A 144,179-nucleotide genomic window follows, 5' to 3' on the forward strand; every position below is an offset into this window, starting at 1 on the left:
CAAGAAAAGTAGCTTATTGCCTCATATTCCCCTATCCTACAAGTCGACATTAGCATTATAAAGTTAATGATGATTGTACTAGTGACTCTGTGTTCTGGACTTCCAGTGTGAGGTCTTATTGGAGGTGAACGAATGAATACTCATTTGCTAACAATAGAGTAATGTATTTATAGCAAACGTAGATGTTTGAGGACTTCTATTGCTTCTCTAGCTTACTTTTAAATTAAATATAATCAGCTCCTAGTCCTTGTTTAACAAAGATCTAGAAAGTTGTGTTGAAAAAAGAATCAATCAATACCGGCTCTGTCCTTTCAGTAAAGGCTGCTTCTGCTGACGACACAATAGTAAAACTCCAGTCCCGGCTCATTTCTTTCCCAGGCAACAGTATCCACAGACTGTTGCAACAGCAGCTGCATATCTTCCCTGGCACAAAATGATTTAGGGTGGAGAGCAGATTCTTTCCCCTTCAAATCACTCCAGAAAATTCTTGGCAGCCAGCCAGCTGATTTGTGTTGTTCACGCAGGGAGTTTTGATTTATCAGTACAGAAAAAGAACTCCTGTGCTATGCTGGCCGGTATGAATTCAGTTTCTGTGTCCCAGCCCAGTTCACTTTGTTATTCAGCTCATGACATGTTTTTATCCCGCAATTACTAAAAAATACACACACACAAAAGGCAAATCTGAGAGAATGTAGCCTTATTTCTTTTCCTCCTTGCAGTTTGTGAAATAGTTTGTGACATAATTTGTGATCATTTACAATACAGTTTGTGATATAGGCGTGAACTGTAAAGTTTTGGTTACAGGTTAGACTGAGAAAAACAAGTGGAAGATAATAAAAGCAGAACAAGGAAGCAACTGTGCATGCCAAAATGAAATTGCAATCCACAAATCCTACAGTTTCTTTTATTTCTTTTCTTACTACATCTACTAAACAATGAAGCCTCAATAAAGAAATAAGATTTGCATTACTCTTTTATATGTATTTCTTTGAAGTCAGTTTTCCTAAACTCCTGCTGAATTATTTCTAAAGGAAACTCTTTGGGAATATTTCTAAAGTAATAGTGTAAAGTTCTCAGTGATTCACAGTAAATCATTAAATATCTTCTCAGTTCCCTGTGAGATCAGGATTGGCTGTCCTCCTCTATAACCCTTTGGTTACACTTAGGTTTTGATAAGTGTTTCTTTAACTGTAAAAATGGTAAAGTTTTCCATTTTTCGTGAGTGATGCATATGCACATGGATATATTACATCTCATTTCTTAAAACGTTGATGCCTGAATGTTTTCCATAATTCTGAGGGGTTGACATCAGATACATTTTGTTTTTCTCTCTACTTGGCAAGAAATGGATTTTATTTCTGTGTCATATTACTGGAGACACAGTCAGCTGAAAATTGAAATTTGCTGTTGTGCAGCCTGAAAAATGAGGTATGACCTGTTTCAGAGATAAAAGGGCATATTTTTTGAATGGACTAGGAAGGTAGAATGTTGATATGGCTTTCAAAATCCTTCCTTTTTCTTCAGCAGAATTAATCTTGTCTTGCTACAATCTGGCTTCAACTCTTCCCTCTATTTTTAGTTAGCAATCTTAGCCAGGTCCTCAAATAGCTCAGAGCTGGTGTTGTTTGTGTCTGACGTAAAACTGATACAGACTTGGCTGGTATTTTCATTCATGTTTCATAATCTTCCCTAGTGCATACATGAAGACAGTCTCTGTGGTGTGCTGGGAGGAGGTATTTGTATTGCTGTGGAGTAGATCAGACACCCATTGTTTGACACAGTGCTCCTCATGTGGTCAAAAAGGTGTAAGTGAAGCTATTTTCGTTAAGATGAAGTTAGTTGTTTACAACTAACTGCAGAGAGCTGTCAACAGTTAGAAAGGTTCAGAGATCTCTCTTGAGATTCCTCAAGGGGAAACTCAGAGTAACCCTGAGCTTTCTGTCTTATTCGTATATTAACTCCTTGATATAGTCTTCTATGCCATGAAGAAGGCATGAAGTGTAAAATGGAAGTGATGATTTAGCTGGCCCTTTGAGAAAAGCATTCAGAATTAAGCCATTAAATTGCTTTTCAGACACCATTCATATAAAGGTTACTTCCACAAATAAGAAAGAATATGCATGTAAGACCTTTCAGGGAGATTTTATCAATCACTTCAATTAAAATGGGCACAATGGAAAACAAATCTACCAATACCTTTTATGAACAAGCTGATTAATATTTCCTCAGGCATTTTTTTATCTCTAATTGCATTACTTTTTCTTACACTGCTGTGTATTAGGAAGATTATTAATACAACTCAAATCAACTAGAAAGAATTTACTTTTGAAATAAGATCTTTCTTCTTTTCTGTGCCATAATGCATCCCTTCAGGCATTGTAGAATAATACATTTGCAGCTCTAGAAAATCGGAATGTAGTTGTTAATTTTGGTTCTGTGTCTCTGAGAAATACATTCAGCAATCCATACAATATTTCTGCATTCTTGTTCCTTTAATTTTACATAGGCATAAAATACCCCAAAATGAAACTGGTTGTTGAATGCAAGCATGTTCAGCTTTACCTGTTGGGAAGAAAAAAACAAAACAAACAAAACCAAACAAAAACTGAGTGTTATGATAAAATATTAAAGGAGACAAATGTGGTTTTTATATAGCAGCTTTCAGGATCAAGAATTCTGTGTAACTGTGCAGCCATGATTATATTTAGGAGTCTCTTAGGATAAGTATAATTGAAATGTCATCTGTGGATTAATTCTGGTAACAGACTACAGCAAAATTGCAGGTAAGAAAAGGACAGTGGTGAAATACCCTCTTCAGTGGATTCTTCAAAAGACATTTCATTAAGCAGTTTACATGAGATGGCTTTTGTATAGGCTGGCAGGGTTGGCAGTTCCTTAACTAGTTTTCAGAAGAATGTCCTGGGATTTATTTATTTCACTTAAAAAGATAAATCCCTGTATTTTACTTCAGTTTAATGTTGACATAGAAATACAGTGTTCTCGGATACAAAGCTGAAGCATGTAGTACAGTACAAGCAAAAGCCTAGTACCTCATTCCTGTTTTAAATGTTATTCCAGGTGGAGAACTTTCATTTTGATATTTTAAGGTTATAAGCTCTTACCTCATGCTCAAAAAATGCATCTTCCAGTGTCTTTTCTCCAGTGCCACTCCCTACTCCTTCAAACACAGCCTTGTATTCCTGAAAGCATAGACAACCACCCAATGAAAGTAAGGTATTTTAGCATTCTGTGCAGCACAGCTTCCTTGCATTACTTTGTTAATTTATCTACATTAAGCAATTTTCATGTACAGACAAACTCATCTATAGATTACAATTCCACATAAATCAAAAGTTAAAAGCATATAGTCAGCATATAGTCATGCTTCTTAGCATCATTTCCTACAACTTAGAGCAATTTACTGAGGGCATTAAAAGAGACTTATTGTAGGATGACTCATGACCTTGCACTCCTTTGGGCAGGGAGCACTGGCATTCTTGTACAAATAGTATCCATCAGAGGCAGAGCTGGAAATGGAGCCAAAACCCTGCACTCACACGGCTGGTCATTTTATTTCCAGTAGTCAGCTGGATTTGCTTTATCTGGTTTAATATTGTATCTAAATCCATTAGTCTGATATGTCATCCTGGAATAAACTGTACAGATATATCTGAGTTCATTTGTTACATCTCACTTTTCAGTGTAATTTGCATCTCGGTTTGTTTTGGTTTTCCTACGAAGTAACAGTGCAGTGTAGACCTAGCACAATGGTTCCCACACTTATCTAAGTACCCCACCACCACATGAACAGACATTCTCTGGCATGGTGACGCACACTTCTAACATTCTGCTTATGCACAGGAACAGATGTGCATCTTTAGCCTTCTTTCTTCTGTGGAAAAGGGGCGAGCTAGACCTTGGATTTTGTGCGTCTGGTTGGAGGTAGCTTAACAGGTAGTCAGAATAACACAGTTAATTCATAGAGCAAGTGGAGCAAGTGCTGCAGCTCAATCAATCTTTAATAGCAGCACTAGTCACATCAATATTAACAACACCATCTACTTCTCTGATTCAATCAGTGATTTAGACAAAACTTTTCAGAAGAGCATTTACAGGGTACGCTAGCAGTAAACCAGGTCTGCAGTCATCCTTGCCAGGAATTGTTTGCTCAGCACATTTTAAAATTACTTACACATTTGCTCACAATCTTTGAGGCAGCAGCTAAGAAGTGAAACTCAGTTTGGGGAAGGTTAATGAAGGAGGAAGAGGTTTGTTTACTAGAATATGATTTGGTCTTATTTAAACATCGCTGTAAGAGGAACTTTATGTCACACTAACATGCCTTTGATTCCATGTACATGGAATCTTTTGTGTGTTTATTGATTTTTATATCTCTCAAAAATGTTTCCACTTATGTGAATATTCTTTTAAAAATTGATGGCATCAAGGGATGTTGGGTATTTAGGTTTGGGTTTTTGGTTTAAGAAATTAGATTACGTACTGCATAGTAATCTGCAACACACTTCACTTGCTCGTAGTCATCTGCATTGGCCAGCAGGTGTAAGCCTTCTGGATACAGTTTTCCACAGGTTGGATACAGCTTCTCCCTGTCATCTTTACTCAGCTCAGTACCAAATGAATTAATGGTGATGATAAAGGCACGTCTGTCTGCCTCAAACTTAATATGGAAAACAAAGAATACAGACATGTTAGTAGAGATCTCATTCTAAATGAAAGTGGAGATGTGGGTTACTTTCAATAAGCTAAAAAAAAAAGTGGCCTGCAGGACATTGGAAAGATAACTTATTTTTTAAATTGTAAATCCTTATTTGCAAATCCTTGTTACATTTTAACTAGAAAATCAAACAGGGTTTTGCAAGCATGGCTTTTATTCTGTGACTTTCTGTACTGAAAATATCATCTCTATTACTTCCTCATTTCCCTATTTAGTTACCCAGGTGTTGACAACAAAAAATCTCCTCACACACCATACTGAAGTTATGAAGTAATACTGTTGTTAGTATTATTATTGTTATTAATAACAAAGGAAAAGACTCAGAATCAACAGTACTGTTCAGGGGTAACTCAGAGTGCCACTAAGAGCAAAGTCTGAATGGAAACTCTGGAAAACAAATGAACATTGTTTCCAACTACACAGTTGCCATCCCTGGAGGTGTTCAAGAAGAGACTGGGTGAGGCATTTAGTGCCACAGCCTAGTTACTTGGACAGGGCTGGGTGCTAGGTTGGACTGGATGATTTTGGAGGTCTCTTCCAACCTGATTGATTCTATGATTCTATTTAAAACAGTAACTTAATGATGTGGAAGGAGCTGTTTACTTGGCAAGTTCAAGTTTTCAGTGTTTCAAATAACAGTTAATTTTAGTGCATAGAATCACAGGCTCTATTTCTTCCTCCAGGTTTAGATGCCTGTAGGATCTCTATTTCCCCTGCAGCAGTAGAATGAAAGGCATCCTGATGTCTAGGTATCAGGTTGTTCTGTAAAAAGCAAAATTTCACATGACATTGTTAGAGTGTGAATTAAACAAAATAATGTTAAATAAATATAAACTTATTCAGTTGTGCCTGATTTAAATTGGTTCTTCTGTTTGGAGATCTAAACTGACTATGTTTGGATTTGTTGGTTTTTTCCTTCATTACTTACTTGCATGTTGCAAGAACAGCTGGGCCCTTGCTAATTGCAGGGACTGCAGGAACATCTTTCAGGTGAAGCATACATAGTACACGCATTTCAGGCAGCTTGCAACATTTCTGGTGCTGTGTGGTTTTGAAATGCTTTCAGCAGAAAGGTGCACTTCGGTGTTGGATAATAAGTCTGCAGTTGCAACACAGTTCTACAACTTTATCAGTTAAGTGCACTTTCATAGATCCTTCTCCTATATGCTGGAACGCACTGTAACAAGGACTCAGCTGCCCTCTGGCACTGATTTCAGAGCAAGAAAAATGAGTAAACAATAGAGAAATAATGAGAAGAAAAGTGCTTGAAAAGATTTCGAGCTAATGAGTAACTGGGCCAAATTTCATTAGCCTTATTAAAACGAACAGGTGTATCAAGCTCTAGTGGAACTGGTTTGGGTTTTTTTACCTTGCTAAAGGCATGTAGAATTTAGCTGCTGGGTTTGTAGTATATTTTTGGGTGTGCTCAGACACAACTGCAGATAATGCTATCAGGAAATTTGCAGTATTGGCCCCATCAATACAGACCACTTAGTTCATCACATCATTGCTACATGAGGTTCTCCAAAGTTATTTGATGACTCGGGCCATTTAATTGCTGCATGCAGAGGTGAAGTCACAGGATGACCATTTCCTAAGTGTGTTAGTTTCCATATAGGAAACTGAAGTGGCATGTCTGCTCCTTGAGAATGAGTGTGGAGCCCTGAAAGCTGCAGTGCAGTCTTGCAGTTTCTAGCCAGAATCAGATTTAAACATGCAATGTTTGTTGTCCACCGTGGAAGAGAAATCATCAGTACTTTTAATGTGGAACGTTGGCACCGTGACCGCTGGTCAAGGAGCTGGGGAGCTAAATAACTCAGCCTCATTCTGACAGGGTCAGGTTGGTAGTCTTACATATAACATTACAGAATAAATAGCAAGTATTCTTCTGAATAATGAAACTTTGCCTTTTTGTGAATTCAGCCATTAGCAATCTACTCTGTATGTGTCTTCAGATTATTAAAATGTCATAGAAAAGGAAATCTTCTACAGGAAAAAAAAAGTTTATCTTCCTAGCTGATTGACAGTAGATAGGGATTTTAAAGAAACTTATTATAGACTAAACTTACCACTGATATAAAGTGAGTTTTGCAGAGTGCTTAAACTAACATTGGTAACTAATCTGTTCTCAACATTAATTTCTAGCTAAAAATGAGCTTTCTAAAAAATCAGAATCAGCTGTGGAGAATGTATTTACCTCTGCCAGCCAATCTCTTGATTGGTTACTTTTTTCTTTTCAGAAAAGAATAGTCAAAATAATTAATTACTGTTCTATTGAAGTTGATAAAGAATGTTTTCTTTAGAACATAAACTGAAATATTGTGTCCTAGATAATTAAATATGAAATGTCATTCTCTTTTAGGGCATTCTTATGCAAAATGTAATTTAGGCTCATTCTTCCATAGGGGTAAGCTTCAAGGGTTAATATCTCTCTCCTATAATACAATCTTTTCGTGTGATGTCATTGAAACTTGGTGAAATTTGTTCAATTTCCAAGGTGTAAATTCTGCTTGTCCAGAAAAACAGACTTCTGGAAACAAATGATCTGGCTATCAAGCTCCACATAGAATTGTGATAAAACATGGGTGAGTGGAGGGTAGGAAAGGCAGCATCAGCTGGGTGCTGAGAATTCAATCTTAGGAATTTCTACATCTTTTGTTATAATAACTGATACCAAAAATGTAATTCCCTATGCTGCAGGTATGCTTTGGGAAGGAGGATGTTAGAAATTTTGTGTATCATGGGAAAAAAAAACAAACACTTTTCTGAGTAGAAATAAAAATGAAGTATAGACTGATGGGATGTTCTGTGTGATGCTAGTTCTAAAAGTCACTCAACTCTATCTTCAGCCATTCATTTTCATAGCAGAATAAACAAACATAATAGTGCTCCAGAGTTTGAAGATTATTGATTATTAAATACACAGTAATGCCAGATCTTAGCTATTCCAAATTTAACTTTCAGCTAGGATGTGTAAGAATAATCTCTTCTTAGCTCTTCTACATGGTACTGAAAAATGTTCATGGGCAACAATTTGAGATGTCCTGCTCTCTGTTACAGAAAATTGTGATGGTTTGGGTGTTCCCCGCCCCCCCACTTTAGAAATACCCAGACTAGTCTCAGCCAGCTCTGGAAATATGAACGAAGCTATTTATTTACAGCTAGCACAATGTACAAGCAGATATTTACAGTATATACAGTTATAGACAGAAATACACAAGGTAAAAGGTAATACAGAAACACAACTCCCCTCCCAGAAACCTGAGTCCCCAGGAGGGGCTCTCAAACACCCCTGCACCTTCCCCCTGCCCCTCTCAACCTTACCCCAGTCCTAAGGAAGAATGGAGGTTCAGCCAAAGGGTTAAGAAGCAAAGTGTGTTATGCCAAATGGAAGGTGAGGTTAGGGAGATGCAGCTCAGCCAGCAGCCCAAGGCAGAGTGAGACAAAATGGTGAGAGTGTTATCTAATGTTTTCATCTCTTCTTCCCAAACTCCTTAGAGAGACTTCTGAGGGAAGCAGACATCACCACTGTTTTCCTTTCACAGCCTATGATCTAGTTCTTCTCACCAAAACATTCTACCCTGCTTCAAACTAGCACAAAAATTATTGTCTGAAGCTAACTCCTGCCTGGTAATGGACTATCTGCATCCTGGTAATGGACTATCTGCATCTCTAGCCAAGAGGTAAAAGTCATCCTAGAATAAAATCTTCATTACATCTTAGAAAACCAGGTTTTAGTGAGAGGAGAAGCAAACGTATGATAGATAACTTTGCAAATGGAGAGAGAAGGAATAGAAAATAAAACAAAGTAAGCCAATTATGAAAACATTGTAGAGTTCTTTGATGTACAAAGAGTGAATTTTTCTTACCTCAAGAATAGGTCTCATTATTTCTGCTGTAGTACCACCTTGTTTTTCACAAAACTTATAAAATGCCTCAAGATAAGACTACATGAAAGAAGGAGAGAAATATTTTAAACGTTGCATAAGACACCAGCACCACATAGTCTTGAACCTAATTTGTAAATATTTCCATCAGTTCTACCTATGAATTTTAATTCAAGTTTGTGCTTAATTATGTTGCTGGATTGAAAGCTGAAATAGTAGAATGGAAGTATCTTGTTATTACAATGTGGGTTCAAATGTTTTTATTAAAAAGTGATTAGAGGACAAATATGATGTTTTCTTTGCTCTCAAAAGAAGGAACTTCTTGAGCTCCATTGAACTTCTACTGCGTAATAAGCAGATGGCTGAAGAAAATTCTACATTTATAGTGTGGAGGAGGGGATTTGGGAATATGCCAGGGCTATTGGGCCAGCACTATGAGGATACACAAGCTAATCCCTGCTGCTCTACCCTAAACCCTGGATTAGAATAGAACATCGGACAAAGCTTCTGTAATACTGGCCTGTAGAGTCCTCTGGTCTATTAAGGATCCTGGCCTCCACACTCATTGCAAAAATACTTCTGCAGGAAGACCCCTACATACCTCAGAGATGCTGCTCCCTCTACCTCTCTGTCCCCCTAAGATAGTGTTTTAGGGAACATTCCCATTATCAAAATGCATTTGCTACAACTCCACACAACCTTGTTAAAAGAAACTGTTACTAGTCATGCAATTAAGTGAATTTTAAATAAAGGCATCTCAAGGGAGATCTGCTACATTGGATTATGCACTAGGCTCTGTATAATGCTATCTGATAGTAAATACGAAACATAATTGATCACATAGACAGCTGAAGCATGAAGAAATTATATATTAATAACTTTTTTTTTTTTTGCAGAAAAATCCCCCAATATTTGTAAGAGCAAGAAAAAGAACAAAACAAATAAAACCACAACACACACACACACCCCCAAACAAACAAAAACCCAACCCCCCCGAAAGTAGATTTAATAACTGTAAATACATGGTGATCCACACAGGTTACAAGAATCAAATCTGCATGTTATCAAATGGGAAAACAGTGTCTGATTTAGAATAGCACTGTGAAAGAATTGAAGTACTTGGGCATAACTGATGTTGTTTTGAATGACAGGAAGTAGCAGAATCTTTGAGAATTAAATATTATCTTTGGAATTTATAAATATCCTTCATAAGACCAACTGAAGAAGTTTGTTTTTTTTCTTTTCACCCCAGTAGAAATAGTTCCCACAGTCTGGGGCACCCACTGTCAAAGAAAGATAAAAAAAATAATTCCAAGGAGATGTGCCAGGAGGAACCATTAATGGAATGAAATATGTATACCCTTTAAAGAGACCATCCTCAGAGTACTGACCTGTGTGCTAATGTTTGTGAAGTGCTTTGAGAATTCAAGGCACGTGTTAGATGCATATCTTTACAGCAGTGTGCTGCAGCAATGATAAAGGGAACTTAAAAGGAAAGAAAATTGTACAGAAGCCTTAAGGAAAGTAAAAGTGTTAGTTAGACTCAAAAGAATTCGACCTTGCTGAATCACATCTGGTCTTTAAATATAGAAATAAATGTTAGCTAAAAGCCTGTCTAGGCTCATTTAGGAGCTAACAGCTCTGTGACATTTGGTGCATAACTGAGTTATTCATAAACAAATGGACCTGCATATTAGCCTGATGTCTAAAGCATTTTCATTAATGAGATATTAAATTAGGATTTGAATGCAGACCTGAAAATTGAAAACTCTCCAAAGAGTGAAGCAGAAATGAAAGGAGCTGGATTTGATTCCTGGACTTGTCATCAACCAGGTGACCTTAGACAGCTTGCTTTATCTCACCATACTTCTGTTTCTTTATACATAAAACAGGGTTAATGATACTGACCTCCTCTTCTGAGACACTTTGAAAATCCCCAAACATTACCACTATGTTGCAAGAACTTGCCTTGTACAGTTTGTTGCGCATTATTTCTATGTTCATTTCATCCAGGTCATTTTCAGACAAGCAGTCTTGAAAGAAAGCAGCTGAAAGCAGAGTTTATTATATTTCAGTGTAAATCTACACGCTGATAATATGCATCTCTTGTCTATTGTCATTCACCAGTGTATGAGCAAGGATCTTAGGTTTCCATTGTACAAGAGAGAGTGATATAACAGAGAGGAAGAGAAATCCTCCTGACTTTCCCTTTATCCTCCTACTCCCTTTTCTTTAATGAGAATCTGCTGTGAGGGGAATCAATCAGTACTGCAGCCAGAGTCCACATCTCCAGAGAAAATCAGATGGGAAATGCTAATGAAAGCCTTAATCTTTCCTGAAGTACATGGTCTGGGCATAGGGAGATTTTTTAGTGAGGAACATGAAAGACAGTTTTTGTCTTAAATCATGCAGGTATTCAGCAGTTGATAACGAGAATCTTCTTTCCTATTTTCCCTCTTCCTCTTTGGCTTTTTCTATAGTGGAGGAAAGAGAACAAGTCTTGGTGAGTAACAAGCACAAACTGACTCTGAGCATCTATGATTCTGGGTTCTCTGCAGAACTGGCTAAAGAGCAAGCTTTTGAACAGGGAGGCAAAGGATGAATTTATTTTGTTCATCTGGACTGCTTAAAAATACTGTGTTCATAACCACCAAAGGTATGCCAGTCCATCACAGATATGCCAGTGGGGCAGATCAGTGTTGCATGACAGAGTGTGGTCTGAAACAGTGGCAATGGAAGATGTGACCCTGGCCGTGCTTTGTGGTCTACTCACATCTGACTCTTCCAGCATTGAGATTTTGGGTGAACAACATCCCCCTCTTTCTAGACTCATTGCCCATGAATTTGTCCTATCTTTTAAAAGATCTGATACTACTCTTTGCCTTTACATACTTCCTAACAAAAAGAAAAATCTGGAAAATCTGTGTAAAAAGATTGCTCAATTTTATGTGGTTTTATGGGTATCTGGGATTCTGATGGAGTCTGATCTTCTAAACCATTTTGTAAGCAGCACTTTGTAGTTCACTGTGGATAAACAATTGTCCTCAGGAGTTTGTAACCATCATCCACATCTCTCTTCACCCTTGTCCTTTCCAAACTGGAGTTCAGCGTCTGTCTGCCTGCACATGGCAGTGGTATCCACTTGTTCATTTTAGCTATCCTGCCCTCTACCTTCTCTGATTTCACTGCACGGGGTGCCAATGCCCAGGTGCTGGCAGCAGAAGGCTGCAGGGTGGCTTCTGTGAGGGAAAGCTGTGCCAGACAGCCAATTCTACCTGGATCAAACAGACCCGCCACAGGACACAGCTGGGCCCCTCAGATAAGCTGGTGTCACCTCAGAGAAAATATATTTAATAATGGGGGACAAAAGCAGCATGCAGAAAGGCAGAAGGAAAAAAATGCTGATAAAAAGCAAAGGGAGCACCAAGGTTGGTGAAGTCAGAGAATGGCTCTGGAGCATACTTCCTGCTGCTTGTGGAGGACCTGTGCTGGAGCAGGTACTCCTGACAAGAGCTGCAGGCAGAGCCCACTCTGAAGCAGAGAGTCAGTGTGAGGAGTGAGGAGCACCAGTGCAAACCCAACATGTACTGACTGTTAACTTCCCTCACTCCTTGTGCTGCCCATTGGTTGTCCAAAAGGATTGAGTGTAACTATAATGATAACAAAGGTATAAAGGAAAGGAGTCAGGCATGAAAAAGTGGTGAAGCAGGAAGGAAATTTTTTTCCCTAAGTGTATAAATGTTTCTTTCTCTGCTGTTTGTTTCCTAATGCCTGGATCATGATTAATTATACATTTATTAATCAACAACAAAGCGAGTTAATTTTCCCCAATTTGAGTCTGGTTTGCCTGCAACAATACTTCATAGATGACCTCAATCACAAGTTCCTTTATTCTCCTGTCTTTATTTTCCCGTTTTCTCCCCACAGTGCACTCAGGGTGAGGAGTCAGTGAGTGGTTGGTTTCTATCTACAGCCAACCCACCCCCACCTTCATGAGAAGCAGAACCCAAAACCACTCAAGATGAGGATATAAAGTGGTTTCATATACATTCAAATCAATCCAGTTCTGTCTTATGTTCAGTAATCCTCCCAGAACTCCTCCACAGCTTATTAGTTTTTGTTCATGTTGCATGTTATAGCATACACTGAACAGAGTTCATCCCCATTTCAGAATGAGACATTCCCAAGCTACATTCCATTTTGCTTTTAGATTTAATTCTTCAAAATAATGGTTTCCTTTATGTTTGAATCATGCCCAAATACCAAGAGGGAATCTAAGTTCCACTGCAACATCTAATCATAGAATCAGAATCATAGAATCATAGAATGATTCTATGATTCTATGATTCATCTAATATTTATGAATAACTGTCTGCTTCTTGATCCTTAGGGAGGGACTGGCAAGATTTCATCTTAGATTTTTTTATTGTAGATAACAACTGAGATGCCCTAAATCAGTGTCTACTTTCAGTGTAGAAGATAGCCATTACACTTCTTGAGTAGCATGTTTTCCTTGTGTCTGCTACCTAAGGTTGATACAGGAGCTGTTAGAAAATGTTACTAGAAAATGACCTGTAGACCATTTCAAAAGGTTATGATCCACACTTCATGCCTTTTGTCATAAAAACCATAGATATTCTTAATGATGCAGGATTAGTTGTTTCAAGAAGCAAATAAGAAATCATTTAGTGTTCCTACCTAGTGGTGTGTCAACCAGAATTGCATTGAACAGTTCAGTGGGGTTTGAGGCAATGCTGACTGCTTCCATTTGCTCAAAGCTCCCCAGTGGATGGCACTTGGGAACAAGTTCAGCTATGGGCCGCTGGTGTAATGTGCCAGTTATTAACAGAATGACGTTGTCAATCATATAGCTGTATCTGTATATGGGGGGAGGAAAAAAAGAGTCAAACAAAGCTGTCTTTATAATGAATTTTCCTTTATAAAAAAAACCCAAACAAACAAGATTTTAAAAAATGAATACTAAAGTCAAACCAGAGCACAATACTTGCAGGTTTGTACATTCACTCTGTATCAATCTCTCATCGAAACCAAATGGAAGTTTTTAAGTAAGAGGTGGGCAACACAGTACCAGTTTTAAACCACATGACTGGTTTGGAAGAAGACACTTTTAAAGAAGTGCAAACTGAAACTTGAATGCAATAAGCATAACAGCTATTAAGTGTAGATTCTCTATGATAGGAGACTAGGAGAGGTATCAAAAAGTAAATCACCTGAGCTAGCAGCTTCTCTGCTTTGGGATTTTGTTATATCATATAGAACAGAGAAGAAATACTTGGGAACTCAGCACTGAGTCTGCAAAGCTCATGCAGATGGACCAATCTTAAGGCTTTCTTATTCATCTTTAAACACCCTCCCAAGAGGAAACTAAGAACAGCTTCTCGCAGATTTCTTCTTTGTTGCTAAAATTTTCTTTTCAGCAGAAGTTTTCTAATGGCTTCTTACTACTTTTACTGTCAGAGAGGCCAATAAGAGTTTTATCAGTGACTTGGGAAAGCTGTTCCCTTAGAACAGCTCAGGATGCTGAGAGTCTTTAGCTTACTTTGTTGATTTAGGACACAGCTAGAGACACATAGGGATCACTATGATCTCACACAAAATTCATAAGAGGGCTTGAAATCTGGTGAAAAATCAATGTTTTTTTTATTTCAGTATCTCAATATAGCATCTCCATTATCAAGAAAACCAACTGTGAGTGCAGAGTTTGTGCATACATGTGCATACTTGCATGTCCATCAGTGTGAGAAAAGAGCTGTCCTAATTTTCATATTTTCACTTTTCTTTCCCTGAAGCAAAAAGTAAACACTGTATGCCTACAGCTCAGAACTGCTCTAGGGAAGTCTTTAAGATCCTTTTGATGTAGTAGCCTAAAATTGGTCAGCTACATTGACTGAGAAAAACAAACTTAACAAAAAAAAAAAAAAAAGGTATTTTATTGTGTTGTTATAATAAAAATACTCATTGAAAATAAGATGAGCAGTATTGTAATAGCATACTAAAAAGATAAAATTAAGGGGAGCAAACAATTAGATAAAATATCCTGCTGGCATCTCACTAGTCCATGTTCTCACACTAATATAAAGCAAATCTCTGTTTTTAAATTTAAGCCTCTAATTTACAACTTTTACATCTTTATGATTACAATAATATCAGAACTGTCTCTTCACCTGGCATCAAATAGTAGCTGACTTTTTAAATAAGCTACTTGGATATAAGTTTCTTGCAACATGCAACATAAAGTTCTGTTTTCAGTGTTCACTGGTATAAAAAGTATGCTACATGTACTGTGTGTTGTCTTTCCCCCTTTAAGTCTAGAACTTGCCACATGTGTAGGAATTAAAACACAGCTCGGTACACCTGTGCTAGTTTTAAGCTATCTAGAATGTTTTGGTGAGAAGAACTAGATTACAGGCTGTGAAAGGAAAATAATGGTGATGTCTACTTCCCTCAGAGTCTCACTGAGATGTTTGGGAGCAAGAAAGGAAAACATCAGATAACACTCTCGCCATTTTTCTCTCACTCTTGCTTGGGCTGCTGGCTGAGCAACATCTTACCCTCTAACCTCACCCTTCGTTTGGACTAACCCACCTTTGCTTCTTAACCTCTTGGCCAAACCTCTATTCTTCCTTAGGACTGGGGTAAGGTTGAGAGGGGCAGGGGGAAGGTGCAGGGGTGGTTGAGAGCCCCTCCTGGGGACTCAGGTTTCTGGGAGGGGAGTTGTGTTTCTGTATTACCTTTTACCTTGTGTATTTCTGTCTGTATATACTGTAAATATCTGCTTGTATATTGTGCTAGCTGTAAATAAATAGCTTCATTCATATTTCCAGAGCCGACTGAGTCTAGTCTGGGTGATTTCTAAAGTGGGGGTGGGGGGGGGCAGGGAACACCCAAACCATCACAACATCTTACACAAGTCACCTCCACAAACATAAGGTTTGTATGTTCTCTGACTTAAATTATATTTGAATATGATAAATATTTTTCTCAACTTCTACCACTCTTCCTACCACAATACACAGCAAAACTCTGGCTTGTGCTCTTTAAAGCAAGTGGTTGCAAAGACAGCTTCTTTTCATATGTATATACATATAATTAAGGGTTACAAAAGTAAACAAAGTATGCAAATGTTGAAGCATCCAAGTAATTTTGCTATCTTGGAAACTTGATAGAAATTTGAGTATTTACACTGCTTTAGCTTCTAATTGTGCTTTTGGTTTTGAGTCTGTGTGGTAGCATCACTTACGTGATAAAATTGAGAAAGGTGGCAAGTGGTTCAAAGGCATGGTTTCTAAAGTAATGAAATTCTGTGAGTAGCTTTGCTTTCAGTTTGTCATCAATGGTGGAAATAGTGAGAGGGCCAGTTTCATTAGCCAAGAAGTTGCCATAGTCTGTAGTCTGTAGGTGTAGCTTCAGATCTGCAATTAGATTCAAGGAAGAAAGATTATGACAATAAACTGTCACATTGGCCAAAAAACATCTTTGTTACACTTTCATATGAAACATTTAAATCTCAGGAAAAACTATAATCTTATGTTGTCAGGCTGCTTGAAGAAGAGGAGACAATACATCTTCCCTAGCTCAGATACTGGGCTCCCCAGAGCTTCTGCAGTGAAGCACTTGAAAGGGTTGGGTTACAATCTTAGCATTTCTGATTTGGATTTGTCTGATTTATAGCTGCAACTAGCAGACCCTAAGAGTCTGTTCCAGGAGCTTGGGTTATCGTGACATATTCTGTCTGAGCTCCCAGCCCTGGCAGCTGAGGAAAATCAGTTGATTAGACAACAAAATTGAAAGATACTTTCATAATACCACAGAATTTATTTGACAGATTTCCTCTGCGATTTAACATTTCCTTTTAGAAAAGCCCCTGCTATGCTGCATGATTGTGTTCAAATGCCATGATTAAAATTACAGTAAATTATAGATTGGAGAAATGTTACATGGTTTGGCCATTTGATTAAATTTCCAGATAAAATCTGACTGGAAAAGAATGTACCTGTAAGAGAAGTTAATTCGCAGTTAGCAAGGTGTGTATTTATAAGCACAGTAGCTACTCTTTCCTCATGTCCCTAATTTCTTAGTACGTAATCAGAATGCCTACACTGAGACTTAAAGCATTGTGTATTCAAACTCCTACAGCTAGCACTCTTTCTGACATAGATGATCCTCAGTTTTCTGTACAGTTTTGCTTCCAATTGATCTCATTTTAGTAATTGCAGAAGCATAGAATGGTTTGGCTTGGAAGGGATCTTTAAAGGTCGTCTGGTCATCCAACCCCTCTGCAATGAGCAGGGGCATCTTCAAATAGATCAGGTTGCTCAGAGGCCAGTCAAACCTGTCCTTGAATGCTTCCAGCCTCTTAGGGTGACCTGTGTCAGTGTTTCACCACCCTCATTGTAAAAATTTTCTTCCTCATAACTAGATTGATTCTACCTTCTTTTAATTTAAAGTCATCACCCCTTGTCCTACTGGAACAGACCCTGATAAAAAGTTTATCCCCATCTTATGGTCCAGGTCTGGCAGTGGGGTTGGACTCGATGATCTCCAGGGGTTCCTTCCAACCCCTAGCATCCTGCAATCCTGTGATCTTTCTTATAAGTCCATCCTTTAAGTATTCTAAGGCCGCAATAATGTCTCCCTGGATCTTTCTCCTGGCTGAACAACCCAAACTCTCTCAGCTTCTCCTCAAGGGAGAGATGCTACTTTGGACTTGCTCCAACAGCTCTGGGACTCCAGAGCTGGACACAGCACTGCAACTGGGGTCTCAACAGAGCAGAGGGGCAGAACCCCCTACCTTAACCTACTGGCCACAATCCTTTTGTTGCAGCCCAGGATACAGTATTGCAAGAACATGAACAAATGGCATCCTGACTAGCTCCTCACTTTGATAGCCAGCTGCCCCATATTCATTTCAGCCACCGCACGCTGCCATGTCTGGGATCTGGCATGTTAAGGAAACTTAGTTCAGTGATGTTAGTGGGAGCGGACCTGAGGTGCTTATCCTTCTATGACCTAGTCTCCTGTTTAGAGACCAGTTGTCTTCCCACCAAACAAGGAAGCAAGGTAAGAATAAAACACCAAATATAACACTGTTTGCCCCATATTCTGCTTCAAACACTGTCAGCAGAGTTCCTCTGGGGATCCTATTCCTCTGAAACAAATGATGACGTAGGGTCAAACTATCAGCGTGCATGTTGTAGCTCATGAGACAGCTCCACAGAAATTATAACTCCAACAAGCCCAAATGGATGTCTAGGTAAGGCTGAAAGTCTCTACTCTCTGTGTGACCTTAACTTGAGATGACACAGTGGTATGATAAATCAATTAGCAGCCTGGCTTTTTCCTTTCCCTTTCACTCAGGCTCACTTTGTGATTATCAAGCGGATGTAAAGCATTAACCTGCAGCTTTTCCTGTGGTTCTTCTGTTCTGGCATTATAGTTTCCCCTCTAGAGATATCAAAACCACTTTGAAATTAAAAGGCTTTTAAAATTCTATTTATGGGTTACTTGGAATGTTTTTTATTTTCTTTCTGCTTGTTTGATTTTGCATATTTATAATGTTTGAAATCTAGGCTAGCTTTTGTGGTGTGGTGCTCTGCCACAGAGTGTAAAATGGGATAAATTTATTACCTTTTAATGGGAAGACATGAACCAAAGGCATTATTGTGCAAGCACAATAGAACTACAGCACAAACCTGTGTGCTGGATCTTTTAACTGGAAACAAAATGCAATGTGTGCATAAAGCTCCATTTTTTTTAGTTTTGAGATAAGGGTCTGTGTTTTCAGTGCACTGTACACTCATGATGCAAGTTCAGTATTACAGAATCTTGGGTGGGCAGAGAGAGATAAGTGTTTTTAGCCTTCTGTACTAATCAAACATTTCTTGTATTCTTATTATAAATAATGTATTTGTAAGATAACTGGAGGAAATCTGTTAACTGCCTAAAAGAAGTAGAAAATGTTACAATGGAAAAAGAGATGGAGCTAAATAGAGGGAAAAAAAGGAAGTCATAGTGGGTAGCAGAGATGTTCTTGTGGACATGTTGACGGAGGCTGCTGCTTCTGTTGCTGAGACCATTTCTGTGCTAAAATTGAATGAACATTAGAGAAAGGTTCAAAAATAAAAGGAAAGTCATGGCTCTTTCTACTGTAACTCTTACTTAGAAAAGTATTTTATCTCTCTCTTGTGATCTGTTTCTTGCATGCCCTTAATAATGTTGAAGGTTTATACATCTCAGAAATTCTTGCAGGTTACTTCCTGGTTGAAAATGTGGCATGGCTTAACATTTAGATAGTTTTTCTTAGCTATTCCTGACATGAGCAAGTACTTTTCTAGGAAGGATGAAGGAAATCCTTTTTTCTTGTGTGTTTCTAAACATATTTAAACCTGTATATTTTTCACCTTATTCAGAAAGAACCAGGTTTTTAACGTTGTGGTGTGGTGTGTTTGGGGTTTTTTGTTTGTTTTTCTTCATAGAGCCTTTGGTGACATCAGCTGGATTAGGTACATGCACTTGGTCAGTTGAACAATTTCTAGATCCCACTGACTGTACTGATAATCCCTTCTTTGAGACGACCTTTTACCCTCTAACAAGTGAATACCTACCTATATCTTTTTTAATGTAGTTGGTTTAATCTGTAGGATAAAATGCAAGCAACTTTCTCAGATTCGTGTTGCTCTTATATTAATCATTTAGACAGCCTCAAAAGTCTATTGTATATGGGAGTCATTAGGTTCTGCACTTCTCATTTCCCTAAGTCCATTACTGCTCACACAAAGCAAATGATGCTTAAAACAGAGTGATCTTAATATTTCTTTTCCAAATTAATCTATTATACTCTATATTATAGAAATTATTTAAGTGCACAATCATAACTTTTATTTTTGAATAAGAAGAAGCAGCTTTGTGTTCCCTTAGAAAGCTGACTTTTTTTTTCCTGCTGTGTTTTTCCTGCCAAGTGTCTAGAGGCATGTCATATGATTCTTTGTACAAGTCTGTCTTCATCAGGCTGTGACCAGTCTTGGCCACAGAAAGCTGTTTTGGAAACTAGTGTGTTTTCTTTTTATTACTGTGGCAAAGTCACCTTGAACAAAGCTTGTGGATTACTTCATTGTTGATGGGAGCTTTTTATCCTTCTTTTTTTCCCTTGAGGCTTCAAAATTGTTCAGTTTTATCTCTGTGAGGTCTAGTTTTCTCTTCCTTGTTAAGTAGAATGTCCACACACACACACTCATGAAGTAATAAAGCACTAAAATTATATCTTTCACAGAGAAACCTGGAGCCAAATGGTAAGCTTTTAATAAGAGTTTGGGAACTGTTTGATCCAGATGAAATGGTGATGAAACATTTAATCTGCACTTGAACAGTTCTATAGCTTGGTTAAAATCTGTGAGAAGGTGACCAACTTCCATAGAGATTCTATGGGTGAGATTTCCAAACTTTATCAGTAAACTAGAAAATCCTATCATCTGGAGTGCTTTGCACATGACAATCTGTACAACCCTAGGGTGATTTCTGTGGAAAGCTATTAACTTAAATAGGAGAATAATTCTCCAAAGAGCATCAGAGTTATCACTGTTTTTTAGGATAAGCTCTCAACAGTTCAGTCTTTTACCTTCATCCTTCAAAGGTCTAAGCACCATCATTTCTTCCTAAATAAAATAAACCAGCAGACTTACCTTCTAGTGTCTCACACTGTGCTAAATTGACATAATCCGAACTTGTCAAGATCCCAGCTTTGAATCCTCGGACCAGACCCTCCAGGTATCCATGGTCCACATTGAAGTAAAACTCTGAGTATCCTGGCATGGAGAAAGGGAGATCTAATCTTTCTGCTGAATACTTGGATGGTGCTGAATGTCTGCCACCAACTGTTTTAGTCCTCTTTGGAAGGAGTGACAAATAGTCACTGACTTCCTGCTAGCCTATGATTGTATTTTATCGACTGGTTTCTTCCTGTTTCTTGCTCCTACAGTAGCTCCAGTATAGTTGATGCTTACACAATAGCCAGCCTGCAAATCCAACTCACTCCTGCCAGAGCCAGAATATGAACCTGTTATTGTAGAAAGAGAAGCCAGAAAGGAAGTATAAGATTTAAACACTGCTTACAAGAATGCCCTGTACTGCTTGGAGAATGAGAAAGCGTATTACAAAGACTGATAGCATTTTCACATTTCTTACATGTTTCATAAACAGGAAGCTATTTGTCAATACCCATTGAGAAGAATATTTATCCACTGAAATGGTAGACTGAAGTAGAACATAGCCTAGTCAAGGAACTGAAGTATTTTTTGGTGTCTCTTAACATATATATGTTTCTTAACATATTTGTTAGCTAGACATTTTCTGCTGCTCATGTCTCATGATAAATATGTGCATGAAGAAAATCCTTCTAGTAATTACAATGAGCATTAGATCTTGCCTATAGGTGAAAGAGCCTTGAAAGGTTTGACTTTCATTAGCTTTTAAAGTAAATATGCAGAACTTACTTCAAAACTATAGTTTGTCCAAGTCCCAGTGAAAATTCCATGGTTATGTACAGTAACTCATAATTTTCCTCTTGAAAAATAAAGATTACAAAATTAGGAATCTTGCTTTTGGTAATGCAGGTTTAGGGCCTTTTTTAGACCTCCTGATTATGATTCAATTTAAATTCAAAACTGCTAAATCTATCAGTGACTTTTATACTGAATTGTTAGATCTGCTTCGTTTCACATTTAGGTGCCCCAAAGCTGACAATTAGAAGTGGCTATGCTTCTGAATCAACACAAGTCCTTTTTCTCCTTGCACTCACTATCATGTACAACATGTCAGCAGGCTTTGCTTGAAGGGGAAGTCTCATTGCACTCAAGGTGATACAGAGATAGGGAGTTAAGCAGGGCTTGGGAACATTGCAGTGAGGTGTCTGGAGGCTGTTGCATGGTTGGAGGGTTAACACCAGCAACAGAATCTACAACAGCTGTCTGCCATCTTCCTCTCAACACTTAGACTCAGTTTTCATGACTTTGGGCATGCCTGGTGTATTGTGTTGTCTGAAGACATGAGGCCTGGCTTTTCCACTGATCCCTTGTGCTGAAATGTGACTGCAGAGAAAGCTGTGAGTTGGCAGACACAGAAACAAAACTGTGACTGTTAGACTTTCTCTTGTATCCTGGGAGCTGAGAGACTAATGACAGCTTGATGTTCACCAGGTGTTTCCTTCCTGTCTACACCACCTTGCTCCTGGCACAGCAAGGCAGTGCAGGACATACAAGAAGGCAGGAGATGCCTGAGTGTTCGCTGGGCAAGCAGTCACTCACTGCCTCCTCTAGCAAGGCCACTAGCTAGCTGACTTCCTGCATGGCTGTCCAGGAGCCTGCAATGGGCAAGAAGTGGCCATGAGCCACCTGGCAGGCCAGTCTGAGCCAGATCAGTAGTACTACTGCACTGTGGAGGTCATTAGAAGTTTCTCAGGCTGATTATGACCACGCCTGTAACTGAGTGCAGGGGAAATGACAGCCTTTAGACATCTAAAACAATCACATGCTCAGATATGCACACTATAATTAGCTGAGAGTTTAACTGGTGCCTAGAGTATTGAAGTCTGCTCCTTGCAAACTAGTCTTACAGTTCTAAATCAGTCAGTTCTGAGCATTGCAAAGTTAAAGAAGAGTGAGGAAAATCAGGCCTCTTAGACCACAGAAATAAACCAGTTCACTCTTACACAATTTGATTTTGTCTCTCAAGTCTGCATGCCACCAGCACACAGAACTTCCTAATGCAAGAGGCTGTCAGAAGTTTGTTGATGATGTTTCAAAAACTGGGGAGGGTTTTTTCCATACTTGACTACCAGTAGTATCTCTGTACTGACACATGAAGATTACCACATTTTAACTTAAAACCTGCTTTTTTTTGTTGTTGTCATCATTGCTTTTTTAGTGCACTTCACTTAATAGGCTGTTAAGATTTTATTTTCAAGGAAAAGGAATGAGGAGAGATAATATTGCAAGGGACTAGTTAGTGTGTAAACTAAGAGCAATGTTTGGTTTTCACCCACATACCTCAAAGTATGTGTTACATAAACAAGCAGCTGAATTCAGGCCTCCTCCAGCTGCAATCACAGCATATCAGCATGTAGCACATAGCCAGCTGGTGAGAGTCCAAGGTTATGATGCTGGTGAGCTTCCAAACCTTCAGACAGCAGAGCCAGTGCAGAAATGGCTTTGCAATAGATCCTAAAATTAGTAAGGTGCAAGGTCGTATGAATACCACCTGGCAGGTGCAAATACCACCACTGGTGATCCTCTAGTGCTACACAAATACTCTTGGGCCATCAGTTGAAATATAATCACTCAGAAAAGTTGTTTCATGAAATCCCTGTAATTTTTGACCAATTTCAGGAAGTTGCAAAATCAGGCTAACGTCTTGTGTGGTTTTACCTGTTAAGGGATAATATGTCAGATGATGAGATCCAGGTTAATAGATTGTATCCAACAACGTCAAATCTCTGCTCAGTTCTCTTGGTTTTGGTGCAAGAAAATTTGCTGAGAGAGCTCTAAATATCAAGCAGGACATGATACATATAATTAGCTAATCCACTGGGGTTTTTTATATCAAAACATGTATGTTCTATCTATTGTTGTATCTGTTCAATATCTGTTCTAATTTCTTTAAATGAGTGGATAATACCATACTATTTCTTTAATGTTTTGTGGTGGGTAAGTTTTGGTTACAAATATATAGTCCTTAGTAATTATTAATTAGAATCATAGAATCAACCAGGTTGGAAGAGACCTCCAAAATCAGACAGTCCAACTTAGCACCCAGCCCTATCCAGTTAACTAGACCATGGCACTAAGTGCCTCATTCAGGCTTTTCTTGAACACCTCCAGGGACGGTGACTCCACCACCTCCCTGGGCAGCCCATTCCAATGCCAATCACTCTCTCTGTGAAGAACTTCCTCCTAACATCCAGCCTATACTTCCCCCAGCGCAACTTGAGACTGTGTCCCCTTGTTCTGTTGCTGGCTGTCTGGGAGAAGAGATCAACCCCCACCTGGCTAATGAGTTTCTGTAGAGCTGTGAATCGACTTATAACACATTGCTGTGTGAGAAAATACTCTTACCTGTTACATTTGCAGAGTGCAAAGGCTGGGATATTTTTTAAACACTTCTTTTGCAACCAAGATATTTGGGAGAAAAAAAAAAGTGAATTCGTGTTTGGCGGAATTAGCAACACAAAACTGCTCAGATCTAAGAGCAGAATTGAACCTTTGAGACTGAAAGGTTGAGAGACAGTGGAACGAAGTGTATGTAGTATTTAACCACAAGAGGTCATCATAACACTGCTGTTAACAGCCTTTCGCCAGGGTTTTTTTTTCACCTCTTCATGAAGAAGGAAATAATAAACTGGAAAAGAACCACGAAACGAGTTCTGGGCTTTTTAACTTCTTTTCAGCTATAAAAAATGATTATTTACTCAGACTTGACAAAACATTTCAATTTCACCAGTGTATTTGCTACATCCACAGATTTTTCTCTGAGCTTCCTTTTTTTCTTTCTCCTCCCCCCCCCTTCTTTATTTTAAACAATGCTGACAGATTTTATCCACGAGGTTAATAGTAAAGAACAAATGACAAAGAATCATCAGAAGAGTGAGTAAGTGGTGTTATAGCTATGGAATGTTGACTAAATCACATGAATTCAGAGTCACTGTTTTTTCATTACTGGCACTTAAAGAGCTTCCTCCCCCCCATTTTGGAATCTCATTTCGAAGTCTATTTGTAACAGCTTTAGTCAGGGAGATCTCTGTTTAAGTTGTGGGTTTGCTTGTCCATAAACAAAATTCACTCACTTCTTCACTGTGCAATTGCTTATACAGATAATTAGTGTTATGTTTGCCACATTCTACATTATCAGTAGATAGTGCTGCTTCAACACGTGGGTGAAAGAGGTTTGCTCATTTTTGTGTATACTCATGGCTTTTGTTTGAATGTGGGAGATTTTTGATCTAACATTAACTCCACACTTCCTATCCTGTCAGTGGAAATTGCATTTCCCTTACTTAAAAAAAAAACAGAAGTGGTTTTGAAAACATAACATGTTCTTTCAGCTCTTTCTTCCTTAAAAAAAAAAAACCCAAAAACTATTCAGATTAAAACTAATTTTCTAACTTAATAGTATCTGTCCTGGTGTTATTGGGCTAGGCCTGGGCTGCAGGCCATTAGCCAGCACACCTGACTCCAGTTGGCTTACAGGTGCATCCTATACCATAATCAAGCTGCTAGGCCTGGGCTGCAGGCCATTAGCCAGCACACCTGATTCCACTTGGCTTACAGGTGTATCCTATACCATAATCAAGCTAACTATGAAGTGAGAAGTTCCTCCCTTTGCTGCTTCTTTTTCTCCAGCTCTTGAGGACTGCCTTTTTGTTTGGTGTGTTTGCTGTACTTTTGTTGGGGTAAGTCTAAGTTTACATTGGTACCAGTTTGGCTGTTTCATTAGATGTGTTTTTGTTTCAACTTGTGGGTCTTCTTTTCCTCATCTCACTTTTCTGTTGTGGTGAAGTTTTTTGGTGATGAAGCAACTGCTGGAGTTTAGCCCCAGGTACTGACTAGATGTAGAGAATATCTAAACTGATCTAGAGACTTTTGGAATGTAGTGTTTCCAGTGAGTTTTTCATTACATAGCTTTCCACTGATTGAAAGGTAGTAACATCAAAGCTTCTTAGACTTTGTAATTTCTGGAATGTTCCATTATATGTTTCAAATGGGTATGGAATATTACTAAAAATCCTTCTAAAAATCATTTCTTGAAATCTTTCCTTTTCTGAAATAGTAGAGCAGTTCCAGTTGCAACAGTTAGAGTGAGATTCAGTCTTTCTGAGGTGTTGAGTGCCTGCAGTTCCTGTATGATGAATATCAACTACCATTAGCTACCCTATGGGCTCTAATACTCTAACTAGAAGTGTATTAGTATGGGTAGCAGAAGCGTAGCATGTCTGCAGCTCATGCAACTATATTTCTCCTAGTTTCTGAGCCTTGCTGCACAGCTTCTCAGCCACAGAGTCCAAATGCAGATGTATCTCTAACTGTTTAATAAAATATATTGAATAAAATATATATTGTTTTCATAAAATAGGTGAGAATTAAGAATGGTGATACATACACCTGTATGGACACAATTGGCTCCTGTGCTTTCTAGCTATTTTTAAAACATGATAAATACGGATTCTCATGATCATATTATTGACAGCTAAGCTCTTGTGTGGCAACAAAAATATTTGTGCCTATGTGATACATCCAGTGCTCATGCTGACAGTTAACACTGTCTTTACTGATAGTACTCATAGTTAATATGCACCCCCAATTTTCCTATGACTTGTTTAGCTTCTGATAGAATTTGAATAAAATTTGTCCTTCTGTTCCATGTGGAAAGGTGCTACTTTGGTATTGGGGCCACAAGCATTGCTTACTGATGTTGTAAAGTATCAAAGAGATTGGTTTCCCCCTCCCTTGCCTTCAAAAGACAATATAGCAACTTTGTAGGCCAGCAAGCCTTTTGGTTTTCTGATGTCTGTTGAAGGCATTACATGCCAGTGTAATAAGGATTTTATCAGGGACTTAAAGTGGTAAGTCTGTGGAGAGAAGCTGGGAGAAAATCAGTAGATATAAACATAGAGAAAAGCAGATTTGAGGGAATTAACAAAGCTGTGGAATGCTTTCAGAAGTGAAGCTGGAATTCTGCAAAACTTACACACTCACACGACTGGGCTACATGGTAATAGTTTGTACTCTGGGGCACTCACACGTTGACATGAATGCAGCAGCCTTCAAGCTCTGGCTTGCTCTAATGAGGATGCCAATAATTCAGATCCTGTGTCATTAAGGCCCTTAAGCCTTTCTCTGTTTCAATTTTTAGTCTCTTGAGACATTTTTATGCAGATAGGCATCCTTTTCTTCTTTGTGGATCAGTAATTTGTTAACGGTCACAGAATTAACAATCAACAGGTAGTAGCTTTAAATTCCTTCAGGCACCGTGAAGGTTTTTTCCTTGACGCATTCTGAAAGCAAAATAAAGGTGATAAAACCTCGAGATAAATCACTGATAACTCAATATGTATTGCAAGTGGTTCATTAATTCCCTGCAATTACACTACCCTGCTGTACTGTTTTTTTCATTGTATTAGTTTCTAAAACAGATGCAAGTTCAGACCTTTGGGTCTTTTGGCTGACAGACCAGTTGATTGTTCATGTTTTCTGACTGTCAACTTTAAAAAAGCCAGAAGATGTACATGACATAATGTAGCCATCTGTTAATGTGACATTAAGTTCAGTGTAGATTACAGAAGGATCTTTTTTTTTCTTGCTCTATAAACATAACAGTTAAGCACTCTGAAGCAATGACTGTGATGGTGAGTGTACCACTCTTACCCTGTCCATCATACCAGACATCTGCTAGCTGTGTTTGTGACAGAATTGTAGACTTCATAGAAAGGCAAAATGGAATTGCTAAAAATAACTTTTTAGAGTACTTGGAAATGGTAGTTCCTTGAAAGAATTGCAGAGTAGCACTTACTACACTGTGGTGGTTTAGGAGTTAAGGAATGAAACTGTTTACAGCTTAGCACAATTTACAAGCATATATGTACAGTTCTATAGAAGTTAAAAGTAATACAGAAGCACAATACCCCTCCCCCAACAGTCAGATTACCAGGAGGGCTCCTGACACAAACACCCTCCCCTCTCCCTCTTTCCCTCCCTTCAGAAAATAATGAGATCAACCCATGCATGTCTCGCGTGATAATTCTGTAGAGATCTGAGGTAAGACGTCAAAAAGATGACAAGGAGGTTAGAGGAAAAAAGGTTAGGTCTGATTAAAGAGTGAAGGCAGAGGCAATCACAGAGACCAGACCACCAGAAAGAAGGAACAGAATTGAAAGCTGACAAGTGTGTGAGAAGTGTCTTGTCTATATTTTGACCAGTTGCATTACTCAGCAGAAGAATGAGTGATATAGGGTACTGTTGTGCTTTTTTCTTTCTTCTCACAGCTAAGCATTTCATTTCTCTCAGTAAAATTTCTCGCAGTAAAACCAACACATACGTTCAGCTGAATGGGGTTTTTTGATGTAGTAAGAGGTACTATCAAAATTCAGTTTTAGACATGGAGTGTATTGGTAATTACTTTTAGTGAAGTAATATCCCTTGGTGCTTCTGAACTCCTTCAATTTTAAGTATTGCTATTAAGGATTTTACCAAACACAGAACATTATGACTTAGTTTTTCCATTTGACAGCTGCCACCAGCACCTGTCCAAATTGGTGTTGGAAAGAAAGATCTCTTTCTGGAGGGGATGATTTTAGAGTATTTCAGCTCTCACTTCCCCACTTCTTAAGGATGTCATGAGTGGGCACTGCTGAAAACAAAAAGCACAGCTCAAGAAAAATAATGAAGAGGCCACTGCAAGGTCTGGCTGGTGACTGGAAATTGTGAGGATAACTCGAATAGGGTTTGAAAAGAAAGATAGGACACCAAAGGATGGGAAGATCACAGAATCATAGAATGTCAAAGGCTGGAAGGGACCTCAAAAGATCTTCTGGTCCAGCCCCTCTGCCAGAGCAGCATCACACTGGAATGCATCCAGACAGTTCTTGAATATGTCCAGAGAGGGAGATTCCACAACCTCCCTGGGCAGCCTGTTCCAGTGCTCAATCACCCTCACAGTGAAAAATTCCTCCTCGGGTTCACATGGAACCTCCTGTGCCTCGACTTCTACTCATTGTCCCTTGTCCTGTCACTGGGCATCATCGAGAAGAGGCACTTACCCCTTACATACTTATGAAATAAAACTTCTCAGGAATAACTGAAAGAATAAGGCAGGAAGCTAAATAAACAGGATGCTTTAGAGAAGACTTTATTGCAGAAGGAAGCAATAAAGGGTAGAATGGACCCTGAGTTTTTTTTTTTTGTTTGTTTTTCTTAGGGATGGAGAATTTTTCCTACATCTTTTTTCTTGTGATCTTCATTAGAGTTCAGTTTCCTATTTATGACTTCTCTCAAAAGGATACGAATAGACTTGTTTGTGATTTTGCAGTACATGATGACAGGTTTATTTGTACAGAGGGATGAATAGAATTTGACTGGATGTGATGGTTTGGGTGTTGCTCACCCCCACACACACTTTGGAAAATCACCCAGAGTAGACTCAGTGGCTCTGGAAATTGAACAAAGCTTATATTTACAGCTTAGAATGATATACAAAGAGATATTTACAATATATACATAAATATACAAGTTAAAAGGTGATACAGAAACACAAAACCCCTCCCAGAAACCTGAGTCCCCAGGAGGGGCTCTCAACCACCCTTCCACCTTCTTCCCACTTCTCTACCTTACCCAAGACTTTGCCTTACGTTCCAGGCAGTTTGGAGGGTCGGTCAGGGGAGTTAGGAAGCAGATGGATTAGTCACACAGATGGCAGGTTAGGTTAGAGAGAAGTTCAGCCCAAGGCCCAGACAGAGAGTGACTCTTATCTATGTTTGTATTCTTGTTCTTATACCTCTCAGCAAGCCCATGAGTGAAGTAGACATCACCATTGCTTCATTTTCACAGCCTGTAATCTAATTCTTCTCACCAAAACATTCTAGCTAAGCCCAAACTAGCACAGTGGAAGAGGAATAATTCTTTTCCACATTGATTTGGTACGTTGTTCAGCTTCAGACTTGAAGCTGAAGCCTGCTGTGTTAGAAATGTTTCACTAGATGGAGCAATAGCATCCCTCACAAAACGTTAGCCTGCGCTGAACAGCTGTGCCTGGAGCTTTAAACCAGGGTGTACTGAGCTAAATCAGTATACAATGTAAATGAGGGATCTGAACTTGGAAGTGTCTCTTTTTTCAGTTTTAACGGTTTCCTGTGTCTTGGTAACTCTTAATTGTTAAAATGCCATTGATTTAGTTTTTTTAAACCTTAGTCATATAACGTTCACAACTTTAAAGTACCAGAAAACAGTCCATGTAATTTAGTACTTGCACCTTTTTGCAATGCATCCAATAAACAAAACAAATTCTGGCAAATTTGTTATATAAATATTTGTCTTTTTATATAAACACTTTTTTTTTTCCCACGATGGTTTGTTAAAACATCTTTTTAAGGCAGGTTATTTAAATGATAGTGATACTTAGAAACCTTTCAAACTGTCTAAATTTCTTAACTTATCCTTTTTTTTAATTCAAGAAATATTGGTGGGAAGTTATTGAATTTTCCCATATATGGCATTTATACCAAAGAGAGTCTTCTCTCAATAGCTGCATGAGGAAGTTCTTCACAGAGAGAGTCATTTGCCATTGGAATGGGCTGCCCAGGGAGGTGGCAGAATCACCATCCCTGGAGGTGTTCAAGAAAAGACTGTATTGAGGCACTTAGTACCATGGTCTAGTTGACTGGATAGGGTTGGGTACTAGGTTGGACTGGCTGATCTTGGAGGTCTTTTCCAACCTGGTTGGTTCTATGAATAATGATACTTTTGCATTAAAAAAATGATTACTCTTTGTAGAAGAAAGAAGGCGATATTATACTGCAAGGAACTATCAAGGTGATGGATTTTAGTGGTGAATGGTATTTGGTTTACATTTGAATTAATGTATTACAGTTTGCAGATTTATTTCATTTTCTGTTATTGCAATTCTTTAGCTTCAGGCTAATAGCAAAATGTGTGTTATTCTAGTCATTTATGGAGAGATTTATTTTTTCAATCCTGTATTTGGTGTCTTTGTTTGTTTGAAAGAATAATTGGTTATGGTAATGGCCAGAATTGACTTAGAAAATTAAATCAATGTTGATACACACAGAGGAAAGAATTTAGTCAAACGTATTAGTTTACATAATTGCCTCCACAAGTAACAATGAAAATGGTGTTTGATTAATTATATAAGGATTAGAAAATCTAAGATTAGGTATGATAGATGTCTTAGGACTGCTGATGGACAGGCTGATAAATTCAAAATGTAGAAGGAAAGCAGAGAAATCACTTCCTATTGCATTATAAATGGCTCACTAGCTGTGTAAGCTCTTCTCTCTGACATGCTGGAATCTCAGTCATAAATTAATCTGTCTCCAGTAAAACAGCAGAGTTCATTTTAAACAATTACAGTGTATTTTTTGGATGTAGAGTTCTCTGAGCCCTTTTATTCAGCTAAGCAAAACTGTATGTCAGCGCTCTGCAGTACCATGGGTGACTGAGCTGTCAGAGCATGCTGTTGTTAGAACTTAAACAGTGGCAGAAATGCAAGTACTAATCAAAAGATAAGTTCTTAATATCATATGTTCCTACAAACACAAATGAACACAGAAATCATAGGAGCAGTTATTTTGGGACAGTAAAGTTCATTTTTATATATTCCAATAAAGACTCAAGTTTCAGCTTAAAAAAAAAAAAAGGTGAAATATCCAATAGTAGTACAAGTGCAGTAAATGTTCAGGTGCTGCCTACTTTACTGAAAAATAGATGCTAAACTCTGTGTAATTCTGTGTAATTCTGGGACCTGACCATTCATACAAGGCGGGTGGGAGAGACTACATTTTTTTGAGCCATTACATGGGCAATTAGGACCTAATTAAAAAGCACAAACTGAGATTTCTATGGCTCCAGTGCCAGGAATATTGAGTGAAACATCCAGCAGTTTTCTATGACCCTCTTAATCCCAGACCCAGTGAGTCAGAAAATGAGATATAATGAGTTATCAAACTTCCCGCAGCCTTATGGACAGGATGAATGTCAGCAGAAATGTATTGTCTGACTCCAAGTGGAGCAAGAAAGTATGAAACACAAAGCTACTTCTCTTTCTATAAATATGATTTTTTAACATTGAGTAAATTAACTGGTGTTATCACTGGCACAATAATACCTTGTAAAAGGTTTTAAAATCTTAAAGCAGTGAAAGGAGCTGGTCCACAATATGTATAGCCAGCACATTCCTGCCTACTTACATGAAAGCACATTCCCTAAACTTAAAGTTTATAACAATGTGGTTTTATGCAGAGTCATAGAAGACAAATAAGGAACTTCTTTAGAAATAATACTATGAAATGCCTGATTAATTTTCTAATCTCCATGTATTGAGCAATTTGTACCCACATTTCCTTGCCACAGATACTATGAACAAAAGCAAAATAGAGTGAAGGTTTAAGGTTTTGATGAGTAGTTCTATGAACAAATCGTTAGATATTGAAAGAACTCTAATTATAGAGGAAGTAATTGACCCGAAAAAAAGTCAGGTTGGCCTTCTCACAGTAAAAACTGCTTTAATTTATGCTTTTCCACTGCATCTTCTGCTACAGCAGTTTCAGGTAGATCTACTGATTTCCAGTGAGTCGCTTCTTTAAAAAAAAAGCATAACCAAAAGATGTTGCTGAAGAGCAGCTGGCTAATTCAAAACTAAATTTATAGAAAATGTCAAAGCATCATTTGCTGAATTCTGTGTTGGATACATTTATTTTGCTGGCAGATTTGATTTAAGGAATTTGATTTCACAGAGCCATTGAAAGTGATGTTTACATGGTGATATTTCTCAATTACTTGATTAGTCATTAATATTTTGAAGACACTATGCAAGGAATTACTCTGATGAATTTTCAAATAATTGTAGTTTTTTGCTTTGCTTATTTTCTTAGTTTAGTGGGTTTTGTAATGTTCATGTCTTAGTTCCTTCTCCTTCCCTTTTCCTTCAAAGCGAAGTATGTCCTGCTTCTGTATTTTCCTGCTCAGTTCATACGCTCTGGCAGGCTTCTCTTCATTGATTGTCTTCTAATTAATGATGCTATGCATTAATCCCTGCAATAATTCTGTAGCACTTTCTTTCCTTTCCTGCAAGGTTATATCATATCTGATCAAATTTAGTTGATTTTGTGTTTAAAGATACATAAATTGAAAGGGATTTATTCCACTTAGTCTTGCGTAGGTTCTGCTCATAGCTGCTGAAGATGTTAGTCCTGTTCAGTTTTAAGTGAGTCTCCATGGACATAATGCAGATTTGCCTCCCTGCCAGTTCCTTGGTAACTTAACTCATTGTTTGAAGTTCCTCATGTTAGCTGTAACTCAGAAGACAAGTTGACAGAACATCCTTGACTACCAAATTATTTCTTTGGTTTTGGACTAAATCCTGGGTAAGTTTTGTTGCAGGACTGATTCTTTGGCCATTTTCTGGCAAACTGTTAAAAAAAGTTTGGTTTCCCTCTTGCAAGCTTTTATGAGTGACAGTCATCAAGAAAAGTAGAATTGTGCAAGCACAGTATTGGATAGAATAAACCCACACCTTTACATAGAGTTGTAACACAACTATATCTTTTGAATTGGTTCCTATTTTCTTTGTAGTTAAACATTCTTAAAAGTTGTCTTACATGTAATCTTTAATCACTCTGATACCAGCACGTCTGTTCACTGGTAGCAATTGAATTATTTACACATTAGAAGAGTGAATTTGAACGTGGTGTGGAATATACATGTTATTGAACAACTGAGAATTGAGGTATTTGAATGTAAAGGTGAGGATTTAAAATAGCAAATTGAAAGGGGCTTGTAGGAATTTTGGGGAGGAGAAGCACTTTTTTCTAACCTTTTCTTTCAAAAAACGAATGATGGACTGTAAAACTATTTCAAATCAATTTCATGTGCCCTAATGAAGAGCAGAGAATCACCTTTGGCAAAGATGAACTGGATAATGTGTACATATAACTCAAATCTTTGGCCACTGATTTTTCCATTTCACAAACCTGGTTTATCTGCAGGTATTAAGAGCTATAAATGTTAAATATCCTTGCAAATTTTACCTATTGAGGATGGTTCCTAGGCTAAAATCTTGTTGTGCAGCTGATGTCTAAATGGCATTGAGACTGCTGCCCTGATTTCCACTTGTCTATGGAAAATGTGCTTCAGTGTGTCTGGGGTGGAGTGGCATCAAATTAGTATCCTTTTCTGTTTCTTTATTTGGGTTTTTTGGTATGTTTCATTGCTATCTGCCTTACCAATCAAATCAAAATGAAGTGCTGAGTAAAATAAGGACTCAATATTCAATTCACAACATTTCACTTAAATTACTACTAGTAGTATTACTGGAAGTGCCAGTAAAGATAAACATCCAAAAATGAGAAGAAATAGGAATTGTCATATGAATGCTGTCTTCGAGAATTAGCTGAATCATCCTTTAAAAATAGAGTTCCTGTTGTAACAGCAGGACAGGCAGTGTACAGAGGTCAAGCATGTTTTTCTTCTGTGTACAAACACACACACAAATACATAAAGATTCCTTCTGTTCCTTCTTTGGAAGTGCTTTATGAACTAACGCAGAGGAAAGACTGGTTCTCTGGAGATTTCACATTCATTCTACTAAGAGGTAGAAAACTACTGTGTTCATTTAGCAAAAGTACCAGCAAGTTTCTTTATTTTTTGAATTAAAAAACATTTTAAAAATAATTTAGCTTTTTATTGCAGTAAACTTTTCAAAGGGGATAAGCACAGCTTAGTTCTGTAGAACTGTATAGAATGAAGAAGCCTGTAAGTTCAGATGAACCTAACTTTGGGTGTTATCTGCAGATCAGCATATCTACTTGCCTTTTTTTTTAGCATCCTGCTTTTTCAAGACAACTTTTCCTTTGGGCAGAGTATGGATTGTTGATGGTGCATTCATAGATGGCACGTGAATTTATTTATAAGCTTCTTCTGGTGGAAAAATGGCCTTTATATGAAAGGATGCTTTCATATCTCAGACCTACACTGGTTTTGGGCTATACTCTGATGCTTACAAGGACAACTGAAAAATGGAGAGTTCTCTTCTAAGCCATTTTGGGAGTCTAGGAGATAAAGATACATGCATTGAAGATTGGGATGTTTTTTGGTAAATATATTCCACTGTAAAGATGAGAAGCATGTGGAAATATGAACAAACACTTTTTGATCCTGCATAAGTGGTGTGTTAGTTTTTAGCAAGTGATGTTTACTTCACTGTTTACAGTAAATTGTCACCAGTTAATGTCAATTTCAATGAGAATTTAAAACCTTTTTCTGTGCTTTCCAAATATCTATATTTTTCTGGGGCTGTGGGGTGTCCAGTCTCCATGATTTAGACAACCAGCACACAACTGAAGTTTGTTTGCTGTATGAGTGCCATTTTAGGCTACTTACAGCTTGAAATAAATCTCATTAGGACTGATAGTTTTTTATTTAGACTTAAAAGATAAAAAATTATATGTCTTGCTTTGCATTACAAGTTATGCCTTGTGGAGCAGAGGGCATTACAGATGTAGTTTTTGAAACACATCTGAAAAATATGGGAACTGAAGTGGTCTATGTTTCTGGCTCTGTCTTCTTCAAGCAGATGTGTCTGGGTGCTTTGCACCCATCAGCTGCTAAAATGGAAAAGGTTGTCTTTACACATCGTGTGATTATTGGATCGATTCAGTGGAAGCAATGTCTGAGAATATCCATACTCTTACATTCTTAAAAGGTTCCTTATAGGCCTCCCATAGACTTGTGAGAATTTGACATTCTCATGAATACAAAGGAATTGCATGTAAGATCAACAACAAAAGTCACCTAAACCCTCAGTTAGTTTTCTGTTTCATTTCTAAGATCAAATTTTGCTGTGTATGCAGATTGTCTCATTATCTCTGGAGACTGTAGAACCATAACATCTCAGATTATTTTATTTTAAAGCAAATGGAACACAAGTCAGAAGAGTATGCCAGTATGGGAAGGGGAATATTTGCTGTCCTGGAAATCTATAGAGAAAACAAAAATCAGACTTCTTAGAGGTGCATAACAAGAAAATACTACAACTTGCAACAAGAAACAAATTGACAGGATATAAGGAAGGGGAGAAAAAAAACCAACCAAATAACAATTTCCAAATATAAACAAAGCACTGGTAGTGAAATCTTGAATGCATCTGACCAGGCTAATTCAGTAGGAGCTGGAGAGCCAAGAAGTAAAGAGGAAGCTTTTTATGCAACTGCTGCTGGCCTTACATATGAGTTTTGGGGGCAGGAGACCAGCGGGTGACAATCTCTAGGGACAATCAGCAATTGGTTTTAGATAAGAGGAAGTCAAAGAGATTGGCCTGGGGCTGTGTGATTAGCAAAGCTGTTGGCAGCTTGTTTGCAATCTAATTTAGCAAGTAATAAATAAGACAATAGTCCCTAGTGGCTGGAGAGATGGAAATACCATGAAAGGATGCCTGGACTTAAGACAAAGCTTTAAGAGGAGTAGTTAACGCAATAGAACCAAGCTGTCAGCCAGAACCCCGTAAATGGAGTGGTCAGAGCACCTGTTCCCTTCGTTGATACTGCAGGCCATTGCTGACTGGCCCAGAGGAGCTGAAATCTGATTTGTGAGTGGGATATGAGTGCATGTGGCAGAACAGAAGTCTTTGAACAGAAATGATTGCTCAGCTGCTATATCCATCTTGTTAACAGAGCTAACTTTTGGCTTAGAGATGTATGGCTCTGGTTTTGTGGTTAGCCAACCCAGTTCTCCTCTAAGAGAATCTTTGGGGATTTTAAAAACTCTAGTGAAGCAACTCCATGTCAGGACTGGCTTTACTTCAGCCAAAGCTTCAAAATATGATGTTACTTAGAAGTCTACTCGAGCTGAAATTATATTGTTGTCATGACTAAAACTCAAAACTAAAACTTCAAGTTGATGTTTATTATTTCCTTAAAATTGATTGAAGTACTACCATAGATCTGTTCTGGAACTTCCAATACTTATGAGTGTTGCTGAATTTTGACATGATGGTCTGTGCATCCCCAACACAGTTTTTGGTGTTCTGTACAAATTAACCCTTCTGATTGTTTTTTAGACCAATTTGGTGTATCATCTTCCTCCGTGGAAGGAGCCCTAAAGTATTGGTGAAATGCAACAGTCTCTCAGTTACTCTTCCTGGTTTGTTTTTATTTCACCTGAACTTGCCACCGCACTTCACGCTTTGCTTCAGAATGCAAGAGTTTCTCTTTTGTTTATATAAAGTGGATTAAAGAACAATAAATATCTTGCAAAGAAAAATCTAGGAAAAGCAAAATAGGTGATTACTGTACTTTAGTTGTTGCTGCTGGTTGATTCTATAGGCATTTAGAGCCATGGTCTAGATGACTGGATAGGGCTGGGTGACAGGTTGGACTGGATGATCTTGGAGGTCTCTTTCAACCTGGTTGATTCTATGATCAGAATACAAAACAAGATTTAGTTGTTGCTAATCAGAATACAAAGCAAGATTAAAAACTAGGAAATAGCAATAATATGGATTATAACATTTTGTTAGTCCAGTCTCTCTGATATCAGGAAACTCTGCAGGAGGCACTCTCCAGAAGCTCACATGTATGACAGTGAAAAATTATGCTGAAGATAATTGTGCAGACCAAAGTATAATTCAACAATGACTCTGTGTTGGCTTAGTATCATAGTTTCTTTAGTCCCCACAGGCTGAGTAGCTTGGGATTTCTTGTTCAGTAACTATTTGCCACATTGCACCTCTTGAAGTGATATTAGAAGGTAAAAAACAGCCACTAATGTCTGATGCAAGAGTACTTCTAAATAGGCTATGAATCACTTACAAGATAATGTGTGGGACACTAGGTAATACCTTTAGAACTATGATGAGGGAAGGAGTTTAAAGTAAATTTCAAAGTTTTTTTTTTACTTAATAAGTCTTGATAAAAAATAAGGGTTTTTATGAAATGAAGTGTAAGGCTTGTGGGATGATAAAATATGACTTGTAACAGAAATTTGACTATTTCATCCCAAACACAATCTATTTGGTATAAATATGTATACATATCTACATACAACAATATGTAGATATTGGTTCCTTCAGCTTTAAAAGAAAGAGTCTTGTCTTGTAGAGGGAAATCCTGGCTTAGTGTTGCTTCTGGGTTTCTCAATTTCAAGTTGTTGTCCTTCCTATCACTTATTTTGTTTGTCGTGTTTGTTCATGTTCCCATGGGCTATGTAGGGAACTTGGCTATTTTGTGATAAATGTTAGCTTCCCACAGAATGCTCCCCTAAAAGTTAGATTAAGATACAATTGTATTTCATATTCCACCAGGTAACTTCACTTTCCAAAATCCCAGAGGTTGAATTGTTTTCGTTCACCAGTCAGCTAAGGGCATATGCATAACTATGGATACAAAATCCAACGGTGAAGTTACTGGTTAGAAAGCAGGAAACCAAGAATTACCTTAAATACTTTACTAAAGTCTATGCGTGTTGGTATTTAAGTTGTCACGTAGCTGTGTGACCTGAGTCCATGTTGGATGTTTCAACTGGAGTAATTTTTTTAATAGTGCCTATTCAGTCATCTGCTTTATGGCAAAATTACCAATTTCTAGTCCTAATTATGCTGAAGTACTGACAACACTGCTGACTGAGAGATAAAAGCATCTTGTTATTAGACTTATCCACTGTGAATGATTTGATTTTCTGCTCCTAAAATCATCTTAAATCACGTTTTTAATAAGAAAATTACTACAGACAGAGGGTTATTATTTGGACCAGCCTCTGTGAATGAAAATTTAGTGGCCAGACTCTCATTTGTCTGCCTAAAGATGCTGTTATGTTTTTGGTTCACTTCATTTTGGAAAGTTTAATGGTAACAGAGTGGGACAGCCTTTGCTGGAGCTTGTCCTGTGTAGGGAGGTCAGACTTCCATCTCCCTCATCTAGCATAACAGGGAAAAATGTTAAGTCCTGCTACATAATGGTAATTTTGGACTGCATCTCAGAGAGACTTCAGGGTCTTCACAAAGGTTTAATGGAATTGCTTTATGGCTGATTGCTGTTCAACTGCTTTTCAAGGTGCTCACTTGCCCTTCACTAATATTTTTCTGATCTTGGTTCCTGCCTGTTTCTTTTTAACTGTGCAAAGAAACCTTTAGAAATGGCTTAGTTTGTGGCTGCTTCTGCAGTGGCAAGTGCAGAGCTCAGCTTTGCAGAGAAGGACGTTTCTGAAAGTAGAGAAGGTGCTTTTAAAAACAGATGGATAGGTTGTGAAGAAGCAGTAGCAAATGTTTCTCTGCTGGTGAAAATCAGGGCTCTGCAGAGGGATAGGCTTAGGAAAATAGCTGCGCCTGGAGCTGTGCTAGCACCAATTCTGCAATGTGCATTGGACCTTATTAGGAAATGTGGCACTTTAGCCATTTTACACAGCAAAATGTATATGCAATGTTTTTGAGCTACTGTTACAGTTAGAAACAAACAGCTTGAGACTAATTCTCACCAGATTCATTGTGTGTGCTTGGTCTGTGTGTGATGTGATGCCATTTTCCTGCCAAAGAAGAAGAAAAGACACTGAGTGCTCTTCAAATGCTTGTCATAGAACACTTTCAAATGTGATTTATTGAAGTGCTAAAAGATGCAGAAATTATAGCCTACTTTTCATGTTTTATACAACAAGATAATTTGTAAGGCTTGGATGAAATTAAGATGTATGTTGTGGCAGCATGTATTTAGACAGAAGTAATGTTGAATCACAATAACTTCTGCTTCTCTAACACACTCATTTTATTAAGCATACACAACTGGTAAGATACATTAGAAAGGATTATAAAAGTTCAATTTCTGGGCCTTTTCAAATAGTAGACTTCTTCACAGATTTCTTAGGTTCTTGCAAAAGGACAGATTTCTGCTCAAGAGCAGCAGGAAACTAGCACTAGCAGTGCATAGGTTGCTGCTGATAACACAGGAAAAGTGACATCCTTGACAATTTGCCACTAGTCTGGCTCTATGTTAAGAGCTATGGGTGACACAAATACTTGTGGAGTTTTTTAGTGGTAGGTTTGGGTTGTTTGGTTTTATTTTTTCAAACTACTTCAGAATATTCTGCCCAAGAGAAAACAATCTAGCATAGCACCGTTAGTTTTATATTGTCTGGTGTTTAACATGTTAAAGGAACACCAACATCTAAAGAGTCCGTGGCTATAGGTTGTTTTCAGTGTTTGAGATGGAGTACATCTACTCAGTGTCGATGTTACATTTCTTGTATCATCCTCTTTGAGGCATTTTGACTCTTTCAGGCTTCTGTATTATTTTCTCTCAAACATTATAGAGATATCATTTTGTTTTAATGATGAAAAGCTAACAAACCAGAGCTTAAAACAGAAAACAAAAGCGGTCATTTCTCTCATGACGTCAGTTGAAGAATTTTCATCAAATTTCCTTCATTCATCTATATTGGCACTCCAAATCAGATCATAAGCGGGAATGTACGTGCTGTTTATCACATAGTGATGCAGATGCAGTATCTAGGTCTCTCAAACATGTGACTCCAGTGAACACTCTACGGGTCAGTTGTCATTTAATTTCTGTTTCACTAATAATCATAAAGAATGCTGTAGGCACTTTTAACAGGCAGTAACAAAACAGTGGCTTTTGAAATGCTGCTCTCAAGTCTGCATGAAAATATCAGATAATTGAGGTTTAGCTGTCTCAAATCTTGGCTTGGGTTTCCTGTGTTTTCCTAGTGACAATCCTCCGTGCTTCCAATAATATGGCAATTTCTATAGAGTGTATTTGTGCAGGCAGGCAGCTCCCTGATGACACATCTCTTTTGTCTCGGCCATACAAAGAGGGATATATTACTCTGCTGAATACAAAAGAGTAATTCTACCAAGTCAGCTTGGGGACTCATTAGTGGACATGACAGTTAGCAAAATTTAATTATCAGGGACTCTAGGTCATTGGTATTAATTTAGTTTTCCTCCATATAAGCCACTTTACATAATCTCTTGTAACTATAGAAGATATGATTTTCATTGTGGTGTGAAGGAAACAGTGAAGATAGATCTTTTGAGCAGCTATCAAAATAATTTCTTTGCATATGAATTCAAAAGGTTGGTTATGAGAGTTTGGTGGAGTTCTTTTTATGAGTACTATACATCCTTTTTTTAGGAATATGAGCATATAGACTGTTAATACATTTTCATTTCAGAATATTAATAACTAACATTAATAGTTGCCATAAATGTGTGGAAAGAAAGCAGGTAAGATAATTCTGATTTCCAGTTCAACTAGTGAATCACTAAACTCTAGGATTCCTGATACTCTGATTCCAGTTATTCTCTGGTACTTCAAAATCTGTGTCCAAACTAAATTGTATGAGGCATTATTTTCCTTTTCATCAAGTGAGATACAAACTCCTAAACAGAATCGTACAACACCAGGTTGGAAGGGACATCAGGGATCGTCTGGTCCAAAGTTCCTTGGCAAAAGCACAGTCTAGACAAGATGACCCAGCACCCTGTCCAGTTGCATGTTTAAAGCATCCAATGCTGGGGACTGCAGTAATCCATCCAGATGCTCATCATGTGAAATCAGCCTGTGTAGTGTCACACCTTCTTTTTTCCTATTGGAAGTCTGCACTTGAATGCTTTCCAAAACCTGCTAACATCTGCTGCAAACAAATTTTATCAGAGAATGATATGTCTTCCAGTTCTGACTTCTCGCTCTTGGCCTAAGAAGTGTATTGAGGGGATCTGATAAAGTGGTGTGATGGTTTGGGTGTTCCCTGCCCCCCCCCCCCCCCCCAAACTTTACAGAGCACCCAGACTAGAGTTAGCTGGCTCTGGAAATATGAATGAATAAATGAAGCTTATATTTACAGCTAGCACAATATACAAGCAGATATTTACAGTATATACAGTTATAGACAGAAATGTAAAAGGTAATACAGAAACACAACTCCCCTCCCAGAAACCTAAGTCCCCAGGAGGGGCTCTCAACCTCCCCTTCACCTTCCCCCTGCCCCTCTCAACTTTACCCCAGTCTCAAGGAAGAATGGAGGTTTGGCCAGGGGGTTAGGAAGCAAAGTGATTAGAAAAGAAACGGAGGGTGAGGCTAGAGAGTGAGATGCAGCTTAGAGCTTGCCAGTAGCAGAAGTGCTGAGTGTGTTATCTATGTTTTGCTTTTTGTTTTTATACATCTCAGCAAGCCTATGAGGGAAGTAGGCATCACCATTGTTTCCCTTTCACAGCCTGTAATCTATTTCTTCTCACCAAAACATTCTAGGTAGCTTCAAACTAGCACAAGTGGGAAAAGGTGGAAATGTAACTCAGGCTAGAGGAAATGCATGTAACTCTGTGCCAGGGGAGGTTCCATCTGAATATTAGGAACTATTTCTTCACTGAAAGGGTTATCAAACATTGGAATAGTCTGTCTAGGACAGTGGGGGTGTCACCATCCCTGGGAGTGTTTAAGTGGCATGTGGGTCTGGTGCTTAGGTTTAGTGTTGACCCTTCGGTGCTGGGTCAAAGGTTGGACTGGATGACCTTTGAGGTCTCTTCCAACCAAATGGATTCTGTCATTCTCTTGGCCATGTGTTTTTATGCTTGATTGTATTGAAAGATAATTTGTAAACAAGGCATTGAAGCTTTAGAATGTTGCACTAATATTTCCTTTAATTGCAATGCACTCAGTAGTGCAGCAAATTAAATGTAGTCTGGTGGAAGTTATGTTAAATACATATAAATTCATGATCATGCAAATAAAAACATGGAGACTGACTCCTTTTTCCCCAACAGAAACCCTTTCTTTAACAGACACGAGGATGCTGTAATAAATTACACAACAACAAATATGTAAATTTCCACAGATACTAATGCAAGCACTCAACAAAGGAAATTATCTTTTAATAGAAAATTATTACAATATTTCAAAACATTCACTTTATAAGACCAGGATTTGCTCAGAAATATTGGCTTTATGATGGATGTGAAATACCTGATTGAGGTTCACTGTTCCTAAAGCATGAGTTGCTTCTGTTTTGGAGGACCTGACTGTTAAAGACCTCTGTCCATTTGTGTTGAGGTAAATTGAAGACTTGTGTTCTGTCATATAGGATACACCTCTAGTGGAGTGGATGCTCCTTGGGATCTTCCCTTTCAGGTTACTGGCCTTGTGAGATGCTAGTTTCATGCCTCAGTATCTTATAAAATTATTTTCTTTGCATTGATGACAAAAGCTGTATAGCCTGACAGAGCAGTTACTTGGTTAAGTAGTAACCAACATCTGTGTTTATTTGATAGTTATTTTTCACCATCCTCACTCTTTGAGAACATGTTTTACACATCAGCTGTGTGTATGTGGTTCTGTTCAGAACTGATTTCCAAGTAGGAAATCAAGAAATAAATTTTGGTAGGATTTTCAGACATTTGAAAGGGTTTTTATCAGCTTCTAAACTTCTTTTGGAGAAAGGAATACTTGGAATGCAATATGAGGAAAACTATGAGACTTCTCTTGTATTTTGATTGTGTTGATTTGCTGTGTGAAGGACTATCCTTTGTATGTGACATTTGCAATGAATAGACTGTTCCACAGAAGTGTAGAAATAGTTAACTAGAGGTTTTAAATAACATTTTGAAAATCATAATACCTTTATGTCCAGGTAAATTTTTTTGTTGTTGTTCAAAAGAAATAATTGATATAAATCAGATCCTTAACTCAGAGCTTTGTCCTTAATGCCCAGTACACTAGCTATGAGAACTACTGTCACAAGTAAGTTAAAATGAAGTAATAAAAGTTTTGGAGAAATACTTGAGCATCATTCAGGATGGTAGCAGATGGGATGAGCTGAGCTGCAGAGTGTGGATGGTGCTAAGTTCTGTTCGTATTGGACAACAACTGTGGTAGTGACATTGGCAACTTTTTGTTCTTGTGATCTTTTTATGCTGTTCTTTTTTTCTTCAGCACGGGAAAAAGACATCATTCTAGTGGTGTGTTTGCAGCACTGTTTTGTGCAACACAAATAGAATAGTACATTGCATCTACATTCTACCTTATACCTAAGTTCAAAGTTTGTGGACAAATACAAGAAGAAACCAGACTTGGGCACAACATCTGAAAGAGATTAGATTGGGTTCTGAATTTGCTGCTGAAACAGGGGCTGCTCAGATCAGTCACAATAACCCTGTTGTGCAGTGAAATTCTCTCACATGGTATTTGTATTTCGAATCAATAGCTGCCCTGTAGCCAAGGTTACTATGACGCATCACCAAAGCCAGGGGAGAAATGGTCTCAGAGCTGAAGTTGGATAGAAACTGGATAGATTTGTGGTGCATTTCCTGCTATCAGATATAATCAACATTTTGTGTTCATAAAGGAAATAGGAACAAAGGTGTGATGTTAAATATCAGATGTAGCTAGGAATGGGTTAAAAGAATAGCTGCTTCTGTTTAGTGAGAGGTTTTTCTGGGTTGGGCTTTAGGGGTTTTTAGAATTTATTGGGTTTTTTTTTCCTTCATATTTATTCCCTGCCATTCTCTTCATCTGTTGATGGTGCCTTCTTCCTTGCAGACTTAAAGCTGCCTGAAGTTTTGCTTATTGCAGTCTGCCACTATTCAACCTCCCAGGACATTGTATGTCTGCCTTTTCTGACAGTAGAAACAAGTTGGTTTTAAGCTTACTCTCTTGATCACCACAGTGTTGCATAACCCTTTTGGTTGCCAGAGTTTTTGGAGTGGACCTCTGAGTGGTCTTACTGCTACTTCAGTCTTGGGACTGTGAGAACCACTGGTAGCACTCTTTTATGAGTAAAAATTACCTTCTCCAAGTGCTTGGAAAGTTTCCACTTGTTTATGCCTTCTTGGGAGGAAGGACTGCAGCTTTTTGTGTGACAGCTGAGATATGCTTTTAACAGATTTTGTTTTGTATTGAATATGAACTCAAATAGTACACTGCTCAGGCTGGGATGTTTAGAATAATTCCTAGTAATTTTTCAATGTGACATTTTAATTCAGTGCTGAAAGGGTTTTGGAAAGCAGAAACAGGTTTCTCTGAGGGAAGTGTATTTGTGTTAGAGTTTAGAAGATAGTCTTTGCTTCCCTAGAGAGGAACGTGTGGCACAAAGCAGATTTTAGAAACATGAAGACAGTTTTTGGTGGTTTTTTTCTTTTCCTCAGAGTTGCTGGAAGAATTACCTTTTCCTATAGCACCACCTCTACTGTAATTTATGCTACTGCTCTTTCTCCAGCCATTGTTCTTTCACTTACAATGTGTTTTAGCTGGTTACTAGGTGGGTGAAAAGGGAAGAATGAAGTACGCAACTACATTGGTCTCTGAGGCAGAAAGCAGAAATCCATTAATGTCTATCCTCAAGGTTGATTGAATGGAGACTGTCACCCAAACTTTCCTTAACAATTATTCCAATATAAATTATAGGCAGCAGAAAGAACCATTTTCCAAGCAGACAAATTTTTGCTTTGGGATCCAGCTTTTATTGATAGTAATTTCATCCTTGCTTTTAACAGATGCCAAGAAAAATACTAGGGATTTCCATCTGATTTTTGTTACTTAAATTCTGTTCAGTTCACCTGCAAATTGTTGGTTTAGAAGTTTGATTATTATTGCCCCAAGTTTTCCAAACTCTGACAGCTGTGGGATATGTCATCCATGTCTTTGGCAGGGGACAATTGAAGGTGCATATTGGAGAAGTAGAACAGATTTTTCAAGTGAACACTTCTCTGCTATTTCCCCCCCTTGAATAAAGGAATTGGTAGGCTTCATAGATTGATTTTTATCTATACAAGCTAGACACAGAAATCAGAAGATAGACAGCCGTTAAGTATGCTGCTCTCCAAGGTATAACAATATGTTTATTCTTTGCTGTGACACAGTTGTAATCTGTGGAGCTGTGCAACTGCAGAACTGTGGAAAGCATACTGAACATTCTTTCCCTCACTAATGAATTCCTCCCAGTGTGATTTTTAAAGTCTAATTCTCCTCCGTGTTTCTAGGAGCTTTCATTCAGCATCCTCAGTGATCTCATTCTCACATCTAAACCATAGAATATTAGAGTATTTCCATTCTTTTTTAATGTGAATACTGGGCAAATACAACTATCCCTGATTTGTTTTACTTGTAGTCCCTTTTAATGCTGACGAAGAACACCACAAAACCCACGAACCAATTTTTTATGTTCACCAGCAAAGTAATGAACCATTTCCTATACCCATCAATATTCTAGGAAATTCGAAGAACTGTAGAGATAAGTCATTTGGCTTATTAGGGAACAGAAGTTCTTAGTGTCAACAAATGCCCTGCAGATGATGGGGGAGGGAGGGGAAAGTGGCTTGAATTACAAGCATTGCTGAAGAGTCATGTTGTGACTTCAGAGACTTCTAAAATTTTTGTTGTCACTAAACATTTTTCCTTATGCTGAGCCCTTGAAGCAAACAATCTATCAATTGAGTTTATTCTTAATTTAGTTCCTTGAACCAAGAAAAACATCTCCAGTTTATTTTCAGATTAAACTGTATTTGTAGAAATGTTAATGGTGCTCTCTTTTGCCTTTCTCTCATTGTAAATTTAAATAACATTAAATATACTTTTCAAGATAGGATATGGAAGAAATATTGACTGCAAAAGCATAACAACACAGGATGGTGCAAGTGGTGGGAGATGAACACAATTCAGCTTCTAAGGAGCTCACAGACTCAATCTTGTCTTATATACCTTAACATTTCCTTCAGAAATGGGTGTCAGACCATGCTATTATTCTGTAATTTAAATGTAATCACTCTCTAAAATGTAACTGTTTTCTGCCACAGGCCTTCTTTATTGCATTTAGTTGGAAATGTGATTATAGGTTAAACTGGGCAATGGCATGGAGATTCTCAGAGGGAAGCTACTGCACCTTCACTGAGGAAACACTGAAATACAGGTGGTAGTGACTGAGTACATCATGTCAAAATGAGGGAGACTGGGTTCAGTTCGGCTACTGTGGGAAAAATAAGCTGAACTGACCAACAGAGTCTGCCCAGGAGGGTGGAGTTGCCATCCTTGGAGGTGTTCAGAAAAAGTCTGGATAAGGCACTAAGTGCCATGGTCTAGTTGATTGGACAGGGCTGGGTGATAGGTTGGATTGGATGATCTTGGAGGTCTCTTCCAACCTGGTTGATTCTATAAGTTCTTTTACCATGACAACAAGTGTTTGTCACATCATGCGTGGTGTAAGTTGCTTCATCTTTTACGGGATGTGAACTCTTGCTTGAATTAGGCTGGAAAGTACAAATGCAACAGATTTGGAGAACATTATTTTAGTTTCTGCATTTGGCACATTTTCAAGAAAGTATGCAGTGTATGGAGTCTATAAAATGGTCTATGTTGGCATAAAGTGATATTTTTTTTCATCTGCCTGCCCAATGTGCACAAGACTTTGGGGTTTTACATTGGAAGGTGCATGAGATGGCTCACTAAATATACATACCCTTCTGTAAGAGAAGTAATCCTCTATTTTGTAATATCACTAAATTTTGGAGCAAGATCTGAACATTAGTTGATTGTTCTCTACATATTAAGAGCCAAAACTTCTCGTGGTGTTCTATATGGTTAGTCCTATGACAAATATTCCTGTTAGCAATGAAGTGCCAGCCATACTTCTCTTAGCTACTTGAGGCATTGGCTCAAAATAAACCACTGGTAGAACACAAGTACACAAATATGGAGGTTTTATGTCTGTTCACATGCTTTGATATCTAATTTGGAGTCTTGAGCTTCCTTCATACGGTGCTGCAGTAGTGCTACACTCTGCAACCCATCCTCTTTCTTTTCTTCTTATTCCTTAGGAATTGCAAAGCCTTCCAGCTTTCAAGAAGCTGGAAAAGGCTTATGACTACAGTTGTTTGTGAAGGCTGGGATGGCAGCACGCTAAAAACTGCATGCAGTACATCTATTTTAGTAGATGCCAGTTCTTCCTAGAATAAGTGTTCTTATGGTTGCTTTTCATTTTGTGTCCCACTCCTTTTTTAGTTTCTTTTTTCTTCTTTTCACATATAAGATGTCAGGACACTAGCAACAATATTAACAAAACTAGCTTCAAGCCAAGGTGGTCTCTGAATGAATTCAGATGACCATACCAGGATAACTCTCCTGATCTTGAAGGGGATAGAAGCTAATGGGTTTTGCTTGCAGTGTAGAAATGGGATTTGAAAGTAACTAATGAGTTTTAGAGAAAAAGGAATAATGAAATAGGTGTAGCAACTGGATTTATGTCCATACTTTTCATGTCCAACAATGACTTATACACTTTCCTAGCAGCACAGTTAGATATATTAAACTATTTCCAGTGTGCCAAGGCAAAAAAGGCAATATAACAGATGGTCCATGTATATGCACATAGCTGTATATATACATACAAAATAGAGCTAACTGCTTGGGTTATTAGTTTTTGAAGCCAGGCATGATGCACAAGATGATGCATTCTGTGGAAAAGGCCAGTGCTGATGAAGTGAGTTTCTTCAAATAGAAAACATCTTATTGTGCTGCTACACCTAAAACTGTCTGCTAGAGCACAAAAATGAAAGGAGAAAGTGCAACTATCTCTTCCCAAGTTGCTAATCTTTCTTGTAGTGGTCTGAGTTTGGACCATGCCAGAACTTCTTTTGCTCTTCCAGTCATGGTATGACTGCTCAGCTTCAGCTATTTCTCCCGGAGGCAGTAGATGGCACTTTTTAGCCACTTGACCACTTCTTGGTGCAGAAACCGGTGTAAGGAAAAACCCGCGTTGCTTCTGAACAACAGGTGCTAGTATAGCTATGAAAATAGTTGAAAAAAGTGTGCTTTCAAAGAAAAATTTTCTCCACTTCACTTTAAAAGTAATTACTATAGGTACCATCATAGGAGACTGAGGCCTGGAGAGAAAACAAGAGCTTTTTTTCCAGGAGGTTTGTTGTTTATTTTCATCACAGGAGATTTCTGTACAAGAGAAAGCCATTTAAATGAAGGTCCCTGAGAACATATCCAATTCATCTGTTTTCCTTCAGCAAGCTGTCATTTATTTAAACCTCTCCAGTTTTGTTGAGTACAGCAGGTGTTCCATACAGGAAACTGGCTGAGGTTTGTTTGCAACCAATGCTCTGACTTGGAAATTCACTTTAATATATAGGATAGCAAAGCAAGTATTTCTGCAATGCAAAGAACAACAGTGACACATTATTACCTACTTGAAAACATTTTAATGTGGTGTATTTTGTCGGGGGGAAGATAGGTTTTGTTCCTAGTTCAAATTACCAGGGTGTGGAGGTGTTAAGTCTACAAGAATCTCCTGGGAAGGGAAAAAGAGGGGAAGGAGTCCAATGCCAGTCTTAACTTTTACAAAGTCAGGAATACAATGTTTTCAGACTAATTAAATTGTTGGAAGGGAGTAGCCTGTATCTAAATCTGTTCTATTTTATGTGTGAGTGCAGGTTTAAATGCTTGTTTATTTAAATGCTTGCTTAAAATATGATCCTTGTGCAAGTAATTGTAAGTAGTAAGTAGTGTTGGTTTCTAAATCCTCACTGTTGCACTGCAAGAAATAGTCTCTGTTACATGCAGGTTAATTAGATCATTCCCTAAATGCTATGCTGTTAACTACTGATTGTTCCCATGTAGTGCCTTAGAAACCTTCTCTGAACTATAGTGCTTGGTGAAGGGTGACTCCAAGGTGAAGTCGAACAGACTGAATGTTCATTTCTCCTAAGCTTGTCCTGCTTCCACAGGATATCTTCTTATAGGACATCCGGCACTGTAGGGGAAACCAATCTTGTAGTTCAGTGGCTGAGGTTGTCTCTAAGATCTTAGAGTGGGGATTTCCTGAATGGACCTTGCAAAACTGAGAGACGTGCCACTCCATCCTCCCCTGCACAGATAAATTGTTATCACTCTAACACTTCTGCTGCGATTTCCCTGTGACTCAAGAACCAGCAGCTAAATGTGGCTCATATCCTTTGTTGCAATGTCACTGAGGACTGTCTCTCACAAGCTACTTCTGGAAATCATGCTCTGTAGTGCTTTAAGGGGTGGGGGGAGGGGGGGAGAAAATCCTCCATCCAAGCATGCAGCAGAACAATACTTGAAGGATTTTACTGAGGTGTAAGAGTGAAGTAACAATGGTGACTTCAGCCTGGCACTGTTATGCCTAGGTTAGTCTTTAATCAGCAACGTTGGGTATTCTTATGAATTCTGTGTAAATAATTACCCAATAGTGAATATTATCTAGACTAAGACATCACTGAGATATTGTGAAATTACTTTCAGTTTGTAATACAGTAAATTGCTTGCATTGGTACATGAATTCCCAGGATCACCCAATTTCAAGTTGCCTTTGGTATTTGAATCATTTCAATATATTTTAATAAATACAGCATTTATCAGTGATTTTTAAAAATTTGATTAGGCTTTTTTAAGGCAGAAAAAGCTGAAATAACCAACGGTTTGTAAATACTGTGACAAAAATCTTGTGTTTTTCGTGGTCAAAGTACAGCATCTCTGAACTGCTTCTGGACCTGACAGAAGATTTGAAGCACCTTCTGTAGATGAATCTGGGAAGAAAACAAAACATTATTTTGATGGGATGAAAAATCACCAAGTAGAGCTATGCCCTTCTGTTACATCTTAGCCTCCCCATCCCTTGTCTGCCCAGAAGCACTTAAAGATTTCACTGAAGATTTTTTTTTTTTTCTCCTCTTGGATTTCCTTTTTAAACTTCATTGGTCTTTACACACATTGCCATCTTCTCTTTCAGTTTGTCTAGCTCATTAACATAACCCAGTTACATTCAGTGTAGGTTTTTTCACAGTCTGTGCTAAATGGAAGGTTGCAGTTAGCCTGAAGTGTTTCTGTTAGTTTTGGGTGGTTTTTTTGCCTTTAAAAAAAAAAAATCTCTTGATGGGTAGAAGATATCAACCTTCAAATCGTGCTTTGCTAATGTGGTACTAATAATCTCTTATCTTGTAACAGAATAACAGAACTGCTAATGACAATGGTAACATTACTCTTAGCATGCCAATCTCTATTAACACTTTACTTTTTATTTCTGAGGGTGTGTTGTGTTACAACAAATTAGAGCTTTAAGGAATATTCTTGAGAAATGTTGCTTCCACACAATTTCAATTAAAACTAAACCACTGTGACTTCATGTTGATTAAATGGCAGATCTCTTGCTTCCTTCAACATCTTTCTGTCACAGAAATAATTACTTGCCCCTGTTAATAGCTCTGTGTTTTACCTACCTTGAGTCAGATGTCGCCAGCATCTGACTCTAAGTTAACTCTATAAAAAAATCTCAATTAAACTCAGTTTTCTCAAAACTTTGTATGGATCTCAGGTCTCAATGAGATTTTGACTTAATCTTAAGTGAAAAAATACACCTGTGTTTTTTGTGGCTGTAGCTATATTTCTTCCTGCTGCTAGCAGAGATTTTGAGGGCTACAGGAAGCAGACTGGCGATTGTTGTGTTCCAAGAGCCTTTTGTACTTTGATATGAGAAATACTTAACTTTGTTTGAGGAAGTTCCACTTGTCAATGCTAGGATCCAGCTTCATTGTGCTGCCATCCACCCAGCCCCTTCTGGTCTCACCGTGAAGCTGGAAAGCATTTATAGTTTTGCATGAATAACTTGTATTCATTGCCATCTACCTTTTAGCTTTTCTTACTTTTGCTGAGTGTCTCGGGTTAATTCTTCACATCAGAGAAGAGTACCTCATTGTTCTTAAAATTGCTGAACCCCTTTCCTTGTATTTACCAGAGCATTTCCAGAAAGGAGAGAAGAGTGTAAATAGAAGCATAAAAGTAAATATGTGACATTGTCCAAGGAACAGGCTGATACTGTCACTCTTTACCAAAGTTCACTGTAGTCAAAACAGGGTGTGTAATAGACTTTTATGGGAATTTTGTTTATTCTTCTGCTTGTACCTCACTCCTACATCTTCAGCATGCATAGGCCTAAGCCATGGACTTTGGAACAAGAACTGAGCCTCCTTTGCTACACATTTGTTGTGTGCCACAAGCTGTGCTTTGAGGTGGCAAATTCAAACATGATTAATAGATCAATGTGCCAAAAGAGTTTAGCTCCTTTTTTCCATTATTGAATTCCATCACCTATGTGCTAATGAATATATTTGAGCAGTCTCCTATGCTTGATGTGGGGACACTTTAAATTGAGTTTTCTTCTGTGAAAAGAGTTCTACTCATCTAGTTACTTGCCAACGGTAAGGCTAGATGCAGAAATTATTCTCTTCTAATCCATTGTACAATTCTTCCTTTCTCTCTCTTCCTCTCTATAATTGTTGTCATTGACTTTTAAGCAGCAGAAACCTGTCAGTGAGTTGTAGCTTCTGCTGAGATGATTCATATATGTAATAAAATTTTAGTGGGCTTGAATCTCTGGACTTGCATTAGATTTTCACTGTTGCTTAGAACTCTCCTATATATAAATAAATAAAATATGGTGAGACACTGTCATGAACCACAGTGCCAAAGAGTGTCTGCAGGAACATACCTGAAACACAACAGGCAATTTGGATTTTATTCTTAAAAAGATATTACTGAGCATTAGCATTCAAAGGACCAATTTTTACCAGCCAATATGTATGCTGGTGGTTGACAATTTTGTACTAATTTTCCTGTTCTCCTAGTGATTATGTATTGATTTAAATTATTTTAAACCAACCTCTATGCAATATTGCAATTATGCAAGCAGTTAATTTCACTGGACATTACTGAGAATTATGTAGGTGATGTATAAGGGTCACACTGTTAAAATTAGTCTATCGCTCTGCCATGATGGGATCCTTGTAGACATACTGTGGCCAAAAGGCAAGGAGCAAGATGCTATTAAATAGTATGTATTAGGCCCTAGAGACCAGTGCATAATTATTGTAAGCCATGATCTCATCATTAAGAGAGCATTTAGTATTCTCTCACTAAGAAAAAGACACCGAGCCTGCCCTAGGTTGTGATTTAAGTGTGTTGTTTCATGTCCAGCACTCACCAGGTTTGCCTGGGCAATGCTGCCTGCTTTCACCATGAGGCACACTGGAGAACATGGGAACAAAGAACAGCCCCAGCAGCCTTTGCTGCTAGATTAGCTAGCAAATTACCAGCCCTTTGAAATATGGGTTTAAAAAACCCCTGAACCCAATGGTCTGAATTCCCTGCAGGCTGTAGCTGTGAGAGTTCACGCAGTTGATGGCATGCACGTTTTGCCTGCTCATGTTTCATTTAAAATTTTGTTGAATAATACTTACAGCTGAGTAATTAGAAGGCCAAATGCAAGCCTTTTTGAGACTTATCTTCGATGTTTGTTATTTAAGTGAGAACACTTTGCTAATTACAACTCAGCAGTTTCATGTTGCATTAGAAATTCACATATCTTCGAGTGACAGAAAAATTAGGAGGTGAGCTGTGCTTGCAGTAGTTTAGCTATTTTTGTTCTACTGAAATTGTCATTTGTCTTTGGCCTTGTTTCAGCCTAGGCCCTTGTTCTAACTAACTTTCCACTCTATCATACCTAAATCTCTTCCTCTTCTCTGGCTAGCACTCGTGTGTCATTACTCACTAACGCTGGAACAGTTACATCTGAGATGATGTTTAATAAATATGCCCAAAGTAAACTCAACTTGAAATGTGATAAAGCAAGAAAGGGGTAGGTTAGCTGATAACTTAATGTACTCTATGGTATATTGAACTTAAAGGTCTTTTTGCAACTGAAATAATTCTATGATTCTTTGATTCGAATTTGCAGCTGAACTGGACAGCAAGGGTTTGACTGTTGGAAAGACTACTAGATTTTTCTAGAAAGGATTGTCTGGGCTCAGTATTGCTTTGCTCTTTGAAGTTTTTTGAGAACAGGCTGTTTCAAGAGGATCTCTTGGATGTCTTCATGAAGATCACTAAACTCAGAGCTACAAATGCAAAGTTATCTCCTGTAATGGTGAAACGCCTTAATTTTCTCTGGATGTGCTAATTTCCCTTTTGTTGAGCACTAGAAAATCCATATCCCAGCATGTGATTTCCTTTTTCCTTCAGCAACTAGGAACAGTGGGAAGTCAGGCTTGAACCTTGCAGTACCAGAGCTCCATTTTAGGACTGTACTTCTGAGTAAATGCATTTAGGTAAAGAGCTCCATCCCATTTAATGAATGGGAGCAGCAGGTTTCCATCAGCTCGATCTGACAAAACTGCAGATGCTTGTCAAAACTTGCAAATGTTGTAGCACATCACAGCAAGTTTCCTTCTATACCCTAAATAACTTATATAAGACCAAAAAAGAATGTGATATTTTTTTCATTCTATTTTGTAAATTATCTTCATTTTTTTCATTTTTCTTCTTAATCCTGCTTTTTTCTGCAGTTTTCTCCCTCCTTCGAACACACACCTTTGCCACTCGGATTTCTTGGTACTGATTTCCAACTTCCATGGCCTTTCAATATTAAAAAAAAATTACAATTACAAGCTGAGTCAGGCACCAAGAAAAATCCAGAATCCATATCACCTTGCTGTCTTCCAGCAAATTTAGCTCACTGAAAGTGTAGTTGCGTTTAAGAAAGCTATAAACTACAGAATTCCAACATGAATTCTTGCAAACTCAAGTACAAACTTGTATCAGTGTTGGCCACAGACAGTTCTCTAACAATGTGGGGGTGAACCCGAGGAACTCTAATGTTGTGGAATCCTTTCACAAGTCATTTCGCTAACTACAGGCTTTAGAGCTGCAGAGGGGCTTCAGGAGAAGGAAAGAAGAGTGAGCTTTGAAGAGAAAAAGTGTTGGGACATAGCCATGTCATCTTGTATTGCTTATAACTTATTAACACAGATATTTGAACAGTAATGGGGTCCTAGCTTAGCACTGGTCTTGATGAAAATCTAATAGGACATAAAGCTATCTAAGTCAAGCTTCTTTAAAGAACACAGCTGACTGAGCAACTTAAAAGCTTCAGTAAAACAAAGCACATGCAGCCCTCTCTTCACATCCTCTGCACAGGGTAGACCTCAAACTGTCTCAGTGAAAATAATGGCTTATTATAACAACTGCTTACATCTTGTCACTGGAAAATAGTGTAGCTAAGGTAAAATCAAAATGCTGTATTTTTTAAGGTAAAGTGAAAAATGTTTTCTTTTATGAGAAGCAACTTAATTATCTTTGTCAAGTCAGCTGGTTGCAGCCTCATTAAAGAAAAGCTTGTGTCTAGTGAAAGGTTCAACTCCCACACAGAGATATTGAGGGTGGAGGTATATTTGTCTTGACAAAAAGCTGAATGCCCCAGTCTGGGGATCATGTCTCATGCCATGGCATTAGTTTTGCTTAAGTGGGTGAAAATACAAACTGGAAATAGCTAATTTCCAGAACATCCAATGCACAGAGCAGATGCTTGAATTCAGAGCACAAAATGGCACATGCAGATCTGATTAATTGGCTAATACTTACAGGCTCAAAAAGCTCCTAGAAAAGCAAGTTTTGCTGATTCACAAACTGTTAAATAAAATGCAGTGTAGGTTAATATATGTAATAAATATGTTTGTTTAAATTCATCTGAGTAACTAAGAGATATTGGTTTCTATCTGCTGTTATGGCCACACCTTAGCTCTTTGGAAAATTAAATGCAAAAGCAAACACAATCTACTCTCAATGCAAAAAAAAACTTCTATACATATCTCTGTACATAAATAACCCTGAGGAGGAGAGCTCACTGGCTTGACTCGGACTATATGTGTGTTTTTCAGACTGAGACCCTAAAAACCTGAACAAGGCAAATATATGAAAATGAGGATATGAAGCAGAGCAAAATTCTGCAAACAGACTGCTGCAGACTTAAATGTAAAACTTATTCTGTATTGGATTAATTGCTTATTTTAAGTAGCCAAATATCAGACTTTCACTGAGGTTATCATGTGAGGAAATAAAACAGTGAAAAGATTATAAACTGCAGGAAAAGAAAGGACACTAAGTAACAGTGAAAGATAATGGCTTCTTTTGCTTCAGTCTAGTGGGAGATACTTGATGCATTCAACATGGGTAGGCAGCAACTGCTAAGTGTGAACATGAAACTATAACATTATATTCATAAGGGTGAGATGTCTCCCACCCATTTGGAGCAGTATTAATTATTCCTTCTAAAGCAGACCAGTCATGGGCTGCAAAACATTTAACAGATCATTGTAAGTCAGTTGTACAGCTGTCTACAAAATTGTATTGAGTTTGTACAGAATAACACATCTCTTTGGTCATAGATGCCTGTAATGCCAAGGCTAGGAGGGGCAATGGTAAATGGAAATAAAACGAAGAAGCAGAACTGTGGCTTCCAGAATCAAAACACTGGAAGAACTGAATCTGGCGTTCCCAAGCATGAGCATCTAATAGAGTAGTTGCAGAAGTACTCCCTTGCCCTGGGTCTCTGCCCCATCCTTTATCTTGCAGTTTTTATTCCTTCTGTGTGGATGGCTGAGCTGTCCATACAAAATAATTTAGCCAGCAAAAGTTACAGGTTTGTTTCCTTATGTAACTTGTGCCAATGGTGAGCCCACATGCAAATGGGAATGATGAAGGAGCAGATTCTTACTTGATGTAAGGAAAGGAATTGCAGTGAGAGGGTCAGAAGTAAGAAGGACCAAGCAGCCATCCTAAAACAAGACAATGCCTCTCCTGGGAGTTTTCAAGATATGTGGAGCAGATAAATGTCAGCAAGAATGCTGACGTGGCCAAAAAACTTTAATAGATGGCAAAAGACATGTGCTTTGCAAAGAATTTAAAGGTGGAAAATTAAAAACAAGAACATAGTCATCTCTCATTAGAAATCTGTGATTAAATTCTAGATCATGCAAGTATGTATTTCTGCCATCCTAAACATGCTTCTACTAAATTACTCATTTACATTTTGAGTTTTCCAGCATCTGAACTGTCCTTACTGTTCCATGAGTGCCTGCTTTACACATCTTATTTCTAGCTTAACGGTTCTTTGCCGGATTAAAACCAACACGACCAAAATCTCCCACCATTCAGTGCAATGCCCAAGGTCATCTTTGCTATTTCGAGGAGAATGGGCTTCTCAAGCCAGTTCAAGTCACTGCTGCCTTCTTCTGCAAGTGATCCACGAGAACGAGCCCAGCTGCCAGTGGATATCACCCAGAGTCATGTATCATTTCCAAGTAGAACAGGAAAGCTCTTGCCAGCGCTGCTGTCATGAATCAGCTGGAGATGGATGATAGTGGGAAGCTGGGCAATTCTCCCAGACTTGGTAGAATGAGTGCCATATTATGCCTCAGTCTCTACTATTCCTTAGAGCTCTACTTTAGAGAGCCTGTCTTAGAAAGGTATTTTGCAAGAGTGCTAGCATGGCTTGCATCCTTTAACAACCATGAATGCTGGCATGAGCTCACTTATGAGGGACAGAAGATGCTTAGGCCAAACCTTCACAGGAATACATGGCAGAGGTCTCTTAATGGAGGGAAACACCTGTGCAGGCAAGGCATTTCTTATCTGAAATCTAAGTGCCTTTGGATGTTGCCTTGTAAATTTTCTCAAAGTTGTCTTGTCTCAAATCACAGGTGCCATGGAGATGGCAAACAGTTATGCAATAAATGAGCCACCAGGAAGCACATCTTGTTCCTGTGGTTCTGTATGGGGTTTGGTTGAACTAGAGTCAATTCTCCCCACAGTGTCTTTCTAATGCTGTGTTTTGCAGTGCCATAGCTGGGTGCTAATAACACTGCAGCATTTTGGCTACTGCTGAGCCAAGCACCAAGACTGCTTTTCCAACATTCCCTCTGCCACGAGAGTATAGTGAGGGGTGGGAAATATCTTGAGAGGACACAGCTGGGCCAGCTGACCCAAACTGACCAAAGGAGTATTCCATGCCAGATGATGGCCATTCAGACATAAAAGCCGAGTGAAAGAAGGAAGTATGGGGACATTTGTCGATGACATCTGTTTTCCAGGTCAACCACTACATGTAGTGGAGCCTTGCTTCCTAGTGTCTGAATGTTATCTGCTTATAGCCAGTAAAAACATCTTTCTCTTCTTTTCTCTTGCTTCTGTGCATGGCCTTTGCTTTTTGCTTTTCATTCTGTTAACTTCTATCTTGACTCACAGGCCTTTGGTTATACTCTCCTTCTTTCTTGTCCTTCTAAAAAGGGGAGTGTTAAAGTGGCTTTGGTGGTCATCTGTCCCAGCCAGGCCCAAACCATCACAGCTTCCTTGTTAGGAAAGACTCAGCCTCTTCAAATGCAGTTTTGTTTGTAGTTTGGTTTTTGTTTTTTAATGGAGGACTCTACTGGACAAATGTAGTAAAGTAGTGACATCAAATTTAAGCAATTAATAGGTTTGGGACTCAGAAGGCAGTGAAAGGTGGGGGCTGAGTGTAAGAAGTGAGAAAATAAGGAAATGACAAAACGGGCAGGTTTTGCCTAGTGAATAACTGTTTTGGCTTTCTACCAAAGCTGTTATTTCTGTGTCTCTACAGACTGAGGTGACATACACTGTGGATCTTGCTTGTCATCCTGACTATGGAGGAGGCACAGCACTGATTCCTGCCTAGGAAGTTTTATGAGAGACTGGCTCTATTTTTATTTCTTTCAGATAAAATGTAGAGAAACTCATGTGCTTATGAGAACCATGAAAGTCACACAGCAAGTGTGAAACATGACACAGTTATTAGCTTGGTTTTTTTTTTAACTGAAATGTGTATCTTGACAGAGTGGAATGTGAATTTCAGCTACTGGAAATTCAAGTGTAGACATCAGTGAAAACTTCAAAGAAAATGTTCCCACCAAAACCTTAATTTGTCAATGAGTTAAACCCAAATGGGTCTGTGCAGTTTTAAAATTCAAGCTGCAGCTGATTCATTCTGAAGGGTAAACCAGCATGAATGGAGCAGCTGGAATTTTCCTTGAGAGAGTGCATTAGCTATTCTGAAAGAAAAATGAAGTGTTCTTTCCTTGACAGCACCAGCCTCTGTCTCATGTCTTGCAGCATGCAGTGCCATGGAAATCTGTATCTCAAGTTGTGATGCATCTACCAAAATAGTGTATGCAGCCAAATCAATGACATAAATTGAAGAAGGGTGAACTGTTGACCCTGCTTTACTGCAGAGCAGCCAGCAGGTAAAGCATCTACTCAGTGCAGGACTAGGATGTAAATGCTTGATAGCTGTTTCGCACATGGTGACTATCCCCAGTTTTACCTCTAGAGAAATCAAGGGTCTTGGCAGTCAGTGAAGTGCAGAAGGTGTCTTATAGCCAGGTGAACTATAGTCTTCTCATACTGCTCAGGTTAACTTATGAACAAGTGGTTAAGACTAGGATGGGCTCTCTGTCTTATTCATCCATACCACGACTATGGTTTGTGTCAAGACCTTTATCATAAAATCAACCAGGTTGGAAGAGACCTCCAAGATCATCCAGTCCAACCTATTACCTAGCCCTATCCAATCAACTACACCATGGCACTAAGTGCCTCATCCGGTCTTTTCTTGAACACCTGCAAGGACACCAACTCTCTTTTGTTAAGAAATAGAAGAAATAGAAATCATGATGCAGCCTAAGGAAACCTTTGACAGAACTTGCTGTGAAAATGAGTTTAACTAGAGTGAACTCCAGGGCATTGGCTCCTTTCTAGATTTCAAGGAATATAATATCTCAGTCTGTAGCCATGCTTTTTTTACATGCATGGAACTTCACTGTGAGTGAATTGTACTTGTTCCAGACCTTATGATCTTCCAGATCATGTGGGCAGAGTTGAAAAAATTCTGTGCCTGGAGGAAAGGCTTGGGTTTTTTTCATGTCTTTGGATCTGGTTTGAGAAGTGGGATGAGATTTGGGAGACTCACCAGAGAACAAATTCAGGCAACAGTGCTAACAGTGTTAATGAGGCTAGGTTAACAGAGCTGAGTAGCATGTATAGCTCTACCCATGATACACCCATGTATTTAGTTCTCTTCAGGCAGTTGTGAAGGAAACACCGAAGACATGATGGTTCCTACTCTTCTAGAAACACTGCTGGCAGTTTATAGAAGTTAGCAGTAGAACAGCAGAAGAATTTAAGAGAATAAAAGGCATAACAGAATGTAAACATCCTTCTTAAAAAGAGTGAACAGTGCCATCAAATGGAAAAAGAATTACCTGGTATTTGAGTTTGTGATGAGCAAGAATATGTTATTAGCACTTTGATTCAAAATTATCAAGAAAATAAAGAACTAAAGATTATAGTCACATGTTCTGTTTGTATTAAAATACCTCCCAATTTTTCCATAGAAAATGGTGTATAGGTGACAGATTTATAAAGCAATTATATAAATATTTATACCAAATTAATGAAGTATGCTAACTGGGGTTTTTTTTAGAGCAGTTAGACATTTCATTTAGCAATAGAAACATCTCATGAGTAAATACATGTGACTCTATTTGCTGAGGTAGAGTGGATTTGCTTAGAATATATTACTGAGGGAGAAGTTATTAAATATAAAATAGAGTAAAAGCTGAATGAGGATTTAGTGGAAATTACTTCTCTGCCTCCTTTATTAAAAGCAGTATATCTTTTTTAGTGGTTGAACCAGCTGTAGTTTGTAAGATGTCACATCAAGCCATTAGAATGATGGCCTGAGTGGTATTTAATTTTGAAATGTTATTTAGCATTTGTTCCTTCCACAGAAAATTGCAAGCTAATTATTTTATCCTCTAAATTCAGTACAAAGGCTAACCTGGAGCAATGTCCTGTTTCTCATGCTTTTCTTGTGTCTTTCACTCTCTTATGTAGTCTAACAACACAGCTTTTTGAAAATAAGGGGGGAAAATAAGGCTTTTCTTTCACAGTTCTTGTCCAGGGGTAAGTTCAGTCTGAAGGAAAGAGATGCCTTTTCCACTTTGTGAGACGGAAGTAAAGGTGACTGTAACTGCTTTTAGTGTGGGTCAAAAGCCAGTAGCATGCAGCTGTCTTTCCCCTTGGTCTTTGCTACAGGAGGATAAGAGGAGAGACATTGTTAGTGAAGAATTGCTAGAGGTGTGGGGCTTGAACAGATCACAACATGTAGTGCATGACATTACACAGTGCTCTGCTCAGACAACAGTTGTACACACTGCTGTGATGGGAGGATAAACTGCAGGGCTTCATTGTTCAGCAGATAGTGTCTTCTCCCTTTATAACTAATGTACTGAAACTCCTTCAAGGCATTCATGGACTGGCAACATGGAAGCTACCGGGCTAGAGCATGTTATTGCATGTTTGAGTTTGTCTTCTCTGCCAGCAACCAGAGCCAGAATCTTAGGAGAAAATTCTTCAGGGAAACTGAGGAGGAATAAACACTTCCATCTGCCTTTAACCAATGTGGTTTGGTTTTATAACAGATTAATGAAGTTTGTTTTTTGTTGGTGTTTTTTGATAAAGGAACTGTTTATCATTTCAATACAATGTCTCCTCTAATTCAATGGAGTGCTCTTGATAGCAGTAGAAATGTCTAATACTTTAGAATTCGCTGGCTTTCGTGTCTGTTCCCATTTGTTTTAATCCAGTTATCATAGACAGATGTGAAATGTAACACCCCCTCATTAAAATAAGTGTGGTGTTGTGACATAAACTGGCAGAAGCACTAAGTCCTAAGATAGTGTTCTTTGCAGCCTTCTCACTTTCATAGTGCTGAAACAGGATCTAAAACAAAATTCCTCACTCAGAGTCGAGAATATCAGGGTTAACACAAAGTTAGAAGTTTCAGTGTTCTTATTCCTATTTTTCACCCTGGAACTCTGTGACTAATCCTAGCATGTTGTCTCAGGATACACACAGGGATACAAATTATTGTAATTAGGCAATAGAATGAGTTCTTTAGTGTTACTTGGAGAAAGGTCTCTGACAGAGGTGGCCTTTTAAATTGATGGCAGGTGACTAAACAACAAAAAGGTACAGAAAACAGAAAGAAAGCAGAAAAAATTGTGCCTTTCAAATATCTTTAATTACATTTTTGTTGTTGTTGCTGTTGTCTCTATGTAGTGCTTTGTTATACTTTACTATTTGAGTCTGCAAATGTTTGGGATTTGGATTTGGTGCATTTGGGGGAGAGGGAGCGGGGGGGGGGGGGGGGAGTGTGTTTGTTTGTTTGTTTTTGTTTTCCTTGATGGTACCACAGAGAGAATCATTCTGTTTTGTCTCCTATTGTAAGAGAAACAAGCAGATAAAGAGCAGAAATAATTGCCTTTTGACAAGAAGCATCATTTCTAGTTACCAAGCATATCCAGAAATACTATTTCCTAAAAGACTGCTCACTCTCAGACCTGTCACTGAAGGAGTAAAGTACATTTGTGTAGACGTTATGCTTTGATATTTACCTGTGACATTTGCCTGGTAAATTGAGCTGGAATAGATTTTCCAAAGCATGATAGGATTTCAGTTTTGTTTGATGTGCAAACATATTGACATAAAACATATCCTCTTCTGCTTTAAGCAAGTTTCACACCCTAGACTCGGAGCTTGCAGGAAGTGAGCTGTACAGAAATTTAAGGCTTCAGAATCCAGTGCATGTGTGGAGCTTGGGAACAGATGAGCACGTTACAAATTCTGGTGATTAGAGGAGCAGATGAAGGACAGTTCATAACATTCTGAGGCTTAAAATCAGTCTGGCTCTCTGATGGATGCTGGAAGGCCTCTGTTAAGTGTCAAATAGGAAAGGAAAACTGAGGTGGTGTAGTGACTAAATGATCCTGGTCCTTTGTAATTGACTTTTATCACAGGTAAAATAATAGTGTATCACCATATAGGTAAAGTCCCTGGGAGGATTTGGGATGAGATCTCTAGCAAAAGTGTAGTCCTGGCTACAAACAAGTTGATTACCTCAACTTTGCAGGTCTTCATCACAAGTTTAAAGCTAATTATAACCTTGATAAAATACAGGAAATTAGATCAAGACTTTGGATTTGCTACCAGAGCAGCAACTGAAGCTCTAAAAATGCTGGTAGCAGCCGCTTTTCCCAGACTTGTCTTTCCAAGAGACATTGCTAAAGAGTGATACTTTTTAATGTTCACTTCAAAACAGCAGGTTGTAATACAATACAATGTGTATATAATATTTATATATATATATACACACACACACGACAGCACAGACAAAGGTTTCCAAATTTAGAGTGCTTCTTTCTAGAGGTGGGACATCTGCCACCTCTCTGGTTCCTCTTTAGCAAATTCTCCTCAGTTGGAGTAACATTGTCTAACCCTTTTGTTCTTTTTTCCTAACATTTTTCAATGTTTCCTGGATTTGTACTAACAGAATGGGTAGTTTGAGTTGTCCTGCCCATTATCTGTAGCTCTGTACAGAACTAGAAGCGAAGAAAGGCAAAACCTTACACAGTTTTAAATGCTCAAAAGTCTCCATTCAGTTTTAGTTTAGGAAATAAAAGTTTTAGAGGTTTGGGGTAGGTTTTTGATTTGATTTCAATATAGTTCTCCTCAAAACTTAAGATTCACTTATGTGTCCTTCTCTCTTTCCATTCCCAGCAGAGTGCTTCAAGATACCTTAGGCCATTCCAAGCTAGCAGCTTCTCTGAGGTGTACGTGCTGTTGGAGTTTCAGCTAAATGTGGATGATTAACAGGGTTTGTGAGGAGACTTTCTACACTAAAGTAGGTCTCTATGATTTTGACTGAAGAGGGGGTGGTGGTTGAGGCTGCCTGTTCCCGTGTATCATTGGCTTTGTTGCAACACCTCAGTATAAGTGTGCAAGGTGGTGTTTTGGTGCAGGAGGTGGCTGGCTGTGCCTCTTCCTCTCTTCATGGCCTTTACAGATGCCTGGCCTTAGCAGAAGGGTAAATCCTGAGTGAAGGGATATGTCTGCTGACAGGCTAGGGGAAGGTGCTCAAGAGGAGAAGGGAAGGCTGAGGACATAAGCTCATACCCTGCAGATCTCCCTGGAGCAGTTTTGTAACATCATCCCAGGGCACCAAGTATGTTGCAGCAAGCTGCAGCATTGTCTATACCGTAGCTGTTCAACAGATTTAAGCACTGTCTCTAATCAGAAGCTCATTTCCAGAGCTCTCTGTTCATAATATTATGAAGAACAGTTGTTCAGTATCACAGAGCAAACACAAGGTAGCAGTGGTACTGTATCTTGCTGCAAGGACCCCTGTCTGTGGAGGTGACAACCAGGAGGCGGCTCTGAAGCATTGCTTTCCTGAGGAGAGCAGTCAAGGGGCACACAAATGAGGCCAAAGTTCTCTGGCAACTTTCTCAGAGTGCCATGGGCAAGTTTTGCAAGGGAGCTGGAAGCTGTATGCTGTGATAATATTCTAGGTCTTCACTAGAACTAGAAATGACCCAAACCCAAAGCTACTGAGTGTTTGAAGTGGCTTGGCTTTAGTTTTTTGGACTTCTTTTTTCAGTATTTGCTTGTTTCTACCTGCTGGGGCCCTAGGCAATCTCAAGGGCTGCTTTGAAATCCTTCCAATTAGACTAGAGCCAGAAACTCCAGAATATACTGAATGTACTTGTGCCTATGCATCCCCAAACCAAATCCCACATCAAACATGTTCAGATAAGTTTGGGAAAGCTTTGGAGTGAGTCATCAGAGCTTTCTGTGCTTAGCAGGGTAGAAATTCAGAGCCTTCAAGAGGTTTTTTTTTCTTTACAAGATTTATGCAAAGCTTTACCTCAGAGATTAAAATAATTAGACAAAAAAGTGGAGAAGAGCAACCCCCCCTGTGCTGCATTTGTTGATGCACCATTGTTCTCCTCCTACTGACTGGAGCTTGGTTTAAGCCTGGTTATTGAAAAAAGGTACATTTTGAATTTGTCAAACAGCTTCTAATAATGCCTTCATGTTAGATTGCCTATTCTTAAGCAAACTAGGACGTTCTCCATAGTGAAAGTTCAAATTTTTGCTTGAAAACAGCAGAGATTGAACACTATGGAGGACTCCAAATGAGAAAAATGCTTCAAATAGCTGTGAAAGGCAGAGGAAGAAGCAGAGATCATTTAATTAAGAAAAAAATGCTGTAAGTCTTCAGTTCTTCAGAAGTGTCTGGACTTGCTCTGAGGGAAGCAGTGATGTTCTAGCTATAGAGAGATCAATTCGTTTTGTTTAGAGCAGAGTTTCTCAACCTGGAGAAACAGCCTCGCCAGTCAGACACCAACACAAACAGGGAGATGTAAGTACAATCAAGCTCCGTGTAACAGGGAGGAAGGTGGCTTTCAGTTTGATTGTTCTTTCCTTATTATTCAGAGTACTTTTACTGAATGACTTGTATATTGTTGTGGGTGTGAATGACTCCTTACAAGCTCATATAGGAAATCCTTCTTTGTCACAAATAATTTGCTTTGCAAAGAGCCAAAATGCAGAGAAAAGACATGTAGAAGAGTTGTTAGTTTGCTGCTCATAGGATTGCTATGGGATCTTGTCTGAATTATTTTCTTGGTTTCCCCTTTTTTGTGCATTCAGGCTCCTGGCAATAAAGCAAGTATACTGCAGGTAAGGAAGCAGTTGTATTTAGCTGTGAGGTTTGTGGTGATTCCTGTTAGGAACTGTTCTGCTCTGCTGCAATACTGGCAACTGTAAATAACATCAAATTTAATTTAATTGAATGGGATTATAGTCCTAAATCATACAAGAGCAGGTTGTGAGAAGAATAGAGCTGTAGATGCCAAAGAGTGCCTTCCTATGAAAAGCATTTGAAGCTCCGGTGCCATGTGTAGACAGTAAGGCTGACATGTCTCCTGAGAGCTCAGAGACTGGATTAGAAATGTGCTGAGCTGAGATGTCTAGAAGCAGAACAGCTGAGTGAGAGTGTTGCTATCAGCTGTCTGTCACTTGTTTCTCAGACCAAAACCCTGGAGCTGCTCATGGGGAGGTGGGGAGGGACTGAGTCAAGAGAGAGTGCACCAAGTTGGATGGGAAAACACAGAAAGAAACTCAGTGCTGGCTGATGGATTTGAACTATAAATGGCACAAATAGATTGACAGAGTGCTGAGCTTTCCACAGCCCCTGAACTGATGGGTGTAGGAGATAGTACCTAGCAAATAAACACGGTCACGTTTGGCTGGGTGTTAAGGAGCTCACCTGTGCACCATGGGCCTCGGTTTGAACAGAGGTGCTGCAGTGGTGGTTGCCAGCACAGGAGTGAATAATGAGACAGTACACGTTTTCATTACAAAGACACCACTCTAGCTATTGATGGAATAATCTTTGTTTCTGGGATGCTTCTGCCATCTCATCAAAATCCCATGTTGCATGCATTCTTAGTGTAGGACTGGCTTTTTCTGTCTAGTCATTTGTAAATTAAAATGGTATGCATTGCAAACTAGTGTAAATAATAATGAAGCCTACATTCCAGCATTCATATTAGCTTCCTACTTGAAGCAGTGAAAGAGTTGAGATTTTATTTAACTACTAAACATTGTTGTTAAAACAAGCACTGGGGGCTTGCTGGGAAGAAAAGGATCTATATTAAACTAGAGAAGGGTATATTTCAATTGGGCACTTCAGATTAGAGTAGGCTGGATGAGGCTGTGGCCATCCTGAACTAGGGTAGGGTGTCCCTGCCCATAGCAGGGGGGATTAGAACTAGATGGTCCTTGTGATCCCTTCCAACCCTGACTGATTCTATGATTTTCAAGATGCTCTTTACCATGAGGATGTAGTGTAGAACACTACAGCAAGTTGCTCAGGGAGATGGTGGAAGCCTCATCTCTGGAAATACTCAAGATCAGGCTTGACAGGGCTCTGAGCAATCTGATCTAGCTGGCAGTATTCCTGCTGACTGCAGGGGGTTTGGACTAGATGACCTCTAGCAGTCCCTTCCATCCCAGTGCATTCTATGATTCTATATTAGAAATACATCAATTTGATGTGGTTATGAAAATGTGTCAGAACTAAAATCTCCTCTAAATGCTTTGTGGGTTTTTGTCTGTTTTGGGAAAATGATTTCTTTATTAGGTTGTCATTTTTTTCTGCATTATTGCTGTGGTATTTGCTAAGCACCTTATCTCTGTTATTTCTGAAAAGTTCCACTCAGTGACATGGAAAAGGTAGATTGTTAGTTGCATATAAATATTGTTTCCCCCAAAAAAAAGGCAAAGAAAAAATCTCCATGGGCAAATATTCTTTTTTTTTTTTTTCTTTTCTGCCAAGCTAGAATCACATTTTCTGGATCGTGGTGTAATATACACAACATATGTCACTTGTTTTGGAGTGAAATGCAGCTATGCAGAGCCTTTGCACTTGCAGTTAACTGTCTTCAGCAGTAAGAACTAGATGGCAAGGTTTATTTTAGGCAGGTGGAGAAACAACAGAAGCCTCATCAGTTTAAGACTGCACAGGAAGGATCAACAAAATTCTCTCAGTAAGACCAGCTATTCATAAAATCGTTTGCCCTTGGATGACTTATAAAAGGCTCTTTATATACATATTGATCAGTGGTGCCTCACATTAACAGATATAATGTATTTTGTGGCTACAGCATTTGAGATATCAGCAGCAATAATTGTCACAGAAGGTCTTCAGAAGACACATGCACTTCTAGAGCAACAGCTGAAGACCAGGTGAAAAACTCCAGGGATCTTTAATGAAAGGACTCTCTTTGGGCAACTGAATATGAGGGTGTCACAACCCTAGGTGTGAACTCTCATCTGTTGGCAGTTCTGAATAGAAATCTGAAGCTAATTACTCAAATCCAGGCAGCAAGTAGAGGACTACATTTCATTTGGCTGAAGAGGAGAACAAAATCCCAGATTCACAATGCAGCACATGCCGTTTTCATTGTGCCAGGTTTTTGTTTGGGTACACTAAATCCCAGTGTCCCTTAGATCAGCTTTTTAGTGTTTCATCACACAGAGTTGAAGCAGACTCAAGCAAATGACTCTGTGGGCCCATAAGTGCTGCTCCCTCTGGGCTGATGTCTACTTGCATGGCAGCTCTCCTGTCATGGTAGGCCTGACTAGGCCGAAACAGGCTTACACATGTCCTGGCTTGCCCAGACATGTTTTTGTGTTCTCCCTCTCTCTGTTTTGGGGAGAAGAAACCATGGGAAAGAGGACAAAGAACCTGGAGCCACTGAGACTAAGGTCAGACTTGTTTTACTCCTCTTTGCAACCTGTGGTAAGCAAGGCACTTTTTAAACCTGCTTTCACAATATTTATTATATAGGCAAAGTAGAGCTATTTTTACAGACTTTTAGGCTGCTATTGAGTTTAAAGCCTTCCCTTTGTGAATACTTGGGATTTAGGCTGTCTATGAGTTTCCCATTTCAAGTGATGTTTAGTGGAGCTCTGTAGCTCTTCACTTACTGGAAGCACAATGGTCATCAAATGACTATATGTAATGTTCCATCCCAAATAACAGCCACCTGTGTCTTATACATTGTGATGTGTTTCCTCTTAGTTTTACTGCTAACATGGAGAAAGTATACAAGCAAACAAACTTGTCAGAATCAGAGAAGCAGCCATGGTTGAAAGGGGCCACAGGGGTCATCTAGTTCTAACCCCCCTGCCATGGCTCCCCAGAGACTCATCCAGCCTGGCCTTAAACACCTTCAGGAGTGAGGCCTCAACCACCTCCCCGGGCAACCCATTCCAGGCTCTCACCACTCTCATGGTGAAGAACTTCCTCCTCACATCCAGTCCAAATCTCCCCATCTCCAGCTTTGCTCCATTCCTCCTTGTCTTGTCACTCCCTGATAATCCTAAAAAGTCCCTCCCCAGCTTTTTTGTGGGCCCCCTTCAGATACTGGAAGGCCACAAGAAGGTCACCTGGGAGCCTCCTCTTCCCCAGACTGAACAGCCCCAACTCTTTCAGTCTGTCCTCACAGGAGAGCTGCTCCAGCCCTCTGAGCATCCTTGTGGCCCTTCTCTGGACACACTCCAGGGCAATGCCACTGCATTGTCTGCCTGCAAACACAACTGTAAGATTTCCTTGTAATTGTGGTGACTTGGAGTTTAATATATGGAACCTCATCAAAGAGCAGTTATTTTTCTTCTGAAGATCTCAGGTACTCAAGTATATTGAGGGAAATACCTTTTAAGGAATTTTTATTGGAAATCCCTCAGGCCTGACTGCCCTTTTCACTTTAGACTCAAGGGGGAATTGTGGATGCTCCCCAGTCCTAATTGAAGTAAGTTGCCTACAGGCACAAAACAAAGCCCTTAAGTTGTACAATCTAAAAAGATCAGTTCTTTCAGTACTTCATCAGTTCAGTACTACGTCTTTCAGTTCTACATCAAAGCTTACATTAGGCCAGTAGGAACAAACAAAGAGAAGATAAGTTGTTCAAACATACCACCTGCTTAGAAAACTTTGTCTAGTCCATGCAGGTTTTTGTTTCATACAGACTCTTTCCTGATTCAATAACTTACTGTAAATGTTGCTTGACTTTCAGCAAGTTCATGCAAACTATGCTATTGATCCTGCAATCAGATCAGTAAAGCCTGACTGTTAAAGCAATGTGGAGCCACATGTGCTTGAATTAAATTGTGATTGTAGTCTCTTTTGAAACAGAAATAGCATCTAACCCATTTGAAGTTGGAATTGTATATCTCACTAGAAATGCTATCCTTTAATTCAGAAAGCCTAATCTTATGTTTTCAGTTAGTGCTTTCCTCAGATTGTTTGAGATGAAGTTTTTGAGGACTCTTGGCTGTCTCTGTGCTCAGCTGGTCTTTGTGTATAGAGGATGTCTGTCTGCTTGCCTATTATTAATGAAATCGATGCCTGCAACTCCTCAAGTGAATATGCACTGGTGTTATACACAGTGCTCAGACTCCTGGGGCAGCAGTGATGCTCAAAAATACTTCTAAACTACTGTTTATGGTGCTGTCCAACTGGTGAAGTTGTAAAACATATCAAAAAATATCATTTATAGAATGGTTTAGGTTGGAAAAGATCTTAAAGATCATCTAGTTCCAACCTTCCTGCCATGGGCAGGGATGCCTTCCACTGGACCAGGTTGCTTAAAGGTCTTATCCAACTTGGCCTTGAACACCTCCAGGAAGGGGGCAACCACAGGCTCCCTGGGTAACTTGTTGCATTGTTCCACCACCCTCACTGTGAAGAATTTCTTCCTAACATCTAGCCTAAAGCTGCCCTCCTTTAATCATACTCCCATTGTTAGAAACTGTGTGGTTACCCAGATACTTAACCCAAAAAGCCTGTTGAAATACATTTGAAAAGCTTTTGAACGAGAAATTTGTCTGTTACAAATTCTTCTGGAACATTTTGACATAGAAATGTTCTGCAAATGTTGCCATCTCAGAGATTTGGTGCCCTTTAATTTTTACTAAAAGAATATATGAAGTAGTTGCATGTATAAAGTTGAGAGACTGAAACCTGAAAGACTGTGGATTTTGAGATTTGGAAGAAGGTTTGGAAACTCCATATGAGTTTGCTTATAAAACATCTGCTGCATCAAGAGCCTTCTGTTTTTCAATTTGGAACAAATTGTCAATTTGTGGATGACAGGGTTGCTTCCTAAGCTCCACTTCAAAAACATATCAGCATGAAAGGTAGCATTCTCTTGAAGTCTATGGAGAAAGACAAGCTAAATTGCCCTTTGAGGACCCCTGTCTCTCTCCAGAGATGATAAAAGGATCCCCCTGGTTAGGACTAGATGCTGCTTTTGTAGAAGATTGAATTAGATGAGATGAATTAAGTAGACTCATAGAATGTTTTGCATTGGAAGGACGCTCTAAAGGTCATCTAGTCCAATCCATGGACTCAGGTACTATTAGAATCAAAAGGACTTTTGTGTTCATCTGTGTCTGACCTTGTAGACACAGGAATTCCTCAAGCTAATTAATTCTTGTTTAAACCAGGCCAGAGTATATCTTTTAAAATTGAAACCTAACAGAATAAAACAGGTGCAGTTGCAGAACCAAACATATTCTTTGTGTTTGGAGGTAAGGAAGAAGTTCTTTCCAGTGAGAGTGGTAAAATACTGGAACAGATTGCTCAGGGATGTGGTTGAGGTTCTATCCCTGGAGACATTCAAGATCAGACTCAACGTGGCTCTGGGCAGCCTGATCTAGTTGGAGGTGTTCCTTCTCACTGAAGGGGGTTGGACAAGATGACCTTTGAATGTCCTTTCCAACCCAGGGCAATCTATAAATCTGTGTTTAGTTGTTTCAATGTTTAATGTTCACTGTTTTGAGTCTGCCAATGGATTTATAACCCAACAGCAAATTCCAGTGTTTTGACCTTGCATTTACCTGTGAACTGAAGACTCTGATTGTTAAAAGTACCCTCTCTACAAAAGTAATCACAAATTCATCACCTTATCTTCTTATTCCCAGTCTGTCATGGTTTGTAAGGGAACCTCAGATTTCTTGATTTGATCAAACCCTTGAAATAGTTGATATTTTACTATTTCAGAGGTCTTCCTTCTTTTCACATCCTGCATATACAGTTTCTTCCAACACAAGTCAGGTGCATTTCCCTGCACCTGACGATCTGCCAGAGTCCTCTGTTTACATAAGCATGTGCAGAAGAATAGTCTGCAGCAATTTTTTGGTATGGGAAGAAAATGTTATTTGATATTTTGCAGTTAAAGTGCACTTCTTGTCTCAAAATGGAGACTTAGACATTCTCTGTGTATGTGTAACTCTTATAAATAATAGTTTAATGATAATGAAGAGATCATGGGGATAGAACCTTCCTTCTGCAATGTTATCTCAGAGAGAATACCCTGTACAAGAGCAGTGAAATTCTTGTCAAGCCTAGGACTTCATCTTCAGATATTATAAGTATAATTTACACACATAAAGTATTTCTAATTATTTCAGAACAGGATCATGATCAATCATGATATTTTTGCTTGCACATTCCCTCGACATCTAGGGTGGGTCTGTGTGCCATAACGCAAGTCCAATCTGTCAAACCTACTTGAGATTTCAGTGTCCTTGTTCTCTCCTACTGCTATAAAAACCATGAAGGATTTTCTGTTGCTATATTGGTCCGGATGCAAACAAAATTTCCTCTCCTAGCTAAGCTTACAGCAATTCTTCTGAGCAAAAGTCACCCTTAGTGAAAAATATTGCCAGGTACACATAGTATGATCTCAAAAAAAACACACCCCAAATGTTTTGTGTTAAACATGCTTTATTTGTAGTTTCTGTCTGTATGTGTCTCTGTGTGTATTTGCACTCTACATATGTACACAAGCTTTGGAGCACCAATGATTCTTTGATGTGAATTTAACCACACACACAGTGTGTCCTCAAGCATATTAGCAAATTAAAATGCAGCAACGCTCTCCTTATCTAAACAGGACTTTGGAGAAGTTTGAATCTACTTCTTCCTGCTGTGTCGTTGATGCATCTATTACAATAAAGTTACAGTACATTTGATTACTCTTTGGTACTGGCATAAAATGGCTACAGTCATACTCCTAGTCAAGAAATAGTGTAGCTCTATACAAACTGCTAACTAAAAATGCTCTTGGCTTGTGTTAATCCCTGAATGATCACCAGAAGTACTCTGTGAGACTTTGATCTAAGCAGGTTAAAACATGCTAAGAAGAGTATGCAGAATCAAGGACTTTGTGTCCCCCATACTTAATTTACTACGATATAAGATGATTTCAATTTTTCTCTCTTTCTGTTCATGGCACTTAGATTTCTTGTGATGGACCTTGCATGACTACTATATTGTGAGCCTCCACATGTTTTTTAATGCTGACAGCATCACCCAATGTTCATAAAATGACTAAAACTGAGGCACTTAGTGCCATGGTCTAGTTGACTGGATAGGGCTGAGTGATAGGTTGCACTGGATGATCTTGGAGGTCTCTTCCAACCTGGTTGATCCTATGATTCTATTCTATGTTTTCTTGGGTTTGCCCCAAGCTCGCTTACTAAAATCTATTTATTCAATTGCAAGAAATGCACACATGTCTAGCAACTAATGAATTTCATGCTAAAATACTTCAAGAACTAGTGCCTGTACCACTAATGATCGAGAGTAACATCACAAGCTACATGAATGATAAGAATACTTTTTTTTTCCTGAGAAGATAAAAGGTTTTCCAGGGAAGAATCCATAACAAATTATTAAATTATAAATTTCCAACCTCTCAGGGGAAAGTGTAATGCTGAGCAGCAAGCACAATGGATGTCAAGAACAAAACATACCAGACTAATCATCTGTGTTTCCCCAGATTGGACTTGAGCCAGCAATATAATGATTTTCAAGACAAACCAACAACAAAGGCTAATTTTTAGCTTGTAGTGAACAACTAAGTGTTGTGCATTGTATCTGGAGGAAGATGACTGCACTTTGACATTGCTGAGGCCTACTTCTTCACTTAAAAGTCCTGTTGGCTTTTATCTACCACAGTTTGAAAGTCTCTGAGAGAATTGAGAACAGCCTACAACATTACAAAAACAAACTGGGGGGGGAAGTTGAAAAATCAAGGCTTGCTTAGCTGAGGAAAGAAAAAGTATGGAGTGAGAAGGGTGTGTTATTTATGTAAAGAGTTATTTAAATAATGATGGGATCAACAGTTCCAAATGTTGACTGAGGGAGGAAGAAATGAATGAAATCTAAATTCCAGCAGATACTTTGGATTGATTTCTTCCCCCCCCCCCCCCCCCCCCCCCCAAAATTATTAAATACGAGAACTGAACTGGAATGCCAGAAAAAGAAACTTTAAATAAAAGCTGAGATAGATACCTCTCTGGGGTAACATCAGTGTATTTGACCTGGCATCTTAAGTGTAGAGTCACCTTAAAGATCTCTGAAAGGGACTGATGTCTTACTCCCAAGAGCACCAAGAAATGAAGTTCAACCTTCTTTAGACTCGCCCCTTCTCTACTAAATCTGTCTTGAGGAGAAGTAATTCATGCAATGCAAAGGGAGTCTGGGGGTGAACAATCAATTTAATGGGACAGGCAACTATCTCTAACACAAGACAGACTTCTGATGGTATGTTTTTCTCAGTCAGTAATGTTGTGATCAGGGAAGGGATTGGTTATTTCACTACAGAAATAGGTAATGCATAGATTGTATTTCCAGTTCAATCAGTGCTTTTGAAAACTGGAAATTCATTATGAATCTTTTCTCATGGTTGCACTGTTTATAACACACTATAGCATGTCAGTGCCCTCTCTAGACTTTCTTAGCTAATTCTAACTCAGCAATGTTAAAGCACTTGTTCAGAATCTAATGAGATGTCAAATTACAAGATTTGTTAGATGTTATCTATAAGCCCATTTTTGCACCTGTTCCTGCAGTAATATATCTCTTTTAAGGAGGTGAATTCCAATTATTTGACTTCTTTAGATTACTACTTTTTTTTTTTGTGGTGTCTTGAGACACCAGCTCTGCTTCACATACGCAAGTACTTCTGAGATAATGCTAAAGCACATCCATGATATTCATAACAAAACCAGTAGTGTAAGTCTGAGATCAAGAGCAGGGTCACTATTAGCAGATGATCTAAATCTGTGTTTCTCCATGTATACAAGGAGAAAATAGGTGGTGGCATGTCTTGTAATAGTAATGAGATCTTTCTTTTGGTATTAAAACAACCTCATGCTGAAGAAAACATGGTTTTCATTTCTTTTTTTTTAAGGGAATGTTTTTCATTGCTTCTCATATTTAAAAATGAACCCCCTGAATCTTTGAAAATTACACAGCTTGGTGGAAGATTACACTGAAAATTACTTTCCTTATCTATGCTTTTCTGTGTCTTTGGCACTCAGCTTCAAGTGTCTTTTTCCATTTCAGTATATTTTGCTTCTCCTGGGCAATCCTAGATGCACAGGAGTGTCACAACAGGGAGTAAACCAGTGTGAACTGCACTATGTTGTCAGGAAAAAAGCTACACTTTGAATAATAGCTAATGTGAAGAACCTCAGATAGGCGCCTTCTGAAAGCTTTTTGAGGGGATATTTCAACTGTGTAGTGTACATCCATTGCAAACAACTTTCTAGGAAGCTGCACAAAGGTGGCAAAAATGAAGAAGCAGTGGGTTTTTTCTAAGATCAGCTTTGACTGCTTGTTTTGTCTTCTAAACTTTGCCTTTATTTTCAGTGATTTAAAAGAAATTCTGGCAAAGTACAGCTTGCAGGGTTTTGGACATTCTGTGCCTGTTCTCTTAGGTGGAAATCTGCAATCCAAAACTGAAATAGCTGCAGTTATTGATATAAAAATTTACACCCTCCCTATCTTTAAAACAGAGAAGTCCATGTGGAAATAAGAGATCCTTCAGGTGGTAGCCTTTGGGATTGAAGAATACTTGTTCAAAAGCTATTGTAGACATAATACTTTGGCACATGGTGATGTGGGTTAACAATTGGACTGGCTCTTAGATATCTTTTCCACCCAAACCAATTATATGATTCTGTGATACATGAGAGGGCAGCCAACTTTTCCATACCACATTTTAAGTTGTCCTTTCCTGACCACAATTTCTGTTTACTGATGGAGTCTTCATTTGTAACTGGTGCAGTGGCAGTTTATCATAGAAATTAAAATGTTGTACATAGAGATGGCACCCTCAGATGGAGAAGCTGTTACACAAACCACTTTGTTGCCTTGATACTGCCCACGTGTTGGAGAAATGCATTGGCTAGGCTTGCAGTGCAGAATTCACTACACCGATTTTGGGTTTCCACTTGAATTATTTTGATGTCTGGGTTTTTTGTCACATGCAGCAGCACAAATTGAGTGAAGTACAAAATATCCCTCCCAATTCATTCTTTCTTCTTATTAACTAACCCTGGGCAATTTAATCTCTTACCTCCTGGGGCAACAGTTACTTTAGAGACAAAAATGGCATGGACACATGCATTAAGAATAAGTTTATTCTCCTGAGTTCGAGTGTCATTTAAAATAATTACACACAAAAAAGGTGAAAGCTTAGTTTAAATCTACCCAAATTTATTCCTGATTAGTACTGTTTATCCCTAGTAAGTAAAAAAAAATGTGGCAAAAGTTATTATGGGTTTACTTCTGATCTAGATTAAATTTGTACTGGCGGGTGGTCTGCTAATTCACAATTCTAATGTTAGTGAATTCTGAAGTAGGGCTGCAAAGTTCACATATACCTGCTGCTGCCTGCCTTGGTCATTCCCTGAAATGTAAGGGTTAGCCTGATTAGATTACTGGTTAATAAGAGCAGGTGACTTTGAAAGAATCAGCTCATTAACCGTTATGGGTAATGTTAAGCATGCATTCCAGTGATATAATTAAGCTAAGGAGGTTAGTAATAGGAGTAATTGGAGGTTGCTTGTTAAATAATAACTCTGCTTTCAAGCTTGTTACCAGTTTATTATTTTGTTGTTGCTGATGATTTTATTAACAAGTGTGCTGTGATTGTATATTCCCTTTCATAGACAAAATGGCAATTATTAACAGCAAATGAACACTCAGGACAGCAGAGCTACAAAGACTCACAGATTGCATTGGGTTGAGTGAGATGCTTAAAAGTCATCTTGTCCAACCCCTCTGTCCTAAGCAAGGACACCTCCAACTGGACCAGATTGCCCAGGGCCACTTTGAGTCTGATCTTGAATGTCTCTGGGAATGGAGCCTCAACCATATCCCTAGGAAACCTGTTCCAGTATTTTACCACTCTCAATGGAAAGAGCTTCCTTTTTATGCTTAACATAAATCTACTTTGCCCCAGTTTCCAACCATTGCCCCTCACTGTAGCAATACTACAAGCCCTTTTAAACAGTCCTTCCCCAGTTTGACTGTAGCTCCCCTTTAGATACTGAAACACAGCTGTAAGGTCTGCCAGAGTCTCCTTGTCTCCAAGCTGAAAAGCCTCATTTCTTTCAGCCTGTCTTCATAGGAGAGGAGCTCCAGTCCTCTGATCATCTTTGTGGCCTTCCTCTGGACCTGCTCTTCCAGAGCTGAATGCAGTACCTCCAGATGAGATCTCACCAGAACAGAGTTGAGTTGGAAGAATCACCTTTCTGAATGTCGGCCACACTGCTTGTGATGCAGCCCAGGATGTGATTTGCCTTCTGGGCTGCATGTGCACATTGTTGACTCACATCAAGCTTCTCGTCCTTGTGCCCTTGCCACTGCCATATCACATCTGAGTCTTGCTTAGATATCTGGTTAAGACTGCCATATGTATTCTAAAAAAATCAGAGCACTTTCTTGTCCCAAGAAAATAGACTTATTCTATTTTCCAGGATGGAACTGTCTTATGGAGGAAAAGGGAAGGAACTGTGTCATTTCTCTGGCCCTTTCATGACCCCAACATTTCTCTATTTGTGCTGCACTCAGCCATTCATAAGGCTCCTGGCTGCTGTCACCCAACAGCCATCTCCACCACCAGAGTGTGCTGAACCTCTTAAAGTATTGATGTTCCCTTGCGCTGTTTTAAGCTAAATAACAATCACTGTAAAGAAAGAAAATATGTAAGAAACACTGAGATTTGGAGTGAAGTCCTTCTATGAATGCAAGTGAGGTGGCTTTTTCAACAAAGATTAACTTTGCCAGTTGTGACCCAGAGAACCACTCTCCTGAATCTCTTGTGCATTATGGCTGAAATGGACATATTTGCCAGCTCCGAGCTCCTTCTAGCTTCTCAGTGACCATGAATGAAAGCTTTGGGTACCAAGCAATAGCAACAAAGAGATGACAAAAACATTCCAAGAGATGTATAGGAAATGTGAGGGTGATAACTGCAGAGAAAAACTTAGCACGTTGTCCACATTGCTTGTGTCAGGAGAAGACTGCTCTCAAGGCTGGCCTACTTTGGAGTCTAACATTCTTGCTAAGTGCTCCAGGGTAGGTACTTTATAAGCAAGATAATTCTGTTCTGCCAAGGTCTATCTACAATGTACAAGCTGCCAGTACTAATATTTCTTTTTAAAAGATCTTTGAAGGATGAGTTGTATGTCCTGTTAGAACAGAAAACTTGGAGGAAAACATCTGTAGCATTGAGGGAGAAGATTTGCATACTCACACTGTAGAACAAATGCATTTGCTGCAACATTTGTGAGGTTTATTGGTATAGCTTTTATACACCATCACTTTTCTTCAAATGCAGTAACTGAAATTAGGTAACTGAAAGAACTGAAGATTGTTGCCAATGTTTGCTTTTAGAAAACATGGATTTAGTTCCACTAAAATCAACATCCATAAAAGTCAAGGAATCAGTTTCAGCACTGCTTTGGACCATTTTGGCTTTAATTTGCAAAAATAATTGTTTTCAATAAAATTATTTGCATGTTAAAACCATGTCTTAGAACTCAGATACATTTCTAGGAACCGTCTTGTGTTTATAGTAAACAACTATGGCTAAATAGGATGAATTTCAGTTTTAAGTCAGAATTCTCTGGCTGCTGGATCTAAAACAGTTTTCTCTGGAATCATTGGAAAGGTTCACACTGATTTTTCTGAGAGCCCCTTCAGTTAAGTCCTCTGAGACACATTCTTTCCTCTGATCTGTTTGAATTTCACTAGTGTCATGGAATGAATTCAACAGCTGTAGCTAAAGGGTAATGTTTACCCTACGCTATTTATATAGTTTTGTTTGGGTTATAACTCCCACTGCCTTATGTAAAGGGAAGGAGGGAAAAGCATGAAAGGGAGAGGTCATAATTCAGTTTATATCATGAGGGAAACAAGAGCAAGGCACAGCATTTCAGATATAAGGCTTATATTTTGACCCTGAGGACTCCAGTGCTGTCATCCTGCCCTGTACTTTTGAAAATTAATTCATCAGGGATTCATGTGTTTCATGCTTCTGACCATCATTTAACTGTAAATGTTTTGCTGGTAGTTTTGATGACTGAATTAGGAAATCTACCTGCACAATATGTTCCCAGTGTGTAACTGTTCCACTTCATATCCAGGCACAGCTGAGACCCACACTGGTGTGCAAACTGTGTTCTGACATTGGAGGAACTTTTGAAAGGTCCATTAGAAATTGGATTTGATTCATTTTAATAGATAGAGAACTGCATGGGGAAAGCCTATATGAAATAAAATTACATACTGTAGCTGCATTTGTGTACTTGGTAATGTTTAGGGTATTGTCATCAAATTGGCCCAATGTTAACCTTTTTGTCTTTCATAATAGCCTTCAAAATCCTTCTCTCTCTTCTCTAAGGTACTTGCTGGTTCCTAAGCAAGTAAAAGTCTCCTGTACCACTCTGTTAGCATTACCTACCACTCCCATAACCAATAAAGAGAAAATAGCAAGAAGTAATTTTCAGTAAGCTTTGAATTTTCATATTCTACTTTTTGCCATGACCTGTGCCCTCCATAGAGGAAAACACAGTAGCTGAAGTCAGCGTAGAAGTTGATCTGACTAAATGGTGTGAGATCTGTTTCTGTCATAGTAGATTATTTCAGACTGGACTGCCAAAAACTATTTCAGAGCTCTGTAGACTTATCTATTATCTTTGCTATTCCTGCTGATGTTAATCAAGCTATTGTCCTACTTGCAAAGTACTTAATACGAGTTTGATTACCTTTCATTTTATTTAGCCCATGGCATCTCTTTTATGTTGCTGTCATGGCCACTTGAAATAACATCAAAAATGTTACTTGCATAGTGTTAATTTTGATCAGAATGGAAATGCATAATAATATTGCATGTAATATATTAATATGCATTTAAATTCTGAGAAGTTATATTAGGGCCCAGAAGTGCTTTTGGGTGTTGGACACGACACAAAAGTGGTTTTGTAAAACAGTAAGCTTTCAGCCACATGGATGTTTTAGAAAGTTGAACCTGTTTGCCTCAAAAGCTACTTCCTGACAGAGACTTATGACTCTTCAGCTACAGAAAAACTTATGCAGTTAAAAGTAAAAGCATTACATTTAAGTCCCAGTCTTAGAATTTATCAGTGGTGTTTTTCCTTTCTATGTTTCAGGGAATTTCAGGGATCAGTGAACTAATGAGTTACTATATCTAATGTTAAATACTTAATGGTGTAGTCAGCAGGAGCAGGGAAGTCATTCTGCCCCTGTACTCTGCACTGGTTAGACCACACCTTGAGTACTGTGTTCAGTTCTGGGCCCCCCAGTTTAGGAGGGACATTGAGATGCTTGAGCGTGTCCAGAGAAGGGCGACGAGGCTGGTGAGAGACCTTGAGCACAGCCCTACGAGGAGAGGCTGAGGGAGCTGGGATTGTTTAGCCTGGAGAAGAGGAGGCTCAGGGGTGACCTTATTGCTGTCTACAACTACCTGAGGGGAGGCTGTGGCCAGGAGGAGGTTGCTCTCTTCTCTCAGGTGGCCAGCGCCAGAAGGAGAGGACACAGCCTCAGGCTGCGCCAGGGGAGATTTAGGCTTGAGGTGAGGAGAAAGTTCTTCACTGAGAGAGTCATTGGACACTGGAATGGGCTGCCCGGGGAGGTGGTGGAGTCGCCGTCCCTGGGGCTGTTCAAGGCAGGATTGGACGTGGCACTTGGTGCCATGGTCTAGCCTTGAGCTCTGTGGTAAAGGGTTGGACTTGATGATCTGTGAGGTGTCTTCCAACCCTGATGGTACTGTGACACACTGATACATTTATACTATATTATATGCACTATGCATAGTTATATTATAACCATTAACATTTTTCTTAGTAAGCTATCACAATTACTCCTGTGAGTGGAGATCTCTAGCCATCTAGGTCAAACTACTGCAGGAGTTCACCCCAATTCCTCTTGTTACAGATGTCCGAACAGTTGGTTTAACAGAGAAACAACATAGCAGTGAACAGAGCACGCTCTGAGGAAAGGTGCGGAGATGCAGAAAACATGAGCACTTGCTGGCGCCGAGAATGTGAGTGGAACATTTAATTTAAGGTTTTTCACAAAGGACTCAGCCACAGAAAAAGGAAATAGTACAAAAAGGCTTTGGCAGCAGAAACATTGGGATCTGAATGCTTAGATAGTCCTGCAGCAGAAGTGATGATGATGAAAAGCTTAGTTGTTCACTATATTTGCCTTGAAGTCAACACTGCCATCATTAACGCAGGCAAGACAAAAATCTTAGTGATGGAGTAGTTAGCTAAATAAACATCTGCAGACAGCTCTGGGAAAATTGGTCTTCAATAATGTCCAGCCACTGTCTAGTCAGCCTCCTCACTAGTACTTACGAATTACAGCATTTTTCTATTGTTTGCCTGAGCTCAGTAAGACATCAGCGATTTCAGCAGCCCATGAAAAATGAGTCCAAAGCACTACTCTGAGAAAATGAAATGGAAAAAAAAAAAAAAATTATTCTGAAAAAAACCCAGTTCCATCAAAGCACTAAAAAAAAAGAAACATTACACTTGGCCTAGCACAAAATCTTGGGATTTCCATCAGAGTTAGCAAAATACAAACAATGAAACAAGCAGTCATTCTATACCATAGGTTTAAATCTTGGGGCATTAGTGTGTTCTACCTGATGTAAAATCATGCTGGGAAGAACAATGTGGTCCATGTTCCTTTCAAGTGGTAGAGCTGGGTTTTTTTGTAATTTTGCTTTCAATTCAGATGTTGACTCTTCTGGCTTGGAGCCAGCCAGCAATAGGCTCAGTCTCCTCTACCATATACTGTACCTAAGGTCCAAAAAACTGTGTGAATTTGTTCTCTCCCTTTGGAAAATTGAATTATCCAGGCACCAAACCTTCCCACTACTGGAATATGCAAAGCTCACTATAGAAAACCGAGTAGTATTACAGCTATTAAAAGACCCATTATTTGCTTCCAGTACCCAAAGCTGATGCAGTACCTGGAAGCATGATATTTCCATTGAACCAGGTAGGTATCCCTGCCTGATCCCAGATGGCAAAGTTTGTAAGCTATGCTTCATGAAAGATTTTGTTCCTGTAAACTGAGTTCTGCCAACAAGCCTATACACCCTCTTCCTTGTGGGTAACAACCTTTGCCTTGACAAATCTCTGCACCTCCCACCCACTTCACATCATTTCAAGACAAACCCCACAGCTGAACTGGCTTCCTTCCCACTCTGTGCAAACTTATTGGCCTCTCCCTGCAGTTATTCCATGTAGTGACTTGCTGAGTTTCCTTCTTTAGTCATTTGATACTGTCTGAGGAATAAGGAAAGAAATAATGTTGCTTTTGACAGCAGTTTATGAGATAGATTACAAGTAAGTGAAGTTTTTAGGCTTGCTAATGTCTTTGTGACATGCTCATGATGCACATGACCCTCAGCCTGACATGCATTACCTTCATCCTAATGTGCATTACTCTGCATTTTAATACCTGTGTTGTTTGGACCTGAGAGGAAAACTCTGTGGAGCAATTTTTCACTGACACTTAATGAATCCAGGCTGCTGGAAACATGGGGATATACTATTGTTCTCATTCTTCAGTTTTCTTGATGGAGTAAAAGTAAAGATATCAGAATCACAGCTAGGCAGCAAAAGTAAATTATGGGACTATATTCAGTAGGAGGATGTGCTGCCATCAGAACATAGTAGAGAATATATTCCTGTCTAGTGCTGAACCTTGGAAACTGAACTGCAGCAAAGAGTTTGCAAACATGCTGCGTTCTGAATGCTGCCAGGTTAGTGTTAGAGCATCAGCTTTAGTGCCCTGGCCACCTTCCAGTCTGGATAATTACATGCTGCTTACTCAAACAAACCCACAGTTTCATTTGCACACAGTATTGCTCTCTTCCTGTCGTGAAATGTGGTACAGAGCTGCCATGAGTTCATTAATAATAGAGCACTTCAAGAGCAGGCAATCCTCCACTCTGTCATAATGTTTGCAAATTGCCTCAGAGCAATGTAGGTGTATATGAAATGGAAAGCCAGGCACAGTCAGACCCTGGCATTAGTAAGCTATTTGAGTACCAATGACTTTAAGCAAGGTTATTTCGGTTCCTTACACTCTTTAGAAGGTCATTGATTTGACATGCTTTTCTCTGAATTCTTTTTGTAATCCTGTTTAGGGGTAATCTGGTAACGATCTTGTTCACATGCCTGTGGCATTTTGTGGCATAATGTTAAGAGCTTTGACTTTCTTCCACCATGTATTGTGACAACTAGAGAACAAAGGGTTCAGTTGGAGACTGAAACCACTACGTGTTGCTGTTCATGTGTCAAGTAGGTAGCTAAACTCACATTATAGTCCAGAGACAGCACAATGCTCCAAGCTGAAGATTAACTTCTAGGTGAAAAGGCATCTGAAGTATGCACCTAGCACAGCAGCTCTCAGTGTTTGGCAATTATGCCCTCAGATGTCATCCAGAGAGCTCTGTCTGAAAGCAAGTCCACGTTTAGGTGCTGGACGTGTCCAGAGAAGGGCGACAAAGCTGGTGAAAGGCCTGGAACACAAACCCTATGAGGAGAGGCTGAGGGAGCAGGGGGTGGGCAGCCTGGAGAAGAGGAGGCTCAGGGGGAACCTCATTGCTGTCTACAACTACCTGAAGGGAGGTTGTAGCCAGGTGGGGGTTGGTATCTTCTCCCAGACAACCAGCAACAGAGCAAGGGGACACAGTCTCAAGTTGTGCCACGGGAAGTATAGGATGGATGTTAGGAGGAAGTTCTACACAGAGGGAGTGATTGGCATTAGAATGGGCTGCCCAGGGAGGTGGTGGAGTCGCCATCCCTGGAGGTGTTCAAGAAAAGCCTGGATGAGGCACTTAGTGCCATGGTCTAGTTGACTGGCTAGGGCTGGGTGCTGGGTTGGACTGGCTGATCTTAGAGGTCTCTTCCAATCTGGTTGATTCTATGATGTTATTTATTCCTATTTATTGTCCTTCCATATTATTCAGTGCCTAGCCTTATGTCAGATTTCCTGTGCACAGGCAGACCTGCTTCTTGAGCTTGAAGATATTGTACTAGAACAACCCTATGGTCTCTACTGATTCCATCACAGCAGGCCACCTACAAGCATATATAGGAATTGATGGATGTGGGATGTCAAGTTAAGGTGGCTTCTGACAAACTGAAGTGTCTCTCCTTTGCTCATAGAGCATTTAATAGAGTTCTGTCACATGTGTTAGCATGTACTGCTTTAGTTTGAAATGCATGAGGATGAACCAAGGGGAAAAAAAGTAGAAAATAGGAAATGAGGAGGCAAATAGAATAATAAAAAGCAAATAGCAAAATGTTGGTGATTGTAATGATTACTTTTGATAATACAGTGGAGAAGTAAGAATAGAGACAGTATAGACAGAGCTTGGCAGGAAGAGAACCATTAAGTAAAAAGCAAGCCATGCTGTTCCAGGACTTGATGCAAGGAGATCACCTCCCTGCTAAGGTCACCCTTTCTGGCTGTGTTCAGTATGCCTGTGAACATTCCAGGGACTTTTTAACCTCAGAGGACGTGCCCAGTGTAGATATAAAAAGGGATTCATATAACTGCCCTCTTCAGTATCTTCCAGTGGGAATCATGGCACTGCCCTCAGTACTGGCCTGTGTTTCAGATGGTGAAGATACATAGCACAGAAAAAGGAGGCACTTATTCCACCATATCAGTGTATGTGGATTTTTCTTTTTATTAATATCCTGCATTTAATCCTTCTGGCTTCAGTTCAGCAAAGCCCTTGAAAAGACTATCTATTTAAAGTGAACTTGTTCCCTGAGACAATATTTGCAACTGCCTGTGATTCATGGGTCTTATGCATGTGCATTAAAGCCAGGCCACGTCAAGCAACACACGTTCTAGGTACACTCACCATCTTCCCACTCTAAACTTCAGCAAAGTAGGAATTTGCTGATTTTTAGTTAATTTCTTTAGATCTGAGTAATAATCTGACCTCATGACCTGAAAAACTATGAAATCACTGTACTGGTCACATCTCTACCACAGCCCACAGAGCAGCAGAAGCCTCTAAATGTCAGAGTGTTTTCTTCCTCTGTGTAAGGCTACTGTGTGGTGTTACCCTGAGTGACTTGTCCTATCTCTCACAAAAGATGTGTATTTCAGTTTGCACTATGCCCTGGCACCTCTAGAGGAAAAGATTCTTTAATGAAAAAAAGAAAGGGTGAAATCAGTGCCAAAGGAATAAAATGTGAGTCTCTGCAGATTGCCATTTGAGAGAAAAGCAAAGTGTAGCTTTACTACTAAAAGATACAGTAGTCAAATGTTTTGCAAGACTTTGTGCACATTTTTAGTTGGCAATGGTGCTCATCCCAGCAGCTGAAGTCATACATGTAAATGAGTAATTTTCTGCACATGTTTACCAAGGAAAGCTTCCTCTTCACTTAATCACAATGATGATGATGATGAAGATGAAGTTCACATTTCTCGGGCACCCTTCAGAAGCTGTGTAATGACAGGTGATCACAGAAACCTTGAGATCATGCCATCGTAGTGCTGTGTGAGGTTGACAGATCCCAGACAGAACTGTTCCTGGCACCCTCCATCCATCCCTCCCAGGCTCCTCATCCCTTTTAGTGTTCTGCCTGGGACTCACTGGCAAGCTGCTGATTTTGCATGACCTTTACATATACAAATTTGGACTTTATTATTAAAGAATGGGATCCCACTGACCCTTAGAACGAATATCCTATTGTACTTGTAATGAAAGGCTGCGAAGCACACTAGCTAGATGGGTGTCATCTTTCTGGCTGTGGTAGTAACAGGGTGACTGTTCCAGGTACCTCTGAATATTTTCTGGAATTCCAGATATGAGCATTAAGGCCCAAATTCAAATCCCATTGAAAACACTGGGTACTTTTAGATCCTTTTAAGTAGAGTTCAGCTCTCAACCCCACCTGCAACTCCTTCAATCCTTAAAAAGAAACATAAGTGAGAATTCAACTATTGGTACCTGCATGCAGCAGCAACACTAATGTAGTGAACATATGACACGTCATGATGTTTAAAATCATATTAATTGTATGCTTTGAAATGGCTGTACACATTCGTTTGTTTTTAACCTCTGGTAGCACCTCTTGGTGACCTTTCTTTGGGGCAGTGGAAGAACTGTAAATATAATCCTTTTTGCCTTGCTCATGGGAGTGCCCTGTGGATAGAAGTGAAAGTAGATCAGAGCCAACACTGCAGATGAGGCAAGCCAAATCCTCACCACTTGTTAGATGTTTAGCCAGATACATCTTTTCTAGGCAGGAACTAGTCTTGATTCATGAGATATAAGTATGCCAGCTCTGTAATTTTCCTCAAAATACTATTGGCAAAACAAAGGGCAGGGAAGAACTGTAAGCAGGGGCATGAGACTAGAGATCCAGTTATAGCAGTGCAAAGACCAGAAGGTAAAAATAGCTTTAATTATGGAGACATCTTGAAAAGCAGACATTTTTTTTATTGGACTGTTTCTTTTTCTTTTCTAACTAGAATGTGGTGTATTTTGAATCCATGTTTATCACTGACACTCAAAAAAAAGATTTACCTTCTTACATGACAGGTTCGATACTGAAACCTTTTGTTACATCTAAAATTAAATAAAGCTTTGTCTCTAAGATGACACAAAAGAGAGTTCCTCTTAGAGTTCCAAAAACTATATATTCTTTAACCACGTGATGTACCCCAAGTATTTCTGCAGCCTTCAGCAGGCCATAGATTTTCACCTAGTGAATGTGAAATATATTGGAACTCTTTGCATAAATGATTCATAACACAATTACATGTAATAAATACTTAATCAGTGCAACAGGTTCTTATTAGAGGCCAAGTTTGTATGCTAATAATTTTGGTGCAACAATGTATAGATTTAATTTCATTGAAAACAAAATAGCAAAAGACTTGCATCTCTAAGTGGGCTAAGGAAGCTGATTCAGCTGAGGTGAGAAACTTAAGAAGGTATTAATTAGAGCAATCCTGCAAAGATTAAAATGCCAATAGGCAGATTTACCATTCTTAACATTTTTATAGTGATTCACCTTGTGTTTCATTGATCTAATCCCTCTGACTTTTAACTAACCCCCAGAAAAAAGAAGTCAGGTTCTGAGAGACTGAGTGGAGTGTGACTGTGGGTGTGACTGAGTCTGGTGTATATCAGCACACATGAGGGAATGGGCTGGATGACAAACCAGAATTATTTCATCTACTATTCTAAAGCAGCACACACTTCAGGTAATTTAGATCTTGAACACATCTTCAGATTTCTCTAAATGAGAAGCAGAGGAAACTTCATACATATGTGTATAAGTATATATGTGTGTGTATATATGTAGTACATGCCATTAGAAATGCAACAAGGTATTTAACCTGAATGGACACTGTCTGGAGTTCTTTCCACACGTGAGATCATGTCTAACTATGGGTCAGCTGGTAAAATTAGACAGTTGTACCCAGTATCTGACCACCAGACACTTAAGAGAAATGTCTGTCTAAATGGGTACATGGGTAACTTCAGGTGCCAGCCACGAGTATTTGTTTCCCATGGAAAGTGATGTATGTCCAACCTCAAATTAGATATATGAGGGGGAAAAAAATCTATCTAAATATTCAATGTTGTTCTAACTCTCATGCCTGGATTCAGTCTACCTCATTTTAGACACTTAACTAAGAGCTGAGTGCAGATACAGCTAGCCAAGGCTCCCTGGTCAGCACAGGACTAGCCACCCTTTTTCATGTGGTATGACATGACCTCTGCGAAACGGGTGGCAAAACTCCAGGATTCCTTCTCCATATTTAAAGACAAAATAAAATGGGTGATATCCTGGCAAAATCACTGGGAATTTTGACCATGACCTAAGTGATGTTAGAATTTCACTCAGGCTCTCCTAGGAACACTGGGATATAGGATCTACTTGAGTGGTTTGGCTCATTTCCATGCATGTCTATATAGGTGGGCCCTCTCCTTCTCACAGATGCCAACGTGGAATCGCAGGAAAACCCAGATGTGAAGGGAGTCGGGAGGTCTCCAGAGCAGCCTCACTTTGAGCTGAGAGCTGAGCTCAGATCAGACTGCTCAGGGTTGTGCCCTGTCAGAGCTTGGAAATTTCCAATGATGGAGCCAGCGCAGCCTCCATGGACAACCTGCACCACTGCCTGGCTGTCCCAAGGGGAAAGAGTTTCCTTAGTTTCAGCTTGGATTTCTCTTCTTTCAACTTCCGTCCATAGTCTCTCGCCCACTCACTGTGCACTGCTGTGAAGAACCTGGCTTTGCTCCCTCAGTCCCTTCCCTGTAAGTGTCAGGAGCTACAGCCATCTCTCTTCCAGCTTAGCAAAATCCCAAACACTTTTCTGAAGATGCTTCTGTCTAAAGATCATAAAATACATAAATTCTGACCACTGTGGAACACACAAACACTTTTGTACAGCCCTACAACTTGTAACTGAAGATTAAAGATGTTATTTCACTGATTGTATTTCTAGCATAAATGCAGTTAATTAGCAGAGTAAATGATGATTCCATGTAAATAATGATGATGGACACAAATTATTGAGAACTTTTTCAACTAAATTAACAGAATTGGCAACAAATCAATCTGTGTATCTATCTCATACCTGCAGAGCAGTTGCCCTTTTACTCCCTATCATTTCGTTTGGGTTGTTCTTCCACAAAGGAACTCCAAATCAGAGTTCAGAGCATAAGCATGTACTGGAAAAGTAGTTAGATTTGATGAAGAAGTGTGAACAATTTGTCATGGTCTTCCCACTCGTATCCAGCATCATTGAAGATTCGTAGATTCTCTTTTGCTGGGAGTCCCTCTTGTCTGTTGAGTGCTTTATGTGTTTGCCCTGCAAAACAGAGAAGTGTGCACAGGAAGAACAATCCTAGGAATGGCAGAGTTAAAAGGCATTGATCTTTTTCAATGTTTCAGTTCTGTTTCTCAGATGACAAAGATGCTGATAAATGGGCAGCTACAGATTACTTTTTTTTTTCATCTAAGTACATTGTAAAGTCTGATCTACATTTGTCTGTGGTAGGTCTTTCTTTTCAGTGAAAGGAGTTACTGCTAAGAACTAAATTAAGAGATCATGAGACAAAAATTCCCTCTGCACAGAATATGCAATGGGTAAGGGTAGTTGCCTCTTTTTGACTATGTGGCTTAACTTTGAATTGGAAGGATAATACCTCAGCATCTTTTCTCTTTGCTCTTGAAGCTGTTGGGAACTTTGTTGGTGACTTTTGACCGTTGGTACAGTCTTTAGATGCAGCAAAAAGCACAAATACTGAACTGTGAGACGAAAATCACCTACATTCAGGATTGAGTCACACCAGTGGAAAAGAAAAATGGCTCCTGCCTATCTTGTGAAGAAGTTATCCTAGTACATATAGTAGACAACACTAATAACCCTCAGTGTTAGCCACCTTTGAAAATTGGCATTGTCAGTGCTGCAGCAGGGATGTCTGAGAATCAAATACAAAATCCACAGATTGCCCTGAAGGCAGCAAACAGCAGCTTTTCACAGCCCCTAGCACCAATGAGCGTAGAACCAAATTAAATGAGTGCACTGGGAGGGACATTACAATCATCAGGAAGGGTCTGCTGTGTTCACAGGTGACAAATTATATTCCAAAAATGTCACAGCACATCCATTTCACACCTAGAATACCAGTTGCATTGGGGAGAGGAAAGTGAGGTCTTGGGCAAGGTGGAAATATCTAAAGTATGAACGATTCAGATGTTATGAAGGCAAGCTTCACTTATTGGCCTCCAAGATGAACATGGGAAAAATTAATTCTTGACATCTTGATTTATTGACTTATATAACACTGTGCATGTGACTAATTGTCATTCTAGCCCCCTGTACATCACATCTCCACCACTGTCTCCAAAGAGTGACAGTATTTGGGATGGTATTGCTTTTATCTGGGGATTGGTCTCTTCTCCCAGACAACCAGCAACAGAACAAGGGGACACAGTCTCAAGTTGTGCTGGGGGGGTGTCCAGGCTGGATGTTAGGAGGAAGTTGTTGACAGAGAGAGTGATTGGCATTGGAATGGGCTGCCCAAGGAGGTGGTGGAGTCACTGTCCCTGGAGGTGTTCAAGAAAAGACTGGCTGAGGCACTTAGTGCCATGGTCCAGTTGACTGCTGGGTGATAGGTTGGACTGGCTGACCTTGGAGGTCTCTTCCAACCTGGTTGATTCAATGATTCTATCTGCAGATTTTGTGCTAGTTGCTTCCAGGACCAGAAGATCTGAAAGGTGATTAATTCACATGATTTTACACTGCTGAATTTTCATTTGTAATCTGTTATTCCTCAATCTATATGATAGTAAAATGAAGAGAAATGTTCAGTCACCTGGCCCGGAGGACTCCATCTTCTGTCCAACACATATCCTTGTTTAGGTCTGATTTTTTCTTCCTATTTTTACCCCTGAGTATGGAAGGTTCTTAGGAATATTTTTTTAAATACATTTTTTGTAAAGGTGAGTAAGTCTCTCCTAAGGCACAGATAGACACAGGAAAATACAGTAAATAAAAGAGAAGCCAGGAACAAACATGGAGCAGAAAAATTGTTTTTACATTTAGTGTCAGCTTTCCTTAGGCAGTAGTGGAATTTGTCATCATTATTCAGATGTATGCACAAAATGGGTAATTGTACAGCAGCTCTGTACTTCCCTTATTCAAGCTCATGATTTTCTGTTCCTGCATCATATGATACAAGGCTGACCTTACAGGTCAGGCTGTTGAGAACGTGTTTTGAAGTCTTCTGTGAAAAGATGGCATGAGATGTAAACTCAGATTACCAATTTCAATGCAGTCCATTAAAATTTCCAATACTGGCCGCAGTACATTTCCCTGTGATGCTTGGTTTTCATCTACATTGCTCCTTTAACAAAATCGTTCAGCCATCCTTACACAGCTCTAAAAAAATCTCTAGAAATACCAATGATGCTTCTTGATTTGCAGGTACTTTTCATTAAATTCAGTAACCAGCAGATCATAATCAGAATCTGGTTCCCTAGATTTTTTTCCAATGGAACAGATTTAATTATTTCAAAGTGTAAGACTATAAACATTGTAATAGATTTAGTAGAAGCATTCTCTTAGTTAAAGCATTTTTTTAGTAGAAGAATTAAGAAGCATAACAGATACCTGCGAGTGCTGTTAAAACTCCCTGCCAAATTTTGGTTGCTTAAGAAAAGTAGGTTCAAGGCCACAGAAAACCAGTATGACTCTACTGTTAAATTCACTTATCAGGAGTTCTTCAGCCTGTCATCTCCAAAAAATTAAGTGTGTTGTGCTTTGTCTTAGCCAATGACCCTCATAATCATGTCTTCATTTCATCTCAGCTCTATTGCTGTAGCCTAATCATTTGTTAGTTTAACGAATTTAGTTAAGAGCACCTATTCCAGCCTCAGGCTGCTAGTGGTTCTCTTTGAATTAATACACTTTTGAATGTCACCAGCCTTCCAGCTATCAATTCACTTAACTGAGGTTTGTTCCAAGTGTGCTCTTCTGTATCCTTTTGCCTGTTTGCAAAATAGAGTCCCTGTTTGCACATAGCAACTCTATTTAGATATGTAGGTTTCCAAGTCTATTGTTATGAAGAATGTAATGATTCATGGTCCACAGACCATGAACAGTTCACATAATAGTCAGCACTTCAGTGTTCTGTAGGAAGCTGTCTGTTGGATTGCCTTATTCTAGGTATTATCGCCTGGGTTTAGACTATTCTCATGAAAATATATCAAAACTACTTGTAACACAGTGCTAATGCAGGCTGTTATTTGTCTGTAAGGTCAAATGGTAGTTGAATCCCCATCCCCGGAGCCATTTAAGAGGCAGAGATGTGGTGCTGATGGACATGATTTAGCATCAGACTTGGCAGAGTTAGATAATGGTTGGACTCAACGATCTTAAGGATCTTTTCTAACAAGCAATTTTGAGGTTCTATTTGCAATTGAAAAGGAGTCCCTCTGCTTGGATGTGATCCACATTATGGAAACGGAAAACCCCTGGTTTATGTAAAACTTGATTGGAGGCATTACAGATAGTTCCCCTCAATAGCAAATTCTGAGAGACTGTCAAACTTTGCATCCTATGAGAATGGTCTTGCAATTTATGTGAACACAGTGTTCCAACACTCTTCTGTTATCTGGAAACTGCAGGTCAGTGCACAGACTGAGATATAAGGGCAAGGCAAGTTAATGCCCAAAAGGCTTTCCTGAGCTGCATCACCATTCTGACAGCGATCTGGATGTCGACACAGACTAAACAGATTTACAAAGCCTGCTTGAGTACAGAGCTCCTTCCTTTGTGTCTTGTTACAAAGGAAGAACCACAGGAAACTTATTCACCCACAGACTCTTTCTTTACTTCTTTGTGGACTGGTAAATGCAGATATTCAAACTCAAATCCCTCATAAATTTCAAATGAGTTTTCCAAAGCTATTTAATTTTTCTTTTTCCAGTCTGTTTTGGTTTTCAGCTAGAGCACTTTATCACTCTGCTATACTAATGATAAACTGACCAAGAAATGTAGAGAAGTAAAAAGCAGAAATTATTCACAACGTGTATTAACATGAAGGACCTTGATAAATATAGATTGATTCCCAAATAACTTATTAACTAGTGTTTATCAAGTCTGTGAAACATTTACTTTCCCTGGAAAGGATTTACCCATGTGGGTAGAAGTTGATGCATTCTTCTTTATTGATTTGAATGAGCCACACTAGGGACATCTATGAAGCTTTACATCTCATAGCACAAATACAGAATCATAGAATCAACCAGGTTGGAATAGACCTCCAAGATCATCCAGTCCAACCTAGCACCCAGCCCTATCAATCAACCAGACCATGGCACTAAGTGCCCCATTCAGTGTTTTTTTTAACACCTCCAGAGATGGCAACTCCACTACCTCCCTGGGCACCCAGTTCCAATGGCAAATCACTCTCTCTGGGAAGAACTTCCTCCTAACGTCCAGCCCGAACCTACCCCAGCACAACTGGAGACTGTCCCCCCTTGTTCTGTTGCTGGTTGCCTGGCAGAAGAGACCAACCCCACCTGGCTACAGCCTCCCTTCAGCTAGTTGGAGAAAGCAATGAGGGCACTCCTGAGCCTCCTCTTCTCCAGACTAAACAATCCCAGCTTCCTCAGCCTGTCCTCACAGGGCTGTGTTCCAGGCCCCTTGCCAGCTTCATCACCCTTCTGTGGACATGTTCCATTATCTCAACATTTCTCTTGAATTGAGGGGCCCAGAACTGGACACAGTACTCAAGGTGTGGCCTGACCAGTGCTGAGTACAGGGGAAGAATAATCTCCCTTGTCCTACTGGCCACACTGTTCCTGATGCAGGCCAGGATGCCATTGGCTCTCCTGGCCACCTGGGCACACTGCTGGCTCATGTATCTCTGATGTACTCACTGGAATTTCTTACAGAGTGTTGAGTGTTACTACATCTGCTTCAGTGTGATTCCTCCCAATGTGAAACCATGAAATTAATTTTCCATACTTGTTTTTTCCTTAGCGTAACACAGTTGTTGGAAAAACATGTGGTATTGGTATCAGCTGGGAAAAAATTCTTCAGAATGGTAAGGAATATTCACAGCAGTTCCCTTACGTTAATGACTGCTGTAGATAACTCACACACCTTTCAAAAAAGATTATAGCATCTGAAGTGGGTATAGGTACTGGGTTAGACTTTCGTGTGATACAAATTTCATCTTGTACAAAGAGAATTTCTTGTGGTACAAATAACAGTGACAGGACAAGAGGGAATGGATTTAAGCTTCAGAAGGGTAGACTGGATATTAGAAAGAAATTCTTTACTGTAAAGGTGGCAGGACACTGGAACAGGTTTCCCAGGGAGGTCATGGATGCCCCCTCCAGGGAGGTGTTTAAGACCAGCTTAGAACGGGCTTTGAGAAACCCAATCTAGTAGAAGGTGTCCTTGCCTATGGCAGAGGCGATCATTGCAGTCTACATCTACCTGAAGGGAAGTTGTAGTCAGGTGGGGGTTGGTCTCTTCTCCCAGACAACCAGCAACAGTACAAGGGGACACAGTCTCAAGTTGTGCCAGGGGAAGTATAGGCTGGATGTTAGGAGGAAGTTCTTCACAGAGAGAGTGATTGGCATTGGAATGGGCTGCCCAGGGAGGTGGTGGAGTCACTGTCCCTGGAGGTGTTCAAGAAAAGCCTGGATGAGGCACTTAGTGCAATGGTCTAGTTGACTGGCTAGGGCTGGGTGCTAGGTTGGACTGGCTGATCTTGGAGGTCTCTTCCAGCCTGGTTGATTCTGTGTTTTCTATGTTAAGTTCAATTCCAAGCCAAACCATTCCATGAATGTATGATTTCACAAACTCCATTGCATATCCATACTAGAGTGACATGCATATTTGGGGAGAGGAATGCAGGTGAATGAAAAATTGTATCTAAATAAGCAGCCTTTGTCTGACAGATTATGTGGAGTTAACAGATGATAATGATTTAACAGAACATAGAAAAGGAAAACAAAAAATCTGGAAAAAACCAACAAATTAACAAATTTTGAAAGTAAAATAATTGCTCTCCAATCATGATACAAGTGCTGGGTTTGTTATTTTTCTCATCAAGTTTTTCCATTCTTATGCTTGTGTTCTACTGTGAGCAAACCTCAGAAGCTACATGGCTGCTACAAGAACAAAACCTAGCAAGTTACACAGAAGAATTTCCTAATGTTTTACTTACCCTTGCACATATAATAAATACACCACCACTGCAATGTGGTAACTTTTTGTCAACATCCAACAATATACAATGGTTTAGGATGGAACACTGAAGATTCTTTTATCAGGCAGAAATTCTTTAAGAAGTTTCACTTCTCAAAGTAAAATTTCATCATGGTGTTTTAAAAAGCTTATTCTTATATAAATAACAATGGAATTTTTTAACATTCTCAAGTCCCAAGACCATAGCATATTCAGTTAGCAAATACTTGTGCTTTGAGGCTTACTTGAGCAAGATGTCACTATGTAGTCACCCCCACCACATCTTGAGAAGTTCTCCATCCAAGTATTGCTTAGCTGGTGAAATCTATCCCAAGAAGCTAAAATATGGCCAAGCTGGAAATTCACTGCAGATGATTAAGTTAGCTAACACCTGAGAGAGACTCATGATGAATTTCTTGTGAGCTGGAGAATCCTGTATATCTTTATTCTGCAAGGCATGTTGGCAGCTGTAGTTCAGTTTAAGGCTAAAGTGGGAATGAATACATTGAATACATTAGATCTTCAGCTAAGTGATGTGATACATCATTCAAGGTGGGCCAATGTGACCTTTTGGGGAAATTGATAGTTACAATAATTATTTTTATTGAAATACAGTGCATGTAGTCTGAACCTCTACATTTGGAAGGAACTTGTCTCAGTTTTAACGAAGCCTCGATATGATAGAGCTACAGACTGAAGCATTAAGTCGATATTTTCCCTCTCTTAACACCAGAATTCATTCCATTTGAAAGCAGCTACCTTTTCTGTAAAGCTACTCCTGCTGCTCCCCTACATAGCAAAGGAAAGGGTGAGTAGCTGAGTGCTGACAAGCCCCATGCATGGAAAGTTCATCCCAGGCAGGCACCTGTGATCTGTCAGGGAGGAGGGAAAACTGAGCAATGACCACAAGGGCAAATCTAGGAGGGAGGAAAAGGCAAATATAACATTCTGTTTGGATTTTGGTATCAAAATTTGCTTTGTAGAGCTAAGGTGGCAAATGTAAACACATGCCTTTGTACCTAGCCACAGCTTTAGTTCATTCAGTAGCTTCCCTGCAGCATTGTCCCATATCAGAAGTACAACATATTTTGTTCCTTATAGTTTCTCAACAAGACGAGTAGAGAAATTCAGAATTAAAAGGTACCTTGCCACTTGTGCAGCCCTCTCAGGACACCCCTTTTGAGTATCTGGGCTGCTGTGCCAATGTTTTGTGTAGTTGTTAGGAATTGTTAATGACAAATGAAAATAGTTTGAGGTACATGAATGCTGTAAAGCAAAATAAGCTCAGTGTTTTACAGAATGGCCCACGTTAGATATATTTCACATTCAGTAGGCTCTTCAGACTCTTTCATCTCCAGTTAAGGATTTTTTTCATGTGATCAGTGTAAAATTTGTAAAATGGAAAGCATGTTTTCAGTAATCTATCAGAATTTTTAGGCAGACTTTGTTATTTCTTATTGATTCTTATTCTGCATCCTTGGTGAACATAAAATGTGCTTCTTTGCTGAGTTCCTTCCTCCTGCTTCTGTGTATGTTATTAAGACATCATGTGTGACTGCTGCTGGCTCTGGACAGCTTCTTTTTCACTGCAGGCTTATGAAAACCCCAATGAAGCCTAGAGAAAAAAAAAATCCTTTTTCATTCTCATTTTCTCACTCACTTTATTCTAAAAAGCAGCTTTTACTCAGCAAGCAGTATTAATCACTAACTACCGTTCTGCCTGCACTCACTGCATCAGAGTGCTGAAAGGTGTGGACTCCTGCATGACTCATCCTGATATCTCTGCCACACTCCTAAATAACAATACCATTACAGAGGACAGAGAAAATCAGGCAGAACAATAGAAGTGAATGAAAGAAAGGGGAAAACAGAAAATCCCTGGTAACAGTGAGCACTCTCCCTGCTGCCCCTTCCGGGTTAGTTTTCTTTGCCTGGAGGACTTCATAAATGGTAGATTGCTAAGTGGTACCACTTTCCTGTGGAGAACCTTGGTCTTTCTTCTTCCCATGAAATAGAGAAAGGGGTTTAATTGAAAAAAAAAAAATAGTGGACCTTTAAGTACACTTCTCAAAATCACATATTTGAAAGTCCAGTGATGGCATCCCCTTGAAGTCAGAATGTAGATCATATCAAACTGGTTTGCTATCATAATCAAACTGAAGTTCTGACAACATCTCACCCTCCTTGGTAGTAGGAGGGAAAGGGCCAGTAATGGTCAGCCCTGAGAAGCAAGATGCCCTCTCTGAAAAACCCTCATCTTCTACAAAGTTCCTGTAAAAGACATATTTGCAGTTATTCTGCATTCTCAGTATATCCCCAGGACAGTCTGTAGCTCAAAAAGCCTGTGAGACCTGTCCAGGAGATGGAGACAATCCCACTACTCAAACTTACAGTCTAGAGGGATGCTGAGTAACTACAATTTTTCTGCATGAACACTGAGTGGTGGCATCTTTGAGCATGTGGTCACAAAATGTGAGCACTATGCACTTCTCTTTTCCCAGGAACATTCCAATACTCCATGGCAAAGAGGAATAGAAGCTGCAGTGAAGGTGTTTATTATTATAGCCTCTACTATATTATTATGATATTGTCTCACTATAGCCCGAAGCTGGACTTTGAAAATACCTTTTGCCTTGCTATGGCTAGAAGCTTGAACAGGCCTTGCTGAGTTCTTCTGTCTCCAAAGTCTCTGCTCTGTTCCATGCCAACATGTCCAAATAGCACTTGTTAGATTTGGAAAACAAATCTGTTTAGTTTTAGTCTCAACAATATCGATGTAAATGATTACATTTGCTATTTAAAGTATCTGAGGAGATTATGAAGCTTGTATTGATGAATGATCTGTCACAAGACTTGGGGATCTTTCACATCAGTATCTTATTCACATTTGGATGAAGGTGGCACCTTCTGATCGTGCAAACAGCTCTTCAAATTCACATTTCATTCATGGGAAGGAGCATGACTTAGTTTTAACACAGCTTTTTAAAGCTAGAAAGGACCATCACATATTATAACACTATCCATTGCCTTTTGGTTCAACAGGCACTACACCAAACTCAACTTTTACTTGACTCAACAATCTGTCAGAAAAGTCTTCACTCCTGAGGTAGATAATTTTGCTTTCTCTGCTTTTCTAGAGGTAATCCTTTCTGTTTGGCATAGTCCTTTTGAAATGGACACAAAGGAAGCTTTCTAACTAACGTAGCAGTGGGAGTTAAAAGTGACAAAATGCAAGAAAGCAAGTTTAATGTAAATGTGTGGAAAACAATAAAAACAAGTAACTATCACAGCAGCAACTGTTCCAATCAGCTGTTGGAGAGCAATTAAAAAAGTCAAAACAACTAAAGCTGAAATATATTAGACTTCCATAATTATTTCTACAGAACAGCTTCACATAAACTAGATCCCAATCTTAAGGCCATTTTTAGTCAGTGCAAAAGGTAGCAAGGCTTTGCTTTTCACAGGGACTTGGCTGAGGGGTTCAGCTCTAGACACTGTGCTACTTTTATAGCTTTAAATCACCAGTCTGACTAAAATAGGACTCTGAAAGCAAGATATTTATTTTTTCATTTGATTTGCTCAACTTAATCTTTTGTGCATCCTGTTTATGGACTGAGTAATAAGAATTCATTCAGCTTTCATTTTGTAAAGAACAACAAGGAAGAGAAGAAAGCTGTGTTTGAGAGCATGCAACCTGAGTTGTGGACTTGTAGGGATGTGGAAAATTGCAAAAGCTACTATAATCATGTAGATTAATTCCTTTTGTTAATCTTAAGCTTCCTTTGTAAAATGCAAAAAGGTTTCTACCCTTCCCTTTAAAGGAAGCAGCTGTTCATTAGACAAATCTGTAGAAAAGTGTCCTGTAAGTACTGTTCCAGCAGCTAAATTAGCTTAATTTTAAACCCCACCAAAGAATATTGATGTTTTTTCCTTATAGCTAGATAAATTAACACAAGCCAATGTTTGTGATACAAAACACAAGCATACACCCACAAAGAGTCAATGCAGATAGCCAAATCAGTAGCAGGAAACAACAATCTGGGTAGTAACAGGCCATACTCATGCTGAACACTGAACTGCCTTCAGAAGAGGGCAGCTTGTACTTAGCCTCACAGCCTCCAGTCAGCCTTATCGCCCATATTATCATATCTCACTGTTTTAGAGTCCTGAAACAGAAGTCATTTGTATGGAAATAGCCAAACTGCAGGCAGTTTAAAATTCTCATGCAATCCTTGTGTCCACAATAAATTGATAACATCTGGACTATGATCTATGGGCAAGATAGTCCATCTTACTTTCTTTAGCAGGATCTACATCTCTTGTTGATAGCGGTTTTCATTTACCTAAATGCTTTACTGGACTGAAGTCAAACTAATCACTGCTTTCCTTAATCCCTATGTGATTTCCAGTATCACAAACCAGATACTCATTAATTTTCCTAATATTTCTGTGGAATCTCATGATAATCTGTTAGTTAACAGTCATTTTAAAGGACACAATCAAGGGAAAATAAATTTTGCTGTTGAGCATAGGGTGGAACAAATCTACAATCAGTTTGTTTAAATTCGTTTTGGTGGATTTCATAGTGCAGCTTTAAGTAAAAATGATGAGGGGATAGAGTTGAGTCACTTTTCACTGCGGATTATTGCTGTAGTTAAGATGCATTAAATTTAACAGAACTCTGTTTTGAATCCTTGTTTTCATGAAGCAGAAGGAAAATCCTTTCCCTAGGAAATTTCAATTTCTGCCTGTCAGATATGTGATAGATACACGGAAGATAACAGGCGAGAAACACATTGCAGCTCAATTTTTAGCCTTCTAATGTAGGATGTGTCTATCATCCACTGACATTTACCTTCATCCACATTATTATGCACAGGTGCAACTTTAGCTACAAAATCAGGTCTAGTGAATGCAATGGAGAAACCCAGATGGATAAAAATAGTGAATGCCTACATAATTAGTGTTTTCACAGCCAGAGCTGAAGCCTTGTACAATGTTTTAATAACAGGATAATTACCACGTAGAAAGGTTTTTGGAGGACAGAGTTCCAGAACTGACATTCAGAAGAATTACCTAACTAAATACAGAAAAGGCCAACTTTGTTAGACTTTACCAATTCCAAATTTCCACCAAAATAAGGTAATTCTACGAAAATGCGAAGCTCAGATTCATATTAAAAGTAGTGCTTTTGTGTAAAAAAATGCTGTCCAAAACCTTGAAGAAGCAATACCTTATGCAAATTCTGTTAGAAGGGACTGAGAAGTGTTTTGCTTTTTCTTTGGAGACCTTAAATTAAACATCAGATGTTAATTGCACCTTTCTAAAAATGTTTAATTCCTTGCCTGATCGGTTCTGAAATGCTCAAATAGAGTTAGGAAAGCAATTACAAAAGCACATTAACAGTGGTTGCACAACAATATAGCTTTTTTGTGGCCTACAAAGTGTTCTCCCAAACACCCATTTGTATGCAAATCCTCTGTGTGTGTGTGTGTGTGAGCACGTTGAAGTGCAGGCAACTGGGGTCATGATGCCCATGGTCAGGTTTGGATCCGTGAGCTCTGTGACTACTGAATATACCAAGAATGAGATGTGATGAGAACAACTGAGTTTTATGAGAGTAAATTAAAAAAAATCCTATTAGAGGAAATAAAGCTTCATTCAGAAAGCACCATTGTTTCTGTGGGAAAATAGGGATACTCTTTTTCAAGAACATTGATACCAGGAACTAGGAATTAATCCCGGATTTCAGAAGAGTTTCTATACTTTGTGATCTTGGAAAATTTCTAATTTTTGACTCGGGAATTATTTAAAAAACACCTCTATAGACAGCCAAAATGGAGCTACAGGTAAAACAAAGCTTTACAGGGAAATACAATGTATTCGGCACTTTGGGGTCTTTAATGACACGCTGCATGATGCTTGAAGCTGGAACACTGACAGTGGCAGCTTCTGACATAACAGAGAGAGGTAAGAAGGCAGCTGAAGTGAGGAGACATACTAATACCCTCCAATTTTGGCTAAGTAAACTAGCCAAATAGATTCCCTCAAGAGCCAATGAAGAACTAGGAGCTCTTTTTTAAACGGGACCTACATCGGGAACTTAATTTGCATCCCTTGCATCATAGAATCATATGGTTTGGGTTGGAAGGGATCTCCAAAGATCAGACAGTCCAAACCCTCTGCACTGAGCAGGGACATTCTCTATTAGATTGAGTTGCTCAGAGCCCTGTGGAGCATAATCTTGAATATCTTCAAGGGTGGGGCCTCAGCTACTTGTTCCAGTGTTCCACTGCCCTCATAGTAAAGAACTTCCTCCTAACGTCCAACTTAAATCTACTCTTCTCTAATTTTAAGACATCACCTTCTGGATGAGCTCTCCATTGCTCACAGTGAATATTTGAAGAGACCATCAGATCAACTTATTTTGTTGAATTCAGTACCCTTTCCACTTCAACATCGTCCTCTTGAAGCAGACGTTCTGCACCTTTTTCCAAACTATACAAATTCACTGCAGCTCTTAAGCTGGTGTGCAGATTGCTAATATGACCCTAAGCTTAGTATGCCTTTGCATTACAATGAGTAATGACAGAGATTCACATTGTGGAAAGCACCACTTCTAAGTAGCTAGTCCTAACTGTGCTGATTTATAGAGTGCCTCATTACTGTAAGCAACCCTCCTGAGTGCCTCCCCTCTCACATTTACTATTCACATATCAACCAAGAAGCAAATAGAAAAAATATCTTGGTATGGCACCACAGCTACCATTATGTTTACTGTTCCACCAGATCTCATTATTATACTACTTCTTCACTGGTTCACTTGAGCAAAAGTCATGCATGGGTTTGGGAAGAGCTATAATGATTGGACCAACAATTTCCCAATATAGCAGCACTGCACAAAAAAGACCAGAAATTAATTTGAATGGCTGAAGGAGCTGAGATTGCTCAATCTGGAGAAGAAAAGGCTGAGGTGACACCTTAGTCCTCTCTACAACTACCTAAAAGGGGGTTGTAGTGAGGTAGATGTGGGTCTCTTCTCTCAAGTAATTAGCCATAGCACAAGAGGAAATGGCCTCAGGTTGTCCTAGAGGAGGTTTAACTTTGATATTAGGAAATGTTTATTTACTGTGAAAGTGGTCAGGCATTGAAATAAGCTGCCCAGAGAAGCTGTGGAGTCACCATCCCTGGAGGTGTTCAAAAAACGTGTAGATGAAGTACTTTTGAATGTAATTTAGTAGTCATGGTGGTGTTGGGTCGATGTTTTGACTCCATGATCTCAGAAGTCTTTTCCAGCAGTCTGTGACACTAGACAGGCTTATGGGAAACAACAGTGGTGGTATAAACACCAGGTATTGGCTCCTGACAGTTTCTACCTGTTCTTGTAAGACAGTGATCATTCTCAGCACACTAGAAACTCTGACATGCTTTAAGTGATATAGCCATTCATTCAAGATCTCTAAATGATTTATTTAGTACCACAATATTTCAGGGTTGGCATTTAAGTAGGTAAAACAACAGTAGTTGGGGGGTGGGGGTGGGGGGCGGGCATCAAGAGAAAGAGTACTTGCTAGTCTAGGTGGGATGATAAGAGTGGAAAATTTAGGGAGCTAAGAAAAACCAAAGCTATACTAAAGACCAAAAATTGTATGTGGGGAACAAGAGAGAATAAAATATCTCAGTAAGGGAGCTGTTATAGCCAGATTTATATTCACATTTTCACAACGATGCTATATGTATACTATACAATTCATAAAAATGTTAGGTAACATAAAGGGGGTTTGGTTTACATCAATTTTTTTGTTTGTTTGGTTTTTTTTGTTTGTTTTACATCAATTTTGAGAGCCCTGGATAAGAATCATAGGAAGTAAAGTCAGATTAGACATTGTTGGTACAGAGACAACAGAGGAAGTAGCTTGGGGCACAGTTATGTAAATGGTTCATCAGGTAGCAACTCAAAAGAAACTTGAGTAAGTTTGGTGGCAAAGACAACAGGATCTTTGTCATACTTCTTGTTGAACTTGCTGAAAACAAATGCCATGCACATTAACTTCTGAGATTTAGAAACATCTTCATCTTCTGGGAAACTAATGAATCCTGCAGATTTCTGTGATTTCCTGGTGGATATTGTTAGAATGATATCTGATTTCAGCTTCCACTCAGGAAGTGACTCCTCTACCTAACTGATAGGATCAGGTCTCAAAGGGGGCTTTTTCCTCCAGTCAGTTCTTGACCCTTATCAGAGTGAATCTGTCCAAGCCACGAGCTGCCAGCCTTTGCCAGGAGCTTGTTGTGGCAGATGGTCTTCCTCTTCATAATGCAGAGGCCTTCATCTCTGCTTTGCTGCTGTTGCTCACTGACCACCAGATTGCTTAGTGATGACTGATGAACTGAATTAGCTGTGCTAATTAGTTGTGCTTTGGTGACCCTTAAAGACCTTTTTTTTTAACTTCCTAAATCAATGCACAGTAAAGTCGAATGAATTTTCTGGGAATTTCAGAAGCTATTTGGCTGTTTAGGCACTGCGTTGTCAGATCAGACTATGCCTTTCTCCACTTGAAAAAACAGGCAAGATGTTCAGAGTCTCCCGGCTCGTGTTTATTCCACTTAGTGCTTTTGCTTCTCTGCAGTGCTGTGAACAGAGATCAATGACTGTACCTTTAAGAAACTGCAATGGTTACTATTAGATATGTGCACACATGGATGATTATCCAGGAATGTGCCAAAATGGATTCATGCTTGGATTTGGTTTCAGAAACATTATTTTGTTCCATGTGCCTAGTTAAACAAGTGCATCGTATCATCGAACATAACTTAACTTGCTCTTCACAAGCTCCTTCCGGACCACCAAAACCAGAAGCGATTTGTTGAGAGAGTCAAACATCTGTTTCTCTTTCACTGAGATCTTAAAAACAGCACCCCATGGGGTCTCTTTCTTCTTTATCCAAAATTTGCCCGTGAAATTGTCTTATCAGAGTGCTATCATTGCAAAACCGAGCACCTCTTTTCTTACGTGATCTTGGTTGCACCGATAATTAGTTGACATGACAACAGATGAGCAGGTAATTATGTCTGTAGGTGTTGTTTGTGTGGATGCACATCTCTATGGGAAATATGCAGGAGCTCACAAATCAAGAGCATTTCTAGAATATCTTAACAGAAGCTACTAAAATGTGGCCCAGGGTCCAGTCAACAGGCTTTCTGTTTCAGCAAATATACTCAGAGCAAAAATCGACATGTTCTCCTTAAACAGCTTGTTGGATGATGTAGAGCAGCAATTGTAAACTGTATCTCAGAGTAGTTTAAAATCACATAAATACTTTGCCATTTCTGAAGACCTTTTTATTAATGTGTACTCAGATGTACTGACATTATTAGTCTTTGTGATTTTTACCACATGGTTGTGATCACCAGCCAAGGCATCATTCTTGAACTGTTTTATGTTTACCTGTTTAATATTCACCATTCCTTATGTAATATTCATTTAGTGTTCTAGAGTTTAATATTGACTATATAGTTTTAACAGATATATATAATAGTGAAAATCTGTTGAGAGCAGAATAGGGAGCACTGTGCATCATAGTGTTTTGGTAAATGAGCAGAAGAAGGGAAAAGAGAAGCATAGGCCATCTTCTGCTGGGACATCGAGTAACACCAAAACAGGCACCAGCTGGATATAACTTCAATGTAGAACAACTCCTCTAGGTGTGGCATTGTTGTCTTTTTCACACTCCATCACCTAGGCAGCAGCAAACTAAGAAGAACTTTCTGAGCTACCTCATTTTTAACTGATTTCATCTTGAAGAACTGCTTTCAGGAACGAAGTCTGGATTTAGAGGCTTGAGATATGTGAATCAAAAGGAATATTTTTCTTTGAGTCTTCCTCAGAATACATTAGTGGGAAAAAAAAAAAGGCAAGTCTTAAGACATGCTTCTTCTGCAGCAAACACTTAAACCAGCCACGAAACCAGTAGTTCAGGAAAAAAAAGTGGGGAATAAAAGAAGAGGCAGAAAGGTCAAGATAAGAGGAGCAGTGCACTCTGTGTGGAGAGGGTCCAGTGCTCTTCTCTGAAACCCACATGAAATAATTGCCCACAAAGTGGGAAAGTTTCAGCCATGGTTTCCCAATAAAGGTGGCAGAGCTCCATGGCTCATTAACCAAGCATTGCCATGTTGCTGTTAGAGCTAAGAAAGGAAGATGGAACCTGCAAGGCTCAGACATGGGTCAAACGGTTAGAGAAATAAAGCATGTGGGAAGGAAGCAGGAGTCAAAGGAAGCAGGAAGAGGCAGTGGGGCTCTGTTTACTCTTCCAAGTGGCTGAAAACACTCGGCACATGCCACTGAGAATGTTATTCTATTTTATTTAAGGTAATATTTGTTTAGGTGAAGATTCAACTAAGAAATTTCTGCTCTATGGGAACAGGGTCTTGTGATGATTATGATGCATTGTGCAGGACTGTTTTTTTCTGAAACAATAGTGGAGATCTGCAAAAAAAAATGACAGGAAGGACAGTTACATAAAACACTTCTAAATGTCATTTAAAATTCCACGTGGTCATGTGCTGGATTCCAGTCCCTCATTCAAAGAGATTCGGTCCAGTAGCTGTAAATACTTTGTTTTCTGATTTTAAGATTTCTCCTGCTGATTCTTCAAAGCTGAAGTAAAAGGACGTCTGTGAGCTCCACTGAACTGCTTGCAAAAGCACTCAGAAGCACCTCGGGCTTTATCGCTACTTTCCACAAACAACTTCTCTTATACAGAGGCGAAACCTCTTTTCTCCAAGTGCAGCAACCGCTAACGGCATCTTATGGGGATCAAAGGGAAAGTTAGTTCTTTCCCACCTCATTTTTCAGTGATGATAGAAAAGGCTATCTTGTTTGTGGCTGTTAATAAGAACACATAAATGTGTACTTTTCGAATAGCTGCCTTCCTACCTGTCGCACTGCTCAGACAGCAGAGCTGTGTTCAGACAATCTTGCACTATACTGCTGAGCAGAAAACGTCAGAGAAACTCTTGTCTCTGCATTGTCTTATTGTGAGCACAATTGATTTTAGTCAGAAAATTAAGAAATCAGCATCAAGACAGGACCTTTTTTATTTACTTAGCTCGCAGCATGCTGGCAAATGAATGCTTGTTATCATTTGTCTGCTACAATGTAAAAAACAGTGTGAAGCTGTAAAAATAATGTTGAGATTTTCTAATGGTGATCTGTGATTTTCTTTATTTTAGTATTAGCAAAGGAAAGCAAGACTGAGCATGAGTCATAAAGGGAGAAAAGAAAAGGTGCAAGCCATGTTTTCTAAAGCAATTCTTGATAATAAATGCTCACCTCAATGATTGATCACTGATTAATTCAGGACTCAAAATGGAGAATCTCTCAGTCACTAGTTGTTGTATTTCTGGATGCTATTTCCTGCTTTATCGGCATTACCAAAGGCAATTTGCACAGAATTGGATGCAGAGAGAAACCTCAAACCCCCAGCCCTAGCAGGGTGCTGCAGGTGTCAGCAGAAAGCTGTGTTGTTTGCTCTTGCAGAGGTCACTCAGGAGAGCAGACACTGCCAGGAGCCTGAAGGCCTGAAGATTGCTGCTGATGAGTTTAGGCATGCTGAGAGCTGTACAGGCACAGAATTCTAGCTAAATATCCTTTGACACTGCAAAGCAGGCTCTTCAAAACTCTGCAAAGCCCAGCCCCAAAACTCCCATGGCTTTCGGTTGGATTTGATGCTTCTGAACCAGGCACCAGTTTTCTTTCTTTTCCTGTACACAAGATGATACAGGATTTAGCTGAGTGACCTCAAAGAGGTTAACATTGGTAGCATGAGTTTAGGGAAAGAGGTGACTCATGTCCTGCTTGCTTTGCCTCGGAGAACCTCTGTAGTGAGGAGCCGGCTGGGCCCCCTACTTGAAGCGTTCATCCATGAGGAGGAATTTTAGCAGTTGACCCCTAGCACTGAGCTATGCAGTAACAGTTTAATACTAGCTATGGTTCCATATAGAAGACATTTATATTGCTTTGTCTGATTTTTAATGTGTCTACACAACTTTGTCAGGTAGTGCCTCAGAGAAAAGTTCTGCAGGCACCTTGGTATGTATATCAAATAATTTTCTTCTCTTTTTTATTGCTGAAAGCAACCACCAACAGAAATTTTACTTTTGAACAGTTCCTCTATGTGTGTTGCTTAGATCTGAAGTTCTAATACTCAGTTTCTGACCAAGGTCCAAATTGTCTTGTTTTATTAACACAGATCCCTGGAGATCAGGCTCTAACTCTGTTGTTACTCTTGTAAAAGCCAATTAGATCAGATAAGACCCCAAGAGCAAGTGGAGAACAAGCAGTAGGAGCTGCTAAGCTGTTAGAAATAAAATACTCTACCTTGTTATACATGATTATGAAATTGTGTTGGTTTATGTTGCATGTGGTACACTGTTGAATATATGGGTCTGCAGGGCTAGTTTATTATTGCATTGAACTTTGTCCTGGGTTCAGGGAATACAAATTGCTATTGTCCAGTCTAGCTTTGAGCTCACATGTAGCCATAACTTCCTGGGACACCTGAGCATCATGCTCTCTGCAAGGGTCCATCCTAAGTTTGGTGCTCCTGTATTAAGCTTGAAAGCCTGGCAAGCCCATGCTATCTAGGTTTGCTTTTAAAAGACTGCCTCGCTGAGCTGTGCTTGCCTCACAATAGTTATATCTGTGTTCCGTTGGACAATGCAATCCAGTTCTTAACACCTCACAGATAAGACCTGCTGTAGTACTTGAAGTGTGTGAAAGAACATACTGATCCAGTCTGCATTCCTGTAGGAAATTATCTCAGCCCAATAACATATCACCAACCATCTCACTTTCTATTGACTCTCCTCTGCCTTTCCAGATAGAGAAGCCACTGGTGGATCTCTTGAGTGCACTACTGGAATCTGCTAATGAATGTCTTAAAGAGCCTTTAAGATGGCATTTTATATCCCCTGATGAGGTTTTAGCTGCAGAAACAGCAGCTCCTTTGCTGAGCAGAGCACATTCTCTTAGTCCCCTGCCTCAAGGAGACTTTATATTTTGTTCCTTGTTCTTTTCTGTTGTGTGGTCTGAAAATAAGAGACTATTTCGTAGTGTTGAATAATAAACTACTGGAGAATGATCACAAAAAATGATAGCACTTTTGATACAGTAAAGTCAGAAAGCATGCTAATTAAAATATCATTATGTAGTATAAGAGCTCAGGAAATTATTCTTCTCTGTTTGTTATTTAACATGTTAATCTATTTTTAAAAGAAACCTTTCAGTTTTTAATGAGAAACACACCTTTGTCAGAGTAACTTCTATGCTCCAGCAACAACATGAAACTGTGGCTTTGGCACTTCTCAGGGTGTTTTATTCCATGGGGTGCATACTAGTAATGGTAGGTGTAGGAAAGACTTTTTCTCTCCCTCCTATACATGCTTGTCTGCTTGATAATTCTTTTTTTTTTTGGGGGGGGGAGGGATGTCCTCTCCCTCCTTTATCTTCTCTAGCCATTTACCCGTGAATTGGTGCTAATTACATACAACAGTGACTGGCATTTTCAGTGCGCTGGAAAACAGCTTTTATACTACAGGAACAGCTGCTGCTGGTACACTGTGATCTGCACAACCAGTGTATGACCCCACCGCCTGAGGTGACCTTAAAATCTGAGACTATAGGAAAAGGATTCTCCAGGAATGTGATGTTATCTGAGCCTGAGGATTTTCACAAAGATCCTCACTAGAATATCAGTGATTGCAAAGTCATGGGAGAGAAAAACTGCAGCTGAGGTCACTGTGCTGACGTACAAACTCTTAAAATCCACTAAACCTGAGTGAAAAAAACAGTTCTTAAGCATGATTTTTTCTGTGTCAGCCAAGTATGTTTTTGATAAATTAAAAAAAAAAACAAAACAAAACAAAACAACAAAAAAAAAAAAACCCACAGTGTAGAGGAATTGAGTCTTGCAAACCAGTAAGCAACCTTGAAAACTTCCCTTTTGTGTGTCATTATTGAATCCCGAGACAGACCGTTAAAGCGTCCAGAAATATTAATGCTGCATCTTTGCAAAGTGCATGCAGTGGCTGTGCATGGAGACAGAGAATTGATTCAGGCAACATTAATGCCATCTTCAAAATAAGCTCCAAGGTCAAAAGCCTTTTAAAAAGGTTTTATTAATTTTTTTTTTTTTTCTCCTTTAAGCAGGCAAGGAAAGGACTATGCTAACACTGACATAGGTGCCTTATCCAGAGCAAAAACTACACGATATCATGTTGAAACACAAAAATGAATGTGCAAGCTCTTAATAATATGTTTACTTGCTTCTGGGTTATTTTGATTTTTTTTTGTTTGGTTTTCAATTTCTAGGATATAATTCTGTGTCTAATGCAGCAGAGCACAACCTGTGTGAGATCTCTGCTACCTCAAGTTTCAGCTGTCGCCTCTGGGACAAAGACAGGAACTACAACAGGTTCAGTGAGGCTCAGAGCAATATACAGCTGCTGCACATGAACACCAGAGTGGTTCAGATAGCAGAAACAACTAAACAGTCTCAAGACATTTATTATGGGCTGCCTGCAGAAAGATCTGAGTCAAAAAAATTTAGTGAAGTCAATAGGACTTTGCATTTTGCTGCAGCAAGTATTAGAGAAGGTATTAGGGTATCTTCTTGGTCTTATTGTTTTAGCAGATCCCCTGTTTGGGGGCAATAAGGGGCAATCCTGGGTTTTCTTTGCAAGGCAAGGGTGAGGAGCATGATGAGCCAAAGCAGCCTTTCTCTGGTACCAGCTGTCTGCAGCTCTTAGTGGTCCATGAGAGTGGAAATGGGTCTGTACAATTTTGGTAGCATAACCAGTAGATTAGGATAGCACAGCATAAAATTAAAATTAATTTCTGCCTATTTGGCTCAGCTACATTTGTTACTTAGATGAGGTCAATTAAAGCCCTGTAGAAATGTGGACGTTATGACCCTGATACTTTTGCTTTGCCTTACTGTGAAGATTTCAGTAAGGACATACAACACCCTGATATTTTCTGCTCATTTGGACTGCACATTGCTGCTTGGTGAAACAGCAGTAACAAAAGTGATGACTGTCTCAGAGACAACTGCTTCAGGGATGTTTACAGGACAGCTGCCTTCTTACTGTGTCCCACTCTTTGTGTCTGCTCTGCTTTTACTTTTACGCAGTCACATCACAGGTTATCCATGGAGCTGGAATTGACATAATTTTGTCAACTACTTGAGGTCACATTATGTGGAGCGTTATAGAAGATGAGGATTGGGAAGCCTATAAATAAAATGTTTGTGTGTTAGGGCCTCAGTGTGATAAAATTATACAGCCTAGCCCCAGCAGACTACATTATCACAGACGTGCAGTGGCAAAGGGGTAGCTTAACTCATCAGAAGGAAGATAAGCAATAGTCTTGGAAAAAAAAAAAAAAAGTTGGTGAAATAAGCCATTAAATAAGCTTTGTATCTCTACAGCCCACACGAGACGCAGCATGTGAACACACGTGCACATGCAACGTGCAATCCCAAGCACAAACACAGGCTGAGCAGTGACTGGCTGGAGAGCAGCCCTGAGGAGAGGGACTTGGGGGTGCTGGTGGATGAGAAGCTCAGCATGAGCCAGCAGTGTGCACTTGCAGCCCAGAAAGCCAACCAGATCCTGAGCTGCATCAGAAGTGTGGCCAGCAGGTCGAGGGAGGCTATTCTGCCCCTCTTCTCACACTGGTGAGACCCCACCTGGAGTACTGCATCCAGTTCTGGAGCCCCTATTGCAAGAGGGATGTGGAGATGCTGGAGCATGTCCAGAGAAGGGCCATGAGGATGCTCAGAGGGCTGGAGCAGCTCTCCTGTGAGGACAGACTGAAAGAGTTGGGGCTGTTCAGTCTGGAGAAGAGGAGGCTCCGAGGTGACCTTCTTGTGGCCTTCCAGTATCTGAAGGGGGCCCACAAAAAAGCTGGGGAGGGACTTTTGAGGCTCTCAGGGAGTGACAGGACTAGGGGGAATGGAGTGAAGCTGGAGGTGGGGAGATTTGGACTGGACACAAGGAGGAAGTTTTTCACCATGAGAGTGGTGAAAGCCTGGAATGGGTTGCCCAGGGAGGTGGTTGAGGCCCCATCCCTGGAGGTGTTTAAGGCCAGGCTGGATGAGGCTCTGGGCAGCCTGATTCAGGGTAGGGTGTCCCTGCCTATGGCAGGGGGGTTGGAACTAGATGATCCTTGTGTTCCCTTACAACCCTGGCTGATTCTATGATTCTATGCACATAAATGCACACATTCCATCCTGAGGTTTACAGCAGATTATTTCTTCTAACAGAATTATTAAATCCACTATCTTAAATACCTCTGTACTCTTACTTTCTTTGGGCATTTTCAATACCACTTACTTTTTTTACTTCATTCTCCCACTAGTATGAGCAAGGTTTATAAATTTAGGACACTTATAATGTATTTTCCCCTGAACTTGCATGTGGATGGAACATTTGTCATTTTGCACCAGATTCTTATTTAGAGCAGAATGGAGGATGAAGGTCACATCTACATTTATTCCTTACACATGTTTAGTTACAAACCTGTTCTTAAGTTCTGACCCTCTATCCTAGGGGTCAGCAAATAAAAACTACAGGATATATAAGCACCTACAAAAAGGCAGCTGAGTGTATTAATGTGTATTAATGATTCTGTGTAATTACACACAAATTTGAGCCTGAGGGCCAGCATGGTTTGAGCTTCTACATAATGGATCTCCTGAGGGCACAAGGCAAGTTAAAGACTATTGGCTTTTTCCCAGCCAAGAGCCTTTGAAAGCAAGTGGAAGATTTTTGCTAATGTAAAAGGTACAAGAGAAATCTGTCAGTGTTAGTCTGGCTTTAATTAAATATATTTCCAATGCTTGCCAAACTAACTGACCTGACCAAAGAAGGAGTAAACCACATAATAGACCACCCACTGCTCATTGTTATCGACCCAACATAATGGGATAATACCTAGTTACCGAATATAGCACCTCATGTGCGAGGGCTATGAGCTCATTCATACAGAGTAATTTAAGTGGCCGTAGAAAAAAAAAGTTGTAGAATTAGTAAATTGCTCCTTCTTTCTTTCTCCTCTGTTCAGTACCGCCAGCACTGCCTTTTGTGCACAGATAAGTGCTACTTGACTTGAAATTCAAAGAAGCACTGTGTCACAGCTGCCTGTAGCCAGGCAATTTGCCATTAACTGAAGCATGCCAAAGCAAAAGTTTCAGCTGGAGGCAGCAGTAACTTGTTGCAGTGTGAGTGAGAAACATGTAGACGCCTCGTTGAAGAGCAGCACGTTCAGTGCTGCCACCCGCAAAGGGGTGGTTCGTACCGGTGCGCTTGACACAAGCACAGGTGCACAAGATGTTATGAAACGTGGAGTAAGAAACTTTGAGTAGCCACCTTCTGAGCATTTGTCGCAGGTTGAAACTGCACAGCAGTTACATAACCACAGGCCTTGAAGGGATTTAATAATCTGTATAGGGTTAACACTCCTGGGGGAGTGACCCTGAACCTGACCCTAGGGGTCTTGGCCCCTCCTCAGGGGTGGGCCACACTCCAGGTGATGGTTAGCCCACTCCCCCCACTTCCTGTGGTATAAAAGAGGAGCACTTCCTGCTCCTCGCTCTCTCTCTTGCTCGTTTCTCCTCTACCTGCGTTCATGATCACACACACACTGATACTGCATACCAGCCACGAGGCAGAGACACCATCACACACTCGGGTTGTATCCATCCCTGTTTTGTATTTTGCTGTTTTCCCTTCCTTATCCTTTGTAAACTCCCCTACCTCCAATCCCTTTTTTCTAAGTTATTGTTAAACTTTTCCTTTTTTTTACTTCCAAATCGAGTGAGATTGATTTATTGGGGGTGTCCCTACCTTTTATCTCTCTCCCTATCTTTTGGGAAAGGAGGGGGAGGAGGGGAGGGCACTCTATAAACTCTATAAATTCTATAAATTGTCATTGGGTCTACCAAATTTATAAGAGTCTCTGGGAACTTGCATTTGAACCCAAGACATAATCACACCTGAGTTTCATTAACATTGTGATTCCCATCACTTCCACTAAACTGAACTTGCACCTCTGAACTTCCTACCAAAAGATTTACCAGAACAGAACTTGGTACTCTAGCTAAGAGCTGACTGCAAATATAACAGGGTAAAAAAAATTATTTCTTTCATCCTGGTAAAATTAATAAGGATTTTTTTTAAATGCACATACTTAAAGAGGTGAGACTGCATCAGATTTTAACGACAGCTACATCAGTAACAAAAGCTACATTCAATTTATGCAACTAAGCCTTTACGGTAAGCTGCAAGCAGAACCCTGCATCTGACAGCCCTTTAAACAATGGAGATTTTAATATTGACATTGGAGTACCAACGTTTCCCACAGAAATTATATCATTTTTTGGGTAACATTTTTTGTTTATGACTGCTAGGTTATCTGGTTAAGAGGATATCCTCTCTCCAAATAATAGATGGTCTCTAAATATTTTCCTGTTTCTAAAAGAAACACAATATCTATCAGCACAAAAGACTGACTTCCACTAAATCAGACATCTCTTTGAAAGTTTTGCACGTCCAAATCCTTTCTCAAAACGTTGCTGCTGTCAGAAGTGCTATACACACCAGCATTTCTCACAATACTGAAATTACCCCACTTGGCTCTTTTGACAGTGTATCATAAGAAAGCTCCTATTTTTAACATGGGGCTGAGTACTTTGTAGTCCACATGATGTTATGTACAGTATTACTTCTAATAGTTGTAATGTTTTCATCTCATGGAGTCACCCAGGTTGGAAGAGACCTCCAAGATCATCCAGTCCAACCTATCCCCCAGCCCTATCCAGTCAACTAGACCATGGCACTAAGTGCCTTATCCAGTCTTTTCTTGAACACCTCCAGGGATGGCAACTCCCTGAGCAGCCCATTCCAATGGCAAATCACTCTCTCTGTGAAGAGATGGATGGGCATCACATTGGCCAGCTTCCAGTCTTTGAGGACTTCTCCAGTTAGCCAGGACTGTTGATAAATGATGGAGAGCAGCTTGGCCATCTCATCTGCCAGCTCTCTCAGCACCTTAGGCTGGATCCCATATTGTCCCATGGACTTGTGAGGATCCAAGTGGCTCAGCAAGTCTGTTACTGCTTCCTTCTGGATTACAGGGAGGCTATACTGGTCCCTGACTCCATCTGCCTCTTCTCTGCAGTGTTAAAGTCCCAGCAGATGTCTGGCATGTTAAAGTCAACCACAAGAACAAGGGCAAGGGATCTTGCAAGGGCAAGCAGCCTCCAGCTGCTTAAATAATAATAAATCAACCTCTTCTTCCTGGTTGGGTGGTCTATAACAGACTCTAGCCAGGATGTTAGCCTTATTGGCCTCCCCTCTAATTCTTACCCATAGAGACTCAACCTGATCATCCTTAATCTCTACTTCCATTACACCCAGAGCATCCCTAATATACAGGGTCACTCCTCCACCCCTTCTCCCTGTCTCAGATATTATCAATGCCATTGCAAAACCAGAAATGTCACTGCTGTCCTTCTTTCACTGACATTTCATAAGATTACAGGAGTAGTTTTAACACCCAGAAAGCTTTGGAAATGGTGGCCTTCTTGCTTAGAGCATAACATTGCCAGTTCTGCCACACACTGACAATAATGGACTGCTGCAGCCCTTAACATAATGTCATGCCTCGTGTTATGCACTAGGAAGTAGAAATTTACCATTTAATTGTAAAAGTACCATTTAATTGCACGTTTCACTGACCCCAGTGCATGTGTTCTGAATAGCTTTTATAGTTTTCCATTTCCCCTTTTTTTCTATTGATCCATTTTCCATTAAGATTGTTCCATGCCTGTAAGAGTATCAGACTGTGCTACTGTGCCAAGTAAGTAAAGGGAGTAACAGTCATAAAACACCTAACAATAAATATTGAGTAAAAACATGACCATATGTTTATTTTTGCTTACATTCATAATTAAAAGCAAAAATATTTATCCTAGTAATTGTATTATTCAGCTGATAAGACAAGTCAGGCACATCAGGTACAAGTGAGATGGAGCTTCTGCTTGTGTTAAGGAGAGGTTTGAATCTGGGTTAAGAGTGAATTGTAATGAGGGCAATGTAAAAATTACTTAATAGTTTATTAATTATACAAAGAAAATTTCCCCAAACTGACTTACAAGTAACACACACACAAATTCTGTGATGTGGTTGGTAAAACTATTCAGCAGAATGTATCTACACAGTCAAATCAGATGATTTAGGAGAAGTCTTTAGAGAGCCTTTGTAACTAGAGAGTCTTGCAGCACAAACTGCCGCTTAGAGGTTAAGCATAAACTTTTACAAGCGTGAGTAGAGAATCATAGAATCAGCCAGGTTGGAAGCGACCTCCAAGCTCATCCAGTCCAACCTAGCACCCAGCCCTAGCCAGTCAACCAGACCATGGCACTAAGTGCCTCATCCAGGCTTTTCCTAGGTTACTCAGTGGTTAAGAGTCTCGATAGTTGCGCTCCAAAGGCGTAAACAGGAAAATACACAGTGGAAGCCAGGGGGTGGACTTCACCGCTTCATGTGGTAATGATGCGCTGGGGCTTTGCTGCTCCTTCAGTCCAGATCGAGCACGTCGTCTGCGGAGGCCCACGGACACGAGGCAAGTCTCCCGTGGCTCTCAGGCAGTCACCGGGGGGTCAGCAGCCACCCGGGCACAGCAGGGTGCAGGTCTGCGGGCTGGAGCAGTCCGATCGAGCGCTGCGTACCGCACGGGTCGGCCCTCGGGTTGGCACGGCGGGCGGCGGCGGCAGAGCGCCAAGTCTCCGCGTCGCAACTCGTTGCTAGGCCGTCGCTAGGTCGTTACCTATATTCGGGCTCGATAGGGCAGGGTCAGGGCTGCCGGTCGTAGGCGAGTCCCCAGTTAGCCGCGATGCAAAGTGTGGTGGCACACAGAGGCACGTAAGGCAAACAGGTAGAGAACAAAGCAAAAGCAGCAGCAGCAAACAAGCAGTTTGCTGGGGTTTGAAGCATTTTGACGAGCGTCTTTGACCAACAGCAACAGGTAAAACCGCCCCTAGAACCAATCCTGAGCAATTTCTCCAGAAAAGGAAGGTGCCCGGGCCTGGGATCCTGACCTGTGCTTGTCACAGAACAAAGCAAGCTGCCAAGCAAGGCCAAACCGGGCGTCTGTGATAGACTGAGGGGCGCCAAAGCCTTTGTCTGCTTTCCCGCCTTTTCCACCGGGAAGCAGAAGCGGGGAGAGGGCCCAAGGTGAGTATCCAGGCAGGTGTTTAGTCTAGGGCATGTGATGGATATGTATTCCAGGTGTAATTTGGGCCTTCCACCACAGCTTGTTCTTGTAGCCAAAGCTGAGCTCTACTAGTCCCTGTGCCTGCTGACAGGCTGTGAGGGAAGAGGCCAGCACAGCATGCCTGCAGAACTGGTACATTTGAGCTCTTTGCTCCGTAAGCAACAGATGCCCTTTGGAAATGACGGGCCCCTGACTGAATTCACTGGTTAGTCACAAAGGGTAGGTTGAAACAGGAGAAGCAGATCTTTCCAAGTGGGTCATGATCCTTGCCACGAGAGCCAGCTTCATCCAGCTTTTTATACTGGTCTTCAATTCCTTGCATGTTCTTTACTCTCTTACCTTCATTAACCTGCTTGGTTGGCACAGAGTTAAGTTTTCTGAGGCAGACAATCCCTTGTCTATTTGAAGTGTCCTCTGTGATACAGCCTCACCCATTACTTTGGTTACTCAGCATCAGTAACATGATCAGCACCCTGTTGCTGGACATGTAGCATCAACTGATACAGAAAGCATCCTGCACTGTCTAGACTGAGGGAAATGCAGCAGCAATGGGGTCTTTAATTCAGTCAAATGAAGGCGTGTGTGCTGCATTGATGTTTATTGACAGTGGTATTGCAACCAGCAATAGAACAAGGGGACACAGTCTCAAGTTATGCCAGGGAAAGTATAGGCTGGATGTTAGGAGGAAGTTGTTGGCAGAGAGAGTGATTGGCATTGGAATGGGCTGCCCAGGGAGGTGGTGGAGTCACCATCCCTGGAGGTGTTCAAGAGGAGACTGGATGAGGCACTTAGTGCCATGGTCTAGTTGACTGGATAGGGCTGGGGGATAGGTTGGACTGGCTGATCTTGGAGGTCTCTTCCAACCTGGTTGATTCTATGATTCTATTCTATTATTTTAGACTATACTTACTAGCATGCAGGTCTTCTGCTCGTAGAGACTAACTGAATGAAATATGTATTTCTTCTTTTAATCATTTTGCTGCTAACGTGCAGAAATTAGAGTTCTCATATACGCATTTTGCATGGCAGAAGAGATAAGAACCAGCAGATAAAGTTAAAAAACGTCAGTGCCATGAGGCTCAACCTGTCCTGAGTAAAGGAGTTACCAAGAACAGGGAGGAGTAAAGGAGCACAGCTGGCTTTCCAGATAACGTTCTTAACCTTATAGGACCTTTCAAGATACATTGCAAACATGCCAAGGATTATTTCTTTCTCAAGTTTATTTCACTTTTTATTGTGAGAGAGGAGAGTATCAGTGGCTGGCATGCCCTTCTATTTAGGACTGTTACAAAACCAAAGAGGTTGGAAGGGTCCAGCTAGAGCTGACCTCTGTATATCTGGCATTCTCCTCATTGCAAGACAGTCATAATGGTGTCTATATCTTTCTGTCTGCAGAGTCTGCTCAATTTCCTGTGTGTATTGGTTCTAGTTTAAATTTCTGAGAGACTCAAAATACAGCTAACAGAACCAATACAATAATAGGATGCCTTCCCCTCTCCTCTTCCTTTTGGAAAGAAAGGAATTAGAAGTTGAGAGGAAGAGGGTAAAACAACACACCCAAATAAATAGTCTTACTTTGATTTGAAAGCTAAAAGAAAAAAAAACCTTTAACAATAAATTAAAGGTATTTAAGGTAGGGGAGTTACAAAGAGGTATAGAGAAGGGGAAACAAGATACACAAATATATATACAACCAGATTGATGGCAATAGATGGAGGTAGAATCAGGGTTTATCCGCCATATGAAAGGATGGCCACGTGGTAAAACAAGAGCAGCAGCAGCAGGAATAAGGATGGTGCTAACAGGCAGGGATGTGAAAGCAAAAGAGGAAGTTCCTCTGCTTTTACCGGCCCCTAGACAGCAAGTGGGAGTGGGCTAACCACTACACTTCAGGTTTCAGATCCACCCCCAAGAAGGAGTCAGGAGGATCTGGGGTCAAGTTCAGACCACTCCCCATGAGGGTTAACCCTTTAAACTGTAATAATAATCTCCTGGAACAGGGCAGAATAAAACAAACCTCAATGAGGTGCTGCTATCCTATCACTTACTTTTCTCCTTTGGGTTGATTTACTCCCTCCAGAGAGTACGGAGATTGCAGCTGTGCTCCTAGGAATGCTCACACTAGAAAGCAGGAAGCTCCTTGCCTGCACTGGCTTTGTTGGTTATTACCCAGCCAGTCTGGCCCTCAAGGTACAGAATCTCACAAATACAATTTCATGAGTGAAATGAGTTTTATGCTGATACTGTACTGCAAAACATCCCAAAGCAACATTGCAGAATGCACAGGTGTTTTAAGCAGGCTTAGCAGTGACACCATCCTTTCTAGCAGTCAAACTAAAATCAGTGTCAGCGTTGCCTTAGTTAGGACTGGGCCAGAGTGAAACACTAAGTATGTGTTGGAATAATTTATTTGGTTTGGGGTTTGCTTTCATTTTAATCAAATTACTGATTTCTCCCTTATGGGAGAGAGTTATTTTTAAAAAGAGATTGTATCAACATTTGTGGCTGTATTTGAGACAAGGATTACTACTTGAGAAGGTAATCTTTGCTTTATATAGGAACTGTGTCTTTAGACAGCTGACCATGTGCTTATCAAGGGTGAGAGCACTGACAAGTTTCTGTGCTGTAATAGTAGCTACTATGCCAGTAACTGAAAGATCAGAAATGTATCAGGAAAGTTTGCATTGTGAAATTGCTCATACATTAAGAATTGTCTATGGAGTTACAATGAAAGTTAGATGCTGCATAAAACTTGAGTTCTCTTGAAATCATCCTCATGCAACGGAACAAGGGGACACTGTCTCAAGTTGTGCTGGGGGAGGTATAGGCTGGATGTTTAGAGGAAGTTCACAGAGAAAGTGATTTGCTATTGGAATGGGCTGCCCAGGGAGGTGGTGGAGTCACCGTCCCTGGAGGTGTTCAAGAAAAGACTGGATGAGGCACTTAGTGCCATGGTATAGTTGATTGGACAGGGCTGGGTGCTAGGTTGGACTGGCTGATCTTGGAGGTCTCTTCCAACCTGGTTGATTCTATGATTCTATGCCCCCTGCACTAGACTGTGCAGACTTTAAAAAGAGAATCAGAATTGTAGGCATGACTGGGGGAAAAAAATCCATCACTGACTTCTAGATAATATCTTTCCAGTCAAGCTGACATTTAAATTTTAAATATCACTTTGTTCAAAACCACCAAGGTATGAAATAGTTGTCTTGCACAGAACAAAAATAGCTTAGCACATACTGTCAACAGAGAAACAAGAGTTTCTGTTATGAAAAATTGTCTTTTATGCTACTTGGATGTTCACCTCTTGTGCTATCTCACACTTCTGACTTAATTAAATTCTCAGAAACTGCTACCAGCTTGTACACCTTCAATCTGATATTTGATTTACATGCCTTTATATCATCTGTGTGGGTAAATAAATTTATAGTGTTTCTGCACTACTTTTGTTAAACTGGGAAAAATGTAAAGTTTTGGGCTCCTCAGTATTGGAGAGAGATGGACAAACTGCAGACATCACAGATCCACTATGATTTAGGGACAGTCACACATGCACACAAGAAGGAATTAGGAGACATGGATTTGTTCAATATGTAGAAGAGAGAGATCTGATTGCCTTCTGTCTAACGGGGAGTTATAGAAAAACTGGCAGACTTCTTAGAGATGCACAGAGCAAGGAGGGAAGCCAATGGTTCAGGCTGCAGCAAGAGAAATTCTGTTTGAATACAGAGTAAAAAAACATCTATGAGTATTGTAAAGCACAGGAAAAGGTTGTTCAAAGAGGCTGTGGGATCTATACTTAGCGATTTTCAAGTCATCACTAGGCATGGTCCTGATCAACATAGTGTGTCCTTTGTATGCTGCTTTAGCACATGGTTGGCTTAGGTCTGTGATTCTAGTAGCTACATGGGTGAAACACTTTCTCCTTACGTTGTCAGTTTCTTGCAGATGCTTAATCAGGCTTTCACTGCCATTTAAATATTGTTTATAATGATGAGTCATCAAGGCATTGTATGGAGGAGTGTCCTTACTCCAGCCTATCCCATAAAATATTCAAAACATCCCCTACACAGCACCAAGCTTTCTTCCATCAGATAGCAACTAAATTGCTCATGCCATATCTCTGTCAAACAAAGTCACTGGAAGTGTAATGCTAGGTCGAGTAGAAATCTAATCCAGCCTCAGAACAAGAAAAGAAGCCAAAACAGTTCTGGCTTTCTAAGCACTAGCTATGCAAAATATGTAGTGAATGCTTTTGCCATCAGCTTATGCAATGCAACTTCTACAACTTTTTTATGGCTCAGCAAACATTTCTCAGCTGTACCTTAAACACACACACTGACATGTGCACGTGTGTGCATACATACATCTGTCCATACAGGAAGCATATGCATAAGGCGGTGCAGTGTGAGAGTAAATTCCTGTGGTACCAAGCTTTGCTAAATGTCTGGAAACTGCAATCTGAATTCTGCCCTTCTTTACACCACTATAATTCCCTTGATCTGCATTCCTGGAAAATCACCCTTCCTGCAGTTCTGTAGTAAGACAAATACAGATCATAGCCTTCTGGCAGTAAAAATGAACCCTAGCAGGAATTGTCTGTGTTCTCATAACACAAGCCAGATGTGGGCATCAGTCTTGCACATCACCATTTCTGTTGGTGGTAGAGTACACAGACCTCTAGCCTGAGTATAAAGACTGCATATGAACAATGTCCTGCGTGTGAAGTGAGTTTAATATAATTGCTGTTCCTGTAAAAAACTCTGCAGTTTGTCCCTGTGGTGAATTTGTTTCAGCTTCTCATCACTGACTATATGTTAGGCAATTTTGCGTTCTGAACAGTATGAGTCCTAAGCCTCATTAGTTTCATTATTAGCCCTGCTGTTTTAATGCATTTTAACTCCTGGAACAGATGCCAAAAGACAGTTTTCGAGGAGTCTGTACAACTTTCCCACATTGTAGAGCCAGAAGTGTGTCTGATCCCCCAAGGAATCACAAATCAGTTCTTTTGACATGGTCTGTGTATCATGGTAGTCAATCAAGACTACTAAAAATGAAAATTCTTTGTTGAAATCCATCAGGCCCATTTTAGTTAACTGTGGTTTTTGTTTTTTTTTTTTTAATAGGAGAAATCCCAGCATCTTCCCTGTGCCTTTCCTGGGAACAGAGAACATTGTCTGCAGGAAAAACATTCCTAGCAAAATTTCCAGGTAATGTCTAATTTATAACATTTTTTTCTCTACAGTTACAGTCAGAACCACTTGACTTTTTTATTTTTACATGCATTTCTTCAGTTTGCTTACAGCACATTTCTTGTATGTTCACAACTTATTGCCTACATTTCTGAAAAAAAACCAACCAATTATGATTTTTTTTCTAGTGGAAGTCTACAATGACACATACAGTGACAGTTACAGCATAAACAGCAGCCAGAGCTCCAATACACATTTAGATTATGTTACTTGCAGGCTAAGGTTCTGAAGCATTCTGTGGTGAATTGTGCCACACCAGTCACTAGTGGTGTTCCCCAAGGATCACTGCTGGGCCCAGTCCTGTTCAATGTATTTATTGATGATCTAGACAAGGGGATTGAGTCCATCATCAATAAGTTCACAGGTGACACCAAGTTAAGGAGCAGGTGTTGATCTGTTGGAGAGCAGGAGAGCCCTGGAGAGGGACCTTGACAGGCTGGATGAGTGGGCAGAGGCCAATGAGATTAGATTTAACAAGGCCAAGTGCAGGGTTCTGCACTTCGGCTACAAAAACCCAGGCAGTGCTACAGGCTGGGGACAGTTATCGGAGAGCAGCCAGGCAGAAAGGGACCTGGGGCTGCTGGTAGATAGCAGCTGAACATCAGCCAGCAGTGTGCGTAAGTGGCCAAGAGAGTCAATGGCATCCTGGCCTGTATCAGGAGCATTGTGGCCAGTAGGCCAAGGGAGGTTATTTTTTCCCTGTACTGAGCACTGGTAGTCCACACCTTGAGCCCTGTGTCCAGTTCTGGGCCACTCAATTCAAGAGAGATGTTTTGCTACTGGAACATGTCCAGAGAAGCACAACAAAGCTGGTGAGGGGCCTGGAACACAGCCCTGTGAGGAGAGGCTGAGGGAGCTGGGGTTGTTTAGCCTGGAGAAGAGGAGGCTCAGGGGTGACCTCATTGCTGTCTACAACTACCTGAAGGGAGGCTGTAACCAGGTGGGGTTGGTCTCTTCTCCCAGGCAACCAGCAACAGAACAAGGGGACACAGTCTCAAGTTGTGCCAGGGGAGGTCTAGGCTGGGTGTTAGGAGGAAGTTGTTGGCAGAGAGAGTGACTGGCATTGGAATGGGCTGCCCAGGGAGGTGGTGGAGGCACCCTGTCCCTGGAGGTGTTCAAGAGGAGACTGGCTGAGGCACTTAGTGCCATGGTCTAGTTGATTGGGTAGGGCTGGGTGCTAGGTTGGACTGGCTGATCTTGGAGGCCTCTTCCAACCTGCTTAGTTCTATGATTCTATGAAATATGAATGTGCTGCACAACACTAGTTCCTGGTGGAATGATATTAGGATCAAGGAACACAAATGCCTACTTTAACTCCTGGCGTACAGATGTGCTATGTAGAACCCTGAGCCACCTTGGTTTACCCTGTACAAGTGCAAAGCCTGCAACTCAGTGCTGAGAAAACCTTTATCTTTCTTTTAGCCATCACTTTGCACATCAGAGAACAGAGATTGTATCCAGCTTAGCAGAGGAACTAGTTCTACATTCAGTCAGTATTCAAGGAAGGAAAAACTCTCATGTTTTTAGCTCAGCCTAAGGATATCTGTCCTTTGGTAGCCTGTGTGAAATGGTTCTATTCTGATTTATCCATAGACACTGGGATGTTTCCCTGCTTGGTAAGGCACAAGTGTCTGCTTTCTTTTAATATACTCAAATCTGAATCTCAGAGCGCAGCTGTCAGCAATCCTCATGAACTCTACCCTAGTTTCACAATGTGTATCACTCTCCTGAGTTTCCTGCAAAAGGCTTAGCAGAGGTGAAGTGGAGCAGAAAAGGGCAGGCTGACAAACCTTAAGGAGCAGTAAGTGTGATCTCTGTAACACTTGGCATAAACATTAGTGGGATTTGAACAAAACTGGTTGTGCTCCCAGCAGCAAGATCTCATCCATTAGGTATGGCAGGTGCCTTCAGCACATGACAGCTGCAGTGGAGGAAATTAAACTGCTTCCTTTCATCTGGATCCAATATTCTGTGATTATTGCCTGCCTGTGCACTGAAAAAAAAAAAAAAAGTGGAAGGTACCAAATGCTTAGATATCAGAGAAGTTCTGCTGTTCCCTGGCATCAGGAGGCAAATTAAAATCTTCAGCTGAGGTAACACACACTATTTTCCTTCGCCAGCAATGAAACAGATGATGAATTTTCATCTGGTTAGAAAGTGTGCTGTATACTATTAACCTAGCACAGAGAGCAGGTGCTGTTTCATTTTCCCTCAAGACAGAGTCTGAGATCAGAAGGAACTCAAAAGGAGTTGCAGGACACTGGACTTGCCCCATCATGGCATGAGGAAGGTAGTTGGGAGACTGGAGATGATACCACTTCAAGTGTAGCTGCTATTTGTTCAAGCTAAGAAATACCTGAAAGCTGAAGACCTTAGGAAATAGCCTTCCACTGAAGCAGTTTGCCTTGAGTTCATCAGCCAAATACAGATCTGGCTGCTTCCAAGATGTGATGACCGGATCCTGTTTTCTGGATTCTGCTAGTGTACTCAGTACACCAAGTTCTGAGTAGGAAAGAAATATAAAAGGTTGTCTTTGTTCTTTACTAAATTCCAGTTAAGAAATGAAGCTGAAATTTGTTTACAGGAATTACATCAAATTAAAACAAATCCTTAATGAATAGAGTAATAGATTATTAGAGAGAATGAATAACACAGACTGAAACAACAACCAAAGCACTTTCCCAGAAGTTATCCTCTATCGTGATTACACCTGAGAAATGTTGTCCTATGCTGCTGACCAGCAAAGAAAAGTTTCCATAATTCTGTAATATCAAATCTTGACATTATCAAGTTGCTATAGATGCCTATGAAATATTATTTTATAACTGTGAAATGTAAATAACTCTGAACACTCTAAGCACCTTTTCAGACCTCAGTGTTTGTAGGGTTGAGATATGTACATTAATTAATTGCACTTTAAATTTAATATAGCCCAACCCTTTAAAACAACAGCATTGTGTTTGCTCAGTCAGCAAGTCCTAACTCCTTGTGGAGAAAGCATATCACACATAGGACTTCAATCCAGTGGTTAACTCTCCATTTTTGCAGCTGTCAATAGAGAGTATAGAAACCTCTGTTGGAGGCCACAAACCTGTTCTACAGGTACCTGTATATTTCTTTTCCTGTGCTGTGACTCTTCCGTCTCCATAGCTAAGTCAACAAGAACATCACAGTGACACAGATTTAAACCCAAGTATCTACCAGGAACTGATGAAAATCAACTGATTTTAATGTGTTTTCAGTGCAGACTTTATCTTGCAGTGCCAAAATGGTAACTGCTGTTGTTTTCAGACTGAGCTAGAAATATGTAAGGTTCATGCAAATGGGACTGCTATCTCTATAAAACTTTGTGGCAATCACCAGTGATTCTTGGATGAGCCTTCCCACATATATCCAGAGGAAATTAAGCTTTTTCTGTTAGGTGCTTCTTGTACTCAGGACCTTCATCTCAGTCTTTAAAGACTCAGTTTCATAAAGAGCACATCTCTGCCTTCTCTTTGATCTTTATTTGTAACTGCTCTAGTTCTCTGACTTTCAAAACCCACTGACCTTAAGCATATAGCATGTGAAAGCAGAAACCAAAGTTTTCTCATCTACTTCCTGGCATCTCTTCAGCAGAAGCAAATTGGAATGGCCACAAAGATGTCCACTTTGGGGCCAAAATGTCAACCACATTTTTGCAATTAGTTAAATACATACCCACAAAAATAAATACAGTAATACACACAGGAAATGTGTGTGAGGAGGTGCGGAGTAGCATATGTCAACAGAGAAGGGAAAGACTGAAGGAAGAGGGCCACAACTGCTGTGAAAGAAAAGCTTTGGTCATGGGCCTATGAGTGCTCTGAAGGCCAATGTGAAAACTCAGCAATGAGAAGTGAGTACAAAAAGTGGAAGATCCTGGAACTGGAAAACCACAGGGAACAGATGAGTTAAAACTCACAAGCATCTTGCAGGATGGGACTTGTACTAACCCCAAACCTGGACTCTCTGCAGGCTCTTACAGTCTTTATTCAAAGGTGCCAGCATAGTGGATGAAGATTTTAGCATAACATTTTAGAAGAAAACTACAGCTTTTTTTTTTTTTTTTTTTTTTTTTTTTTTTTGAGGTTGCATAAAAAATGACTATTTTACAGAACATTGTTTTTTCTGACAGAAGTTGAGAGGTCATTATTTCTGTCTCTAAGCTCTTTCTACCATTTCAGTTGTCCAAAGATAGAGCCTAATAATCCATAATTGATACCCAGAGGTGTCATATTCAGGCACTGAGTGTGCAAAGTGAGAAATCACATAGGTATTTATATGTGCAGTTTTCATGTGATAAATACTGCATGTCTCTTCTCACCCACTCTGTACATACTGCAAAGTGCAAGGCCCTCCAATTTGTAAAGCATGAAATGAAAAAAACAGGTGAAAGTCAAGGCTTAGGAAACACCAAGGAAAATAATGCAATGAGAGAATGGATACCTACACCTCATTTGATTATGCATGAGTCACTCTGACAATATCTCTGCCATAAGACACTGTGTGCACAGCTAATAAAATACACTCCAATTACTTGTATAGATTGTTTTTACAACTTTTTTAAAGATAAGGTAACACAGATGGTGCCATATATTTTTTTTCCCTGTCTTTCACTTGTGTATGCCTGTACACCAATCACTTTTGTCTGCTAGATGTGTTTGTAGGTCTCTTCTATCAGCAGATAAAATGCTAATTCTCCTGTATTATCTACTTGAAATGTGAAACCAAGGGAAGATAAGGTCCTACTTCTATGAAAAGAAAACCAAAACCAAAACACCAAAAACTTCTCTAAAGAGAGGCTTGTGAGAGTAAAAAACAGCAAGCTCACACAGGTAGGTAGGCAAAGAGGAGTGAGTCTCTTCCCACAGTACTGCTGCAGATATCTCATGACAGTGTGGGATGAAAAAGACACAGATGTCCTTTGATTCTTGAGTTAAATCTTTACTCCCCTGTCACCAGATATTTCTGCATTCTATAGGCTCCACTTTAAAGTACAGAAAATTAGTAAAGATGATTTTTCCAAAGGAATCAACAATCATGTAAGGATCTAGCCAGCCTTGTCTGATAGGGATGAGCTGCAGAAGCTGAGGCTGCAAATGGGACCCCTTCCCATACTGGGGATGTTGGAAAAGCCTGCACTGCACCTAGTATGGGTGGAGGGTTCCTCTTCTCATCTTCTCTCCAGGAAATGCTATTCTTGCTTCTCAAGCAGGTTGTCTAAGAGATGTTGGACCACTAGGAAGTGACAACAAAGAATTGAGAATTTCATTTAATTTCTAAACACAGGACATGACAAAGGAACTTAGTAACTTCAAAGGTTTTGTGCTGAATTTAAAGTTTTCACAAGATGAACAAGTAAGGATGTGAATAAAGGCTAGACAATTGCATCATGTACCCAGAAGTTTTGTCAGGCAACAGCTGCACAACACTGTGTTTCAGAAAATCAGTTCTTGTACTTTATACAGTTCTAAAAGTATCTTGTTTAGTTCTACAGTGATAACACAATTTTGCCTGAAAATAAACCTGATACCCAGCGTTAAATTTTAATAGTTAAAAAAATACAGATTTTCACCCTGCCTTGTCCTTTGATGTTTTCCAAGTAGTGAAAAGGCATCACAGCTTTAAAAACCATCAGTTTACTTTTATCTGACAAAGAAGGTAAAGTTTTTAATCTGAGAGCTAAATCTGGAAGTTGTAGTAAGTGTACTTAGCACAGAACAAAACAGAAAGAGTGCCAGTAAAGCAGCTTGGGTGAAACCTTAGCCCAAGCAAATCCAGTAGCAAAGTTTCCCTTAATTTCTTAGAGCCGAGATCTTACCCTGCAATCACACAACAAAGACAGCTGACACTGCACAACTTTTAGAGGAGGGCAAAAGATTAAAAACTCAGTATGCAAGACACTGAAAGAGGGAAATGTAGAATACACTGGTATTTATCAGAAAGCTGTTGAATTTTGGAAATGTGATTTGTGGTTATTTTAAGGTGGGTAAATAATTAAATTTTCAAGGCTCGTCCACTGCAGAACTCGTGGACCTTGCAGAACTCATCACTATGCCATACTGCTTTGCTTGAAAAAGAAGTTAATGAGAGCAGAAGGAACTGAGAAACCAATCTCTGATAAGACAAGCAGCAGCTGACTATGTAAAGAATGACTTGAGGACACATATCTGCAGGGCAGGTGTCTGACTTGAGAGCACACATCCAAAGGACAGGTGTCAGAGAAGATACAATCACCCAATCATCGAACAAAGCCAAACACCCTTTGGAAAAACTGGGGCAAGGAATGTCTGTGAAATTATGATAGCTATGAGTGATGTATAAGTATCAGGTATAGGCAGTGATAGGATAATGATTTCTGGGAAAACTGGTGGGTATGTATGTTTATATGCTATAAAACACAATGTGTTCACGTGGTGCACTTTTGGGAGAGATCCTAATGCACCCCAGTGCTGCAATAAAGAATGCTAACTTGACAAGTCATATTGGCTGTCGAGTACAGATTTCTTTGTCTCAACACAGTCAAGTTTACAGTGAAGATAAGATTCAACTGAACTCTTAAGCTTCCATCCAACACATAGTTTACTCAGCAGAGGAAAATTATAGATGTGACTGAATCAACATATGGTGTGAAGAACAGTTGTAGCCTCTTTTTACATCAAAATGACAGCCTTTCTCTTTAATTTGATACATAAAAATACCCTCTCTGTAATCTTCACAGGCTAAGGAGTTCCAGGGTGACCTTCTAGTCTAGTCAGTTGTAAAGTAATCTTTTGAAATGCTTTACCATGCCACAAGGATAGCAACAATGGGAATGGGAGGGAACTGAGGGGAAAGAATAGTGGAAAAAAACAGCCTAGGCAAAAAGCAGCAGGAAAACCAGAGTTCATTTGGGTCAGTCCTAGTCAATCTTTTGCTTCTATAATGCTACACTTTTTAATATCTGAGAAATAACACACATACGCACATACACACACACATATATATGCCTGTGTCTTACATGCCTCACAAGGTACTACAGCAGGCTAAAGAATGTGTCCAGAGAAGGGTGACAAAGCTGGTGAAAGGCCTGGAACACGAACCCTATGAGGAGAGGCTGAGGGAGCTGGGGTTATTTAGCCTGGAAAAGAGGAGGCTCAGGGGAGACCTCATTGCTGTCTACAACTACCTGAAGGGAGGTTGTAGCCAGGTGGGGGTTGGTCTCTTCTCCCAGACAACCAGCAACAGAACAAGGGGACACAGTCTCCAGTTGTGCCAGGGTAAGTCTAAGATGGATGTTAGGAGGAAGTTCTTGCCAGAGAGAGTGATTGGCATTGGAATGGGCTGCCCAGGGAGGTGGTGGAGTCACTGTCCCTGGAAGTGTTCAAGAGAAGACTGGCTGAGGCACTTAGTGCCATGGTCTAGTTGACTGGATAGGGCTGGGTGCTAGGTTGGACTGGATGATCTTGGAGGCCTCTTCCAACCTGCTCAATTCTATTATTCTATATGATTCTAAGACATAGTAAATTCTTTGATAGAAAGAGCTCAGATACTGTGTAGCTTAATGAACAGGAAAGGATGAAAAATCCTTCAGATCAGCAAATACTTTACAGTTCTAGCTGATATGAATGAGAAAGGTCTGTAGTCTGTATTTAATTGTCTTCTGGAGGGAATCTGTTGGCATCTGAAATAACAGCACCTCACTTTCTGCTCTGCAGAACGCTGTCTTTATTGAGCACCCCAGCAATGAAATGGAGACGCCTGAGAAAGATGTCTGGATCCTGTAAGTAAATGTTACATAGGAAATTATTTTCTTAAACTAAAAGTGCTCTCACAATTAGTTTTGTACAAAAATGGTGGTATGGTGAAGGTGAATTTTTAATATGCCTTTAATGTTATGGCAAAATTACTAATACTAACACATTTCCAGGAGAATATTAAGAATGAAAATAAGACACTTTACAAATGATTCTATGAGAGAAACTGATACATTTTCTATAAATATATCACAAAAAGAAGGGAAATTTGGTTTATTTGGAGCTGTATAGAATAGAAATAATACTGAGTTTCAGTTCCTTATCAGTGCAACACTGCATGTCAGTGAGGGCATGTTCATTAAGGCCTGATCCTTGTGGAACTTAATAATGCACCTATTAACTTTAGGCACATAACCAATTGCACAGCAGTCTCAGTTAAAATTCAACCTGTGCCTTGCTGCTTGGCTGAACCAGGGCCTAAGGCTAACTGGATCTTCAGCGTGTTTTCAAATGTTCTCAGAGAAGCTGTCAGAGTCAGCACTAGGTGAGGAGTAAAGAAGGGCAGCAGCACTGAGGTGGCTCTGTGTCAGACAAGGTTTTTAGGCAGGGAGGATGAGGTCAACTGGCTTCCAGCATGAAGGGAAGAAGAAAAGTAATGCACACAGCATTTATCTGAGGGCAATGGAAACCAGGAAGTGGGAATAAGATGGATTTGACCATAGTGGAGGAGCAAGAAGAACACAGAGGATTCTTCAGAGTATTGGAATTAACTTTTGGGTCTAAAGCTCATACACTTTTCAAATCACATTGAGCTTGGTGTTTTCAGGAAAATAGCTACCAAAAATATTTTTTGCTATCTTAAATTTTAGTTTCCTCATATTTTCTGTAAAATTGTCAGCATTTAAATGTACCTTTTAAATATCTGTAAGCACTAGCAAAAAGCTGCTTTACTCGAGGAGTTAAAAATCAGCTTTATGCTACAAAGACAGCTCCTGATCCCTCAGGATTTAAATAAGGTAAATAATTTGGTACATATTAGCAACATCATTGCTGAATATTTGTTTGCATATGTAAAAATAATCATGTGTATGAATGTTTGTGGTGCTGGACACTTTAAAAAGTCCTAATCATCAAAACAGGTGTTTGGGGGCCAGATCCAATTCTTCAATGGATCTGACCAAATTTCATGTCATGTTTGAAAAAGTGACTTTTGATAGCTTTAAACAGAAGCAGTTTTCAGGAGTCAGTTCTTTTGTTCCTTTTTATTTTTCTTAAATGAAATTGTCTGTACTTCTCTTTCAACACTGTAATTATCATCAGCTCCAGAAATCACTTTGCAATTAATGAAAGTCTGATTTCTTCATGTTCATTAAGCAAACTCTTAGTATAAACACTCAGTGCAAGCTCATTCTAAGGTAATTAATTGTGCTAGACTAAATTATATCTGTTTATCATCTGACACAAAACTATAACAGGCAAATTTATATTCTCACTGTTGTCTTCTGATTGCTGAAACTTGTACACTGGAAACTGAACAGTCAGCACCGGTCTAAAGTCAATTAAAAGCAAGGTACAGCAACTGTTTTACCAAAGCCTTTTGTCTGGAGCAGCCAAAAGGAATAGTCATGGCCTTTCTTTAGATTTTGGGCAGATAGTAAGCTCATTAGGTTTCTCAAGCCATTTACATTTCTGAAGCTCAAAAAGTTCAGCCAGAAGGTGGAAAGTATCTTTCTGCCAGAACACAGATCAGAGAGGTTGCCTGCAGCAGCAAAATATTCAGTAGGTGTTTTCATGAATGATCATGAGGAGGGAGAGACAAATATCCTACAGTTCCCCCAGAGTAGCTGAATAATCCTCCAGGGAAGCAGTGCCTCCGTGATCTTGCAGCACATGAGTCATCATTGCAGTGTGTGGGAGAATTGTTCTCTTGGCTACAGCTCATGATACAGACTGGAAGTGGACAATGTGTGAAAAAAAGTTTGCAGATGTACAAGTGCAAACTACTGCAAAAAATTCTCTACACTTCATTGTAAATGTGAGCATGACATTATAACTCCTGCTGTGCACTGGGAGTAGGAAAGGAAAACATAAAATACTGTATCTGCTCTGTAGCGAGAGGGCAGAAAAGGTGAGTTTTAACCAAACTTCAACTCTCCATAATTGGTTTCCAAATGTAGGGTATGAATGTCATGCCTAAGAGCACTCTCTTGGTAAAGAGAAAAGAAGCATGGATGCAGCAGACCCTCCAACTCTTGCCTTTGCTCTATTGCTCTGAGTGTGCATAGTCATGGATTACTGTGCCTAAGCAACCCAATAGTGTGTTTTACTCACAGCGACTACCACCCTAAGTTTGCACCTGAAGAAAATGGAATATAAAATAACTACTTGATCTATCCTCCATATATCAGCTGATCTGTAGGAGTTCTGAACATTGAACTTTGTCCTCCTGCACCCTAATGCTGTGCTTATCAACCAAGGCCATTTTCATCCCAACCGGCCTTTGGTACATAATGTCTGCTAACTGCGTGCCGTACCAGAGAGCTACGGAACATGCTCTACTGAAGCCAGAGCTGGAATTTCTCACATGCTCTGTCTGATTACTTTTATTGATGACTAGTTGCAAGTCCCTGTAAGATATGTATCTCAAACTTCTTGTGTTACACTGGAATGTAATGGTATTACTTCATGAAGGCATTCTACCCACGACTAAATTGTATGTTCAGTCAGTACCTGTTCTGATTAGCTATGCGCTGATATGAGTTGAATTACAATGGAAAGCTGCCTCCTGTGTATAGCAAGGGATGACTTCATTAGTGTTACTCACACTTGAAAAGAAAGGACTTTCAAAAGGAGACCTTGTTGTTTTCTTGTTTGTTTGTTTCTGGAAAATGACATTATATGAAATTATATAGAGAATTATAAATAGAATCAGTCTTGTGAACAGCTGCAAAATATCATCCAGAAACCTATTTCACCTTCTGTCATTTCACTACTGCTTAATCATTATAGGACTCATGTAAAACATTTTAAACTTACAAATAGTCTCCTCACACTGCACAGATTAGATTGAACTCTCTTTTCATTTATTTTAAAATGGATTTTAGTGCAACTTGCTAAATTTTGTTCTCTGTAAAAGCAGGCTGTTGGATTTTGAAGAGATGTCCAACCATGTGTATGTGTCTGATCAAAGATTCTATGAAGCAATAGCTGGCAAAACTCAAAAATTAATTAGTGTTAGGGGGCAAAGTGTTTTTTCTTTCTAGTTCAATGTAACCCTTTCCTGTTGTGTCTCTGTCATGATTTGGAATATGCCAAAATACACAGTCCGAGTATTAAATGAAAATATTTTTACTTCCATGGATGAGCCTTTGCTTTTCTTTAGCAGTTGAGGAATTAGGAAGCTTCATAAAGACAAGCCATTATTTCAACAAAAATAATAACATATAATGTATTTCCATAAATAATTTGTCTGTCAGATATTACCAATTGTTGCTGTGATGTAATGTAGATCTTTAATAATTTAGTCCATTTTCCTGGGCTAATTTCTCCTTCCAGAACTGTAAACTCTTTCTGTTCTGAGCCCGAGACTCAACAATCCTTCTCATATTTTAGGATTACATCTTCCATGCATTGTTGTATTTTTACTTTCCTGCTTCCCAATCATAGTCATTGTCATAACAAGTCATTTGGATACAGATGTAGGTGTCTATCTGCCACAATCACCGAATTCATACTTGAATAGTAGCTTCAGTATTTGTTTTCCTTCCTATTTGAACATTAGCCAGCACTGACACTACACCAATTTTCAGATTCACTTTGCCTGAGTTTAGCAAATCTCATCTGTCAGGTTTGAAAATGGAAGTAAACTGGCAGATAGCTGGAAGAGTTTGGGTTTATTTTGGATTAAATAATAAAAAGAATAGAAAATATTAAAGCTGGTTTCCAAGGAAGGAATTAGGACCAAATTACCTTCATATTTCATTTGCACTATCTTTATGGTCCACCCGCTCTCACATGGCTGTTTAGTTTGTGATTACAAAGCACATGACTGTTTGAGCATTCATATATGTTCAAAACCTAAAGCAGGTTCTAACTATTGTGTTCTGTATCAGTATAGCATCATAAAGGCAATCAGTGGTCAAGGCAATGCTCTGCCAATGTCAGTAGTGAAATGAAAAAGATGAAGCTTATTCCTCCTTCTGCCTCATAGAAGTGAAGTTAGCATCTGTTGTGTGGCAGGGAAAAGGATTTAAAAAAAACAATTGCTAACATTTTCTTTTTGAAGCCTAGATTTAAAAAAAAAAAAAAAAGGAAAAAGGATAAAGAAGGAAGTTTGCATTGTCCCACATGTATGAGCTTTTTGTGTGTCTTATCTGTACCTCCCAGGAATACAGTAGAGACCCTTTACTTGGGTTGGAGTAGATATCTCGAAGTCTCCTCCACTCATTCCCATTTACTACTTTCTAGGACACCAAGAGGTTTCAAACATTCACACAACCTGTTTTCTAATATTTGGTTGTTAGGAGAAAGCCCAAGATGCCCTCTGTCTCCTGTGGAAAAACAGGACATCTAATCCCCCAGTGGTGGGGGACATAGGAGAAAGCAGTAGGGAAATCAGAGTCTTCAAGCACCCCAGATGATGGATCTGGACACCTGAGGTTGCTCTGGATCCTACCATTCTGCTCCTCCCTATTTGCCAGCCCCATGCCCAGCCATTTCTCTGCACTGCCTGGCAGGCAGCTGGCCAGAGGCAGATGGATCTGCAGGGTGATTTTAGGGTGAGAGTCTAAGGGGAGGCAGGAGGGGACCATGTGCAGCGGCAGACCAAGTGCAGGTGGGGCTGAAACAGCCAGATGTAAAAACAATGCAGGCTAGTGGAGGAACAACATTCAAAGAACAAAATTCTTACTAACCAAAGCTTTCCTTGTTAATAAACCTTTAATCTTTCCCTTTAAATTATCTTTTCATTCACATCCTGAATCAGAATGATTATCACAGGCTGCTTTTTAGTCTGAGAAATTAAAGACAGTCAGTCAGTGTTCAGTCACATGTGTTACACTGAGCCACCACAGAGGACAGCCCATTTCTCACACAGCAGTGTCACTTCTTCCAGGTTTTCTTAAGCTTTATCTTTGGTTGGTTGGTTGGTTGGTTTGTTTCCTTGCTGTGAAAAGAAATTGCCATGACAAGACCATATTGCAGATGGGAATGCCACAGCGCTATATCAAGGAAATTGATAGTAAATCTGAATGTTACATATTGATACACAAAACAGTGTTCTGTCAGAAGATAAATTCCATTCTTAAAGTCACACTCAAAGGTTAGCTATAAGATGGTCTCATGACCCAAATAACATGGCTGTTAATATTGGGGTATATAACTGTATAAATAGTAAAACAGGATTTCTGTGTGCTATACATTTGACTACCTAGGCTTCTCCTACTTCTAGATAAAACATTGAGATGAGAACAAAATGGTTAAGGAGGTATGAAAACACACTCAAACATATAGAACATATGTTTTTTAATAAGCTCTTAATTATTTTGTTTTCTCTCTTTCTGACTACCTCCTGCCAAAAGATAAAGCTGATTCAGGCAATTTTCCAATTCATTCATTCATTCTTCCTCTTGACTGCATGAGGCACTTAGTGCCATGGTCTAGTTGGTTGGACAGGGCTGGGTGCTAGGTTGGACTGGGATGATCTTGGAGGTCTCTTCCAACCTGGTTGATTCTATGATTCTCTAGATTAACATAGAGATGTTACTAACTCTTTATTTTAACTTAAAAAAAAAGTCCTCTATGTAAGAATAGAATCCTATTTTGTCTTTCAAATACTTGGATTTATTTTACTTCTTCTGTGCTTTTATAATCCCATTCTGCAACTGAGAAAGATGGGAGACTAAAGAACATATAACAAGCTCTATAAAAGCATTGAGGTTCATATGTTGGAGCTACAGGTTCACTCCAGTTGAATATTATCATACCAGAGAAGGAAAGTTGAAGAAGAATAAATATAACTTACACATTAACAAGGATATGAACTTCAGTCACTTTATCTTTTGGTCATATGACTTGAGATACAATTGTTCATGAGCATTAGTACAGTTGTCCCAAGGCTACCAGCTATCATATGGTAGCTGATCTTGTGCCACTCTTTTGTTGGGTTTTTTCTCTCTTTGTGATTATTAAGTCTTAGCCATTAAATATTCTCTCATATACTGAAAATATTATTAGGGTCAGAACACTTGTTAATCACAAACCTAAGAGTGCAGGTTTCTCAGGCTTTACTGTGTTGTTGTTTTTAATGTATTTTAATTGTCACATTTTTAAACTGTGCTAATTATACTGTCCTCTTGCATTTGTTTGGAAATTACAGTGTATGTATGCTCATGCTGACTAATTCTGTATGACTGCAGATCTTAGAAACAGAAATGGGTTCTTCCTGGAACCTCTGAGTTAGTAAGTTGCAAGTATCCAAGTATTCATTTGGCCTTAACAGAAGTTTTGTAACTGTAAAATTTACACTTCATTTTCATAATACTTTATGCAGAGTAATTTTCACACAGTGAGAAGCTCCATTTTCAAGAGAGAGGAGCAAGTGTCCTCTCCTGGAAAGATCAAGGACAGGTACCTATACTGCATACTTACAGGGGTTTCTGTTTTTCCTTGGACTAAAAAGATTAATGATTAACAGTTTGATTTACTGGATAATTAATGAAACAAGGCAACCAGAACTCAGTATGTGTTTCAAAGGAAGGCCAGATTTTGGAGTTTTCCTTTGGTTATAGGATACCAGAAGTGTCTACTAAAGTAGATACAGACTAAATATGAGTGGAAAAAAATCCTGTATTGTAGCTAAGCAGGCATATCTTACTCTGGGTTGCATTCACAAAAGCTGACAATTATGTGGGAGGCAATTATTCCTTCTAATTGATTCCTGTAAGATGGGAAACATTTTTCTCCTTTCATTTGCTATAAAATGTTATTGGAAAGAAGATTATTATAACCTGTTCTTCAGGGCCAAGGGGGTGAAAACAAACATAAATTAGCCTAAGTTTCACCAAAAGTTATCTCACCAGGCATTTGAAAAGGTTTCTCTTTAACAGTTTGGCTTTTAAAGCACTGTAAGTGTTCTTCTATGGAAGTTGTGAAGTCTCTTTTACTGCAGGTTTCTAGAATGGGTTAGACAAACATCTATCAGGAGTGATCTTAGTGTAGACCATTGACTAGCCTCAATCCAAAGGACTGGATCTTCTGAGGTTTTGTATTTCTGCTCTTGTAGGTATGCAAAATACCTGACCGAATTTACTGCCAGATGGATCTTTTCTTGTTGCACTTCCATTGCATAAATGTCTCTCTTGCTGTACAAACTTCATGCCTATAACACTGTGAGTGTACAAGGACTCAAGGAACTTTCTGTTATTCAAGTAATCTCAGTGCTGCTCTTCTGGGGACAAATTTTCAGTGCCCCTTTCCAATTTCTAGTGCCCCTCCAGTCAGGAGCTAAAGTCTTTGCCACAAGTATCTTGCAAGTTCGCCTGGAAAATACAAAGCTGGAAGGAATGACAGGTAACCTAACTGTTCCAAACACCTGGGAAATTGTGACCTCATAAATTTTGTGATTGCAACAGAAGACTGAATTTATCTTAGCCTAGACTTGAAACAGAGGAAGATACTGGTTTTCAATCAAAGTAAGCAGCAACTGAGGGCCATGACATCCATTTCAAGTGCTGACTCCAGCCTCTCCTGGCTCTACTTCTGCTGCTAGAACCAGAAGCTTTCTGCTGCTGCCAGATATCACATCTCTTCCTTTGGCAGCAGGATCAAAAAGATGTGCTATTTTCAGAGTTTCCCCTGTAATACAATCATGACAGAGCATGAAACTGCTAGTTAAAATCCTCATGGCATTTGGGAAAAGGTTCTTGGAAATGTTAGTGCAGTTATAGAAATGTTAGGGAGCTCCTCCTAGTGTAATTAGCTACAGTCTGGGTGTTGCCTGCAGGGCCTCTGTGACCTGGTTTAGGAGGCTGTCTTGCAGGGTGGTAAGGACAACCCCACACATCCACCTTGTCTCATAACACATCTTACACTGGAGCTGCAGACTGGCAGTTTGAAGCAATCTGTGATAATTCCATGGAGAGATGACACCTGGGACATTTTCCCTTGCCATCTTCATGCAGTTCCTGGCACATCATTGCCATGCTGAGCATAAGAAAGCTATGATCACCAGATGACTTAAGAGTTTCAGCATGAAAAGTACAAAACTGGGACTTCAACTTCTCTCTTCTACTTTTATCACCAAAATGCAGCACTTTCCTTTGCCTTTAGAGTTGTGCGAATCCACAACCTCTTACATGCTCATTAGCAAAGTCTCTAAGTTCTACTTTTTGAGCATGTTGAAATACCTAATTTGTAGTGGTATCCTCCTTTCAAGGGACAGTTGATGCATAATTTCCTAAATCTTTGCTGAAGAAATCCTCTCCATCTCTCTTGCTCAGGTGGCAATCATTTTCAGTGCATATCAGTCAGATAAAGCCCTGCACAAAATATAAAAGTTGCTGGTAGCTGCAGTGCCTCAGACCTCTAATGACCTCCAGTATTTTCAGCCCTCACAGAAGGAGGAACAAGGACACAAATAAATTATCTAAGAGAGTACCTAGTAGTAAGCTGGAGTAGAGTTCTCTTAAATTCCACTTTCCAAGGAATAATTAAATATTCATTAGTTCAGAGGCAGAAAGGAATAATACAATGAGATAACATTAAGTGGCTAAGGCTATTCAGTAGAAGAAAGCCTTAGATTTCTTGTAGAAGAGAGTACTTGTTTTCAAATATTTAAATTTAGAAGTGGAGGAGAGAGAGCAGAAAGTGAGATTTTCCACTTCTCCCAGATGAGAATCACAAGAAAGCAGTGAGCTATAGTGACATGTTCTTGTCTTGTTTCTAGGGCACAATGAATATTGAATGAGTGTATGAGGGTGGATACAACTTCTGCAAGAGAGAATGAGAACCTTCTCTTATCCATCCCAGGGTAACATCAGCTCGAGTGGTTTGGGAGTGGAAAACGTAGGTTCAAACACCCTGTAGCACTGGAATGAATCAATTCTAGTTGTGCTTTCTTGGCTTAGGGACTCAGGAAAGTCCATTCCTATGGAAGAGAGCCACTGCTAAGGCCATACTTTGTGAGAAGGATTGGCAGGGGGCCATCATGTCCAGAGGAGTCAGGGAGGCCCCACAGGCTAGAGATGTGACCTAAATCATATCAATTTCTGTTACCTAAAATGATATTTACATAATTGGTGGCTTTAGGGGAAGTGTATGCCTAGAGCCTACATTTTCACAAGCATTGCATGTGAAGCAATGTGTGCAATTAAGATAACTCAGGGCTGAGGTATCCTGATAGTTGAGCCCTTGTACAGCAAGTGAGCGTTTTCTTGTGAGCCTAGCTCTGGATTTCACATTCTCAGTCTCACTCATGACTGTATCAGGAAGGAAAGCCAGAAGAAATGTTGCTGTTTTGTATTGTTGCTAAGATGTCAAGGTTTCTGGACATCTTCCAGAGGTGAGTGTTAGCTCAGTGGGTCAGTTGCCAAGAAAAGTCGGCTTCTTGTACATACAGGATTTACTCTTGTGATTCATGGTTTCATTATTTCAATGGATGTAGCTGTCACAAGAGATTATGGACAGATTGACACTGCCCTTCAGGTAGCACAAATCCAAGGAGTCAAAAGCTAGTCAAACAAGACTTAGTAACCAATTAAGCTCTTAGGTGAGCCCCCTCAGTAGATATTATTTGTAATTGAATAGCTAACCAATCTGACGCCATTAAAGCAGGTAGTTTCAGAGTGATGTATAGATTTTCCTCAGCACTGGTAAAATCATGTGGCTACAAATGACCCAAAAGCCCATGCTGGAGACAAGGGTCTGCAGCGACACACACCAAAGAAGCCCTTTCCCAGCCATGTGTCTTTGAGCATTCAGACACAGAATTAGGCATTTTCAGTGTTTATTCAGCTTTTCAGGGGAAGAGAACACAAACAGGTCCTTGTCCAAACGAAGGGAAAAAAAATCTACAAAAAAACCCAACCTGAAAGCAAAGAAAATACTTGTTCTAAAAAAAAAAAGGACTTTTATTTAGAAAACTAGCTTAAATTAAGCATTTCAGATCTTCAGAACTATCTGGAAGTTACTCAGTTCCATTTGAAAAGAGTGTGTCAAACAGAAGAGTATTTTCTTCAGTTGTTTCTCCGTCATTTCTAGCTCTTTGCTAGAGCTGGAGAAACAGTCAGCATCAGCAGGGTGAATCATCTGCACTGCATACAGCCCTGTTTGGCACTCTGCAAACAACAATCTCCCGGGACTCTGCTTCAGTTTGCACGTTCCTCTCTACTGGAGGCCCTAGCTAAAATAAGGAACAACACATCTGCAATTTGCATTTAGTTTGCTGTCTGACAAATAAAGAGCAGATTAATATAAAATAGACTTTGAGGGATGGCAGGTAGGATGTCTGGGAAATAAGGATGTCTGAAAAAGAATATTTTACAATTTTCTCAAGGCTTCTGAAGCATGAGCCAGAAGTGTGGTCAGCAGAGCAATTTCTGTGGAAACTTGTTAGATTCTTTGCAAGAAACACAAAGGGTTTATATATTTGGAGTCAGAGGTTCAGGCAAGGGTGAACTTGCCCCAGCAGAGTTTAGTCTTCACTTCTAATTTGGGTAGTTTACTGCCTTCTCACATGTGCCAAATAAGACAGTTTATCTGCACTTCATTTTCTGTACTCAGCTGTTTGCAGAGTCACTAACTTTTCATTGTTTCTTTCTTAAGAATATCAAATTTATCCCAGGACCTGAAGCTGGCATTCTAGGAGTTTTATAGTATGAAATGTGCCATCTATTAAGTGAAGTAACTGCAGTGGAAAAAAAAAAGTCGTGTTTCCTAAGAAGCTGTTGAGCAGTGTGCAGCTAAATCTGGCAAAGAACTGAATGCCTCCATTTTCCATTGATGTCAGCTCTCAAGATGTCTTATAAGTGGGAAGCTGACTGAAGAAGTATCACAGACTGGCAGTGAGCGGGTAGATGTAAAATTGATTAAGAAATTAATGACACAAGGGAGCACATAGCCTAAAAGGATGATGTTTTCAATCTGTCTCAATAATTTGCTACATATTCAGAGCCACTCTACTAAGTGTACTGTGTGCTTTTGCAATGTTTATAGCCAAAAAAGCTCAGCTACAGTTATCCTACAACCCAGAATTATATGAATTGTTCTGATAGGCAGGTAATTTAAAGGTCATTTTCCCTTTTTAATCATCTTAAAACATGGATAATCAGTACAAGCACATCTCTGGTCACTCTTTTGTGACTATCTGAGATTACCTGTTCCAGAGAGATGGAATGACATTCATCTTGTCTCATTGAATCAGTTGGCCTCCTTCTTGGCAGGCTACTGTCTATATATCATCCCCTTTAACTGGTCTTCCAGCTGCTGACTTTATCTAAAATTATGTAAGGTCTCTTACTTGTAATCAGTTTACTCACCAAGTGAAAGTCACCTTGAAATGCTCTGAATGTTCTTGATTCCCTCCAATATGCATCTAGTGCCTTAATGCAGTATTATTGCTTGTAATAACATCAAGGGAAATACACAAGAGGAGGACAAGTGTTGATGATGGCTTACAAAGGGAGGTTTCCAGCAGCAGTTTGATGAAAAGAATCAGTCAGTTCCCATTTAAGATCGGGAATAAATTGCAGAGCTCTTTTTAGCTATTCCAGCTTGTGACACAGTGTACAAAGCGCTGTTGGCTGCCAGATATCTTTCTGTTTCACCCAGCAATAGAACTAGCCCAGGAACTAAAGAGCAGCAAGACACAGGGAACTATCAACTATGGAAAAGTCACAATTTATGAAACTTTTGGAAATAATAAAAGGAAGCACCAAACAGACACAGGTTTCATTTTTGTCAATTTGTTGGTTTTTTTTCTCTTAGAGAGCTTCTGATTTTTCTTAATTTCTTCTCCAAATGAAATTGCCAACAGATAATGTGGCCATTTTTGAGATTATTGTAGGTTGACAATAATGTGCTGACTTACTCTTTTACCCTGCTGCTCATTTTCTTTCATTCTGTAGAGAATTGAGATCTTTTGATCCTCCAAAGGAAGGATTCTGAATGAGTTGGGATGAGATGTTCTCATGGAAATATTAAAATACATTATTATTATCTGATATGTCTTTACATGTTCTTAGAACTGGCTAAGACCTATGCTACTCCACTCTCCACTGGATAAACTAGGTTATAATTTTCCCTTCCCCCCTTTTGTGAGAGGCTCCAAGAAGTCAGTTGAGATAGGTGCAAAGGGTGTGGGCAATTCAGGTCAAAACCGAGATGAGGTAAGATGTGTTGTAATTTGTGAACTGTGGAGTAGGTGTAAATTACACTGGATGGTGAGGTCCTGTGCATTTCTGGTATCCACTGTCCTGAACTAAATCCAGATACTTCATGCTGGTGTCTAGAGAGCAGCCACAGTCTCCCTGGACTCCTTCCTCTGCCAAGAAATGCACATGAACTAGTTATGCTTTAAAACAAAACAAAACAAAACCAAACAACAAACAAACAAAAACACAAAACCAAAACAAGCAAAGAAAAAAAACACAAAAAATAAAACAAAAAAAAACCCCAAACACACAAAAAAACCCAACCCAAACCCAAAATGTTTCCAGATTCTATGAAACCCTCCAGCTTTATGTCAGAGCAGCAGGAAGAAGAAGCTCCTAGAGATCAGCTGCACGTGTGAGTTTATCTTTTGTCTCCCCCAAAAGGAGCAGCAGCTACAGGGTTCTCATACCTAGAAACCCATAGGGTTAGTAAACTTCCATCACCTTCACCTATAAATGCAGAAAATCCCTTGGCTTCCTCTATGTTACAACAGGAATTTCCTATGACATTCATCCCCATATTTCAAACCTTGGGGCTATTCTGCCCCACGAGAGCCAGATGGAGATGAAATTATCATTACCCATCACGGCGTTGGTGTAACTGCTTGCTTGATGTCTGTGTGCTGTAAAGGTGAAAGGAGAATGCCCAAGCTACAAAGCCTTTGCTTGCCCTTCTAAATTTCTCAAGAAGGGAAGCTAGCTTAGTAGTCAAGCAATTATATATTTTCATATTTATCATAAAATCAACCAGGTTGGAAGAGACCTCCAAGATCATCCAGTCCAACCTAGCACCCAGCCCTAGCCAGTCAACTAGACCATGGCACTAAGTGCCTCATCCAGTCTCCTCTTGAACACCTCCAGGGATGGTGACTCCACCACCTCCCTGGGCAGCCCATTCCAATGCCAGTCACTCTCTCTGGCAACATCTTCCTCCTAACATCCAGCCTATACTTTCTCTGGCACAACTTGAGACTGTGTCCCCTTGTTCTGTTGCTGTTTGTCTGGCAGAAGAGCCCAACCCCCACCTGGCTAGAACCTCCCTTCAGGTAGTTGTAGACAGCAATGAGGTCACCCCTGAGCCTCCTCTTCTCCAGGCTAAACACCCCCAGCACCCTCAGCCTCTCCTCACAGGGTTTGTGTTCCAGGCCTTTCACCAGCTTTGTCGCCCTTCTCTGGACATGTTCCAGCACCTCAACATCTCTCTTGAATTGAGGAGCCCAGAACTGGACACAGTACTCAGGGTGTGCACTGTGTCACTACTTAAAAAAGGGGCAAATGTCCATATTTTTGGGGGAAATACATTATTTGAATTCAAGAATATATATTGAATATACATTAAACTTTATGTGTTGTAATCTAATGTTTTCCATTAAAAAAAAACCCACACAAACATGCAACTCACAGAAGTACATTTAACATCTTCTTTTCTGATCTTAAGTGCACTTCTGAGTTCCACTGATGACAGACAGATATGATCAGAGTATTTATTTGTTTGTTTGTGGAGTGTCCTTGGGAGATACATACAGTGAAAGTAGCAGGAAGGTGAGGCCACAATGGTGTTAGTATTGTGAGAAAATCAATTTGTAAGTGCTAAATGGATATCAGGGGGAAAAAAATTCAGATTCAAAGTCATTGTAAAAATCTGGTTTACAATGGAATATTTGTTTTCAATTTCTACAGCAAAAGAAATTATCTGTGTCTGGTAGTGCTTGTTGAGAAGTTACCATGGAACTATGCAGGCCAAGAAGAAAAAGAAATGTCTGTGGTTTGGCTTGGTTTACAGAGCCATGCAAAGAAAAAAAATGTACATGGCATGCTTTTACTGTACCTTGTCCTGTACCTGCTCTGTACTGACTGACTGTAAGAGATTACAGCTCACATGCAAAGGGGGTTCTTAGGAATGGTCATTCAAGCCTTGTTCAAAAGGGGCAAGAAGGTTGAAGACCCTTGAGTACAAACATTCCTGTTTCCCCAGGGCCAGGATAAAGTAGCTATTATCATAGAATGTTAGGGGCTGGAAGGGACCTCAAAAGCTCATCTAGTCCAACCCCCTGGCCAGAGCAGGAGCTCCTTTTTTTTTTTTTTTTACAGTCCAGTTTTTATCACACTTCTCCCCCATCTCTCTCCTTTCATCTCCATCTCCGATTTTCCCCCATCTGCCTCCTTTTCTTTCCATCTCCTTCCTTTCAACAACACCTCCCCTTTCCCACCATATCTGCCACTTTCCCACCCCACACTGCATTTTCCTCATTTTTACCCCCCAAACCCAGAGCACCTGGGTTCTGTAGGAGTCTCCTCGCACCTCAGGTGTGACCACTTTGCCTTCCCTGCCCAGTCCCTTTTTCAGTCTGCCCCAGGGAATGCAGAAGCCCCAAGCTTGCCCAACTGGGCAGAGGGATCTTCCTTCTGTCATCACTGGTGAGTCCCCATGGTGTGCACTGGGTGGTTGGTGGAGGGGATCTAAAGGCAGGATAGAGAGTTGGTGGTCACTCTCAGATCACCCACGAGTGCTGGCTGGGCCTCCTTACTTGGGCTGAGCTCTTCTATGTTTAGCTACTTCTTCCTGCTTACTTATGATGAGCTTAAGTACTTGGTCAAACTGGAAGCTCATGGGGGAGTAGTATTGTGTTGTCATAGAATTGTTTGGGTTGAAAAGGCCTCTAAGATCATGGAGCCCAACCCTCAAGCCAACACCACCCTGGCCATTAAACTACGTCCCCAAGTGCCGTGGCCACACATTGCTTAAACATCTCCAGGGATAGTGACTCCACCACCTCCCTGGGCAGCCTGTTCTAATGCCTGAACACTCCTGCAGCAAATAAATTGTTCCTCTTGTCCAACCTAAACCTCCTCTGGCACAATTCCAGTCTATTTTTTCTCATTCTGTTGCCTGATACTAGGGAGAAGAGACCAACTCCCACCTCTCTGTAACCTCCTTTCAAGGAGTTGTAGAGAGCAATGAGGTCTCCCCTCAGCCTCCTCTTCTCTACACTGAACAATCCTGGTCCACTCAGCCACTCCTTACCAGCCCTGTTTTCTAGACCCTTCACCGGCTTCATTGCCTAGACACACTCCAGCCCCCCAACACCCTTCTTGGCATGAGTGCCCCAAAACTGAGGTGTGGCATCACCAGTGCCCAGGACAGAGGCACCATCCCTTCCCTGCTCCTGCTGGTCACACTGTTGCAAGTTCACGGAAGGTGTTCAGAAATGGAGCTGGGAATGCTTGCTCAGCCCCTCTTCTGATCCCTGTGGTGCAAGAGCAGCTCTTCAGGGCTGTTTTGAGTACCACCCACAGATCTTAAGCAAAGATGGGAATTTTTTCAATCTTACAATAGAGAAAGTTCTCTCTGGATGATAATCTCTTAATTAGTTCTCTTTTGTGGTGTCCAGATTGGTCTTCCCTTTACTTTAGACTGGAGATAAGGAAGAATTTCTTTCCAGTGAGGGCGGTGAGACACTGGAACAGGTTGCTCAGGGAGGTCCATACTATATACATTGGCAGGAGCTGTTCTGGAGGAAAGCTCTCAGCTCAATAACTTGGGTATGCTCTTGCCTATAACCATGTCCATA

General features: G+C 39.8%; 1 protein-coding gene and 1 long non-coding RNA gene across 2 annotated transcripts; one reads left to right on the forward strand and one right to left on the reverse strand.

The window, feature by feature from the left end:
* Window positions 1–682: 682 nt before the first annotated feature.
* Window positions 683–20,451, reverse strand: ATP6V0D2 (ATPase H+ transporting V0 subunit d2). The gene is made up of 8 exons (XM_064153977.1): window positions 20,322–20,451; window positions 15,884–16,055; window positions 13,321–13,499; window positions 10,591–10,670; window positions 8,605–8,682; window positions 4,502–4,678; window positions 3,123–3,200; window positions 683–2,562 (listed from the first exon to the last, which is right to left on the reverse strand). Exons 1-8 carry the CDS (start codon window positions 20,449–20,451, stop codon window positions 2,401–2,403), a joined length of 1,056 nt encoding a protein of 351 aa, XP_064010047.1. The 3' UTR covers window positions 683–2,400.
* Window positions 20,452–24,980: 4,529 nt separating this feature from the next.
* On the forward strand, window positions 24,981–88,297 carry LOC135181405 (uncharacterized). Its single transcript, XR_010304846.1, has 3 exons — window positions 24,981–25,081; window positions 79,998–80,106; window positions 87,037–88,297. It is a non-coding gene; the product is annotated as an uncharacterized LOC135181405 (long non-coding RNA).
* Window positions 88,298–144,179: the final 55,882 nt, after the last annotated feature.

Source organism: Pogoniulus pusillus, chromosome 14 (genome assembly GCF_015220805.1).
Source record: "Pogoniulus pusillus isolate bPogPus1 chromosome 14, bPogPus1.pri, whole genome shotgun sequence".
Lineage (NCBI taxonomy): Eukaryota > Metazoa > Chordata > Aves > Piciformes > Lybiidae > Pogoniulus > Pogoniulus pusillus.

Bases quoted from the DNA above. Each gene is read 5' to 3' on its own strand.
- ATP6V0D2 (XM_064153977.1), bottom strand. From the start codon at position 20,451: ATGCCAGGATACTCAGAGTTTTACTTCAATGTGGACCATGGATACCTG. The intron at 8,683-10,590 runs GCAAGTTCTTGC...TCTTTCATGTAG, and splicing joins TGCGCAACAAACTGTACAAG to TCTTATCTTGAGGCATTTTA. The intron at 4,679-8,604 runs GTAAGAAAAATT...TTCCATATTAAG, and splicing joins TAATGAGACCTATTCTTGAG to TTTGAGGCAGACAGACGTGC.